The 121,896-nt window shown below is 35.2% G+C and overlaps 2 protein-coding genes across 3 annotated transcripts; both read right to left on the bottom strand.

The window, feature by feature from the left end:
• Nucleotides 1-19,915: 19,915 nt before the first annotated feature.
• On the bottom strand, nt 19,916-86,906 carry VTA1 (vesicle trafficking 1). Of its 2 annotated transcripts, none has more exons than XM_041745208.1 (8): nt 86,756-86,906; nt 65,844-65,938; nt 63,526-63,653; nt 62,439-62,514; nt 45,609-45,717; nt 33,298-33,471; nt 27,199-27,279; nt 19,916-21,312 (listed from the first exon to the last, which is right to left on the bottom strand). In XM_041745208.1, the coding sequence occupies exons 1-8, from the start codon at nt 86,865-86,867 to the stop codon at nt 21,167-21,169; spliced, it is 921 nt and encodes a 306-aa protein (XP_041601142.1). In that variant the 5' UTR covers nt 86,868-86,906; the 3' UTR covers nt 19,916-21,166. The 2 variants fall into 2 exon arrangements, with proteins under 2 accessions (XP_041601142.1, XP_041601143.1); XM_041745209.1 differs by lacking the exon at nt 86,756-86,906 and adding an exon at nt 86,372-86,539.
• An 8,368-nt stretch (nt 86,907-95,274) lies between these two features.
• Nucleotides 95,275-97,105, bottom strand: GJE1 (gap junction protein epsilon 1). The gene is made up of 3 exons (XM_041741185.1): nt 97,067-97,105; nt 96,205-96,387; nt 95,275-95,670 (listed from the first exon to the last, which is right to left on the bottom strand). Exons 1-3 carry the CDS (start codon nt 97,103-97,105, stop codon nt 95,275-95,277), a joined length of 618 nt encoding a protein of 205 aa, XP_041597119.1.
• Between the last annotated feature and the right edge of the window lie 24,791 nt (nt 97,106-121,896).

The raw sequence follows: 121,896 nt of genomic DNA, 5'->3' as shown, positions 1-121,896 counted from the left end.
GTCAGCTTCACTAATAATATAAGAAATGTCAATTAAAAATGAAATATACTTCACTTGTCATGTTGCAAAGGTAAAAAAAAGTATGAATAATACCAAGTGCTGCCCATCTGGGAAATTGGCTTTATCACATGCCCTGGTGGGATTGTAACTTGATATCACCTTTCTGGGAGCAGATAGATGATGTATTTAAAAACATAAAATGCACAGTTCTTTGAGGCGTGAGGCAATATGCATGTATATATATTCCACATGTAAGAGGGATCATATAGTGTTTGTCTTTCACTTAGCATAATGCCTTTGAAGTCCATCCATGTTGTCACAAATGGCAAGATTTTATTACTTTTATGGCCGAATAATATTCCAGTGTGCATATAGATACTACAGTTTCTTTATCCATTTATTCATTGATTGATTGTTTCCACATCTTGGCTATTGTAAATAATGCTGCAGTGAACATGGGGATGCATATATCTTTTTTTTTTTAATTAGTGTTTTCATTTTTTTTTTTTTTGGCTAAATACATAGAAGTAGAATTCCTGGATCGTATGGTTGTTCTATTCTTAATTTTTCAAGGAGCCTCCCCATATTGTTTTCCAAAGTGGCTGCATCAATTTACATCCCCACCAACAGTGCAGGAGGGTTTCCATTTCTTCACATCCTGGCTGACACTTCTTATTTCTTGTCACTTTGATTTTAGGTATTCTAACAGGCATGTGGGGATAGCTCATTGTGATTTAGACTTGCATTTCCCTGATGATTAGTGATGCTGAGAAGCTTTTCACGTATGCATTGGCCATCTGTATGTCTTCTTTGGAAATATGTATATTTAGATCTTCTGCCCATTTTTAAATTAGGTTGTTGGTCTTTTTCTTCTTTCTTTCTTTCTTTCTTTCTTTCTTTCTTTCTTTCTTTCTTTCTTTCTTTCTTTCTTCTTCTTTCTCTTTTTCTTTTTTTTTCTATTGAGTTGTAGGAGCTCTTTATTTATTTTTGGATATTAGCCCCCTACCAGATATATGATTTGTAAATATTTTCTCTCACTCAGTAGGTAGTCTTTTCATTTTGTTGATAATTTACAGGGCAGAAGCTTTTTAGTGTGATGTAGTCCCACTTGTTTATTTCTGCTTTTGCTGTTTTTGCTTTTGGTATCAGATTAAAAAATTATTGGCAAGACCTATGTCAAATGGCTTTCTGTGTATGTTTTCTTTTAGGAATTTTATGGTTTCAGGTCTTACATTCAAATCTTTAATCCATTTTGAGTTAATTTTTGTGCTTGGTGTATGAGAGTGGTCCTGTTTCATTCTTCTGCATGGCTGTTTTATTTTCTCAACACTATTTATTGAAGAGATTGTCCCTTCCCCATTGTTTGTTTTTTTAAGATTTTATTTGTTTATTCCTGAGAGACACACACACACACAGAGGCAGAGACATAGGCAGAGGGAGAAGTAGGCTCCCTGCAAGGAGCCCAATGTGGGACTCGATCCCAGAGCCTGGGATCACGCCCTGAACCGAAGGCAGATGCTCAACTGCTGAACCACACAGGTGTCCCTGTCCTTTCCCCATTATATATTCTTGGCACCTTTGTTGTAGATATATTGACTATAGGGGTGCCTACCTGGCTCAGCTGGTAGAGCATGTGACTCTTGATCTCTGGGTTGTAAGCTTGAGGCCCATGTCAGGTATAGAGATTACTTTTAAAAATTAATTAATCAAATATATGTAGGCTTATTTCTGAGCTCTCTATTCTATTCTGTTGATCTTTGTGCTTGTTTTTATGCCAATACCATCCTGTTTTAATTGCTAGATCTTTGTAATATTGTTTGAAACCAGGAGTGTGATGCCTCCAGCTTTCTTCTTCTTTCTCAAGATTGCTGTACCTATTCGGGGTCTTTTCTGGTTCCACACAAATTTTAGGATTATGTGTTCTGTGAAAAATGCCATTGAAATTTTGCTAGGGATTTCACTGAACCTGTAACTTTGGGAAGTATGGAAATTTTAACAATATTAATTCTTCCAATCAATGAGCATGGGATATCTTTTCATTTGTGTCTTCTTTGATTTCTTTCATTAATGTCTTGTAGTTTTCAATGTATTGGACTTTTAATTCTGTGGTAAAATTTACTCCTAGGTATTTTATTGTTTTTGATGCAATTGTAAATGGGATTGTTTTCTTTCTTTTTCTGATAGTTCATAGTTGTACAGAAATGGGACAGATTTTTGCATACAGATTTTGTATCCTACAACTTCACTGAATTTGTTAATTCATTCTAATAGTTTTTTGATGGAATCTTTAGGGTTTTCTTTATATAATACCATATCATCTGCAAATAGTGACAGTTTTACTTCTTCCTTTCCAATTTGGATGACTTTTGCTTATTTTTCTTGCCTAATTGCTCTGGCGAGGACTCCCAATAGTAGGTTGAATGAATGTAGTGAGAGGAGCATCTTTGTCTTGTTCCTGATCCTAGAGGAATAACTTTCAGCTTTTCACTGTTGAGTATATTAGGTGTGGACTTGTCATAAATGGTCTTTATTATGTTGAAGTACAGTCCTTCTATATCCGTTTTCCTGAGAGTTTTACTATAAATGGATGTCAAATTTTGTAAAATGCATATTTTGCATCTATTGAGATGACCATATAACTTTTAGCCTTCATTTTGTTTATGTAGTATATCACATCGATTTGTGGACCATGAACCATCCTTGCATCCCTATCCTACTTGATTGTGGTCTATGATCCTTTTAGTGGGCTAGTGAATTAGATTTGCTAACATTTTGTTAAGGAGTTTTGCATCTGTGTTTGAAGATAATGGCCTGTAATTTTATTTTCTTATGGCATCCTTGTCTGGTTTTAGTAGTATGCTGTTTCTATGAGATAAAAATTAATTAAAAAAAATCAGAGCTGTTAAGTGCAAACTGTTTGCAAACCAATATGTAGTTTCTGCCTTTTGTCACTATTTACCATATGATACACAAGCATTTAGGAAGTGTGTAGTTATATGAAAATACCAATAAAATGCTAGTCCTAGTTGAGGATTGCTATTAGAGATATGAGATGTTTTTGAAGTGTGAAAGTATGTAAATGCTTTAATGAAAAAACTTGTTATGAAGCACAAGTTAAATATTTATGGATTTTAAGTGGGATTTTAGCATCACTTTTCTTTTTTACTTTTTAGAAAACTCTCTGCAAGGCAGTCTCAAAATCTTCCATGTAAAAGTATAGAGTATTTAACACAACTTTATGTCCCTGAGGCCAGAATGACTATGCACCTTTAGTCCTGAGAAATATTAGCTTTGAATTCCTGAGAATGTATTAGGACTCATGAAGTATGGAAAGCAGATGTATCAACTAAATTAGACCTTGCACAGTGGAAAGTTGGCAACATTCTAGTTTTGGCATTACATTTTGTCCAAGGTCCAGATATCATACTTTATTATATACTGTATGTACTTGACCTCAGCAAAACTAGCATGTCTGTCTTTAATTACTCGAAGGAGCCAGTTCTGGGAAAGGAGGATTAGATTGTTTTATGTGTATTTTCAAAAGCAAATTGATCAATAATTTAGAATTTTATAATGTTTGCATTGTCAGTTTTAACTCTTTTTTATTTTCTTAGGATCCAAATGCACACATTTAGCAAGACTGTTTGTAATAAGAGAAGGTGGACATGCTGACAAGTATGTTGCAAGTTATGCCCAACAGCAGACAGATCATGCTGCTGTCAACAAAAGCAAACTCATGTTAGTTACCTCATGTGGTTTTCTATGAGGGAACAAACACTTCTTTTGAAATTACGAGGAAAGATTTTTTCTGATAGACTAAAAACATTGATAAGAATGCATTGGTAGAATTATATCAGGTACTTCCCTAGAACTTTACGGAACCCAAATATCATTACCAGTTTTAATTAACCAGATACTTCAAAAGGTGCCATTTACATTGAACAAGTAGGATAATGGAAACTCTTTTGTAAATCATTTTTGCATTAATTAACATGTTATAGCAAATTAGGAATTGATCCCAAGAATTTCAGTAAAGGATTATCAGAGGCTCTATCATCACTGGGAATGGAAAACACATCTCCTTTGGCATAGGACTTCTTTATTGATTTTCATTTTCCTTCAACAATTCCCTAGCATGATATTTTAGTAGCTGCTGGGTTCACTTGGAAGCTCATAAAGTAATAATGCCTATTAAATGGATTAATATCACTCCTCCCTTGGCTCTCATTCCTGCATGAAAGAGTTGCATAGATGAATGTAATCCAGATTTGGAAATGGCGGAAGCCAGAAAAAATAAGAACCCCTAAGAAAGAAGGTGAGAGGAAAAGTAAAGCTTGATTAAGAAATATAGTAGTGATTTTGCTACAAAAGTTTTTACTGGAACATTTGGACACTAGTCCAAAAAATATGATTTACCTTGGGGCCCCACCACAGACTGACTGGTGTCATTGTTAGAGTACCTAAGTTTTTCCTTTTCAAGTAGCAACAGACAGTGATAGGGAGGAGTTTTCAACCTATTTTTGTGCGTGTATGTCTTTGGAGAAGTTTCTCAGAATGTTATTTTTAAATGTGTAGAATAGTGTATTTTTTTCCTATTGCTGCCAAAACAAATATCCACAAACTTAGTTGGCTTAAACAGCACAAATATATTATCTTAAACTTCTGAAGGTCAGAAGTCTGATAGAGGTCTCAGTGGGTTAATATTAAGGTGTTGACAGGGCTGCACTTCTTTTTGGAGAATCTAAGGGAGAATCTGTGTTCCTTGTCTTATCCAGTTTGCAAAGCCATCCATATGCCTTGGCTGCTGGCTTCTTTTTTCCATCTTCAAAATCTGTATAAGCTAATATAGTGCTTTGTACATTCTCCTCTCTGACCACCTTGGTAAGGGTTCTCTGCATTTAAGAATGCTTCTGGTTAGATTGAGTTTACCTGGATAATCCAGGAAAATCTCCCCATCTCAAAATCCTGAACCTTAATCTGGAAAGTCTCTTTTGCCACATATAGTAACATATTCACAAATTCTGGGGGTTAGGGTGTGAGCATTCTTGAAGGCCATTATTTTACCTAATTAGGGTTATGGATGAAATAGTATTAAAATACAAATTTGCAATACAATAATATATGGTTGTATTTAGTAAGACAATAATATTTAGAGCAGATCACATTATGTCCATAAATTCAAAATAATGGTAACCACAAATGACTTTTCAGTATATCAGTAACAACTGCAAAAGCTGTAATGAGGTAGGAAAACATCGATCATTTTTATTGGTAACAGAGTCACAAGAAGCACTACTACTACTGTGGTTTGTTGTTTACATTCATAATTGTAGGAAATGTGACATGTCAGCCAGACATTAAAATAGTAAAGACATATATTCTTTTTCTCTCACCCTAAACCACAGATTCTTTTTGGGGTTGAAGAGCTCTGTTGTAAGGAGATGTTAAGAAACGATAACCCTGATGTTGGCCTGACAGTGGCAGCCTCCTGCGGCCACATAATCATCCTGAGTAGTGAGCCTGAGTGAAGATAGCAGGTAAGTGAGAGTTTCAATAATGCCAGAAAAACCCTATCACCTTCAAGCTCTGCTTTCTCAACAAAGCCTTCTTGGACTTTTCTAGCTTCTCCTGGCTGCTTTCTCAATTCTGGTTCTCCATAGCACATTTCCATTGTTTCCACACAAGGTTGCTAGCACCTTGTTCTTTCCTCTCTCATTAACTTGGCATTTTGTTATGCATGGCCTTGGGATGCTGACCATATTTTCAAGTGCATGTTTTCTATCACCCTGAACCTCCATAAGTAAAAGTGATACACATCTTCATTCTTTGGTGTAGCAATAAGGACTTTTCACGGTAATAGTGAGTGAATATTTACGACGAGATTGACCAACTCTCCAATTAATATTCCCCACTGAACTTACAGGTATATTGTGGTGAAAATGTGCAAATATCAAGAATTTGCAGAGTCTTTTTCAACTAGCCTTCAGAACAAGATACATGATAGAAAAAGATCCGTGGTCTGAGAATTGGAGGTTTGTTTTTGTTTGTTTGTTTGTTTTCTTTTTCTTTTCCTTTCCACTGATTAACCAGCTTTGTGATCCTGAGCATGTAGCTGCATTTCTCCTGGGCCTCAAGCCCAACGTTTGTAAAATGGAGGGATCGGATTAGATCATTTCTAAGGGCCTCCCATCTTTCAGAGTTTGTGAATCAAGAGTTACTGTCACTTTTTAACACTTCATTAGGACTGAATTCAAGTTTCCAGATTATTCCGTTTCCCCAAGCAGTTTAAGAATTTAAATGTCTAAAGACTGAGGCTTTCCTGAGAAGATAAGTTGTGACTTTATCAAACATACTCCTAATAAGATTTATTCCTTCTGGTCAAAAGACTCATTTGAAGTGACATGCTATCTCCGATCCTACACAGATTTTTTCATACCCAGATGAAAGAGGGATTAGTTGGTAAGGTCCTCAGAAACCTTTTTATGAGAGCATGCTGTGAATTTTTCCAAAACTTTCTTACAAAAACTTAAGCATCCTGATAACTTACCATAAGCACTTACTGGATAGACAGTTATGACAGTAATAACCACCAGCAATTCTCCAAGCTGGAATTCAGTGACATTTCCTGTAAATTATTGAGTCTGAGTTAATGCCTTACATTTCTTCTGAAGATCTTAAAATACCTACCCCTTAACCTGCTTTCGATTTCCCTCCCCACCTTTCTCTCCCGACAGCCCTGTTCTGCCCCATCTGCTCCACAGCACTGTCCTCCTTACGATGAACTCTACCTCACTTCCATCCTAGGTCTCTGAGATGTAAGGCATAGAGCAGGATGGATGATGATCATTAAGAGGGCTGAGGCTTATATAGAGCTGGGACCTACAAGTAAATGCAACTTCAGAAAGAATAACAATAGCTTATTTAGAAGGATTTAGAATTTGCTTGGGCAGCCTGGGTGGCTTAGCGGTTTAGTGTTGCCTTCAGCCCAAGGCCTGACCCTGGAGACCTGGGATCAAGCCCCATGTCGGGCTCCCTGCATGGAGCCTGCTTCTCCCTCTGCCTCTCTCTCTCTCTCTCTCTGTGTGTGTGTCTCATGAATAAATAAATAAAATATTAAAAAAATAGAATTTGCTTAGGATTTATATAGAAGGAAAGGATTTAGACTCGAATCTATTCCATCTTTAAGAGATCGCTATCAAGCTCATTGGGACAATGTGACCTATACTCACTCAGTGTGATGATATTGTTTAGCCAGTTTCTCCTTATGACTATTTTACTATAATTGAAAACAACTTATCATGCACTTTCCCACTACTATGTCTTTCCTTTTATGCTTCCCCTTTGCCTTAGTTACCCACTTCATTTTATTGCAATAAGCTGCAATTCAAATGTCACCATCCCAGGGTAATGTCCTATTCTAGCTTCCCCAGTTTGGGGGAAAAAATGTTAAAATTTCAATAGTAATTCATGGATGTTTTCATTATGGCACTTAAAACCATGCCTCTAGGGATCCCTGGGTGGCGCAGCGGTTTGGCGCCTGCCTATGGCCCATGGCGCGATCCTGGAGACCCGGAATCGAATCCCACATCGGGCTCCCGATGCATGGAGCCTGCTTCTCCCTCTGCCTGTGTCTCTGTCTCTGTCTCTGTCTCTCTCTCTCTCTCTCTGTGACTATCATAAATAAATAAAATAAATTAAAAAAAAAAAAACCATGCCTCTAGTTATGTTTATCTGTGCACATCTGTGTCCTACATAGATTTTAAGCTCCTGAACAGCAGAGGCTTCTAATGAAACTTTGTGCCCTCAGGTTACAATAATAGAAAATAAATTACCTTATAATTTTCTTTGCTTTTTGTTCCACATAATTCTAAAGAGTATTTTCAAAAGGATTACTACTATCTGATACATCAATATATGTATGAATGATATATATATAATGTATATAATATTTTATACACAAACACATATATAACAGGATGCTTTGTGTTATTCTACCTGCAATGCTGCAGTACTAGGATATTTCTCAAAAATGACAGCAATAAATAATAAATTAATCTGACAGTTTTTGCTACGGTGACTTGGAATAAATTTTTTCCCAACCTGACTGCAAAGCTCTCAGACTAATTCATTTTAAAAATACACAGAATATCGGGGATGTTTATAAGCAGTATCTCAAGACAATATTAAAAAAGGAATCAATAGCAGGAGATTGGCAAAATGGCAGAAGAGGAGGGGTCCTCAACTCATCTGGGCCCACAAACTTACCAAGATAACTTTCAAAACATCCTGAACACCTATGAATTTGACCTGAAATGTAAAGAGAGAACAGATGGAATGCTACAGAAAGAAAAGTTTTCGCTTCTAACAAGGGTGTATTCTACTTAGGTTGTGCTTGATATTTTTGACTCAGCTTGCTCATAGAGCCACTCTGCACTGGACAAAATGACTAGAAGGAAGAATTCACCACAAAAGAAAGAACCGGAAGCAATACTCTCTGTCACAGAATTACAGAATATGGATTTCGATATGATATCAGAAATTCAATTCAGAAGCACAACTATAAATTACTGGTGGCTCTGGAAAAAAACATAAAGGACACTGTTAGGCAGAATTTAGATCTAATCAGGCCGAAATTAAAAATAGGTTAACTGAGATGTAATCCAAACTGGATGCTCTGACTGCTAGGGTTAATGAGGTGGAAGAGAGAGTGAGTGACATAGAAAACAAGTTGATGGAAAGGAAGCTGAGGAAAAAAAAGAGAAAAACAAGTAAGTGCCACGAGGAAAGGCTTAGGGAAATAAATGATAGCTTGAGAAGGAAGAATATACATTTAATTGGCATTCCAGAAGAGGCTGAGAGAGAGGACCACAAAGTATATTTGAACAAATCATAGCTGAGAACTTCCCAAATCTGGGGAAGGAAACAGGCATTCAGATCCAAGACATAGAGAAGACCCCCCCCCCCCCAGTCAATAAAAACCATTCAACACCTTGACATTTAATAGTGAAACTTGCAAATTTCAAAGAAAATTCTTAAAGCAGCTCGAGACAAGAGATTCTTAACTTATATGGGGAGAAATATCAGATTAACAGAAGACCTCTCCACAGAGACCTGGCAGGCCAGAAAGGACTGGCATGATATATACAGGGTACTAAATGAGAAGAATATGCACCCAAGAATACATTATCCAGGAAGGCTTTTATTCAGAATAAAAGGAGAGTAAAGAGCTTCCAGGAGAGGTAGAAACTGAAAGAATATGTGACCACTAAACTGGCTCTGCAAGAAATGTTAAGGGGGACCCTGTAAAAGAAAGAGGGAGCCCAAAGAAACAATCCACAAAAACAGGGACTGAATAGGTAATACAATGACACTAAATTCATATTCTTTAACAGTTACTCTGAACGTGCATGGGCTAAGTGATCCCAGCAAAAGACGCAGGGTATTGGACTGGATAAAAAGGCAAGACCCATCTATTTGCTGTGTACAAGAGACTCATTTTAGACCTAAGGACACCTCCAGCCTTAAAACAAAGGGATGGAGAACCATTTACCATTCAAATGGTCCTCAAAAGAAAGCTGGGGTAGCCATCCTCATATCAGATAAATTAGAGTTTATACCAAAGTCTGTAGTAAGAGATGAAGAGGGACAGTATATCATACTTAAAGGGTCTATCCAACAAGAAGGCCTAACAGTCATGAATATTTATGCCCCTAATGTGGGAGCTGCCAAGTAAATGAATCAATTAATAACCAAAGTAAGGAGATACTTAGATAATAATACACTAATACTGGGAGACTTCAACACAGCACTCTCAGCAAATGACAGATCTTCTAAGCAGAACATCACCAAAGAAACAAGGGCCTTGAATGATACACTGAACCCAATAGATTTCACAGATATATGCAGAACATTCCATCCAAATGCAACTGAATACACATTCTTCTCAAGTGCACATGGAACTTTCTCCAGAATAGACTACATACTGGGTCACAAATCAGATCTCAACTGATACTAAAGGATTGAAATTGTCCCCTGTATGTTTTTAGACCACAATGCTTTGAAACTAGAACTCAATCACAAGAAGAAATGTGGAAGAAATGCAAACACATAGAGGTTAAAGAACATCCTACTGAAAGATGAATGGGTCAACCACAAAATTAGAGAAGAATTTTAAAAATTCATGGAAACTAATGAAAATGAAAAAATAACCATTCAAAATCTTTGGAATACAGCAAAAGCAGTCCTAAGAGGGAAATACATTGCAATACAAGCCTCCCTTAAGAAGTTGGAGAAAACTCAAATACACAAGTTAACCTCACACCTAAAGGAATTGGAGAAAGAACAGCAAATAAAGCATAAACCAAGCAGAAGAAGAGAGATAATAAAGATTACTGCAGAACTCAATGAAATAGATACCAGAAGAACTGTAAAACAGATCAACAAAACAAAGAGCTGGTTATTTGAAAGAATGAGATAGATAAACCCCTAGACAGCCTTATTAAAAAGAAAAGAGAGAAGACTCAAATTAATAAAATCACCAACAAAAGAGGAAAGATCACAACCAATACCCAGGAAATACAAACAACTTTAAAAATGTTTTATGAGCAAATATATGTCAACAAATTAGGAAATCTAGAAGAAATGGATGTATTTCTGGAAAACCACAAATTACCAAAACTGGAACAGGAAGAAATAGAAAACTGAACAGGCCAATAACCAGTGAAGAAACTGAAGCAGACAAGACACAAAAGTCCAGGGCCAGACGCCTTCCCAGGGGAATTCTACCAAATGTTTAAAGAAGAAATAATAACTATTTTACTAAAGCTGTTTCAAAGGATAGAAAGGGTGGGAATACTTCCAAACTTGTTTTATGAGGCCAGCATTACCTTGATTCCAAAACCAAAGACCCCACCAAAAATGAGAATTATAGATCAATATCCCTAACGAACATGGATGCAAAAATTCTCACCAAGATAGTAGCCAATAGGATCCAACAGTACATCAGGAGGATTATTCACCATGGCCAAGTGGGATCTATCCCCGGGATACAAGGGTGGTTCAACACTCATAAAACAATGTGATAGATTACATCAACAAGAGAAAAAACAAGAACCATATGATTTCTATACACTAACAATGAAACTGAAGAAAGAGAAATTAAGGAATCAATCCCATTTACAATTGTACCCCAAACCATATGATATTTAGAAATAAACCTAACCGAAGATGTAAAGGATCTATACTCTAAAAATTACAGAACACATATGAAAGACATTGAAGAAGATGTAAAGAGATGGAAAAACATTCCATGCTCATGGATTGGAAGAATAAATATTGTGAACTGTCTATGCTACCCAGGGCAATTACATGTTCAATGCAATCCCTATCAAAATACCATGGACTTTCTTCACAGAGTTGGAAAAAATAATCTTAAGATTTGTAATGGAATCAGAAAAGACCCCGAATAGCCAGAGGAATGTTGAAAAAGAAAACCAATGCTGGGGGGATCACAATGCTGAATTTCGAAGCTGTATTACAAAGCTGTGATCATCAAGACAGTGTGGTACTTGCACAAAAACACGCACATAGATCAATGGAACAGAATAGAGAACCCAGAAATGGGCACTCAACTCTATGGTCAACTAATATTTGACAAAACAGGAAAGAATATCCTGGAAAAAGGACAGTCTCTTCAATAAATGGTGTTGGGAAAATTGGACATCCACATGCAGAAGAATGAAACTGGACCACTCTCTTTCACCATACACAACGATAAACTCAAAATGGATGAAAGATCTAAATGTGAGAAAAGAATCCAACAAAATCCTAGAGGAGAACATAGGCAACACCCTTTTTGAACTTGGCCATAGCAACTTCTTGCAAGATACATGAATTAAGGCAAGGGAAACAAAAGCAAAAATGAGCTATTGGGACTTAATCAAGATAGAAAGCTTCCACACAGCAAAAGAAACAGTCAACAAAACTCAAAGACAACCTACAGAATGGGAGAAGATATTTGCAAATGACCTATCAGATAAAGGGCTAGTATCCAAGATCTATAAAGAACTTATCAAAGTCAACACTCATCCAATCATGAAATGGGCAGAAGACATGAACAGAAATTTCTCTGACATACACATGGCCAATAAGCACATGAAAAAATGCTCTGCATCACTTGCCATCAGGGAAATAGAAATCAAAACCAAAATGAGTATCACCTCCCACCAGTGAGAATGGTGAAAATTAACAAGACAGGAAACAACAAATGTTGGAGAGGCTGTGGAGAAAGGGGAAGCCTCTTGCACTGTTAGTGGGAATGTGAACTGGTGCAGCCACTCTAGAAAACTGTGTGGAGGTTCCTCAAAGAGTTAAAAATAGACCTGCCCTACGACCCAGCAATTGCACTACTGGGTATTTCACTACATACTGATGTAGTGAAATGCCGGGACACCTGCACCTCAAATTTCATAGCAGTAATGTCCACAATGGCCAAACTGGAAGGAGCCTCGATGTCCTTCCACAGATGAATGGATAAAGAAGATGTGGTCTAAATATACAATAGAATATTAGTCAGCCAACAGAAAGGATGAATACCTACCATTTGCTTCAACGTGGATGGAACTGGAGGGTACTATGCTGAGTGAAATGAGTCAATCGGAGAAGGACAATCATTATATGGTTTCACTCATATGTGGAATATAAGAAATACTGAAATGGTTTATAAGAGAAAGGAGGGGAACTGAGGAGGAAAATTAGAGACAGAGACAAACCATGAGAGACTCCTAACTCTGGGAAACGAAGGGTTGCAGAAGGGGAGGTAGGGTGATGGGCAATGAGGAGGGCACTTGATGGGATGAGCACTGGGTATTATACTATATGTTGGCAAATTGAATTTAAATTAAAAAAACATAAAAAATAAATAAATGAGTCACCGTCAAAAAAATCAATGTATTTACTCAATAGATTTACATACTCATTTATAAATGCACCTATTTTAATTCATCACTCAAAAAGACAGACATGTTTGCAGTCTTCACACATGTTGAAATAAAGTCTTCAATCATGAGGAAAACAGGGTTAGAAGATCATTCTCATATCATCCTAAATGGAAGTCACTCCAAAAGAAGAAAAGAAAAAGGAACCCACTGCAAAAAGAAAAAAAAAAAAGGTTTTATTCTGGTCATAAAGACAAATTTTAAGGGTTCAGTATACCAGTCATATTTTCTTACTGTTCTATCAGTTATTGCAATGGGTATTAAAATCTCTGATTATAATTGTGGATGTGTTATTTCTCCTTGTGATTGTTAGTTTTTGCTTCATGTATTTCGAAGTTCTCTTGCTAGGCACCTAAACCCTAAGAGTTGTGATGCTCTGTTGATTAATTGACTTTAAATGACTTTATCATTTCAAAATGACTCTCTTTATCCCTGGGAATATTCTTTGCTCTGAAATCTTTGTCAGATTTTTGCTCACTGGCGATCTTCACATCAGCAGAAATAAATTTCCTACCTAAAGGAACAGTAATTATTTTGCTGTCCTGGTCGTTGGTTTCAGCTTTATTCAAAGGGATGTATTTACTTAATTATTGAAATATTAACATAAGATATTTAGGCAATGTTTATTTATTAAATAGGATGGATGTTAGGCTTTGAGTTTTGAAACCATAATGCAAGCATGCATCTAGTTCAAATAAGAAGTGATTCAAGGACCACAGACCTCAAATGGTGTTTGTAGAAATCCAAGGATTATTCAGACTTGAAGAATCTTAGACCTTCAGAAGATGTTAGCTATCCAGCCCTGCCTGCTTGTGCTATCTGTGGGAAAACCAATGCTCAGACGAGGGTCAGGAAAGGCACATGTTCTTAGTTGATAGACTACAACAAGAGGACCAGAAACCCAGTTTCCTGACTCAGAAAAGTACACTCTACATTATGTCACCCTATGCCCATGGCTTAATAATCTTCACACCTTTTCTTCAGTTGCTTGTCACTGGAGCAATGGACAGAAGAAAAGAGTATATGCATGGAGAAAAAAAATCAAATCAGTTCTGACTTTCCCCAAAAGTGTTCAGGTCTCAGTGGGAGCTTGTGTAATTTTAAACTTCCATCTATTTTGTCAATTCACCTATAAAAATTATCTTTCAGTTACAATTTCCTTAGACAATAATTATTTTCAATTTCAATGTAGTCTGGATATTTTGTTCCTGTTTTTAACATATACAGGTTTTTTTTCTTAAATCATTGCTGTGGGTTGAACATATTACTCTAAGAGTATGGATAGACCAGGAACACATAAGCTACCTGCAGAAAACATGTATGTTGTCACTAGGATGTGATTTGTGGATACTATAAGAATGTTCTGAGCAGGGACGCCTGGGTGGCTCAGTGGTTTAGAGCCTGCCTTCGTGACCTGGAGTCCTGGGATCAAGTCCCGCATCGGGATCCCTGCATGGAGCCTGCTTCTCCCTCTGCCTGTATCTCTGCCTCTCTCTCTCTGTGTCTCTCATGAATATGAATATGAATAAATAATCTTAAAAAAGAGAATGTTCTGAGCACACTTGATCTTCTGTTACCCTTCATGATTTCAGCAGATAAAGAACCATGTATTTGAATTAGGAATCAAGACTCTCTAGGTAGTGTGGTTGGACTCTACTCAACATCCCAGTATTCTGAATGTTGTGGAATAACTTTTTTTTCAGACAAGAATGATTAGCAAATTATTTCAGAATTTTTCGATGCAATTATCATTATGGTTTTATCTCACACTACAATATTAGAAAACAGAGTTTTCTGAACATAATTAATCTTTATTTGACGATTTCAGTATTTCTTCAGTCCTCACCCATTTATTAATTTTGCTGGTTAGAGATACTTAGTCTGCATCAGGCATCACACAAAGTACTAGGGATTTGCAGATTTATTTTATTATTTTTTATTTTTTCATTTTTTTGGATTTGCAGATTTAAATATCTCTCACTATTAAGGAGCTTAGCATCTTCATGAAGGGAGATTTGTATAAATAAAGCTTAACTTACATGATATGTAAAGTGAAGAGGTAAATTGTAATTTTGCCAAGTTACAGTTAGAGGGGTATAATTAGTTTTAGAAAGAAAGCATAGAAGCATGGCACCACAGACAGAACTAAATGTCCTTCCTTCTTCGTAAGGGACTCTGAATGGCCCTCATATCACAACACAAGTCTCATAACTGAGGAGTCTAAAAGACAAAAAATCAATTCTCTGGGTTACCAACAAAGCAAGCAATCAATTTGGTCAAGGGCGTGTTTGAGGGCATCAAAACCTTCATAGAGATACATGGATAAAGTTAATTTTTAAACATGCAAATGGAGCCAGAGATTTTAAAGGAAATTGATAATTGAAATCATACTTTCAAAACGTTAATCTCAATTCTTTGGCAGGACTAACAGTGCCTTTATCCTCTTGCCTCCTGTCTTAGTCAGCTTGGGCTGCCATTACGAGATACCACAGATGGCGTAAGTGATGGAACTCATGGTTCCACAGGCTAGAAGACTGAGATCAAGGTGCCATCAGGGCTGGTTTCTGGTGAGGCCTCTCTTTTCTGGCTTGTAGATGGCTGCCTTCTTGCTGCATCCTCACTTGACCTCTTTGTGTGCTTGGAGAGAGAGGAGGGAGGGAGGGTAAGGAGAGCGAAGAAAGAGAGTGGGGTATTTTTGTGTCTCATCCTCTTCTCATGAGACCAGTGCTATGGGACTTGGGCCCCACATTCCCTTCTTCTTACTTACCTCCCGAAAGGCCCTATCTCCACGGCCATAGTGCGGGTAGGGGTTTTCCATGAAGTTTGGCGGGACATGATTCAGTCCTAAGCATCTCTCCACCATGTAATCTCACAGTTACAACTCCTGTTCTTGATAGGCTTTCTGCCATAGCAACACTAAATTATTCAAATTCCCCTAGTTTCCTACATTTTTTTTCCCTCGTGCTCTGCTTGCTTTATTTTTGCTCATTTCTCCATTTCTCTGCCTGGCAAACCTCCAGTTCCAACTCTTCTTCAAAGCCTTCCCTGATTTTTCTCCGGAAGAATTACTATGTCTTGTATATATCCTCCAATAATATAGCATTATTCTGTAAAGTTTTAATTGACCATGGATGCTCAATACATATTAATATTTTTGAACATATGAATGATGTTAATACTTTTACAAGATCTCCTAATATTTCTGAACTAAAAAACTAGCTCTCCAGGAAGTTATATCGTAAGTGATTGTTATACAATCATCTCTTTCCCCTCAGACCTCAAGAGATCTCTGAAAGGACAGGAGTTCTTGCTTCAGGTATTCAGACGGAAGTTTGAGGAAATAACTATAAAGATTATTGTTAATTTTATATTGATGTTCATATCTCAATCTGATTTCCTGAAGGTACAGCCTAAGGTATTTTTAATAAAAATACTTAAGATAAACATTGCACATTTGAAAAAAAAAAAAAAAAACATTGCACATTTGAAATGAAAACTGTAATGTTACTTAAATTATAAAGAATGGGAAACTCAGGTCTCCCTAGAGATGTGGGACATCCTAAAATGATATATTAATCTACTGCACCATTCAAATCCTGCTTCTCTTCTAACTGACACAGTCCATTCACTGCTGGGCCATCAGCTCCAGAGTGTGTGTTCACCTCCTTTATTCACTGCCTAGCACCTACAGTTAATTGGGACACACTGCCTAGATAACAGAAAAATCTAGCTGATACACCTCCCACTAATAATACGGATCGTGACCTTAATTATGACCCATGATGTTGATAATGTGGAGTTCACTTAGAACATCTCACTATAAAAAAAAAAAAAAAAAAAAAAAAAAAAAAAGAACATCTCACTATACTCAGAATAATTTAACGGATGATTCATCTAAGTGGATGATACATATTGTCTTATATAGGTAGCCTGAGATGATAAACTTTCAGTATTAGCTGTACAGCCTCCTGCACATTTATTATCTGGTGGCTATTTCCTCACCTGTAAAACAGGGAAAACATAGGACCCACCTCTTAGGATCACTGGCAGGATTAAATGAATACACGCTAAATACTTCAAATGGTGCCTGGTACTTAATAAGCACCTGTTAGCTATTATTTTTTCTATTATTAAAGTACTTACTTTACTTACTTCCTTACTTGGAAATAGTCCTACTGTTCAATACCTTCCAGTGAATGAGCTTTTGGTCTCAGAATCCTATACAGACATCAGAGATTATAACCAGCCAGGTAAGCATGCCTCCATATGAGGGATGTCGTAAAATTGTGTGAACTCTTCTAACACAACTTTTCTACTGGTGGAGGTTTACTTATGGTCCAAAGTAGATGATCTGATCCAATTGCTCTGATACTTAAAATGAGTAAAATTAAAAAAAAAAAATGGGGATGGGTAGGGGAAGCTCTGCAGATAACCAAAACTCTTCAACTCCCAGTCAGTTATTGTTCTTGCAGAGCTGAATATATTTTTAACAACACTATTAGGGTGTAAGTTTCTTTAGGAAGAATAGCATATAACCTAATTTTAACGCATACACAGAAACCTCAAATTTCTAAAGTATAAGTCATATAGATAGATAAATAGATAGATATAGGGAGAGAGATCAATTTATATGAACACTAGGCTGCTAACTTACAAGACCTGCAGCTGGGGTCTTTTTTTTTTAGTGTAATCTTGAAGCCTGCATACTTCCTGGGCCATGCTAACCATGGGGACTGTCCTTGGCTTCCAGCACCAGCTCAGCAGCAATTTGGTGAGACGTCTGTGACAATCATGTAGACAGGACTTTATCTTATTTTTCTTCCTCCTCTGTCTGGACTGGCAAAACAATGTTATCAGATAGTTTTACTTGGGATAGTCTCAAGAACCTGGAAACATTATAGTTCAGCCTAAACGTTAGCAGAACTCGGCAACGATATATCCTGGTGGCAATTAACAACTACTTTCTTTCCAGGCATTCAGGTTAGAAACTTGTGAATCAATCTTTCCTCCTCCTATGCACATACCTTGTATCCACTTTATCAGAAATACTGTGCCTCTACTTAAAAAGTAGCCAGAAACCAATGACATCCTAGTACCTCCCCTGCTACTCCTGGTCTAAGCCTTCGTATCTCAGCTTCATTATTGCAATACTGTTGACTGGTCTCCCAGCTTCCACTCTTACCCCACCTGCTGGTTTAGTCTCCTCCGCACAGTAGCAAGTATGATGATCCTTTTAAAAGTTAAGTCACAATCAGGCCACTCTTCTGTTCAAAACCTCTCAACAGATCCCCATCTTGTTCGGAGTAAAAGTCAGGTCTCTTACAAAAAGCCTGTATGTGGTCCTAAGCCTGTGGCTCCTTTCACAGCCTTCCTCACTTCTACCTCTGATCTTCCCTGCTAGGGACTCTCTTCCTCCCTCTTCCTTCTTCAAGCAGCCACCTGTCAGTGAGGCCCATCCTGACTCTACTACTTAAAATATACATGTCTACCACACCTACGCATTTATTCCGTATTCTATAGTTTTCTCCATTGAATTTATCACTAATACAGAAACTCCTAAAGCATAATTCCCAGAACTTCCGGGCAAGTTCCCAAGTGATGCTAATGCTGGGTGTCCGGGAACCACACTGTGAACCATTGCTTCACGACAATCTCTCCTCCCAGATTCTCACTCTTCATGATTTGGGTAGGGCTAAATTACTTCAACTTCAGAGACCCCCAGAAGACCTAAAGTGTCTCTTAACTCAGAATGCTGGGCCCATTCCTTAAGAGCTTTTTCTGATTGGGTAAGACTGGGGCAAGAACCTGAGATATGCATTTCTAACAGTTGAATATATGATACACTTTTCATTTAGTTTAACTGTTTCCTTTCCATAAGAGTATAAACTCAACGAGGCAGGATTTATTTTCCTATTTTCTGCTGTTTTCTCAGGACAATACCAGGTAAATAGTAACTGCTCAATAAATACATGTTGAGTGACTAAATGAAAATCACTTATCCTATTGTTACATCAAAAAATGTCTAACTCTATCTTGCTGAATTTTATATGAAGAAATACAAAGCTAAAAATCTTTACAGTTAAATCCTCTTAGGCAAGAATGCATTTTAAAGCACTAGGCCACAGAGACAACTGAAATTTCCTGATATTTGGGAAATAAATTATTAAAAATTAACATTATCATCTTTATTAACAACAATAAACATTTGTGGTCTGCTACTGGCTGCTGAGCGTATCATGTAAAGTATCTCCTAACAAATTCTGAGGGAGCTAGTGAGGTTGCTTCCATTTTATAGATAAATGCTGTTGTTACACCACAGCCCACTTATCAGTGAACTCCAGAGTTTCCACATTATCTTTTTCCTTCAATGTGCTCTCCCAATTGGGAGCAACAAAGTAGGGTGTAAAATGGGAGGTGACAATTTTCTTTCTAGTGTCCAGACATGTTAAGATCTGAATTAAAATTTGCTATATTTACCTCTTGTAACATTAAAGATCATCCTAGATTCTTTACTACTACAATAAGAGTCTAGAGAAATGCAGCACAGCACTGGAGTTCTAGATGCAAATGCTGAACTCTATAATTTGCTATAGGAATTTAGTTGTGAAAGACATGAAAATATTTTTCAGGAGGCATGGTTTGTGGGGCTTGTTTTTATTTGCAATACTTTAGAGTAGTTTATTCTGTCTGAATATTCCTTCTATCAAGCCCTATGCAACAGCATTACACTTAGGCAAAGAAAAAATCGAAAGACAAATGATTATGAGTTAATGATTCATTTTCTTTCAAATAGACTATTAGAACAGGGGTCAGCAAACTTTTTCTTAAAGGGTCAAATAGTAATTATTTTAGACTTGCAGGCCATCTAATTCTGCAGTCAGGGAAAGCAACCACAGGCTAAACATAAATGAAGGGTATGGTTTTGTTTCAATAAAACTTTATTTACACAACAGGTGATCTGCCCATTGACTCAACATAGTTTGTGGACTAAGATGTTAAATGACTCCAATCTCAAGTGGGATGAACAAAATGGAAACAGATAAATTTCAGGGAAATTTGGCCAATTTTCCTCTTTCCTTTTAAAAACTGTTTTTTTTTTTTTACTATAGAAATATCCATATTCCTGTAACTATACATAATGACTTAAAAAAAAATGACAAACTCTAGCATGCAAATTAAAACACATTTGCTTCTGTAATAAGCTGAACAAGTTAAAAGAATCCTTGTATTTATTCTTTACACAGCACAAATGCAGGTGACACACAGTAAGTCTATAATTTCCCACAAAACGTACAAACTTAACAACTGAGAGTCTAAATTTTTATAATCTTCTGCATCGCTCCTATCTATACACCGTATGGAATCCACTCCATAGCAGCAGAGGAGAACCTTCACTTCAAGCACCAAGTTTGCAGGCATTACTACAAATGTCTTTTTTTCATTCCCTAGTACATGCAGTCAAACTGCCTATGAATAAATACCAATTAACTTTAAGCTTCAATGGAAAGGGAAAGCAGCTGGCAAACCAACATTATTCTTAAGTCTAAAAAAGTGATTCTACCTCTTTACCTTGTATCTTCTTCCATAAAAATTTTAACTTTTAATGTAGTTACAGTAAATGTGAACATAAATTTAATTCTGAAGATAATCCCTTTTAGATTCATCTAACAGTTTAGGATGTTCATATTTGTTTTATAAACCCAGAGGAAAACAAAAACATGATCATTAATCTAACATATTCTGGCAATTTTTATTAAAAGTTGAATTTAGAATTTGTATAGCAAAGTAATATAGTCTGTGTGTCCTAATTATGATTTAAAAAAATCCTTAATTTATTATGTATATTAAGATACAACATGAACTCCAGTAACATTTTATAGAAGCGTGTGTTCATTTTCTGAATCAGGAATCAATGGGCATTTTTAGGATTTTGCTCACATCAGCCCTATATACCCAGAGATTACTGGATCCACTAAATGGACAATGAAAACTGGTTGAGGCTGCTGCTGCTGAATGCTTCAACAGGAATCTGATACACAGACACAGATTTCATTGTTATAGTCAATGCAACTGAAGTCTTCCTTAAAACTGTGCTCCTGATAGGCTGAAGATCGAGTAATGGACTGTTAGTTCTTTAAGCCAAAAATGCATGGATCTGCTGTACAAAGGCTTCATTCTCTGCCTGTAGTTAGTAACTTGAGGGCCTTCTGTAGATTCTGCACAGCAGTGCTGACATCTTCATATTGCAAAGCACTGCCAGCATATTTGCAGTATTTCTGGGCTCTAGCAAAGTCCTCTGGTGTTAGACGGATATCCCCTAGAAGAAAAATTGAGTAATTAGGATATCTGAAAGAAGAAGTTAAGTAAATACTTACATTGAAGATTACAGAAAATATTTAATGTTACATAAAAACATAAAAGGTTTTTTTTTTCAACCCTAGGTGTATTTAAATAAGTTTTTTCATGCTTTTTACTTTTTTTCTTACTCATATAAGCCATACATATGCCAATACTAACAACATTTATGAAAAGATTTTTCTTCCAGACGTTAATAAATTAGAAGCCTTTGTATTTTGGTAAATTGCAAAAAAATTATATTCTATGTAAAAAAGGACAGAAGCTTTTGTGTTTACACTAGAATTGCTGAGCCTCTCTTTCATGGAACAATACACACAGACTAAACCATTCAAACTTCATTTGAGCTAGAATATAAATATAATTCTCAATGAAAAAATAAATAACATTATTTTTTAAAAATTACATGTCATTTAACTTTTATTTAAGCATGCAAATATTCTGCCTTTTTGTGCCATCCATATAAAGATCTCTACACTTCAAATAAGATTATCATTACAAAATTAAACCTGTGAACAACCTTCATAAATTATGTTCATAATTTATTCTTAGCAAGTTTTCCAGTTCACATATGATTAATATGGGTAGAGGTCAACTAAATAATCTGGGTAAAATAAAAAACACCAAAAACATTTTATTTAATCTAAAATTTGAATATACTTGAATATATATTTCTAAAGATGAAATGAAAAACTGACCTTTGTCTTGACTTTTGAAATACCATTTTATTTAGAATTATTTATGGGGATATTAAGAACTGATGAGAAGGCTGGAGCACAGAATATAACAAATAATACATTCAAATTGTTTATAAATGAACAGATAACATATTTCAATTCTGTTTATAAGCATGTACTTATATAAGTAGACTATATTTTGTTTAGTTGCTTTTAATTTTGCTATATATATGAATGTAGGTGTTTGTGTTATATATATGGCATATGTTATATATATGTTATATATATGGCATAATAGAAACTGACATTACCTAGGTAAGGACTTCAAAGTAGGCAGTGATTCCAGATATCCAGATACTAAGTTGTGATCCAAATTATTATTTTCTAAAATTTTTGAGAGTTCTCAAACAATGTATTCTAGTTTCTAGGCCAATGCCAGGCACCCATAAGCACTTATTAACTTTAAAGAATGAATGTAAAAATGCTGTCTGTACATTATTTCCTACATTTTACAATAAAGTTCACATAGAATTAAACATTAATGAAATTCCAGATTTTAAGATAATACACATAGATGTACACCTTAATTAGCCCAGTGTGTTATGTATAAGTCTTCAAATATTTGTTGAATATTAAAGATCACAATGGTTAGTCTTTACTGTTGTGATTATACATTCTAATTTAAACAGAACTTGTTTCAATTTTCTTGAATTTCAGCCTTGCTTAAAAAGCAAGAAATACAAGTCAATAAACTAGTAAAATGCAACTATATATATAAAATTTTTTTCCTACAAATCTTTTAGTATTTTAGTGACTTGGCATTTGTTACCCATTAAACTTCAAATACAATTATCCTGCAGTTCTGCTGACAATTTAGTCAGGACATTTTAGGTTGTATTTTTTTTTCTTGAAAATACCTACTAGATTCTTGAGTGGTTTTTCCAAATATATTAAAAGGCTCTAGTCATCTAGAGCTCTACATCCTATCTAGGGGAGGGAGACACCTTTGAAAATTGAGTTTACCCCACTACTCATTTTGTGCTTTAATAGCCTGTCTTCTTCTCTCAGGGCAATCTTTAAATATGTAGGGTAACCATCCAGAATTTATCGGGCTTGCCGGAAGAAAGCCCCAATGCTCACAACTAATCTTATTTTTACAGCATTAGCCTTAGCACTGTTTTGCTGATTTATCACTTATTTATTAATGAGATGTATATAGTGGAAGAACTCTGTTACTATTTTAGTTTTTGTAAACTAAACTTATCCATCAATGATAAAACTGTTTTAAACAAAAATATTGACTTTTTTTTCATGAAATAACAATTTAAATATTCAGAAAATGTGAATGAAAATATTTCAACAGAAAAATATTACAAATATGTAATATATATAGCTTATAAACATGTATGAAATAATATAACTATCATATAAAATATTACTAAATAATAACCAACTTACAGATTCAGATACAAAATGTAACTTATAGATTTAAATAGAGATGCTAGGTTTATTTATTTTTTTTTTTATTATTATTTTTTTTTAATGGTGGACCTTTTCTAATGTTCTTTTTTTTTTTTTTTTTTTAAATTTTTATTTATTTATGATAGTCACAGAGAGAGAGAGAGAGAGGCAGAGACACAGGCAGAGGGAGAAGCAGGCTCCATGAACCGGGAGCCTGACGTGGGATTCGATCCCGGGTCTCCAGGATCGCGCCCTGGGCCAAAGGCAGGCGCCAAATCACTGCGCCACCCAGGGATCCCGAGATGCTAGGTTTATTAATTAAAAATAAGAAGAATTAAAAAACCCATGTCAAATAGTACTTTTGATATTTTGTAACATTTCAGGCTTTCCTTAACAAATACCACCTAAGAGTCATAAATAATAAAATGTGATTAAAATTTTAAATTAAATAAAAAGAAAATCTGCATCCAATTATGATTCTTTCAGCTTAGCATTTGTTTTAATTAAACCAGATAAGTGGAAAATATATGAGAACAATTGTTCAATTTCATATCTGATGTTATATACGAAATAGCAAATACTACTTAATGCACACAAATAAACGCTGTTTTTTCTATTACTAAAACTTATTAGAGGTCACAATCAGACCACAGAGAGAGCACATAGTGGAACTAAAAGGTGTTTAAAGGATTAAAGAGGCTATCTAATAGAATATCTCTTTTCTGAATTCTATGCTAAATATGTTGCCAACAGCTTCAGAGACCATCGTCATCACAAGGCTGCTCTTCTTCACAGGGCAGTACAAGAAAGCAGAAGACAGCCGAAGCTATTAGGCAAGTTCCCTATTACAGCAGAAAGAGCCTGGCTCAGCACCGGACCAAAGATAACATTTCTAAGGTTGATTTATCTAATGTCATGATAGACAATAGAATACTTAATTGTAAACATTTCCAAAATAGATCTTTAGACGCTCTTCCCTATTTACCCAGGTAATTTAAAAAATTCATGCCAGAGGCCTTGGACAATCTGATATGTAGTAAATATTGGGGGTAAAGCTCAGTACTAAACCCTTATATCCAGGCATTGCTAAGATATGTTCCTTAGAAATGGAAATTAGAATTAGAGGTAGATTTTGATTAGGTTAGGCATTGTGCTACATACTTTTCAGACATTCCATTTAATTCTCAAAAAAATTCATGAGGTAAGTGGTTATTCACATTCTAACACAGATACACAAGTTCAAAAAGGAAGTGTTCTACTTCAAATACTTACCATCTTTCCAATTCCATTCTCTCTACAGCCAGCCACAAATTCACTACAGGAATGTTTAATATATTAATACTCACACACATATACTATGTGTATAAGAGGTGATAAGTACTAAGCACTAAAGAGAAAAATATAGCAGGCAAGGGACTATTAGAGGTGGTAGTAAAGACAGTGATGGCTATGATACTACTAGTTTTAGTCTGGGTATTCCGTAGAATTTTTCTATGTACTTAAGCACATAGGTACATGCAGGAAGATATAGTTTTATTTCAATTTTTATTTTCCTAAGCAGGGTCATACTATACACAGTGTTCTGCAACCTGCTTTTTAAACTTTGTATGTTTTTTAAACTCAGTATGTTTAGGAGACCTTTACACGCCACAGTTACCGTATTTTGTTTTTAATATCTGCTCAGTATTCCAATGACGAATGGACCATAATTTCCCATTAATAAGTACTTAAAAGATTATTTTCTACTATTACTATGATGTTGAAATAAAATATCCTTGCAAATTTTGTGCCCATGTCTGAGTATTTCTTTAAGTATTCCTAAAAGTGAATTATAACAAGTTCAAAAAAATTACATCTGCAATTCTGATAGTGACATAATGCTGCTGAAAAAAACTTTGCTGATGTACATTTCCTATCAGGAGCATGCAAGAGTCATTCTCTAGGTCTTCAATGATACTGTAGATTACCAGTCCTTTAAAGTATTTTTTTAACTACATAAACCGAACTAATTCTAATTCTCAATTTCCCTGATTATTAATATGGTTGGGAAAGCTTTTATGTGTTCATTGCATATCTGCATTAACGTATCATATTCTCTACCTGTATTTTCTACTGAATTCAGTTTCAGTTAGTCATTCAGAAGAGTTCTTTATATAAGCTGTGGACATTACTCTTTATTTTTATTTATTTATTTATTTTTAAATTTTTATTTATTTATGATAGTCAGAGAGAGAGAGAGAGAGAGAGAGAGAGAGAGAGAGAGAGAGGCAGAGACACAGGCAGAGGGAGAAGCAGGCTCCATGCACCGGGAGCCTGATGTGGGATTCGATCCCGGGTCTCCAGGATTGCGCCCTGGGCCAAAGGCAGGCGCCAAACCGCTGCGCCACCCAGGGATCCCTACTCTTTATTTTTAAATTTCAATTTCTTCCTGGTGTATTAGTAGCATTCTAAAAATGTAGTGGGGAAGAGGGAGTCTTTTGTGGTATGAATTTATTATTTTTCATTATTCAAACCTGTTATGGTGAGTATTGAGAGATAATATCTAATATATATTTTTTCCTCATAGCCAATTGTTCTTTTCTTTTTAAGACCTTATTTACTTGAGAAAGAGACAGAGAGAGAAAGTGAGGGGAAGGTCAGAGGAAGAGGGAAAAGCAGACTCCTGCTGAATGGAAGCCTGACATGGGGCTCTATCCTAGGACTCCAAGATCATGACCCTAAACAAAGTCAAACACTTAACTAACTGAGCCACCCAGGAGCCCCCTGATAACCAATTGTTCTAACATCACTTTTGTTTTTTTTTTTTTTAAACAACTTTATTTTTTTTTATTTATGATAGGCACACAGTGAGAGAGAGAGGCAGAGACATAGGCAGAGGGAGAAGCAGGCTCCATGCACTGGGAGCCAGACGTGGGATTCGATCCCAGGTCTCCAGGATCGCGCCCTGGGCCACAGGCAGGCGCTAAACCGCTGCGCCACCCAGGGATCCCCCTAACATCACTTTTGAATGTATATTCTTGCACACTAATCCAATGCTGCTTTCATCATTAATTTAATTCCTGTAACATGTAGCTTGATTTCCAGATTCTCTACTTTATTTCAATGATTTATTTCAGATATTTTCACATCAGATTTTAGGAGGAGCTTTTAAAATTGGGAAGGACTATAGAAGGAAGTCTGGAAACCAAGTTTAAGAGGAATATAGTATTCATTGGGCAGGTTATCTGTCTACTAGCATATAAATATTTTCCACTGTACTGTGGGGTAATTTTCCAGTTTATTATAGGTTCCTTTTTATTTTTGTTTTCAATTATGGTCAGTTCCGTTTTTTTTTGGATAATCTAATAATTTAGTGTAAATAAGGAAGATTATAATCATAACACATGATAATTTTGAACTAAATTAAATCTAATATCAGCTTTCCTGATAGTTTTAGCTTTATGTTTGTGCCACTATATCCAGCAGTATACAAAAAAAGGAACTGTAAAAAACCAAAAAGGGAATGCCTTCAAATTTAGATATTTTTGATAATATGAGACAATCTTGGTTCACTGGAGAATCTAGTGAACACAGACATTCAAAGAAATGTGTAAACATTCTAATATATAACATTTTCTTAAGGTAAAATTACAAAACAACACCCGAGGACAGGAAATACACTATATCTCAAAAAAAAAAAAAAAAAAAAAAAAAAAAGCCAGCTGACTTACCCTGAGAAACTGTACTGAAAAGTGTGGCATCAATCGCCGGAATAGTTTGTGGAGTAGGCTGGATAGTATTACTTGCTACACCTGCATCAGAAAACCACAAGTGGGTATAAAAGTTAAAATTCTTAATTATATACTAGGAATACATTTATTTATTTTTTCTAAAAAGCAAATATTTATTTTTTAATTTTTTTAATAATAAATTTATTTTTTATTGGTGTCAATTTGCCATCATACAGAATAACACCCAGTGCTCATCCCATCAAGTTCCCCCTTCAGTGCCCGTCACCCATTCACCCCCACCCCCCGCCCTCCTCCCGTTCCACCACCCCTAGTTCATTTCCCAGAGTTAGGAGTCTTCATGTTCTGTCTCCCTTTCTGATATTTCTAGGAATACATTTAAAAAGAATCATGAAAGAATTTCATTTCTTAATTGCTTTTTTGAAATTTTAAAGAATTGTAATTTGACATAGTTATTTGATGTCAGAGGCTGGTATGGAAAATATGAAGGAAAATATATTTTGAGTGTTACACACACATGTCTAATGGAGATGGTAGTACACCTGCATCCTATACTATTTCGTGCATTTTTCACTTAATTTTTTTTAAGATTTTATTTATGTGATAGCATGAGCGGCGGGGTGGAGAGGTGGGGGTGGGGAAAGAAGGAGTGGAGAGGGGCAGAGAGGGAGAAGCCAGACACCCTGCCAAGCAGAGAGCCCAATGCAGGAGCCAAAGGCAGACGCTTAACCAACTGAGCCACCGAGGTACCCCTCACTTAATATGTTTTAGCAATAGTTCTAGGTTGATTTATATATATATATAAACCTACACTGTTATTTTACATTGCTACATAGTGTTCCATTCTGTGTATTAATCACAATTTATAGAGCAGTCCCTACTGATGGGCATTTAGGTTGTTTCCAATCTTTTGCTACTATAGATAATACTACAGTGAATAATCTTACATATTTTGTACATAAACACACATATGTATGAATTTATTTATAGGAAAAATTTAAAGAAGTGTAACTAAAAGTCAGGTGACATACCAATTTTAAATTGACCACTTCGATAAGTATATTTTGCTTGATTTTGATAAGTGTTAACCAAATATATTGAAGTATCAACATCCAACATAACTGTCCCCACAAAAATTGCTAACTTTTAAAGACACATAATTTGATTAAAAAAAAAAAAAGGAATGCAAATTTGAGAGGGATTTTCAGAGACTACCTAGTCAAGTCTAGTGCTTTGAAGCAGCTGTACCTAAAGCACAGGTAGGTGATTATGTAGTTTTCACATAATATCAAGAAAAAAGGTAAGTCTATGTATACCTGCTCATGGATCAATCTAGGTATCAATGCCATTCCTACTAAGTAATTTGTGTTTTTGCCTAAATTGAAATTCTCCAAATTCCTTTCTCTATGGAGAAGGAATACTTTTACTGATCAGCATTTTGTATTAACTTTTAAATGCAAGATGTACATCTTCATACAATTTGTACATCCTCATATGATTAAGTAGGCAATATTAATTAATAAAACAAAACAATTTAATTTATAGGGAAGAAATTTAGTCATGTAGTAAAATTTTATTTGAGCAATATTAAAAAAAATAAGGTAGTCTGTATTGTATTAAGAACTTCTGGTCATAGTCATTCAACTAAGACTTGGACTGACAACACAGGCTGTTCAACATGCCTCAGGCAGCAGTAAGAAGATGCTGCTACCATTTGTCTTGACGCACATGAGCCAAGGCCTGTCCTTTGGACAGCCATCATGACATGTTCCCATGGGGGCCTAGTGTACATGCCCAACACAAGCTTATAAATACTTGTTAAATTAGTAAAAATAGCTTTTAATTTATGTTACTTATTTTTTGAGATGCTCAAATCTATTTTCCTTTCTTTCTGGATTTGGAAAGGTCTCATTTGTCAATTCACCAATAGACTGCAATCCTCAAGACTACAATGTCTTAGGAGTGATGTGACCATAAAAACATTCATGGGGGAAAGTAGAACTGTGTTGGAAATTTCTTCCTTTCTATTATTTATCAAAAAAGAAGTGTCAACAAGTAACTTGTGGTTTTTAAGTAAGTAGATGGTTACATATAGCCTATTAAATGGGATTAATACACATTCAAGAATTAGACATTACAAGATTTCTAATTAAGTACTGAATTGTTCTATTGTCTACCCAGTCTGAGGATTCCGAAAAGGGGGAAACGGGTATTAGTCAGAAAACCAGAGAAGATTACCCAAAATTATAAATAAACAGAACCCTTAAGGGAGTAGCCTTTGGTGAGGCAGAGAAAAAGAGAGAAAGACATGTTATCTAAAAGGAACACTAAGAAGCAAAGTTAAAAAAATAGGACTGGGTGAGTAAAATCTCAGTATAATCATGGAAAATAGCATTGATAGAAATGCTTAGGACAAAATGTTAACAACTTGGAAAGTATACAGGATAACTCAAATGCAGGACTTCTCATACGTAAAATAACAATAAAAGAGCTAAGTTTGTGAGATGAGCTGCATTTATAATCAAAAGGCAAGCATTAATTATAACATAACTCTAATATTTAATGTATTTAAATTACTGAGATCTTCTTCATCAGTATTTATAGGCTATATAAGCATATATTTCAAGAGAACGAAAAAGCTGTCCACTCTATCACATCCATCTGATAGTCCACAGTGGTTGCAGCACAAGAGGCAAACACTCTGCCTTGTTAAACAATTGTTCTAGCTGGCCTCCTTGCACCCCCTGTGCTTTTTTGTGGAAGAACTAAAAACCGTATATTAGTACATACTATTCTTTTCAGCTATCTTGAGGATTTCCCTTTGATAAAAGTGCATCCTGGATCTTTATATGAGGGAAAGTAAATCAATCTTAAAGTGAGTAAGAGGGGGAAACATCTGCTATATTTATAAACTAAAAATGTTATTTCATTTGCTATTCGCTATGAACTGATTTTTTTTTTTTTTTTTTACCATTTTAAATATAATAGAAAAAAAATCTGCCAGCTAGGAGGAGATTCCAATATCTCAAACCAATTTTAAGGGGCAAAATACTGTGAGAAAAGTAAATTTTGTTTTAATGGGGTTTTATTTCCTTGGAGGAAGAGACATAGAAAGGAGATGCCAAAAACATGAAATCAGAAAGACTTGAGTTCAAATTCTAGTTCTGTCACTAATAGATCTGTTTATACATTTGCATGGGAAAATTGCTTAATTTTTTTATAGTGTGTAAAGTAGTGACAGCAATATCTAATATAGTTAATATAGTTGCTGTAAGAATTAATTTATAAAACATCTATGATAATTATGTAAATGCTAAGTCTATAAGAGTGTATATAAAGTAACACAATAGGATCTCAACAAAGTTCCAATGTGCTCATTTGGAAGAACGAAAGGGGAAAAAAAAATAAGGCTCATGCCAGAGTTAGGTGGATCAAGATGAACTGCTCATGCCAGAAAACTTTCTAATAGAAGACTACCTCCTTAATATCTGTGTTTATGTCTGTCAAGGATATTCTAAGCAGAAGATACTGTTGTTTGAACATATGAAACTACTCATATTTTATCATTTATGTTATACAAAAATAGCAATTTCATATGGTTCAACCTAATATAGCCTTCCTAGTAGAAGTAAGCTTTCTCTCTTCTATATACACACTGTATGACTATATAAAATATATGTATATATGCCCATACCAGAACTCTGCCCTAAGATATGTTGTCTAACATGGTACCCTTTAGGCAACTTTTTTTAAGGTCAATATTCTACCCTCAAAGGTGACACTTCCCTTGATTCACAAAATGATTTTAAGTGTTCATTAGCTTGCTCTTAAATACCCTGTCTTTGGCACAGAGATAGGAAGGAAGAGTATAAAAAAAAGGAAAAGGAAGCTAATTTGCTGAACACTGATTTTGTGATTAGGCATAGTGATAGTGAATTTTCAAACTTTTTCTCCTTTGATAATTAAAATCACTATGAGAAGTATGATTGATTTCATTTTAGAAAGAGGCAAAACCTAGGCTGAGAGAAGGTGAATAACATCTGAGTTTGTGGTTTAGTAAGTAGTAGGAACTAATAACCAATACCATAGGACTTCAAAATGCATTTTATTCTCACTTCATCCTTTATAAAAATGGTACATCAGAGGCTGCTGGTTGGTGTTTAAATTCACTTAGAATAGTTACAGTATTTATCTAAGGCAAATACATCTAAGTACCTGGTGTTGCTTCTATTATTCTACACTGGAAATACGGAGTATTTCTAAAAGAAAATATCTCCAACAGTGTTCTGTGAAATTTTACTTACAAAACAAATTCAAATTGGTTTGTCTATTAAAATAATCATACAGACTATAAAGCAAAGTCAGAGTAAAATATACAGAATAATGACCACAGAGATCAGTGTTAAAAAGATCACATTCATCAATATTCTTCAAGACAAAAATAATAGCAGTATTGGTAGATAATATAAAGTTAAAAGTTTTAAAATAGGAGGAAACAAACTAATAATAATTGGCGCTATAATGGTCAAATAGAAAACTTTTAAATGTTAATGCAATTCGTGCAAAATAACCTAAAATGGTTTGGGTAAACTGAGGCTGAAAAAAAGTCAGTGAAGTAATGGTGTGTTACTTAATAGAAACAGTAGAAATTAGGGTTCCAAGGATGACTTTCATCCTATGAATTTATTATTTTGAAAAATATTTTTTTTTTTTGGTCTTCATTGATCTTTATTAAATGAAGGACTCCAGGGCAAGCAGGAGGGAATCAAGAGCAACAACAGCAGGAGCAAATATAAAAGTATAAAATGTAAAGTGCAGCACTGGGGAATGTGTGCTTACAGAGCTCATGCTCACGGGAACCTTGGGGACACAAGGCTGAGGACTAGCCATAGCCTATCCTCTAATGGAACCTAGACCTGAGGGGCCTGTGCAGGGCTCTTTGCTGGGGGTGGAAGTGGCTTGAATGGGGCCCAACCTTGGGCCTGGAGATCAGCTGTGTGGGTACTTCTGCAAGCACAGTCTGTGCCAGTGTCTCCTGAGGGGCATTTTGGAAGCGGCGGTAGGGCACAAACTGCACTATGTCACGGGCAGCTGCCTCCCCAGAGCGTGTCCGCAGGGGTCCACTGTCAGCATCTAGTTGCTCCATGGCCTCGAAGTCAGCACCACCCACACCCACGATGATCACTGACATGGGCAGGTGGGAGGCACGCACACCTCTCAGTTTACTACCACAGATTACATTTATGCAAGGGAAATATTGTAAGAACAATTTTTGGAAAAACTTCAAGATGTAAGTTATGGCGTTAAATCCCCTTCCATTTGAAGGTAAGAGTGACACTTTGTCAACAATACAAGTAAATGGAAGAGTATCTGCCTGCAATTTTAAAAATTATCTTTCATTTACTGACACTGACTCATTACTGGAAGATTAGTGTTATTAGATCTTTTCCATGTAAACACAGACATAACAGTTCTGATTTATTCAAATACAGTAGCTATCATTTCCCCTTCTTTAGGCAACTGTTTATAATATGAAAAGAAATAACCCGCAGTTATTTTAGTTGTCTATGATTCCATTGCTACTGAGATTTTATGCCTCAATGCCCGCTCCCTTCATCAATAATATCTATGTTCAAGGCAGAGGTCAGGTCCTAAGGAAATAGGGCAAGAAAAGTTAAATCTTGCTAACACAGTGGGACACTGCCCAACACATCCTATAATAGACCCGCACACCTCAGTGCTAGTCTTGAACAACAATGAAGAGCAAAGAAAAGGGGAGGAAGGAGAGAGAATAGCATCACACATGAAAAGCACAGAAGCTATTCTTAGTAATACAAAGTTAATAGTAACATATGTAACATATTTTGTCCTTTCTCAAAACAACTAACAACCCTAAAATTTCAACAAAAAAGATTTAACATTTTTTTTGTGTGGGTTCAAATAGAATTTAAAGATCTTATGTTCATGCCTTATGACCATCACTTTATGCTTTATGACCATCACTATGAGGCATAAACACAATAAAAAGTCCAGTTCATATTTATGAAAGGGGATCAAAACTTGTTAAACTTAATTTCTTACCTGTGCTATGAGGCACTTCTGCTGGCGTATTTGCTGGAGCATGTGCACCGGGAGGAATCTGTATTCCAGTGAAGCTGCTCGATGGCATGCTGCTTGGGTCATAAGTTGAAGATGATGGCTGAGGTGGCTGGGTAGGCAGGGATGTTGCTCCAGCATCTTCATTTTCTTCAACATCTATTATATAATATATATGTAAAGTTAAACGAAGTTATTTGAAATAAAAATGCCAAACATTCTTATTTTGCTATACTGATATGAGGAACAGACCTTACAATGCAATTCTATTTAAAGCACCTTTGATAAGCAGGCCCTAGCTCTTAAAATAATAGTTTTGTTTTCTTTTCTTAAATCACTTAATTGCACCTGACAATATGATTGTCTTCTTTTAAGTTACTACAATTCTATAAAGTCTTTGCATATAGTACATTTTTCTTAAAAACAAATTTCTTTAAACTTTTAAACTTATGAAAAACAGTATTTTTGGTAAAACATGTCACATCTATGCTATCCCTAAGAACTTAATTTTTCTGACAGCTGCCTTTTAATCAGCATTTATTGTTCACACCAGCTATTAAATGATTACCTGTGTGTTTGTTGTTCAAAGTATTAGCTTAATCAACAAAAACAAAGGAATGAAATTTCACATTGAGCTACCTGCACAGAAAGGAGTAATGAGTTTGTTTTGATAAATTTTGAAATACAGACTTAAAATACAGTATATTAGCTAAATTTGAAAGCTACTCTGAGAAAACTAAATGTTGATAGTCTATTTAAAATGACAATTAGCCACTTTTGGGAATCTGCATAATTTAAAATGTAAGCAAATGCAACAGATTTCTGAAATTATCAAATTTTTAGATAATATTTTTGTCTGATCATAACCATATGACACATTCAATGAAGCCAATTTTATTTATTCATTCATTTATTCATTCATTCATTCCCTGAATCACCATTTTAATATCTCAGTATTGACAAGTAGGGATTTAAAACAGTAATAACCATTAATTCATTAGCTGATCCAATTCCAGATCCCCCTCTGCCCAGAGTATAGCAACAAGCAATTTACACACCACAACCCTTAAACATCAAATCCTTCCTTTTTTTAAAAAAAGATTTTATTTATTTATTCATGAGAGACACAGAGAGAGAGAGAGAGGCAGAAACACAGGAGGGAGAAGTAGGCTCCTCGCAGGGAGCCTGATGCGGAACTCAATCCTGGGACTCCAGGATCATGCCCTGGGCCAAAAGCAGATGTTAAACTGCTGAGCCACTCAGGGATCCCTCAAATCCTTCCTTATGAGAAAAAGTCATATTTATAAGTGGAAATGACAGGGTTTATTTTTTTTTCAACAAAGATAATTTTAAACAACCAAAAAAAAAAAAAACCTACCTAGTCTGAAACACACATTTTAGTAAGTAACCTTGTAGATTTATTTATATTTTACATACACTAAAGTAATTTTCCCTTATATTAGGGAATTATAACACTTACACATCTGGGGAAGGAGCCCTTCCCTCCACTGTTTAAAAGCACTAGATGGTGACTAAAAGCTGGTAGAAACTAGAGTGAAGATGGCCCTTTCGAGAAGATACCTCACCAAGTAAGGTTTGCTTTCATGAGGCTTTTCACCTGCAGTGCACTCAACAGTCTGTGCAAAAGAAAGAGTTGCAGAGAAGTGAGCCTTGAAACCTGTGTCTAAACTGCAACTAAACACTATGATCCTGAACTATGCATGCACACTCTGGAAGATTCTAAAGGGTCCTAGTGAAAGCAACAACCTTAAAGCTGAAAGAAAGGCAGTGTTTGAGTTCAGGTATGGTTATTAACTGCCTGCTAGAACAAGAAACAAGAACTTGCAGAAGAAGATAACAAAATGCAGAAGAGCTACATAACGTTATTAACACTAAAAATTATTAGAAATAGGGGAGGGGAGAAAATTGACCAGATTTAGGCGAACAAGAGAGTCTATAGAAGACCCCCGAGACCCAGATATCAAAATTAGCAAAAAAAAAAAAAAAAAAAAAAAAAAATTAGGTTGGTGCTATAAATATATTCAAAGCCATAGAGAAAAATGTAGCCATAATGTATGAATGAGGAAAAACCCACTAGAGAAAAAAAACTGTAAAAGGGGACAAAAACAAGACAGCCCCAGTGGCTTAGCGGTTTAGCACCACCTTCAGCCCAGGGAGTGATCCTGGAGACCCGGGATGGAGTCTCACGTCAGGCTCCCTAAAGGGAGCCTGCTTCTCCCTCTGCCTGTCTCTCTAAAAAAAAAAAAGGGGGGGGGGGGACAAAAACAGATGGGACTAATGGAAAAGAAACAATAATAGGCTTAAATTTAGCTAAAACAATGATTACATTAAGTGGACCGAAGACTATTTTGAAGACTGATGTTGACAGACTTAAAAAACAAACAAATAAAACCAAAACCAAAAAACACCTATATGCTTTAAGACTCAGGCATGTTTATACTAAAAGGATAAACAGAGATATACTGTGTAAATACCAAGCAGATGAAAGCTGAAGGGCTAAATCCAATAACGGACACAACAGACTTTGTTTCAAGGAATATTAGCAGAGATATAAGGAGAGATGTTTCAAAATGATAAAAAAAGGTCAAGTTATTAAAAAATTAAACAATTATAAAGGTGTATGTGCCTAATGTACATAAATAAACATAAATAACAAAGTTTCTAATGACACAAAAACTGAGAGACCCAGTAAAATCCCCACAGTTGGAGATTTTAATATGCTTCTATAATTCACATTATGCAACACCACAAGTAATAAATGCAGAATACATTCTTTTCAAATGTACATGGAACAATCACCAAGACAGATCATACTCTGAACCATGAAACAAATCTTAGTAAACTCTGAAATACTGAAATCTTGCAAAGTGTGTTCTCTGACCAAAAGAGAATTGAATTAGAAACTAATAGTAGTAAGATAGCTAGAGAAGTCCCAAGTATTTTTAAATTAAACAATACATTTCTAAATAATCCCTCAATAAAGAAATCACAAAGGAAATAAATATTTTGAATTGAATGATATAAACATTTGTGAATGCCATCAAATCAGTGCCTACAGGGGAGGAAACTGATGGCTTTAAGTGCTTACATTAATAAAAACCTAAAATAAAAAGTCTATTTCCCCTTAACAAGCTTAAAAAAAACTAAGAGAAAATTAAACTTCAAGTACAAAGAAAGAACTAATAAGGATAAGACCAAACATAATGGAAACAGAAAATAAAGAAGAAAAATCTTGTTAAAACAACAAAAAACCTGAAAAATAACCAGACAGATTAGAAAAAGAGAGAAATGGATATTACAAATATTAGTAAGAGGTGCTATCAATACACATTCTACAGATATTAAAGGGATAATGAAGATAATAAGGAAATATTGAGCCGATAAATTGAAAAACCTAAGGGAAATATAACTATTTTTCAATGTCTGTGGGATTAGTATCATTATGAAACAGATATAAGCTACCAAAAATTACCCCAAAAAGAAAGAACCTGAGTAGTTCTATGTCTATTCAAGAAATTTAATTCATAGCAAAAAAACTCCCTACAAAGAAAATGCCTGACATAGATAAATTGAGTGGCAAGTTCTATCAAATATTTAAGAGATAATATCAACCTTATGCAAACATGTAGAGAAAACAGAAATAACCACTGTATGTATTTAAAAAAATAGCCAGCTGGAATTAGGACTGATACTGCATTGAATTTATAGATCAATTTAGGGAGAATTTATACCTTAACAAAATTGAGTCTTTCATTACATGAATATATTTTTCCATTTATTAAGCTTCCATTAATCTTGATTACCAGTATTTTGTATTTTTCAGAGTAGAGATATTGTGCCTCTTTCATTAAATTTATTTTCAAGTATTTGGCTTATTTTCATTCCCTTGTTTACTTCTAATATATGAAATACAGTTGATTTTTGTATAATGATGTTGTATTGCACAACCTTGCTAAATTTACCTCTTCTGGTGGTTGCTTTATAGATTCCTTGGGAGTATAATCATGTTATCTGCAAAGAGAGACAGTTCTGCTCCCTTTCCAATCTTTATATCTTTTTTTTTTCTTGTCTGTTGCATCAGCACTGATATTTATGTCCATCATTTTGTTTTGGTTTTGGCCCTGTCTCATACTAAGGAATTGTTTGTTTGGGTTTTTTTTTTTCCTAGGGAGCTGGATTCTTTTGTCATAAATGAATATTAAATCTTATCAGGTGATTTATATATATATATTGAAGTTATCATATAGTTTTTCTCCTTTATTCTATCAATATGAGTCACATTGATTTTCATATGTTAAATCAACTCTGCACTCCTTGGTAAACCTTATTTGGTCATGATGTATTAAGTGTCCTTATATATGGCTAGATTTTATTTGGATACTAAGGATCTTTGTGTCTCTGTTCAGGTTTATGAGGTTTTGCCATAAGAGTTACACTGACCTCATAAGTTGACAGTGGTTATACAGAGACATAGGCAGAGAGAGAAGCAGGCTCCATGCAGGGAGTCCAATGTGGGACTTGATGCTGGGATTCCAGGATCATGCCCTGGGCCAGGGGCAGGCACTCAACCATTGAGCCACCCAGGCGTCCCAGCAAACAGTAAGCTTAAACTGGTATCAGTAGATGCTAAAGACAGTGGAGTAATGTTTCATTCAAAATAGGATATTTACATGGTCTCAAAGGGACCTATTCCACAATAACTTATTAATAACACAAACAGCTTATTAATAACAAAGGGATATTGTTTTAAACGGTAATAAGCCAGAGGATACCACATTATCTGAGTGATATTAACTAATATCACCAATATTTCATCCATATTATATACTCCCATCGCGTGAGATAGGGGACACAATCTCATTCTGGGATACTTCTGTTAAACATGTATAACTGTAATCTAATTATAAGGCAACATTAGACAAACCCAAGTTGAGGCACAGTCTATAACTAACTAGCCTATACTCTTCAAAAAACATTGGGCCAAGAAACACCTAGAAAGGTTGAAGAACCATTCCAGGTTAAAGGAACTAAGGAGACATGAAAGTTAGATGTAGGGGTTGATCTTGGACAAGGGACAAAAATCAACAAAGAAGATTATTGAATCAATTTATATTTGAATGAAGTACTTAGAAATAAAAGAGCATATTTCCAATTCATTTTCAAATACTTCAAAAAATGTATCTATGCAAAATTATATCCTTTCATAGAACCATAAACCAATTCTGAGGAAATACTGTTAAAAGTTATGACATTAACACTAGATTGGGGCACTTTAAGATTACATTTTAGATGAATAATGTATGGACTTATTTTACATATCCTATGTTCTCCAACTGCAGGTCTTAATTAGCAGCAAATATTTAATGAGAATAAAAAATGTTGAAGTTAACTGTATCTTACAGTTTCCCAAAAGAGCGAAATTTTAATCAGTAAAATATGAGATAAGAAATTACTTCTTTAGTTTTTATTGAATATAGGTTAATAACAACTACTTAAAAATAATGCCATTTTCAGATACTGAATTGAGACTGACATGTGAACCCAGAGTTTGAATGTTAGAATTCCCTTCATTTGAGCCTTATTTTTTTCTTAGAACACTTCTTTTGTACTACTCATAATGGCTTCCTTATGTATTTTTTGACAATATGACTTAATTTCACAGAGCAGTATTTTCAGGAATAAGTGTATTTCTCTTTTTTCTTACTGTAAATTAACTAAGGTGTGATAACTATTATTTTTTAATGGAAATTCAATTCCAGAGTAACAGAAAATTAGAGTTTTGTTAAACATAATACCTTTTATACCTTGAGTTAATTTAAGAACACAAAAGAATATAATGGTATTCTGAGAAAAAAAATTAAGGTTTGAAAGACGACTTTCCTCTTATATATTCAGATTTAAGGACATCCTCTTAGACCATAACCACTTGATTAAGTTACCAGGTAATATTTTAAGTTATTTTGGGATCCCTGGGTGGCGCAGCGGTTTAGCGCCTGCCTTTGGCCCAGGGCGCGATCCTGGAGACCCAGGATCGAATCTCACGTCAGGCTCCTGGTGCATGGAGCCTGCTTCTCCCTCTGCCTATGTCTCTGCATCTCTCTCTCTCTGTGTGTGACTATCATAAATAAATAAAAAAATTAAAAAAAATATTTTAAGTTATTTTGAAAAAGCATACAATGAAAACATTCTCTTTTATTTTTAAAGGGATTATTGGTATTCTGTAACTCCAATTTTTTACTACCTAGAAGCTCTATAAAAACTGAATAAGGAACAGAAATTATAAGCTCCACTTAAGCAAGTATTTGGAAAACAAAACAAAAATTTTATCTTTATATATACATATATATATAATCATCTATTAAGTTAGTATTATAAAGAGCCTGAAATAACCATGTTACAACAAATCATAATAATAAAAATGTAGTACTTTCAAAGGCAAAAGTTAAAAATGTTGATATTAAAGAAGTCACTGATACTGAATGTCTAAAAAAAAAAAACCCCACTGATTAATTAGGTACTTCAATGTCCCTAAAATGACACATCTGAAATGCTACTGAAATGTAAAATAGGTTTAAAACAAAAAAGGTATTTCCATCGCATATTTAAAAATATACATAACCATATATAAGAAGTATCTTCCAAGTCAGATGTTTAAAGGTAATGACAGACCTAACATTATTATATTTATTACAAAGATGTAAAAGCCACCTTAAATATAATCAGATAATAGAAGTGGTTCAGCTTCAGTTTCCAATGTAATGTAATTCCTAAATGTGAAAAAAGGTTTCATCTTTGGCTGTAGTTTTGTTTTTTGTCCTTTTTTTTTTTTTAAGATTTTATTTATTTATTTATGAGAGACACAGAGAGAGAGGCAGAGACACAGGCACAGGCAGAGAGAGAAGCAGGCTCCATGCTGGGAGCCCAATATGGGACACAATCCGGGGACTCCAGGATCACGCCTTGAGCTGAAGGCAGGCGCTTAATCGCTGAGCCACCCAGGCGATCCTGGCTGTAGTCCTTAAGCTATCCATCTTCCCTGGTTGAAGAAACATTTTACTTTGGCTTCATCTCTTGCTTTTAGGCTGACAACTCCCAAGTTCTACTTTTAGCCCAGAATTTTCTCCTGTCATCTTTGGAAGGAGACCTTGCCAGTTGGGAGTTCTACAAGTAGTAATCACAGGAGCATCTCAGTATCTTCTCCTAATTTTTCCCACCAAACTTGCTCATCTTATATTAGTCATTTCTTTGAAAGGCTGGAAATTTAGGGACCATCTTCCATTTCCTCCCTTATTAAAGTGTCCTGTGTTCTACTGATTACACTTCCTTTTCTTTATCCCATGGCCAGTGTCTCACCCAGGCTTTTGTTATTTATAATTTGGGTCATAAGGACGCCTGAGTAGCTTAGCAGTTGAGTGTCTGCCTGCCCGGAGTCCGGGGATTGAGTCCCACATCAGGCTCTTCGTATGGAGCCTGCTTCTCCCTCTGCATGTGTCTCTGCCTCTCTCTCTCACTCTCTCAATCTCTCTTTGTCATGAATAAATAAATAAAATCTTTAAAAAAAAATTGAGGTCACTAGTAGCCCCTGAATTCATCTCACAATCTACAGAATTATCTTTCTCCAATTCATTCTCAAAGATTCACTCTCCCCACACACTGACCTTCCAGTCTTAACCAGTCCTAAATCTGCCTCCTTGCTGCTTTTGAAGATGTGTTTTGCTTTGAAATTGTAGCATCCTTTCTTTTCGTTTACCTGACTGAACTCAACTTATCTTTTGAGGCTCAGCTCAGGAACAATCTCTTACTACCATGTATTATAACTGCTTATTAAACCTATTGCTCCCCAGGAGAATATAAGTTCTTGTAAGTAAAGGATTGTGTCTTTTATTCATTCCCGGTACCCAGCTAACGCTGACAAATGATATTAAAAAAAAGTTTCTTTAAAAATGAATAAAAGAGAATTACATTTTAAAAATCCAAGAAAAAAGGTATGTCCTGGGAAGTGGGAGTTCATTCCAAATTTAGGGCTCTACCATCATGTGTACAGCACAGAACTGTTCCTCATAACATTGATTCTCTGTTCTCAAGAGAATGTGAAATTATAATAGTTATGTTGACTAGCCGAGAAATTTTCTTATAAGATTCAATGGGGTAGAAAATCTGTATTAAGTCTTATAATCAAATGATGAACTTGTTTTTTTTTTTTTTTTTTAAAATTTTTTTTTTTTTTTTATTTATGATAGTCACAGAGAGAGAGAGAGGCAGAGACACAGGCGGAGGGAGAAGCAGGCTCCATGCACCGGGAGCCTGATGTGGGATTCGATCCCAGGTCTCCAGGATCGTGCCCTGGGCCAAAGGCAGGCGCCAAACCGCTGCGCCACCCAGGGATCCCCAAATGATGAACTTGTTAAAGGAAAAAAATGAATCTGTTTAAATGCAGAACAAGAGCACAGACTTTAGAACTAGAAATATATGGGTTCAAATCTTGAGTTTCATTAACTAGTTATCAGAGCTTGAATAGGGATGCCCAGCTATCTTCAGAAGTTATGAGAACTAAATTAGGTAATATATATGTAAAATATTTAGTATAATGCATAATACCAAGTACAATGCATAATACCAAGTGCTCCATAAATTATAAATATTAACATGAATTATTTATTAAGTGCTATATGTTTTATTATAAGATTTTATATTCATACATAAAATAGCTCTGCAGAAATTCAGATGAAAGAGAAAACATCACAGATAGGCAGCATTCAGATAGGTAGAAAAAATGAACAATTTAGGAAGGGGAGATGGTTTTATAATTAAAGAAAGAGACAAAGGCACTTTCTGGCTCTTAACATCTATGACTATAATAAAGGGAATATATATATAGGTACTATGAAATGAACTGTGTCCCTCTAAAATTCATATGGTCAAGACCTAATCATCAATGTGACTGTATCTGGAGATAGGATCTTCAGAAGGTAACTAAGGTTAAATGAGTCATAAGAGTGGAGTCCTATTCTAATAAAAAATGTAGCCTTATAAGGAGGAGGAAAGATCTGTCTCTCTCTCCATTATATGAGAACAAAGAGAAAGCTGATGTCTAAAAGCCAAAAGTGGGCACTCACCAGCACTGAACAGATCTTGGACTTTTTGCCCTCTAGATCCCTGAGAAAATAAATGCTACCCCAGTCTATGGTGTGTTGTTGTGGCAGCCTTACCCACATAACACAGTATGAGACAGAAACAAAATAAAACTGGTGAGTAGGTTGATGGCACACTGTGGTGACACTTGCTTGGTAGCCTGACGACCCTGGATATTTTTTGTGGACACTTGTTAACAGTACAGACATAAAACATTCCTGATTATGGTCAGTATTAAAGTAGGAAAGGAGTATGTAGAAAATACATGCATTGGTTATTAAACAAACACCCCAAACACACACAGGACTCAAGAGTAGGAGAGCCAGGACTCAAGTTCTAGTTCTCCTTTGTGGTTCTATATCCTTAGGCAATCACTAAGCCACATGGAACCTCAACTTCCTCCTTTGTTCAACTGTAATGACATAACCTATTCCCAAGGGATTTCAAGGATCTGAGATATGTGAAAATGATTTGTTACTTTAAGGTGCTTTATGAATGCAAGGTATTTATTACAGAAAATGACTGTAAGAAGAATTCCATGTGAAAAAGACTTAAAACATTAGATAAGGACATATCATGAAGTATGTTTCAGCAATAGATAGCAAAAGGTTAACCTAAAATGCTGTATAAAAGCTTGCAACTTTAGAGGCTAAACTGCAAAATAATTTACACAGAGTATTCATATATAAAACTGCATTGTACCCTTTTCACCAAATGGCACTGTAACATTCTAAATAGTTCTCTGAATAATAAATAAATAGAACAAAAAGGTTCTCTTGTCTTCCCCACTTGTTCTCTCCTCCCATCCCCTTTGGTCTTTTAAAGGCAGGTTTACTGAGGTATAATTTACATACAGTAAATTTCATACTTCTTGGGTATACAGTTTTGACATAAAACTTATATAATGTATAACCACTACTTCTGGCCATCCCCAAACCTTTCCCATGTTCCTTTATAGGAAATCCCTTCCTTACCCCCCAGGTTTCTGTCCCTAGAGCTATGCCTTCTCTAGAAAATTATATAAATACAATAATATAGTATATGTAGCCTTCTGTGCCTGGCTTTTTCAGTTAGCATAATGCTTTTGAAATCGGTCCCTACCATATTGCTGCAAATATCAACAGCTGAGGGCATGTGAATTATTTCTAGTTTTTGCCAATTACAAGAAAAGCTGATATAACAGCTATGTACAGGCCTTTGTTAGGACATATGCTTGCATTTCTCTGGGGGTAAAAAAATACCTAGAAGTGGGGCTGCTAGATATTATGTCAAGTGTATTTTTAATTTTACGTAAAACTGCCAAACTGTTTTCCTTTTCTTTTCCCATGAGTAATGTATGAGAGTTCTGGCTACCTGGCATTCTCATCAGCACTTGAGAGTATTAGCTTATTCAATTTTAGCCCTAGATTCTAGTGGTATGATGCATCTTGCTATAATCTTAATTTATTTTTCCCTAATGACTAACAATTTCAGCATCTTTTCATGTGCTTCTTTGCTACCCATTCATTCTTAACTGATATATGGCAACACTCAACTGTTACATTTTGTTGTGGACACTTGAACAACGCATACATATAAATATACCACTATGCAATATAGTTGGCATTTGGAAAATAGGACAGCAGATATATGCAGAAATCACCAAAATGGCCTAAACAACTAAAATATTTATTTCATCAGCACATTCATTCACTGGGCATTGAGAAAATTTAAAAAAAAAAATCTAAGAAGATTAATTCCCATAGAAGAGTAGTGCCAACAAGTCATCTCCAGTACCAGGGCTGGTGGGCTTTCACGAAAAAAAATCTAGAAAGCATTTAAAAGAAAAGAAAATTATAGGGCAAATCAAAATGTCCCAAAGCATAAAAAAGAACCCACTTCAGATTATACTTATGAAGGAGAACATTGACATCAAAAAATAAAACTGTAGACCAGTCTTACTTATGAATGTCAAAATACTAAATGATATAGTAGTAGTGAACTGAATCCAGCAATATAACAATAAAAAAAAAAAAAAAACAGAGCCAAGTGAGGATTACACAACGTAAAGCTGGTTCAATTTTAGGCAATCTTTTAATAGAATTCACTATAATAACAGATCTAAAGAGATGGATTAGACTGGAGTCCAGCCAATAGGTTGGCTGCCTGTTTTTGTAAGTAAAGTTTTATTGGAACAGAGACATCTCATTTGATTACATATTGCCCATGGCTACTTTTGCACTACAAAAGCAGCTGAGAAGTTGCAACAAAGACCTTTTGGTCTAGAAACCTAAAATACTATCTGACCATCTGAACAAAAACTCATGCATTTAGTGATCATTTTCACAGATGCCTAAAAGTTGTATAACAAAATGCAAGGATCACCTAGAATTTTAACTTAAAATACAGTGGTTATTCTCCTAACAGTCAGTTTCCTATTTGTCTAATCAATAAAACAAGTGAAAAATATTTTTCATTTTCTTTTCAATTACATATTAACTGAAAAGTGAAGTGAAATGATGAGACACTTTTTTTCATGATATAATTTTATAAACTAATTAATGGTGAAACTTTCATGCATTTATTAAGTCAAAACAAAACTGAGGTGCAGAAGTATGCATATTACCAATTGTATAAAAAAAGGTAGGATGTGTATTCCTATTTATTTGTAAATTCAAAAAAAATCTGTAAAGGGACAGGAAATGCTATAGAAATAGTATTTACTTATTTGGGTTTTGGTAGAATCTGGGCAAATCAGGGATGTGGTGGAAATGAGAAATTCATTTCATATTTTTTATATTCTCTATAAATTTTGAACCATGTGAATGGACTACCTACCCCTCTGACAAAAAAGAAATCCACCTCAAATAGGTATGTAAAAATAATAGTATTCTATTATTTTGGAAATATTTTATAAATTATAAATGGATTACCTGTTCCATATAAGAATTAAATCTGATTACAGGTAGAAGATGGCCATGCCATCTTGTTGACAAAGAGCAATTTGGCCTTAATCTCTTACTGTCCCTGAATTTATTTTACACTTAATTTTCATGGATTTTGTACCTGATGGGACAAATGAAAATATATAGTTTCTTCCAAAAACTTCAGATGATATTCTAAACAATTATGTTTCTACTAAATCATTTTACTTAAATACATACCATTATCTTCTTCAATTCCAACAGGCCCTGCTTGAGGAGTCTCTCCATTCTTTAAGCAATTATGGATATATGTTGCCTTCCACCTTGCATATTTTCTGTGTTTCACATTCTAGAAAGAATATTTTCTTATCAATATTACACTGTGGTATAGAAATAAAATAAAATATACACTTATGATAACCTACATGATATTTCTGAGATAAAACCCATTTCTGCATGTTATATCTCTGAAAGAAATCTGGCAACCCCCCACACTACCACTGGGTTCTACTAACTGTCCTCAAAACATATGCCTAGTTTTCTCTTAGAATTTTCTATCTCAGAAAAGGTCTGAATGGAAATATGGGAGTGTCCTTCCAGCAAAACTTGTAATTCTTATGCATAGGGGAGAACTAGACTAAATGGAATTCTAAAATTAAATATAAAAGATAGTAAGAGTAGATTGAGCTATTTCCAACAAAGAAGAAAAAAACTGATCTGTACACATTTATGAAAACACGTTTGTGAAAACAAAAGGAAAACTAAGGTAATGTAGTGGTTAAAACAAACAAACAAACACTAGACAGCTAACTAGGCAAGCCCATAGCATGCTATTTAGCAGCTCTGAATGTCAGTTACCCCAATTCCAAAAAGGGGAAAATAATACCTCATGAGGTTGTTTTAGGAAATGAAAATACCAGTAAAGAATCTGCTAGAGTTGCCTCTTCTTTCCTGCCTTAAACTTTATGCTGTACACTATAAAATTAAGACAACGATTTTCTTTAAATATAAAAGTAAAATAGGTTAGAATTTTGGATAGATTAGTAATTTTTAGTGTATATTTCAATTGACCTTTATGACACTCACAGACCAGTGGTACTGGTATCTACTGGCAGCTTGTAGAAATGCATAATCTTTAAACACATCCCAGACCTCATGTATCAGAGAATCTGCACTGTAACAAGATCCCCAGGTGATCTGCATGCACATTAGAGTTTGAAATAACACACTTTTCACTATGTTGAAAACAACTGTAATGTACCTTTGCAAGGACCAACTGACAAATACAGTATACAGCAGATACTTAGTGGAGTATTTTACACAAAATTATCTATATACTACTACAAATAAGTATATAGGAACCTAAAAGAAGTAACCCCCAAAGTACCTACTTTGTATCATATTTAATTTCCCTTTTCATATCAAACAAGCTCTTCTGTATTCCACTAAAAACAACTTTTCTACATTGATTTCCATTTTCTTCCCGGTATGATTTTAATTTATTCTACTACACAAAAATGCTTTTCAAAAAAAGCATCCACATTTAATGTTTTCACTTCTTCACCAGTTAATTCACTCTAGAGAGAAAAAAGTTTCTTTCTTTTCTGTTTGGTTATTTTCATCACATAAAAGGTCAGAGAATATGAATATGCCATGCCTTTTAGTGGCAGTGAGCCCAAATGTGCCAGCCCACAGTTCACTCAGGAAGGAATGCACTCACTGTCACCAACAGCTCTCTCCACGCTGGTAAATCCAACAGACACTTGGAGGCATCATCTTACCCAAACGTCTCAGCAGCATACAAAACACTGAACCATTTCAAACTTTGTGAAATATTCTCTATTCTTATTTTTTTTAAAGATTTAATTTATTTATTCCTGAGAAACAGAGACAGAGAGGCAGAGACACAGGCAGAGAGAGAAGCAGGCTCCATGCAGGGAGCCCAATGCGGAACTTGATCCTGGGATTCTGGGATCACTCCCTGAGCCAAAGGCAGATGCTCAACCGCTGAGCCACCCAGGCATCCCATATATTTCTGGTTTTTGTGACACTCTGTTCTTCTGCTTTCTTTCCTATGTTTGGCTACTAATCATCTATATCATCTCCAAATAAATTTATGCATCCTGTTCTAGCAGATACTGTAAACTTGGGAGGAGGGGAGAGGTTCAATCAATGCTGATTCATATACAATTTTAAATATGAATTATGTTTCAGTATCATTAAATACTAGGAAAGCCACTTACTAATGAAGGCAATTTACTTCAAATTTCCAGTGATTTAAAGTTTCCCTGTTTTGGGGAAAAACCTAAGACACATAAAACCTCAACATTTTTTAGGCTTCTGAAATAATGGCTATCAGGACCTTCAGACAGTCAATAGGGGAGAAGTCAGTCAATACACTGACTTCTGCCCTTAGAGAGCTGATCATCTTGTTATGGATATACATCTAAAATACAAAAGAATGTTGCTATAAAAATATAGTAGGTAGAAAGTATTGAACTTGTTTTAATACTTGTTGACCAACATCTTTATATCACCCTATAAGTTATGAAGCACTTAGACATTTTTCTCTTATTTGGTCCTGACAATAACCTTGACATTGAGGCAGGTCACATTTTACTCCAAGGCTCTGAGACATTAAAAGACTGGGTCAATGTTAAATACAGTTTAGCCTGGAATTCAAGGCCTCCCACATTGTGGATTCTGCTTTAATCTACTCTACTTCCTACTATGCAGATGAGATTCTGTCCTCAATTGCAGTCTTTTCTCATGCTAGTCTTCCTCTTCTGACAAAAGTCTTAAGCTCCGTTCAAATGTTTACTCCCTTATCAACCTCCTTAACCACCATCAAGTCAATTAATCATTTATTCAAGTCAGTTACAGATGCTAAGTGCTGGGGATGAACAAGGTAGGTCTGAACTTTGGAGTCCAAAGTGAAAGCTAGGTAATAATTTCCATCACTAAATGTGGCATCTGTACTACCTGAAGTCTATAATATTTTCTTCACCTTTCTCTCTTTATGATTCTACAATCCCATTATTAGAAATATGAGGAAATGGCAGTACAAAAGTAAATGACTTATCCAAAGTCACACTATTTTGCAGTGAAGCTATCCACTCAATTCAGGGCTGCCTCAATAAGCTACAATTAGCATATTACACTTTGCAACTTAGATGGGAATATATGAATTAAGGGAAAACTGGTTTAAAACTGGTTTAAATATTTAATACATATTAATATGGGTTATAATGTGGTATACATAAAGAGGACCCTTTTGAAAGAAAATGAATAACAGATTATTCTTGGCCTGAAATAATTTAACACTGTCTAAAGACTACGTTGGGTTAAGTTGTATTGTGGTCACTTTAAGAGGTTCCTTCATTCCTAATTTCATAATAAAAAGTAGTGTAAAGATGTTTAAACCACATTGGGTTCCTTCATTAGTATGTGAAGCTTAAAAACATGACTCTAACCTGAGATGGCTTCATTTTAGTAAATACATTTTACAAAATTTCCTCTGAGCAGATAAATCAATACAACAGTTTATTTTTTATTCCGTGCTATTTTCAAGACACCCCTGCAAACTGGAGCTTATAAAACTTCACAGAAAATTTTGGCAGTTGTAAATCAAAATTAATTCGCTTTTTAATTTTGGCCTTGAATCTTTAAAATAAAGGATGCTTGATATCCAACAATATTTTAATAGGAAATTTTCAAGATGTCAATATTTTTAAGATCTTTTAACTCCTTTTGGCTGATTAGACATCCTTTCTGGGAAACAGGAATTACAAAAGGAACTTTTACTTTTGTCTCTGGCCTCTAAGTTCCTGTTTTGTAACTGGATTTATGAGAATCACTGACAACTGCACATTTTGGCCACTAGAGTCAGCAGTGCTAAGAATTTTCATTCGCCTTAAATTGTTTGTACTTGTTACACGGAAGAAGGATTGGTTAGCAAACACCAACCACAGGCTACACCAGGGGTTCTCAAACCTTGGTGCATATAAAAATCAAGGGAGGAAATAATAATAAAAAAAATTCTTAGCACAAACTATAGGAAATCTAAACTATAAAAAAATCTATAGAAAAATCAAACTATAGAAAATCAAACCATTTTCTATTGTCATGCCAAAAAGCCACTTTGAAACAGAATGCTCCAATACTTCCTCTTAGATTTTGTCTTTTTTTAAAAAATATTTTATTTATTTATTCATGAGGAACAGAGAGAGACAGAGACAGAGAGAGAGAGAAAGAGAGAGAGAGAGAGAAAGGCAGAGACACAGGCAGAGGGAGAAGCAGGCTCCATGCAGGGAGCCTGACATGGGACTTGATCCCGGGACTCCATGATCAGGCCCCGGGCTCAAGGCGGCGCTAAACCATTGAGCCACTTGGGCTGACCTTGGATTTTGTCTTGAACCTACCTAGTCAAGTTTTTATCCCCAATAAACATAATTGCTTCTGTCAGGTTGCAGATTATTTCTTTCTTGCAAAATCCAAAGCTTAGAGGTCATTTGACTTGACTTTATCAGCATGAAAAGTTGAGCACTTGCTCCTCCTTGCAAGGTCCTTTTACTTGCTTTCCCAGTAACAAGGTCTTGTGATTTTGCCTTGCGTGGGTGTTCCTGATTCTTCCTATCGACAGGGTGGGGAATGCCACAGGCTTCAGTTCTCGGACTTCCAGTCCTCTCTTCTGACACTTCACTGGGTGATACCATCCAGTCTAATGGCTTTAAATATCACCTTCTGCTGCCAACTCCCAATTCGTATCTTCTGCTCAGTTCTCTCTTGTGAACTTCCAACTCACCTCAATATTTCATTTGTACGTCTCATAATTCAAAGCAATCAAAGTTCAACACCAACTTCTGATGTTCTCCCATTAAATTTGTTCCTCCATATGTCAGTAAACGGCAGCTTCATTGTTTAGTTGTTCAAGCCCAAACCACTGGAGTCATTTTGAGTCCTCTATTTCTCTTACAATCTACCAACGAATCTTTTAGAGTCTGTGAGCTCTCCATTCAAAATATATTCAGAGTCCAACCACTTCTCACCACCTCTTCTACTGCAAATTCTTTTTCTGAGCCAGAATTACTTCTCACTTTGATTATTTAAAAATGAACTAATGGGTCTCTCTACTTCCATCCTTGATCATTAGAATGGAAGAAATACTTATTCATGAAACATTTTAAAAACAGCATTTAATCCCATCAATTCTGGTTGAACTCTTCTTCCTTACCCTTACCTGCTATCAATCTCTTCTCTCACTCCAGATTCAGCTACATTATCTTCACTGATACTTCTTAAACTTGAACAGACCCTCTTTACTATCTCAAAAGGTTTGCATTTTCTCTTGCCTCTTTCTGAATATCTTTACATTTCATTCCCTTACCTTCTTCAAGGCATTGCTAAAATGTTACTTCCCAGCGAAGCCATCCCCAACCACTTTACGGAAATGAACCTACCTATCCCTACCTTCAGTTTTGTCATGGTACTTGTCATCTGACATACTACATATTTTATTTATTAATTTGTCCACTGTCTGTCTCTACCAGAGAAATATGATTCCCACGAGGGCAGGGATTTTATTCACTGCTGCATGACTTATGCTTAGAACCAGGCTTGATATATAGCAGAGCTTAACAAATACTTGATGATGAAGGAAAGGATAGCAGATTCTGGAATCCATGTTTTATAAAATCAAATACCCCAAATGATTCTGGAGGTGGTTGTCTTGGAAGCATACTATGAAAAACACTAAGCTGGAGTAAAACATTTTTGCTAATGAATAAATGTGAATATTACATTTGAGTACACAGTTTGACTTAGACTTGCAAAGAAGGATCAGTGGCTAGGCTTGAGGGTATCTGTGAAACCTGAATTATATGCAAAAATGTAAAACATAAATTGCATGGGAGAGAATCCATAGTTTTCATAACATTTCAAAAGCACTTAACAATATAGATGAAAGGAATTCTCTCTAACTTGGTGACAACATCACAGATAATACTTTTATATGCCTAGGCTCTCAATTCTCCCAAATATTGTATATAAACAAGGGCTCTATTAAACTCCCAGAACACTACAGAGAATATAGTGAGAAATACTTGAAAAAATACATATTCAACAAATTTACTACCACCATGACTCAAATACTAAAGTATAGTAACAAATTCCATGTATTTCCTAATGGAGATTTACTCAACATTTTAAAAATATATAAAATGTTATATATTTATATATATATGTATAAAATATATATACACACATATTTACATATATATACACACACATTTATATGTATATAATATATATATATATACACACACACACACATACATATATAGTTCTGTGAAATAACTTTTTATTTTATATAGTTTTATCAAGCTTAGAACAAAGTTTTACAAATACAAGATTCTCCCATATTCCTTTCACTTATATTCCCCAGCTGTTTACATTTTTATCAACCCATTAATATACACATATGTATGCATATATTAATATGCAAACTGTTTGTCTATAGATATGCATTCCTTTTCTGTACCATTTAGGAGTAAGTTGGATGTTAGGTACCCCCTACCTTTTCTTTATGCAATTTCTAAGATCAAGGACAATACCAAACACAATGGTTATTAAAATCAGGAAACTTAACACTTATTTAAGAATACTCTCTGATCCACAGTCCAAACAAATTCTGTCAATTGTACCAATAATGTCCCCAGCAACTGTCTCTCGCCTGGCTTTATAGAATTTAAGAAGCTTGCATTATTTAGTGTCATGTCCTTTTAGTCTTTAATCTGGAACAGCCTTTGTTAGTTTCTTGACCTTGACATTAAAAAAAGAAAAAACCAGCCTAGCTGTAAAACATCTATTTTTTAGGATGCGCCTGATGTTTCCTCACGATAAGGTTCAGGTTATGCCTTTTTAGCAGGATTAACACTGAAGTAATGTTTATCTTTCTCATTTCATCTTATTAGAAGGCATATATGGTATTGGTTGGTCCCAATAATGGTTGTTATGTTTGATGACTTGGTTAAAGTGGTGTCAGACAGGTTTCTCCATCAGACTTAGTATTTCCCCTTTAAAATTAATAAGCAATTTGAGGGAAGATATTAGAGACTAAAGTAAATACCTACTCTTCAACCACTCTCCCACGCATTAGTTATAAACTCCAATACTGATTTCTACCTTCATCATTATTTCTATATCTATCAGAATTCTATTATAAAGGGCCTTCTCTATTTTTCCATTATGTTCACTCATTCATTCAAATATTTCACTGTATGTTTCAGTACAGACCCACTGATCTTTATTTTATTCAATGAGGTTGCATCTATTAATATCTTTCTTATTTTGATGTTCAAATTGTCCCTGGCATGGACAAGTGAAAATCCTTTCCAACTAGCTTCTGGATCCTTTTGACATGTCCTCATGATCATATGAACATTTTACTTTCTGGCACAAGCTGAAAGCCCAGCTTCATCTAGTACCTTCCCTGATCCAGTCCTAAATTCAGCCTTTTCTAAAAAAGTCCTTTAAGATTCATCCATGTTAGGGGAGGTGAGTGGGGGGATGGGGTAACGGGGTGAAGGGCACTAAGGAGGGCACTTGATGCGATGAGCACTGGGTGTTATACTATATGTTGGCAAACAGAATTTAAATTTTAAAAAAAGATTCAACCATGTTGTAGAATGTATCAGTACTAGCTTTTTAGATCTCAGTACAGCACAATTCATTTATCAAGTCCTCTGTCGGTAGACATCTGGGATGTTTCTAGCTTTGGGCTATTATGAATAAAGGTCCTATGAGCTCTCTTGAACAACTCTTTTTTCTGGACATAGGTATTCATTTCTCTTGGATAAACACCAAGGAGGAATTGCTGGGTAAAAAGGTAGGTGTATATTTAACTTCATAAAAATCTGCCAAATCTTTTCCCAAAGTGGTTATAACATTTATCATTTTCACCAAGCAATGTATGAAAGCTCTTGTTTTTCCACATTCTTGCCAATGTTTGGTTAGTCTTTATTAACTTTACTGTTTTTAAACTATTTATTCTAACTATGACTGGAGGAGTGTTAACATCTCAGACTATGATTATGAATTTTTCTGTATTTTTATTTCTATCAATTTTTGTTTCATATAACTCAAAACTGTTATTATATGCACATCTACAACTATAATATGTTGTTGATGAATTGAATTCTTTATTGCTAATGTCTCATTTTACCTCCACTAACACATTTTCTTAAAGTTTTACTTTGTCTAATATTAGTACGTTCACTTGAAATTTTGTTTACTTAGTATTTGCATTGAGTTTTTTTCTCTCTTCAAAACATCTGTGTTTCTGTACATAAAAGGTATCTCTTGTAAACAGGATAAAGTTATAGCTTGCTATTTTAATCTAGCCTGAAAATCTCTATTTTTAGAGCATTAGTCTATTTACATTTATAATACCTATTGATATAATTGTATTAGGCCTAAAATTTGCTAATTTTTTCATATTAATCACATCTGTTTTTGTTACCTTCTCTTCCCTTTTCTGCCTTCTTTTCGGTCTACAAACACATATTTAGTTACAATAATTTTTACTGAAGTAGGCATATATCTTTTAAAGAAATGAAGGAAAAAAGCAAATATATAGTTTTTAAAAAAGTATATCTACCTACATACTATGTCCGGTGTACTTCACTCCTTCCTATAAATCCAAGTTGCCATATGGTATCATTTCCTTCATTCTAAAAAACTTTGTTTCTGCTGTTCTTTAGAACAGATTTGCTAGCAATGAATTCATTTGCCTGAAAACGTCTTTTATTTTACCTTCATTTTTTGAAGGATAGCTTTGATCTATATAGAATTCTGAATTGACAAGGAGTTTTTTTTTTTTTTTTCTTTCAGTACTTTAAATACATCAATTCCATTATCTTTTTGTCATCATCTTTTTTAAAAAATGAGAAGTCAATCACCCTTCCATGCACTGTTATCTTGTATATAATGTATTGCTTGCCAAGAGGCTCTTTTTATGTCCACATTCTCTTCCATCATTGAACTTCACTGGTTTATCATGTTCTCAGGTGTGGTTTCTTTGTATTTATTTTACTTGGGGTTCTCTGAACTTGCTGGATCCAATTTAGAAAATCTACAGTCATTATTTCCTCAAATCTTTTCTTCTATATTTTCTTTCTATTCTCTTTCTTGGGACTCCAACTGCATATGTAGGACCTCTAAATCTAATAGTAATAATATAAATAATGCCTATTTTTGAATAGATTCATCTTAAGTAAATACATAACTGAGTAGTTTAGGATAGTTTCCATTAAAATTTTCATGTATTTGCTGATGCCTTTTGTAAATACAGTACATCATCAGAACATTATCCACCTACTAGTAAAAACAACAACTAGTGTTTTTTAAGAATTTACTATTTACTAAAGGTTTTATATACATTTCTCATTTGAAATCTAGGAGGTCCTGAAGAAATAGGTAATTATAATTTTCTTTACAGTCATGTGAATAGGCTTACAAAGTCAAATAACTTACTAAATCACAGTTATGAAGTGGCATATGGAATTTTGAGGTCAATGCCTGTAGTATTCTTAGTCACATTATCCTAACACCGCATGCAAACATACCTCACTCGTTCACAATTAATTGTTAGGGCAAGACACTGTTCTTGGCAATTATTACACAGAAAGGAATTCAAAGTACGTGAAATTCTTACTTTAGTAAGAGAGATACTACCTTCATATTTTTCTGTTATTGTAACTAAGAAAGAGATCTTCAGTGTATATATAGTAAAAGCATGAAAACCTGAGGTATAGTGTATGTCCTGAACACATGCTTTTGTAATCAGATGAATTTATCCTGCTCTGCCATGGTTTCTATAGGTTAGCAATAAGATACTGCTTAATTCAGAACCTTCCAGTGCAAATGGATACTTGTAACAGACTACTTCCTTCCCAACCTGCTATTCATATAAATAATCACTGCAGAGATGTTGCAAAGCTCCTGTTTTCTAACAGGGAGAATCAGATTGGGATATAAACAAGACTCCCTGGAGGCTTCCAAAGAGCCCTCTAGATCAGCGCCAATCAAAATGTGGTCCCGGGGATCCCTGGGTGGCTCAGCGGTTTAGTGCCTACCTTTGGCCTAGGGCATGATCTTGGAGACCTGGGATCGAGTCCCACATCGGGCTCCCTGCATGGAGCCTGCTTCTCCCTCTGCCTGTGTCTCTGCCTCTCTCTCTCTCATGACTAAATAAATAAAATCTTAAAAAAAAATGTGGTCCCAATCCCAGTGTGCAAACTGTTTACGAGTTTGTGACAAGACAGTACAGAAACTGAGAGTTATTTAGGAAACTTGTACCAGAATTACACTTTTATTTTACAGATCTTTTTTGTTTCATTTTTCTAATAATTCAATAATTATTTTTATTCTACAAAACTATCAGTCTGCCACAGAATGGAAATGACAAAGAAAAAAAAAGCTGGACGTTCATCACACAAGAGTTTGAGAATACAGTTCTGGGACACAGCATCTGGGGACAAGGTACTTATATTTTCCTGACTCTTGGTGTTTTTTTGTTTTTGTTTTGTTTTGTTTTTTGACTCTTGGTTTTCTTACTGTGATTCAGAGTTATAAAAGATGAAATAAGGTGTATCTAAATTGTCCAAACATAGTGCCAGGCAAATTGCAGGAGTAAAATGTCTTCCCTGTATTCTATCATTACTATACCATATTTCCTTCTAATTAGTTATTTTGCTTCTCTTCCCACACGAGAACACAGCTCTGTGAGGGCAGGAAAACATACCATATTCACTTGATTCCCCCCAAATTAGCAGAAACTCAACAGATTAACAGTATTATCATCTTTTATCTATGATTTTTATGTTCTTCTTAAATTAGTGGTATTAAACCTAAACAAAAGACTACAAAGGCAAAAAGGCAAAATGATGTCTGCTCCTCAACATGCTAGAAGTGAAACAAATCTAAAATACAATAAAAGTCTGTCATTAATATTAGCCATGAACAGAGTGTACAAGATGCCACAGTAGGAAAACAAAGTATTTATGTTTTGAACACCCCCTGCTTTAAAATACAAAATTAAAAATTTTAATATATACTCTGGTGATTCTATCCCTGAACAGGGACATTGATTTCTATATAGCTACGGAAAGCTAGAAGTTTATACATCAACAAGTTTAAAAAACTGAGATGGAACTATACAAGGCACAGTTAAAAGAGTTAACTGTGTTAAAACAAAGATAGTAGAATTAAAAAAAAAGAACAATGGGGCAGCCAGGGTGGCTCAGCGGTTTAGCGCCACCTTCAGCCCAGGGCCTGATCCTGGAGACCCGATATTGAGTCCCACGTCGGGCTCCCTGCATGGAGCCTGCTTCTCCCTCTGCCTCTTTCTCTCTCTCTCTCTCTCATGAATAAAAAATAAAATCTTAAGAAAACAAAACAAAATAGACAATGGCAGATAAAAATATTTTTTTAAAAAGTTGTTGACTAAAGAAAATATAGACTTTATTTTTGTGCAACTATAAATAGTGATGTGAATGTAAAAGAAAAAATATCAGGAAATAACCAAGAAAAATGCTGTGACTGAATAAGATCTAATTACATTTTAGAAGACTTAGGAAAGAAGTTCTCTGTAAAAAAGTCTGAACATTATCTCCATCTACAGACAGAAAAATGAAAAGCTGAACTGTAGCAACATCTGAAATATCACCGATCAGCCACTGTTTTTTACTCTGAGATTTTACTCAGGGTGAAAATTTATACCTAATGCCGAAGAAGATATAAGAGTAGAAAGAGACAAAGTCCCCTCTTGCGAGGACTTGCAATTTATTCCAACATATAAACAAAGTCCCCTCTTGCGAGGACTTGCAGTATAATTTATTCCAACATATAATCTATAAAACTTAAGGTAATACATCATAGTGTAATATTCATACAGTTAAGACTCTAAGGTTGGAACAGTTGAGAGATGGAGGAATTCATCTAAGGGCAAGAGTACTTCAGCTGGCCCCAAGAGAATGTAAGGCTTAGGCAAGCAGGCTAAACACACAGTTATCCATGGTAGAAAGTGAGCAGGCAGTAAGGAGACTGGTCTGACAAACGTAACACAGGATTGGTATGAAGGACCAGAAGTAGGAGCCTGGACACGCAATGCCCAGGAACTGAAAAGCCCCTGTTATTTCCGCCAATAAACAGTAACAGAGGAAAATATGTTGTAGAGAAAAGGGGCCCCAAGTAGGAAAATTAATTAGGTAAATTGCAGTAATGTAGCTTGTGAACCAGCAGGCTTTTTAAAAAAAGACTGGCATGTTAAATTAAAAGAATTTAATTAGAAGACTCAAAATCTTCACATACAAATGTCATACAGAAGGCCCCAGGTGTTCAGCTTGCCTACTCTCTGTGTTGCAATACTAGCTTTCTTCTCTCTTCCTCCTACTAAGAATTTGTTCTCTGCTATCACATTTTCAGTAGGTCTACTTTTTACTTTCGTTTATATAACCTCCTCTAGAGTTCTTCACCCCTCCTTTTGCAGCTTCTAACCAACAACTATTTTTGATTCTCTCCTCTTCTTTTTCTGTTTGCTTTTTCATCTTTGTTTTTTTGTTCTCCTTTTCCCATCACTTCTCCCACATGTGGAACATATACTCATCGAGACTGGTGGAGCTGCAAAGGACCTCAGAGACCTGCTCATCCAGGCTTCCCATTTTACAGAGGAAAAGCCACATCCAAAGAAATAAAAAGACTTCTTGGTTTGGAGTTGAAAGGGGCTTGTCTCTGACAACCTTGATCTCTTTTCTTCTGAAATACATTTTCAGAGCTGATAGTGAAAAAATGTAGTATTTTAAAAACTTTAGAAAACATTAATATAAAAGCCACCATTCTCTTGTTTTATAAAGATGATAAAAAGATAAAAACACAAAAATAAGAATTATGAGACATTTATAATGCCATCTCCCCTCCCCATTTTCTGTTGTCACAGATTGTAGTGTTTCTCAAAACAGCACTGAGAAGCAAGGAAAACAACTGCTTTTGAGGAAAATTTTAGATTTGTTAAAAAGCTCTGGCATATTATGTAGTCAGCACTGCATTTAACTTACAAATGAACATATAAGTTATAGAGTCCTGAACTATACCTACAGGAATATATATTAAAAAAAAAAAAAAAATCTGCCTACCTGAAATCCTTAACTCATTCTTTTCCCACCTTTGTTTCCTATCTGTGTCTCTGCTAGTGTTTTACCAGTACAGGATGTAACTATGGTGGAAGTGGAAAGGAGGGAATGAGTTAAAACTGCTAAATGTTTTTTTTTTTTTTTTTTTAATTTTATTTATTTATTCCTGAAGGACACAGACACAGAGAGACATAGGCAAAGGGAGAAACAGGCTCCCTGTGAGGAGCCTGATGCAGGACTCAATCCCAGGATCCTGGGATCACAACCTGAGGCAAAGGCAGCCACTCAACCACTGAGCCATTCAGGTGCCCCAGTAAATGCTTGGAGTAACTAATTTATACCCATATTTGGGAAAACAGCTCAACTTTTTTTTTTTTTAAGATTTCATTTATTAGAGAGAGAGCGAGCAAGCATGGGCATGAGCAGTGGGGAGTGGCAGATGGAGAAGCAGGCTCTGCACTGAGCAGGGAGTCTGACTCAAGGCTCAATTCCAGGGATCATGACCTGGGCGGAAGGCAGACACTCAACCGACTGAGCCACCTAGGTGCCCCTGAAACAGCTCATCTTTTTAACAGTTATTTTGAAATAAGAAATGTTGTAAGAGTCTGTGCCTTATTTTAGGCATATCAGACTTCAATCACAGTAAGTACAAGTCCTAGATTTTCTTAAGATAACAAGAAAGACTTAGAGGAGAGCATTGAGGCCGATCACCATTCTGCTCCTCTGAACCGGTGACAAGCTGGTAAAGTCACAGCTAGGGTGGATTCCTCCTTATTCCACTCAGTGGAGCTTCTTTATTTACAATTATCTGATGTTCAAACCATCATTCTGAAAAATCTAAATCTCAGTAATGACAATGAAGATGCCATTCCTAGATACAGAAATGATGGAACAAAACAACAACATTAAACTTAAAAGAATTCATAACTAAGCTGATAAGCTGGTTGGCCTAGGGATTATGTCAGTAGCAGATGAAGAGTCTCACCCATATTTTACTTTTCTTGTTGGCTGGCTTTGTGTTATTTAGTCAACCTCAGTTCATGGGCAGAAATCAGTTTCAAGTCACAGAAGGATAAGATCACTGAATGATTGAATAAGAAACATCAGCCCTGCATATCATGCAGTTTTTAAATTTTGATATGCACAACTTTGCTGGATGTACAAACTTTGCATGTTATAACTAACATATTAAGTTAGAGAAAAGCACCTACATATAATTACACACTAATTGCGCAGATACACATTTATTGATTTAAATCTGCACGACTTATATGATGAAGGTCCATGGAATAACCTCAACCCCATCAAGTAACTAGGAATTCCTTTCCAGGCTAGCCTTAAAATGCCTAACTTCTTTTCTCTGTACCATTTCAGACCCCTTCTGCTAGCTGAATCCTTTAACCACCAACACAGATGCTATTTCCTACTTAAGTCTAGTACCAGTGAAAGGCAGAAGAGCTCGGGTAGCAGGTTGGGTGGTGAGACAGGAAAAGAAAACAGTGCCAACATTCTGGGAAAATGTCCCTTTACTCTGTTGCTATATATATATCCTTTAGCATCCTCAGTCTCTAAACAATCTCTCCCACTCCTTCTGAAGCTCTCAATTTGCCCTATTCAGAGTCCCTGCCCTTGTTGCTATGTTCAAATAATTAAGGAAGCTGATCTTTGTTAAGGATACCTAAATATAAACCTAATTTTTTTCCTAAAATGCAGATGAACCTCATGCTACATGTGCAGGTATTCATGTATCTTTTAGGTTAAAAAAAAAAAAAAAAAGCAAACCCTGCATTACTCACCCAAGACTTCTGGGATAATTTGTTTTTTCCTACATCTACTACACCTATTAACTGGGGTCCTCCCGGTTGGCATCTGTAAGTTCAAAGGACTGGTCTTCCTTCTGAGACAGGGGAGCAGCTTCTCTAAATACGGGCAAGTGGGAGGGACAAAGAGAGTCCTCTTGGAAGCACTGGGCAAATGGATCTGCCACTCTGCCATACAATGTTCTTCTGATATCATGAGTTTCTCCACTTCCTTATTTCTGTATTCATGTCTTCCTCTTGCATTTTCAATATGAGTTTTTACGAGGATGTTTACTTGGTCATCTTCTTTCAAAACTATCCTCTCACCAGACGGTGTCTAATCCAACTTGAACTGTCATGTTTTGCGGATTTATTATTTCCTAGAGTCCTGTGCTTATTTTTGGATGCCATACCTATACCGCAAATTTTATAATGTCTGAACATATTCTTCCCCAAATAAAAAAATTGATATTGTACAAAGTTCAATAATCATTAACTAGTTCTTTTGTCAAATGACTTGTAGTTCTTCCTAACCCTACATTCTACAGATTCCTATCATACAAAGCATACCACAGTATAGTTCTTTATTCAAAAAACCCACTAACTGAAGATTCCAGGTCTTCTATCATCTGTCTGATCTGTCTTGACTTATTTTTAAATCTGAAATCTCATTATTCTCCTTTACCCCACCTGGTACTTTCTAAAACTATACTGATCTAAAACGTTAAACTGCACTTCTCTATCATCATGTTTAAACCACTTCTGTATGCCCGAGTAGCGAGTATAGTGCTGCACACTGGAAAAATAACTCCAGGTCAGCAATAACAGAAAATGGGAGTAGAGAGGGAGCCAAACAGAGTGGATCCATAGAGCCTTCAGAATACAAAAGAGGCATACCCACTGGAAGCACTTTAGGTTTCATGATCTAGGTCTGTTTTCTCTTATACTAACTACTCTGTCTCAAGGCAACTCACAAACACTGACTTTTGATGGGCATTGCCCCATACCCTAGAGGCTGTTTTTGAAATATCTGGGGTGGTTTCCGGTTAGCGGAATGATTGGGAAATGCCATGTGGGCAAGGCCGGGGAAGCTTGATGTTTTGAAACAAAAGGGACAGTCTCACACAATAAAAATTGTTCCTAATTGAGCACAATCTTCAAATGTCCTGCACATCTCCTTTGCAGTAATGCAAAAATCTAGCTCATAATCATCAAGCCCAGAGCTTAACTTTGTTTTAAATATAAAGCCTTTTTTGCAGTTTTGCTATACTGTTTTATGAAAATGTACACCTCTCATAGATAGATTATACTTTGTTTTGTTTGGAGCTTTACTATGAGCTGCTCATCATTTAGAAAAACATGTCACAGAAAGCAATACTCTTCATAAATTTCAAATCACTATTATAACACACCTATATCAGTCTCATTTGTGGCTCTTTTACTTTTCTGTTTCTAGATTACTATCTCCCCTCCCAAAAATCACATTTTCCATGCCAATGGTAAGGTGTGCTACAGTGAAAACAACACAGAACTCACATAAACTCACAGTTTGTCACTTAGCCTCCATTTGCTCATGTATAAAATGAATATATACTCTATCTTGGAGGATATGAAAAACAAAATGATAAAATAGAAAGTACCTCAGAAAATATCAAGTTCTATGTGTATTTTACAATGAAACCAATCATCATATTTCTGATTAGAAATTAAACAGAAAAAAAGTCCTAAAATGGCTCTGCCTCCAGTATATTTATCAAATAACAGTGCAGAAATTTAACAGCATACAGGATTAGGAATATTTAAGCCCTTAATAAAATCAAACCCTAAACTTGGGCTGCCCAACACAGTACCTGTGTATTTGCTAAACTGAAATTCATTCTAGATTTAAAGAACATACTACAAAAAATACAATTTCTTATTAAGAATTACTTCATCTTACTTTTATAAATGTGGCCAATACACTTTTTACTTATATTAGGTTTCTGATAGGCATGCTGTTCTAAGTAAGCAATGCAATTACAAAACTCATAAATAGCAACAATACTGAGCCTCAGTTAACCAAATGTTAAGAACTGTATACTTACTTCATCAGTGAGTTCTCCAAACACTGTTATGACATCTATTAAAAGACTTGCAGTATAGAAGGACTTGATCATGTTTCTAAAAAAGAGAAAGCTGATTTAGTTAAATAAAAAAACATTAAGTTGCAGAATTAATCATGGAACTATGAGGAAAAAAAAATTCCAGTGTTCACAAAAGTGAAATTAATGTTTTAAACAAAATCAGATTAAAAAAATTTTATTTATTTATTCATCTGAGACACAGAAAGAGAGGCAGAGGGAAAAGCAGGCTCCCCATGGGGGAAGTCGATGAGGGACTCAATCCTTGGACCGCAGAATCACAACCTGAGCAAAGGTAGATGCTCAACCAACTGAGCCACCCAGGTGCTCCATAAAATCAGATTTCAAGAACACAATAAAGCTACTTCTTTAATTTGTATTAGGAGAAAGCAACAACATTCATATTACAGATAAATATACTATAACAAGGTTTTATAGTATACTTTTTATTAAAAAATGCAATTATAGGGGTGCCTTGGGGGCTCATTCGGTTAAGTGTCTCTTGACTTTTGCTCAGGTCATGATCTCAGGGTCGTGAGATGGAGCCCTGTGCTGCACATGGAGTCTTCTTAAGATTCTATCTCTCCATCTGCCCCTACTGTCTGCCCTAACCCCCACCAGTGTACACATAACAAAGCAACTACAGTGTTATCTCAATCTATATCAAGCCATGTGATTTCTTTGCATTTCTGCATTATTATAATGATCACAAATCATTTGAATTAGCAGGTTGTGATAATTTAAAATATCAGTATTGCACTAGGTTGTTGCTGGCTAAAATCAACTCTCAGATTTCACCAAATGTTAAAGAATGACTACTTAGGGTACAATTACTGAAAAAATAAATCTGCCCTGGCTAGTCTTCTGTCAGCCATTTTCTCTAAAAAGACAGTATTGCTTTTGTAACCTAAAATCATTCTGACATTCTACAAGGAATTACCAAAAAATCTAAATCATTTATCAAGTCTAAAAGTGTTCAATGGAAAACTGGATAATTCCAGTTACACAGTAACTAAACTTACAATTTTAATTTTTCTTTTACTTTACTTACTTGTGAAATCGTCCAGCACGATCTTCATTATCTGCATACAAAAACATTTTCAATGCATAATTCTCCAAATGAGCAGAACCAACTATTTCTTGAGTAATAGCTTCATTATCACCCAACTGTTTCTTAAGCTAAAATTAAATCATATACAAAGCTTAAGATTTTGGACTCTCAGAAACGTATGCTTAAGTACAAATAATCCTAAGAATCATTTTAAATTTTAAAAATTATTTTACATTAATTATTTTACATTATTTTATCATTTCAGGAAAAGATATATCAATGAAATCTTGCAAAAATTGCTCTGCTTCAACCCAAGGTTTTTTTGAATAAAACCCAATGTATACAAACTTTGAAGAAACACACTCATGATAACCTGAAAGGATAAGTTAGCTTTAAAACTCAAAGTAACCAAGTATAAAATGATAACACATCCAACTATCTATATAAAGCATTAGACAAATATTCTAAAATAACAGCCAATATATCAGCAGATATCCTAAAAATGGAATTAGGAAAACTTATGATTAGGAATTCCTAATCATAATTTAAAATATAAAATCATTATATCCTAAAATAGTATCTCCCAGAGGATAATATATAAAAAAAAATTAATCCTACAGAATGAGATCACAAACTCACTAGGATTATAGAAGTTTTTAAAATTTAGACAAAAATACACCTCAAGTTAACACAATTCACAACTGTAAATTTTTAGTATATCCTTTTCCCACACATATGATAATTTAAAATATTTAAAACACAACAAATTAAGTTCCTATAGCTTACAGACTGTTGCATTGGAATGAAAAGACTCTGGAATATTAGATCTGAGTACCACACTACCATTTAGAAATGGCTTTTCTCAAAAATATTATAAAGTAAAACATTTAAGAAAGGCTTCAGGATTTTTCACAAAATCAGCAAAATAAATATTCTCATAATTACAACAGAATAATGTAAGTTCCTGAAGAGATTTAATGTTGGAATTTAAGGATGTGTTGGCTACATTTATCCTAAACAGAAAAAAAAATTGACATATAACACTAGTTTACTATATCCACACTATGAAGTGCTTTGATTCTAGATTCAATTCTAGGAGTGCATTTAATTCTAGAAAAAAGTAGGAGTATGTCACTTCATCTCATCTTCAACATGAAATATCTGGCAGCAAAAACATAATATACTCAGTTTTCCAACAGAGTAATCTAAACATTATAAGGTGTGATAGACTCACCATGGAATAGACTTATTCTACTGTTATTTTATTTAAATAATAATAAACTCCTGCTGAGTCCCTTTATAAATGTGATTTTATACTTTGCTTATTATAAATAACTATTTTGAGTTCTGTCTTATCTATAGCTAATGTAGTTATCATTGCTATATAGTGAAATTAATAAAGAGATATATTCTATATAAAATCTCTGCTAGCAATACGATTTTATAAATATATGAATATGTGTGAGACACATTCCTCCTCTCACCCCCTACCCCACCTTGCAAAAAAGGGTACTAAAGGACTCCATGGTGGCTCAGCAGTTAAGCATCTGCCTTCGGCTCAGAGGGTGATCCTGAAGATCCGGGATCAAGTCCTGCATCGGGCTCTCTGCATGGAGAGCCCTCTCCCTCTGCCTGTGTCTCTGCCTCTGCCTGTGTCTCTGCCTCTGCCTCTCTCTGTTTCTCATGAACAAATAAATAAAATCTTTAAGAAAAAAAAAAGAAAGAAAGAAAAGAGTACTCAAATTTTTCTGGTACCTACAGAAACCATGTTAGAAATAGAAACAACAGACAGGCTTCAAGGGCAGCTGGATTCCCATCAGTGGTCCCACCAGATCCACCATAGGTAGTTAATGGTAGCAATGACAGAGACTCTGGGTCCAAAGGCCAGACACCCATAATAAGTTAGAACCCTACTGCCTATGGCTGTTTAATGTAATCAGGTTTTGATCTGAATAACTCTCAATATTTATAAAAACTCTGAACTATTATACGTTTTGATTTTTAATATATCTAAAATTTTGTCTTTCTACACAAAATAACACAACTAGTCAAATATTTAGGTTTCTAATTCTCTTCATATCTTCAGGTCACATAACTAAGTAAATAAAGAGCTACAGCTATTAAGCTTTAACTTATGCTTACAACTCCTTTCGCAGTAAGATGTAAATTTAAAAAGTTGTGTCTAATTTTTCCTCTGCTGTAATGATACTGATTGCTGCTAAGGGGAAGAACTAAAATGGCAAAACATACATACAAAAATGCAATAAAATGCGACTTAAAACATTAATCAGAAAATAAATGATCAGTGTTTAACTTACAGCTTCTAACTGATCCATCAGCTTTGATAAAAATTTACGACATTCAGGAGTTTTACTATCAATCTTCATTCCAGTTTGCATTGCATATAAACGACCTACAAAGAAAAGTGAGATGACTTCAACAATTTCCATTACTAAATGTTTAAAATACATGTTCTGCCTAATAAATGATTTAAAATTTAAGTGAATTTAGAAATAAAACTCTGATTTACTATGGATTTTATTTACAAAATAAAGAACACACAAATATTAACCAAAGAATGTAACAGATTCATGGTAATGCCAATTTTTCTTCTTTCTTTCTTTCTTTTCTTCCTTCCTTCCTCTTTTTCTTTTTCTTTCTTTTCTTTTCTTTTCTTTTCTTTTCTTTTCTTTTCTTTTCTTTCTTTTAAACCAAGTAAGGCCCTCTCTTTTGGCATTATGTTAAAAAAAAAAAAAGGAAGGGAAGGAAGGAAGGACGGACAAACAAACAAAAGAGATTAGGTCCTAAGCTGTCAAAAACACCTGTAATTTAATTTCGAGTTAAGGCAATCAGAAAAACCACCACATGTACAAAAGCACTCAACAAATGCTTGATAAGTGATATTGATAAAATATATAATAGGAGTTAGAGAGGAGCTACAAGACTGGTAAACATAAGTTGAGCTGTGGCTAACATTTTTATATATAGTCATTTTTTAAATATAGCCATTTTTATATATACAAAACAATACACACCATTTTTAAAAACTTAATAAAGACATTAGAGATAAGGCTAATGCTAAAAAACTTCTGTGACACCATGACCCTAATAGCTTTCCCACTGACAGGAGTTGTAAAAGGTTTGGTGGCTCTTGTTACCTTTGGTGTGTATATATACTACCTGACTATTTTCTCTTACATTCTCCAAATATGTTCTGGAAATCTGTGACAGTGCTGTAGACACACCACTCTAAAGAAAGCACACTTAGGTAGTTCTCAGATGTTCATTACTACAAATCATGTTGTAGTACTAGATCTTCTTGTACATACATTCAAGAGTTCTCTGAGGCAAATACCAAGAAACAGAACACTCAGGTCATAGTATGTGTATCTTTTTCATTTTTGAGAGCTACTCTTAAACTGTCCTCCAAAACAGATTATGAATATGCAGTTCTATCTCTAACAGATGCAAGCACCATTTCCTCAAGCCCACAAAAAGTAAAAAATAACCAGTATTATTAAACTTCCTATCAGTTTCAAGATTTTAAGTGATTTTCATTTTCACTACTAAAAAAGTACTGCATATTTTACTGGATATCTCTATATCCTCCTTTACGAATCAGGAGTAGTTATCAAAATAAAAGAAAAAGATATGCCAAATTTTCTATTGGGTTGTTTGCTTTTTAACAAATTGCCTTGTGGCAGTTCTTTACACAGTGTACACAAGGGATACGTTTTTCCCCTCAAATGGCATCTTGTGAACACTATCCCCCTTCCTTGCTTTACTTCTCTTCCTTAGCACATAATTATCTTCTACTTATTTATCCACTGCCTCCACTCAATTCAAGTTTAAACTCTGTCATGATGGTGATTTTATTGTATTTGGTTTGCTGATGTACTCTTGGCATATAGGATAGTGCTTGGCCTTCAATAAACATTTTCTGAATAGAAAAATACATGGATGAAAGAATAGCTCATTCTACGCCACTGATTTAAATGCCACTTTCATCATTCATTATCATATATTAAGCTTCCATGGGATAAAAGGGCCCAATTCTGTATACTGTCTATCCTGCTTCATTAGTCTACTGGCCTATTGCTGTTTTAATCACTAAACCTTTGTAAATGGCCTCTGTTAGTTACTCTCAGGATTTCCAATTCAATTATGTCTACTTGATTATATCTTCTTTAAAAAGGTATTAAGATACACATAATACTCATTTATTCTGTGTTTTTAATTTTAAAAGCTTTCTCTAAAGAAACTGCTTTTTTAAGATTAGGCTTTTAGGGCTATCTCATGTTATAGAGTTTGATGTTTTATTTATTAATGTATTTATTTTCATATATCAGATTTCAGGGTTTGGTCCATCTAGTTATTAACAAGAGAAAATAATGGAGTTCCAAAAGTACTGTACAGATTCACAGAGCCAGACAGTATAAAAAGCACAGGACTTTTGTTTTCACTGCATACCAGCTAGCACTGGGTATCACTATGACCCCAAACCAAATTCTAATTTGAAAAACAAAAAACCCCACTTATTTTCAAGGTCTATTGGTTTGATAACAAATGCGATCAAATTTTCTTTTTCTTTCTTCTTTTAACTAGTCATATTTTTTTAGCAACATGGCTAGGTTTTCCCTCTACCCATTCGTTTCTAAGGTTTTCATCATCTCTCCCCTCCCCCACACCTCTTAAAGCATGGTTAAACACCTCCTTTTAAACCAGTCACATCTCTTTTGAGCTATTCTAGAACTCTGCCTATCTTAGCTCCTTCTCTTCTTAAAACTGTGTCCAGAACTCCCAAACACTTCCTCTTTGAGAGCTGTTCAGGTTTCTTCTTCCAGTGTTTTTGTTGCATTTCTTCTTCTACAGTACATCACATGAGCTCTTTGGAAAACAAACATATTGGCTGCAAATATCATGCCACCTTTCAATTTCTAAATGCTGTTTTAAAATAAAACACAGAGGCTTAAAATATTTATGTACTCAAACCTATTATTTACCTTTATTTTTTTTCCTGTCAATTCCAAGCTTGGGAAAGTTCTTTTATCTCTTAAGGGACTTGATATTCACTTACATGATTTTTCTAGTTTTTCCTTTCAAACTTAACGCTCTAACTTGCATTTCCTCTTCTCCCCAAGTGACTGCCATCTATCTCAAATACACTTAATAAATGATCCTTCCTTTCGCTAATGATTTTGTGGTTCTCTATTTTCACTTTCTTAAAAATCATTTTTAAAAAGATTTTATTTATTTATTTTAGGGAGAGAAAGAGCACACACACACAAATGGATGGAGGCGCAGAGGGAGGGAAGACAAGCAGACTGTGCTGAGCTCAGAATTCAGCACAGGGCTCATGGGTCTCACAACCCGGAGGTTGAGCTGAAATCAAGAGTCTGACACTTAACTGCCTGAGCCATCAAGGTGCCCCTGCATATTTTTACTTTTTATATTAACTGGCTATTTGATTTTTTGAGATCACAGATCAAATGCCATTTCTACACATGACAGTATCTCTGATAACTGCTTTTTCTTCCTCCAAATTTAATCTTGCTATGTCTTACTGTATTACCAAAATTTTACCAAGAGTTTTAAGTGTTCTTGTTCTTATTTTCAAGAGGAAGGCTTCTGCTTGAGAATAGGGACCAATTCCATGCCAGGCTGCTCATATGTCCCCTAACAGGGTCCCTACCCTATGCTTTACTGAAACTGTGGCCTTTGGGACCTAGGACCAATCCCAGGGATTGGCAAGATAACTGCCTAGAGTGTGGAAAAGAAAATCTTTAGCATTTCTACTGATGATTTTTTAATAATTCTTTAAAAATTTCTATTTCGGGCACCTGGATGGCTCAGTGGTTGAATGTCTGTCCTCGGCTCAAGGTGTGATCCCAGGGTCCTGGGACTGAGACCTGCATTTGGCTCCCCGCAGGGAGCCTGCTTCTCCCTCTGCCTATGTCTTTGCCTCTCTCTCTGTGTCTCTTATGAATAAATAACATCTTTAAAAAATTCTATGTTTCTACAACTTTAATAATACATGTATTTTATAATATAGCATTTGCACATCAGTATGTAATTTGTATAATATTCGAGATTAATTTTTTAAAACTCATAGATAGGTGATCAAAAGGTTTAGAAATCACTACTAGCTACATCCTTGCTCCTCTCAATTATAAACTATATTTTCTCACCCTACCCTAGCCCATACCTCTTCCACAGAACCCCAATTCTTTTACCATAATTCCCGGAACTACGGCTTTATAATCAGCAAAATACCCTGTGTCTCCTCAGATTCCTTCTCCCTCTTTGTCTTAACTAAATCTTAGATGTCACTTTAAGAAATTCTCTTACATTCTTCCTATGTCAGGACTGGCAAGTATGATTTGTTTGTTTTCATCCTACTGCTACTTATAGTATTTTCTCAGTGTCTTCTAAACACACTGGTCTAGAGTTCAAGTCCCTCTCTTCTACTTGATCTTGCTTGCTAATGCTTGTAATTGACCAAGAACCTCAAGGTCCTTCCTTGTCTTTCCATCATCTTGAAAATTTGGCTGTTCACATGGATAATAAACACTTGTGGCAGAGACTACTAACTGCCTACCCACATTCTTTCTTCCTATCTTTTTTGCTAATGAGAGTCCTAATGATTAAGGGGGTTGTAATGTACCTATCCAAAATAGTACATTTTCCCAATATTCCTCAAAGCCAGATGTGGCCGTGTAACTAAGACTGGTACCGTGTTATCAGAAGTTCTTGGGAGAGAATACTGGAAGTCACCTTAAAGGGGAAATGACAGCAGAGGAAAGATCTTACTGTCGCTTTCCCTCTTCTCCTTCCTGCTGCCTAAAACAGAAATGGTATGACTGAAACACTAGTAAGACATCTTAGATCAGAAGGCAACCTTGGAAATGGTAATCATGCACTGGTTTCTAGATGTGAAATTGGAAAGTGCTTGGGTCCTGATAACTTCATGGAACTGGCACATGCTGGGGTACTGCCAACATCAGAGTTTGTTTTAAATGAGGGAGTAAGGCACCAACTCTAAACACAATTTCTTTTTCTTTCAACTTGAAATTATGCTTATTACAACAGGTGTCCAGTTCACTGGCATCTATTTCATTACAATTAGTCTTTTCTCCTTTAACTTCTCTCTGCAACCAACTTTGAATTTATAAGATATTCTTCTAGAACTTTACTGTTCTATCTCCTTCTACTCCTTAATCGTTTTTCTGTATTTCTTTGGCAAAAGGCACTCATTTACAAACCCATATGCCTTTCTCTATGCCTATATAGAGATCATGGCAGATTACTGCCATTATAAATATAATTATCAACCTGAAATGAGCTTCACTCTTGCCTTTCTAACCTCCCAAATGACTATTTCAAACACATGCCAATCTCTTTAAGATAACACCTCACCCTAAAATATGCACAGAAAATTTAATGGATGTTAATTAATTATTCACTACTTATACATACTATTGGCCAACATGATGTCATGATAATGTGAGGAAATACAGAACAGTTTTACTTTCCTACGATGTCTTTCTCCTATCTTCCTAACAGAGTAGTGAATACTATATGAATCCTACAATCCATGAAGTGTAGGTTGTAGAATGTGGTTGGTGAACCAAGTTTAGGAATAATTGGCTATTCGGCATAGACAGAAAAAATGAGGTTGATTCCTATGTTCACATTGGCTTTAGTGGCAGCCATCCAGGACTTAACCATTAAGCAAACATGCAGAAGTTAAATTGAGCAGTTTTCTTGTCATCATGAGAAAGTGATTTATTCATTTGTAAAAAGTACAACTCAGTTTTTATTACTTGTAACTATTTCTACTGTTGTTTACAATAAAAATGGAGAATATATGTATCTCCTTTGAGACAAAAATCAAATTATTCCCAATTCATATTACCACAGACATTATCCTACTTCACAACAAAAATTAAAATATCAGCTTCTATCCTTTAAAAGTTAACCTTTACTCAGATGGTTGGTTGTTACTTGAAATACAATGTAATGATAATATAGTTTATTGGTTTCACCTGCATTTTCTATCTTGGTTAGCACACGTACTTAAGTCTTTGCAATTACCAGGGCATTATTACATAATAACACCTTTAATTGAAGAACTGGGAAGAATCACCTCAGAATTGGAAATATTTGGATAAAACAGGTCTGGCTTTTACATTTTTGAGTATTTCATACAGTTTACTTCTTAAATAACAGTTTACTTCTTAAATACAGAAAATTATCTTGTGGTACATTTTTTAACATTAATAAAAGCAAAAAGACCTTAAATCTACTTGTGAAAATTAGCAAGTGCACCAGAAGATCTTTTTGCCATAAAGGATGAAAAAAGGAATTACTTTCACATAGAGCTTAAGACAACTAATTCATTGTAGCAGCAGCAGGATGATGAAAAATTAATGTCTAACATGGAAAATTACCTACTAAAACAGAATATGTAGCTAAAATCATCTATAAGAAAATATATTTGATTTATTTCAAGGAAATATGTTTATTTTTATGAATAAATATTATTGAAGATGAGTAATGAGGTACATTTGCAAAAGGATTAAATACTTTCCAACCTAACTGTAATTTAATGTGAGGCATTTAGGAGATAAACATTTAGTAATCCTGAAGGTATGTGTAATTCAAAGTTCCATAAAATCTAAACACTAACATTCTAACACATCCTTGCTTATACATGCGAACTATAAAACTACGAAATGCATGATAAAAACAAAAAAAATGATACATAAAGCAATTATGAAGAGTGACGCTTTGATAGGTTAAATTAACATGGCACTCAATTAGGAGTCATTATGATACATACTGTTTAAAAGATTTTATGCCAATAAATAGAATATACTACTCTATTCATAAGTATATTGTCAATACTTGATACATGGTTAGTATTAGCTTTTATGAAGGCATTTCTGAGCCAAAGATAAAAAGGAAAGTACGAACGAGTACCTACTAATAAAAGGTATTTACTTTGCTTATTCCTTCACTAAAAAAATATTTTTGGAGCTCCTGTCATAATATAGTAGCTTTAAGAAAAAGTGAGCTACTCCTGAATTCTTACGAAAAGATTGCGCTGGCAAAGAGCAAAAACTAAGTGACTACTTGATTACTAAAATGAGACCAGATTCTAATCCTGGCCATGATGGAGTAACTAGACTTGACATTCCACCATAAACAACAAAAAACTAGACAAAATATATGAACCATTTTTTCACAAATGGCAACAGATGGAAAGACCATGACACCTGGAGAAAAAACAAATGAGATGACTCCACCAATGATCAGTCCAGCATTCTTCCAGGAAACACATTCTAAACTAAGGAGTGGGGAGAGGGAGCCCTAAGCAGAATACAGTCTAGTAGAGTTGAGAAAACAGACTAAAGCTCAGATGACTGAAATAGCTCTAAGTGGAGGGGCAGAGTTCCGAAGATGTGAAGCCACGCAGAAAAGAATCCTAGAAATCTGTACTGGGATAAACTTGAGGCTAAACTGAATACTAGGATGTGCATATGTAGATGAAAACCACAAAGTCAAGAAAAAAAAAAAAAACAAGATCTGCAGAAACTGTGAGCTGGATCATCCCTAAAGCACATTTTCAAAGCTGGGATGCATTCAAGTTCCAAAAAGGATGGAGAATCCTAAATGCTTACCCAAGATATTTAGTAGAGACCTCACATGGGATACCCTTTGGTAGTAGGATCATCCGGTCCTTAGAACTACTTTAGACTTGCCCCCAAACTAAAAACAAAGACACAAACATATCATACTTAACTGCATCTAACTTAATTGTTGGCCAGATCAAATCTGTTCAAAGGCCATAATTAACCAGACATTCAAGAACTTAAACTTCATATGTCCTGCAACTAATCCAAAGTTACTACAGGTGGCAAGAAGCAGGAAATATGAACAGCCCAATTAAGATTGAGCAATGACAAAACAACAGAAAAAGCAGACATTGATATTAAATTACTGGGAAATCATGATGAAGTATTTAATGGAAACTATGAATAAAATGAGGAGAGAAACAAGACATGCACAAATGAACACAAATGGAATGTCTGGATGAAAAATATCTGAAATGAAAAATCTGCTGGACAGAATTAATAGTAGTTGAGACATCACAGAAGATTAAATGAACTCAGAACACAGCAATAGAAACTACTTGAGAGGTAAAAAGGATTGAAAAGAAAAAGAAACAGAAAACCAGAGTCTCAGTGAATTAGGAAAAAACACCAAGTGTTCTAACATATGCGTAACTGGATTCTGCAAAGAGGATAGGTGGGGAGGTGTGGCACAAAAAAAAAAAAAAAAAGAAAGAAAGAAGGAAAGAAGGAAAGAAGAAGGAAGGAAGGAAAGAAAGAAAGAAAGAAAGAAAGTAAGTTCTGATGAAAACAAACTGAAAAGTTAAAATTCCTTATCCAGCAAAACTATCTTTCAAAAATAAATATGAAATAAAAGCTTGTTTCACACAATAGAAACAAAAAGAATACACCTGCAGCAAGCCTGCATAAGAAATGATAAAACTTTTCAACAGGAAAGAAAATGATACCAGATTTAAAAGTTGGATCTAAGGAGAGGAGTAGCAAGTGCTGAAAATGGTAATTATGTGGGACAATATTTCAAAATTTTATTTCCTCATTTTATAAATTTCTTTTAAAAAATGACAACTAAAGAAATTAAAATATAGTGTAGGGTTAATGACATATTTATAAGTAAAACATGCAACCACTTTAGCCAAAGGACTGGAGAAGGAAAAAAGAAAAAAGTAAAGTTCTTACCTTGAATGTGAGGCGGTATATCATATGATAGTAGGCTATGATAAGGTTAGTAAACACTAGAGCAATCGCTAAAAAAATAAAACAAAGGGGAATATAATAAACCCCTAGTGGAGACACAATAGAATCCAAAGTGCTTCCAAAGAGAAGCAGTAACTAAGGTTTAAAAAAAAAAATCTAACCAAAAAACCTTGAGAACCCACAGAAAAATAAATGATAAATTGAATGAAAACAGGAATTTAAGCAATGAAACCTCTTTTGAATTATAATGCACTGCTCAAGAGTTAGTTTTCACTCTGAACATCAAACATAACTGTCATAAAAATGAAACTTACAAAGATGCTTAAAACTTGCCTGGGTGCCAAACAAAGACAATGACAGTTAAGGCCGAATTACTTGACACCACTGACCCCTCCCTTTAACTTCAGGGACAGGCTGAGAGTCTAAAAACTGATTTACTTCACTCAAAAAAAGGAGTAACTATTAAAATGACCACTTTTTACAAAATAAAATTCATGTTAGCAGCATGTCTACAAAAACAAACATATGGTAAATAAATTGAATGTTAATGGATAAACCAGGTATCCAACTTTGTGTGTTTTCATTATTAACCTGTCATTGCTACAGTAAAGTATACTGAGTCAGCCTATAATAAAAAATAAGTATTTAAACAACAGGACTATGGGCTTCAATTAATCACACAGATTCAGAAATCAGTAAAAAAGGAGAAAAAATGTCTCATTTTTACTGGTTTGGGTAGTATGTCTCACTGGCACTAAAAGATCCAATCCCTGCATGATTAACAACAGAAAAATTAGGCAACTGATTATTAATCCTAAAATCCATCATACTTAACACATCAGTTTAAAAAATCCAATATTATTCAGTACACTAAATTAAATTTTTACTCCTGTAACATCTCAGAATTGAAACATCCATACGTATTTACAACTTCCTGAACGAGTGTATTTAATTTTCCTGTAAACAAATTACTCTGAAAGCACACTTACACACTTTCACTGAATGTCTGTTAATTATACACCGTCACCCCCTAGAGGAAACTTTAAAAAATCACACTTGAAACTATGCTTAACTACTTAACTAAAATTCAAGGGAAGGAATATTTATGGGTTTAACTTTATCCATAACACCAAATCTGAAAGAATCAAAATATTTACCATATGGTGTTCACATTTAGTAGAGACTCAAAAATTTTCTGGCTTCATTAAAGGGGGAGCAAAAAAAGAAACACATGTTGCTCAGTTAATGTTAATAACATCAAGCCTGTCCTCCATTTCTACTCTCCACTTATTAGAAATCTCCCAGATTACTGCATTGCCTTTCTGCCCTCCTTCCATTTTTCACCAGTATGACTAGGCCCTTTACTCTCACTCATTCACTCCATAACTAGTTTTCTAATTACTACCTGCTATCAACAATTTTACATATAACTATTTCTCATCTAGCATGCCATTCAGTTCCTGGTTCTATCACTTACTAATAGAAGAACTGGAATTATTGTGGGGTTCAAATCAGATATCCTGAAAGAAAGCAAATGGGAAGAGCTACAAGAATGTTAATTGTCTTCTTTATTCAGTGACAACCCTGTGTCCCTAGTTCCCTTTAGGGAACAGAACACTGATGCCTTAAAATCCTGGTCAATTTAACAAACATTTTTTGAGCACGTTTTCTTTTTTTATGTAAATATCTTTAGTGGCCTAGCACTGGGAGGCACAGTAAATAAATTAAAAAGCACCCACAAGGGTGCAAGCCTGAAGTTTAAACCCTGAAAGGACAATTAGATAAATGAAAAGCAATTAATGTAAGGCACACAAGACACAAAGAGAACACAGAAAAAAAGCACCTTAGGAAGTTTAGGAGGTCTCCCTGAAAAAGTGACATTCAAGCTAGTGCCTAAGGATAAAATCCAATGTGTTGGGAGAACGAAAGAGTTGTGAAGCCAGAGGGGAATACAATGTTGGAAGGCTTTGAAGACAACAGAAAATGAGAAAGGTTCAGGAAACAGATTAAAATTCACCTTGATTAGAACTGCTAAAGGGGCATCTTGGGTGGCTCAGTCAGTCAAGTGGCTGACTCTTGACTTCTGCTCAGGTCATGATCTCAGGGTCAAGGGATTGAGAGCTCCACACTGGGCTCCCTGCTCAGTGGGGACTCTGCTTGTCTCCCTCTCCCTCTGCTTTCTGTCTCTCCTTCAAGTAAATTAATCAATCTTTAGGGATAAAAAAACAAAACAAAACAAAAAACCTGCTAAAGATGATTCAAGTTCAAATCACTAAGAGCACTCATATATGGAGCTACTATATAGGTGGCTTTCAAAAATGAATTTGTCTTTAATAAATGCTTTGTTTTTAAACTTATGGTATGGAAAAAAAAACAAACCTATGGTATGGAACATGTTCACTTATAGAACAGAAAATAAACAAAAAAAAAAAAAAAAAAAAAAATAAAAAATAAAAATAAAAAACAAAAAAAAAAAAAAAAAGAACAGAAAATAAACAAAAAATACAGAAGAAAAACTCACCTTGAACCTAAATGTTACAATCTCTTTCTCCAGATATACACACAATAAAACCTCAATTCATATTGTGTGTGTGTGTATATATATATATTATATATATACACACATATATATATAATTTTATATCCTGCTTTTTCATATAAACTTCTTCCCATGTTACGAGATGCTCTGTAATCTTAACTGATTATATTACCTTCCACCCAGTAAAAGTGCCATAACGAACCATTTCCACAATGACATGTATTTTGGTTGTTTTGCATTTTTCACAAATGTATAATCATCCAGAGGACTCCACATAAAGCTCTCAATATATTTGTGATTATTTCCTAAGCACAAGCTTTCTAAAACCAAAATTACTGAATTACAAATATTTTACAATTCCATTCATTCTGCCAAAATGCTTTCCAAAACTTTGTACCAACTCACAAGGCCTTGTCAATGGGAATTTCACCATATAATCATCTGCACTGAGTTACAATTTTACAGCCAAAACAAGTGATTTTAATTTATATTACTAATTAAGCTCAATGTTAATAATTAGCATTCCTTCCTTTAGTAGTCATACATACATGTTCTTTATCCATTTATCTATGGGGAGCTTAGTTTTTATGAAAGTTTTATATGAGTGTTTTATGCCAGCCCTCTGTCTCATCTACTGGAAAAATTTTTTTCCCTTGCAATGTTTTTTAAATTAATTATACTGTTGGTGTCATGCAGAACTTCTAAATGTTGATACTCAACGTTATTATTCTTTTACTTCTTTTCCTTTTTAAACTAAGCATTTAAAGCAGATCTTTCTAGTGGCTAAAGAGCTTACCTGTTTGAAGTAGAAACTAGGAAGCTCTGTCAGTAGTTTGGGTAGAGGATGAGGATATGATATACCAAAGAAACTTGGGGAGATAAGTAAAATTTTAAAAACTTACTGACTGACTGATTGTGAGAGATACGAGGGAAGCGAGAAAAGGTTAACTTTGTAATTTGGGGCATCTGGGTGGCTCAGGTATCCAACTATTGGGCTCAGGTCCTGATCTCAGGGTTGTGGGGAGTCTGCTTCCCTCTCTCTCCCACCCCCTGCCACACCCTCCCCTCACACTCTCTAATAAACCAATAAATCTCTTTAAAAATTTGTAATTTCCAGCTAACACATTTGTAAATCTGACAGAAATGGGAAATATCCCAGAAAACTTTAACATATCAATACTGGTTGAAACAAAAAATATTTCAAATTGAATAAATTAAGTAAATAATCCCCTCCCACCAACAGCACAAAGTTCTGCTTATTTATTTATTTATTTATTTATTTATTTATTTATTTCAGACATAGAGAGGCAGAGACACAGGTGGAGGGAAAAGCAGGCTCTATGCAGGGAGCCTAGTGCAGGACTCGATCCCGGGACCCCAGGATCACGCCCTGGGCCAAAGGCAGGCACTAAACCGCTGAACCACCCAGGGATCCCACTTTTTTATTATTTTTTAAAGATTTTATCTATTTGACAGAGAGCACAATCGGAGTGGGAGGAAGCAGCAGGCACAGGGAGAAGGAGAAGCAGGCTCTCCTCTGAGCAGAGAGCCCAATGATGGGCTCTATCCCAGACACAGGACCCAAGCTAAAGGCAGACACCCACTGACTGCGCCACCCAGAAGCCTCTCAATTACTTTTCCTTAAGGTAAAGAAAGAGATAAACCTACTGTGTTTTAATCCACATCAGATACAAGGACTATCTTAATGATATTTAGTAAAGTAGCATGACATCGTTTTGTTACTAAAAATCTAACAATGATAATACTTAAAAAAAATTAAAAGGCTGAATCAGTATTACTTAGGAACTCTTCTTAGGAGAGAAAAACAGAACAAACAGACTAGGATGTTAAGAAAAATACACAATAAAATACAAAGACCTGACACCAACAGCATGATATTAAGAAAAGAAAAGCTGGGTGCACCTGGGTGGCTCAGTGGTTGAGCATCTGCCTTTGACTTAGGTTGTGATCCTGGGGTCCTGGGCTCCCTACAGGAAGCCTGCTTTCTCCCTCTACCTATACCTCTACCTCTCTGTGTCTCTCATGAATAAATAAATAAAATCTTTTAAAAAAGAAAAGAAAACCATAAACTGGGCACAATCAAAATTAAAACTTTGTGAGACCCTGTTATGAAGACAAAAGAGAAACTACAGACTGGGAGAAAATACTTGAAAACATGTATCTCAACAAGGACTAGTAACTACATTAAGAACTCTCAAAACCAAATAAAGGCAAAAGGGCGGAGGGGCAAAACCAGACATTTTGCTGAAGGTGATACACAGTTAATAAGCACAAGAAAAAATATTAATTTCAGTAGCCATCAGGTAAATAAAAATTAAAGCCACGATATTAACATAAGTATTAGAACTTTTTAAAATAAAAAAGAGTGTGGGATCCCTGGGTGGCGCAGCGGTTTAGCGCCTGCCTTTGGCCCAGGGCGCGATCCTGGAGACCCGGGATCAAATCCCACATCAGACTCCCGGTGCATGGAGCCTGCTTCTCCCTCTGCCTGTGTCTCTGCCTCTCTCTCTCTCTCTGTGTGACTATCAAAAATAAAAAAAATATATTTAAAAAAATAAAATAAAATAAAAAAGAGTGAAACACCAAATACTAAATGATAATATGGAGAAACTGAGTCACTCATCACTCATGTTGCTGACTGAAATGTTTAATGGTACAGCCAATCCTTTTAAAAACAGTTTGCCAATTTCTTATAAAATAAACACTATGAAGGTAGGGAGCTCTGTGTAGACTCTCCTAACAGTACTAATCCCATTTATGAGGGCTCCACCCTTATGGCTTAATCATCTCCCAAAGGCTCACCTACTACTTTACTACTCATCACTTTTGAGGATTAGGATTTCAACATTAATGGGGAGGGAGAAGGCAAATATTCAGACCAAAGCACAAGCCAAATGTCCTTCAATGGCTGAATTGTCACTCTGATACATACATACCAAGGGATACTACTGAGCATTAAAAAAGAAACAAACTATTGTTACATTATCAATGTATCAACTTAGATGACTTTCCAGGCAATTATTACTTGCTGAGTGGAAAAAAAGTCAATTCCAAAAGGGTATGAAATGTATGATTTCATTAACATGGTATTTTTTTAAGTGATATAATTTTAGAAATGGAGACTAGGTTAGTGGCTACCAGGGGACAGGGGTGCAGTAGCATTGAGGAGATAGAGGTGTGGCTACAAGAAAGTAAGGAGGGTTTCTTAGGCAACTGTTGTCTATTTTGACTGGTGATATAGGAACCTATACCTGACCAACTGTTTAGAACTAAATTAACACACACACACACACACACACACACACACACACACACACACAGGAATACACATAAGACTGAGGAAGCCTGAGTAAGATTGGTGGATTTTTGTCAGTGTCAGTATACTGACATAATAGTATAGTTTTGCAAGTTATTACAACTCTAAGACATGGGTTAAAAGGCAGAGGATCATTAATTCTGACAAATGCATGTGGATTTAGAATTACCTCAAAATAAAAAGTTTAATTAAAAAAAAAAACCAAACAAACAGGATTCTTACCAGGAAATGGAGGAGTGTTTCAAATAAGAGGACATTTACTATTTTATTATGCACTACATTAATAAATTCAAAGAAGCAAGCATAAGCATATTAGCACTTGTACAAATAGTAAAAAAAAAAAAAAGTAATTTATCTATAGCACTCCAAATACATTTCTGATTTAAAAAGAAAACAAAAGACCAAACAGAAAAGAATACAGAAATATTAAGGTAATAATTTAAAAAATGATAAAACACTAGAGTATTCACCCTAAGACTAGAGAGAAATCATTTTTAGAAATAATACTGAAATGGAGGAGGCACACACAGTGGGTATGTCCTATGAGAACATACCTATGGCAATCTAAAACATAGTAAGTTATAAAATCCAGAACATTGGAATTCTTTCCATTACATTCCATTACTGTAATTAGAACCTGTTAAAAGCCATAAATTACCATAGCTACTATAAAGTTCATTTATTCAATCACCAGACAAAATTTGCACACATCCATCACGTCTTAGGCACTATCTTAAGAGTTAGAGATTCAAAGATCAACGTAAGACATACTTCTTGCTCTCACAGAGCTTACACTCTAGGGAAATATTAATAACATTTATAGAGATGGCATTTATTAAATATTTATAAATGTCAGTTCTGTATCCAGTGGTGAGAGAAAATAAGACAGTTAATTCCTGTCCTCTGGGAGAATCCAAAAGATCAAAAAGGTAAACAGGTGTTTCTAACACAATGTAACTCAGATGAGGGGCACACAGGAACAGCTTCTAGACAACCCTTAGCAGGTAATGGAAAGCAGCTTGCAAAAAGTGTAATTTGTACTGAATCAGTAAGTTAGCCAGGTTCAGAGGAAGTCAGAGATTCCAGGCAATGAACAGCATATAGCTCCAGAAGTAAAAATGAATAATGGAGCTTTACACCAGTCAGCAAGTACTTCAGCATAATAATCTTGATTTTTTTTTCTCATCAAAAATTCTTTGCTCTAGGAATTTAGAAAACTGTTTGCACTAAGATTATAGAAATGTTTCCCTTCACCCATTTTTAAGTTGGTATCTACCACTTTTCATCAGATGGTTAAGCAAGTATAGAAGATGCAATTTCTGTATATGAAATAGACATCTAAAAATTGTATCACTTTCAACCGTATCATAACAATTTGATTATCATAATCTATTTTAGATCACATAAAGCTCTTTAAGAGTCAGAGATAATTCATTTTATTACTTTTTTTTAACCTTTTCCATTTACTTATCCTATAGAATTATATTATAAAAGAATGTATTTGTATGCTCGAAAAGTTCTAACTTGATTATCATATTTCTCTGCAACAAAAAAGGCATTAAAATTGAAATCTAAATTTATCAAAATTTCCTGTGAGATAAGATGCTAAGTATTAAAATTTTTCCTATGGATTTCCTCTAAGTTTTAAAATTATGTGATTACTGTAATGTGTAATTGATCAAAACAATGGCAACATTACATATTACAATACTCATTAAAAAGAAAAGGTAGGGCAGCCCGGGTGGCTCAGCAGTTTAGCACCACCTTCAGCCCAGGGCCTGATCCTGGAGAACCAGGGATCAAGTCCCACGTCGGGGTCCCTGCATGAAGCCCGCTTCTTCCTCCGCCTGTGGGTCTGCCTCTCTCTCTCTCTCTCTCTCTCTCTCTCTCTGTTGCTCATGAATAAATAAATAAAATCTTAAAAAAAATAAGAAGAAATAAAAAATAAAAAGAAAAGGTAAAATTTATTGGAAATGTACCTTATTATGAGCTAAACTGTGTACCTAGGAATCAATATGATTTACTATCATACAGAATCATTGTTTTTTTTTTCAATCATTGGTTTTATTCCCACTTTAATTTTTATAAATTTAACACAGGAGAAACTTGATTCACATAAAGCAGCAGATGAGAATGGAAGTTTCATCACAGCAAAATCACTGAATTCTTTGAATTCTTTCTGGGTTATTGGCTTAAAAGCATATAATCACTTATTATCAAATAATTATTTTTAATAATTCCTTAGCTGACATTTCATATAGGTCAGCCTCAAAATTTGTTTTAAAGCTAAAAAAGAATTTGTCACCCCATCATTAAAATCATTAATTTTTTTTAATTCTGTGAAGCATACAAAAAAAAAAATCTTACAAAGATTCATCATTTTCTTTTATGACACTAAGACAGGATTATTTTAAGACACTATGATAGGATTGGGAAAACTGAAATACTGTTCATTTCAACATCCTCTGGCAAAGAAAACAAAACAAAAAAATAAAACAAAACTCAAAACCAATTAAGATGTTTTTCCCTTATCACTTGTTGTAAAACATGTATTTCTGGGGGGAAAAAAAACCAAAAAAACAAAAAAACCACCTCAGAGGATTACGCTCATTTAGTTTGAGAACATCTACCATATAACATAAATGGCAAAACCTGCTGTTAATGCTAAGCCAGTCAGCCAGTGGAGGCTTACTTTCTCAGAAAATTATGACTTAATTTTCCAATTCAAACAAATATGTTAACCCATGTCCCCATTTGTCTCATCTCATCTGATTTCTAATTCCAAAATTTCACTCAACCACAGATCCTTATGTCACTTGGATTGAAACAAGGCACTACTCACTTCAGCATTTCTCTTTTGGTTTTGCTCTTATAACAGGAATTATATTCCTTATAATAGTGAATAAAGAATGAAAACGTTAAGTCATTTCATGAAAACTTTTTTACATTTTGTGAATTCAGAACGCTGCAATACTGGCCAGGTTTTAACATGAAGCTTTACCCTTAACAGATATATTTCTAAGTGTGAGACCTCTGAAAGAGACTTTTTCATTATGGTCCTTCCATGTCCTCGCCTCCACAACTAAAGCTTTTCACACCCTCTCCTACATGACCTGTACCAAACTGTTCCCCTGTCCACCCCTCTGGATAAAGTCCCAAAAGATCAAATAATGGCTACTAATATCTAAGGACGATTCTTCCTCTTCCCCCTTATAAAATGTTCTATCCTCATTCCCCAAATTAGAATGTTGCTTTTGACATCCTTTCTCATGCCCAGCATTTTAAATAAAAGCTTATTCTTTGCTCTGATGTTCTTCCACACAAGACAGGGAAGGACAGGAAGCTCTCCTTAACACCGTAATTAAGAGACTTCACTTCACCAGTAATTTAAATTGTCCCTTTTTTCTGGACACCCTGGAAGGTTTTTCACCTTCTTTCCCAGGGCAACACACCATAAAAATATTCATGATACATGAGAGTATGTCTTTCTTCTTTAAAGTAGAAGGGCAATTGTGAACAGGATGTGGGAAAAAAGAAGCAGTATACTACTTTGCTACCCTGATCAAAGGAGCTTTGTCAGAGAAGAAATACAGAGGTTGAGAATTGGGGAGATGATTCCTGTAGAATTTCTTGCATACCAAAGTTTGAAGAACACTGGCTGGTATGTGTAAAGCACAAAACACAAGAAGTCACACAATGAGCAGTCTTCTGCTACATAACAGAATCAGACCCACATATATAGCAGCTACAGGAATTATGAGATAACAAATATTAAATATTTTTAAAGTGTTTAAAGAAATAAGAGTGTTTAAAAGATAGTAACAAAAGGCTATCAGAAATGGCTAGGCTGATTTAAAAACAACAACAAAAAAAGAGAACATCCAGAAATAAAAAATGAAGCTAGAAACTCAATAAATGGATATATGAAGTAAACACAGACCTAAAGAAATTATACAATAGAATGCAGCACAGAGAGACAAAGGGATGCAAATCATGAAAACATTAAGAGACAAAAAAGGAGAAAAGTGCAGCCCGTCTAATGAAAACTTCAGAAGAAAATTCCTCTAGAGATAATAGTAGAGAATTTTCCAGAATTTATCAAAGACACCATCTATAAATCCGAACAAGAAAACAAATCAAGTCCTAGAAAATCAGAACATAAGTCATGAAAGTGATAAATTGGCTATATTTTAAATTAAGAACTTCTGAACATCAAAGGACTTCATAAATAGAGTGAAAAGTCAAACTATGAACTTGGAGAAGGCATTTGCAAAGCATGTAACAAATGAGCAGTATCTACATTGTTAAGAAAAAACAAACACTGAAATTTTAAAAATGGACAAAAGCAATAAATAGGTATTTCAAAGGAGAAATCACAAATAGTAATTAACATATGAAAAGATGCTCAACCTCATTAAGACTCAGTGAATTGCAAATTTAGCTTGAATTTCATGCTCATCAGATTGGCAAAAATTATAAAGTCTAATAACTTCAAATATGGTGAGTATCTTGGTGTTCATTTTATTATTCCTTAAACTGTATATACATATTGTACTGTTCTTTAATATGCACACATTTCATAGCAAAAATATTTTGTAAGTACCACTTGGATTTAGCAATGAAAACGTTTGTCCACAGCCCTGCTGAGAGCAGTTTCAGTGAAATAAAGGGCATGAAAAGCATGCTGCAATGAGCTGAAAAGGCTCTATGAGATAAGGAGGTAAAGACAACACCGACAACTATTTCAAGCTAACCTTGAAGTTAGGCAGACAGGATTATAACTTTAGGAGAATGTCACAGTGAGAGCTTTTTAGTTTATTCTGTTTTTTAAATAAGGGAAACTGGGGCAAGTTTAGAAAGAAACAGCAAAAGGGAGAGGATGATGACACAAAATAAAAGTCCCTCGCTATTCACAAAGGTATATAATACTGAGCTCATGAATAGGAATTAGTTTCAGACAAGAACAAGGGTTCCTCCTTCATTGTAAGAAATTACCTCTTTGACCTACTGCTCTATCCACTGTAGTTACAATGGGCTCCTTGATCCTCCTTCAAGCCCCAGCCTTGTGACTTTTGCATATGTTATTCCCTCTACAGAGAATACTCTTTTCCAATGATGCAAAGCCTGCCTTTCATGCCTTTCAAGTCCTTGCTCAGCAGTGAACTCAGTGAAGCATTCCGAGTACCTTGAAAGTGTAATCCCCTCCTTACTCCCTGACACCTCATTCCTAGCACTCCCTATTCTTTTCCCCTGCTTTTTCTTCAAAACTTTCTAATATTCCATATAATATACTCATTTTACTGTTTAATCTCCAACCCCCCCCCTCCTCCCCACTTGTGTATAAGCTCCATGGATGGCAGGAACCGCCGCCACGGTGCCTGGTAATACTTGATACAGGAAGAAGCTCAATAAAGACAAGGTGAATACATGATTAATAGCCCCTACTTGAGGAACTGGAAAAACAAATATGGAAATAATACCGTATGATTTGAACAAAACGAGGTTCAGCCTAAAGATAATCAACTTACTGCCTGTAAGAAGGGGTTACATCTGACTTCGATCTTGAATCATGAGGCGTTTGACAAGTGGGAAAAAAATAGTAGACATTCCAAGAAACTGAAGAACAGGGAGGTTTGAAAGGGCTTTGTACACTTGAGAAATGAGAATGGGGTACTGGAGTATGACCAGATTTTAGTGAACCTTACAATATTCGCAACGGAAGACACATTATATTGAATTTTTCGATGCTAACAACCCTTTACAGAACATTACAGATGCTTGGTCACTTGTTTATTTGCAGTCAAGTTTAAAGTTTACATAAAATCGCTGGACTTTTTGCAAAGGAAAAAGTTTGAACAACCTAATCTGTTCTCCATCATCTGTGGACTCTATGTCTCATCATCAACCAAAGTGACAGTATTTCTACCAAATGTCTCCACTCCGAGTATCACTCAACGAAGACAAAAAAATTTTCACTGGTGGGAAAATGGCCAAATCCAAGTGCTAAGTTTCGTAGCAACTACTATTTATGAGTTTTTTGATGGGCGTGCATGTTGCTACAATTAATCTGCACTTATTACTAGTTTTCAATTTAGTCTCCCTTCCTTTCGTCCACATCTTTACTGTCTTGGGGACACTCACCTTCGTTTCAGCCCCAACACAATGACTGAATTACCCAGGTTATTGTCGAGACAGGAGCCTCTCTCGAGAACACACGGAAAACCTTAATTAAGATTGTGTGAGCTCAGGAGCCCATGTGCCAGTTTAGGAAGTTAAGCACAAGACTAGGAGGCGGCGAACACCAACTGTTCTTTCTACGTTTCGCTACTCTGGGGTTTGCGAGGGGGCGGAGAGCAGCCGAGGTGGGGCGATTCCTGAAAAGGGCGGGCCCCACAGTGTTCCCAGGGCAGGCGAGAGGTCAAAGCTCAGGTCTAAAGCTGGAGGGGCGGGGCCTGGCTTAAAAACAGGGGGTGGTGCGTGGGCCCTGGAGGGTAAGGAGGGGCACGGCGACTCGGAAAGACTCACAGTAATAAGCCACCACAGGGTCCCGCTTGTCATGCTCCTGAGCCGTCCGCAGATGATGCTGTATGCTCTTAAACTGGGGGGGGAGTGGGGGCAGCGGAGCAAGCGCGGCCATCTCTATTCCAGGAATCACCACTTCCTACTCGCGCGCCACCGGTACTTCCGCTTCCGTCTGGTAGGTCGCGCGCAAGAACGCGAAGGCAAGTCCCGCCCACTTTCCCGTTGCTAAGCGACAGCAAGTCAACGACGGGCTGCCGGCAGGGACAAGCTCAGTCAGTGTACCTGGCTCTCGGCGGTTAGAACCCAGAGAAGGCTGAGCGGCTCTGCGGCTGTGCGGCTGGTGGCATCAGCGCTCTCTGCTGGCTGCGGGGGGCAGGGAAAAGAGTTTTTGTTTTACTTGGTAGCGCCCTTCTTGCCTTTTTTTCCCGTTTCTTCTTCCTTCCTTCTTTCCTCCTTCCTTCCTTCCTCCCTTTCAGCGAAATGTTTGTTGATTGGGAGGAAGAGTAAAGGTGTGAATTGCCTTTGACATCTTTCCGAAATCATCACTTCCAGTTTCTCAGATTATCTTAATAGCATCCTTAGAAGCCTTACTGATTTTGGAAGCTTTAAATTCAGTAGTTGTGGAAGATGAAAGATGGTGTGTTGAGATTTTTATATTGGATTCTTCTATCTTGACATACTGGATAAAATAACCAGAATTTTTTCAAATACTAAGCACATTAGGCTTAAAGCAAAATGAATTTTTGTTCGAACTGGATAGGCATACACTAGTGAATGAGAAACCTGAAGATCATTTATTTCAGGAGAATGATCAATAATTTGCCCAGTATTTGACTCATACCACTGTAAGCATCAACTTTACCTTCCACCGTCAGTGACTTCAATTCTTTTCCTCTTACGTCCCATTATGCCATTTTCCAGGACTTTGTTTACACTTACTAGCCGCCCCTAATAACCATCTTTATTGCTTTTTTTTTTTTCTCACTGACCAATTTTGAAGGTTCATCCTAAAACTAGTTTTTCATTGAAATCACACCATCTCCAAGGAAACAATATCTCAAGCTCTGAAATTTGCCCTGCCTGCTATTCTCTAATTATCAGATCGTCCTCCCCACCCCCCCCACCCCTGCAGAAACTGCTCTGTTTTTATTATTACCTCAGCTGCACATCTTTTGTCTGTTTCTGCTTGCAGAGTACATTACTTTACTCTGGGTCTGCTTTTTTTTTTTTTCCACCTGACAAGAAACAGAGTCCTCTATTCTCCCCAATCTCAGGAACACATTCACGACCACTTGAGAATGTATGTGCTACAGACTGAATATTTGTGTCTCCTTAAAATTCATATGTTGAAGCCTAATGCCCGATGTGATGGTATTAGGAGGTGGGGTCCTTGAGCAATGATCCTGGCAGGGCCTTTATACATGGGATGAATGCCTTTATGAAAGAGACCCCAGAGACTCAGAGGGCCCTTTCACCAGGTGGATACAAGAAGAAGGCCACTTTCTTAGCAGTCTCCACCTTAGGAGAGGGGTCTTGCTAGAACCTGATTTTGAACTGGAACCCGGATTTTGAACTCCCAGCCCTCCAAACTGCAAGAAATAAATTTCTATTGCTTATAAACTACCCAGTCTGTGGTATTTTGTTCTAGCAGCCTGAAGGGACAAAGACAGTATGATTTCTCTTTCCTCTTATTTTCACTATCCAAACTTCCAGTCAGAATAGTTGGGATTGGTAGAGGAACTAAAGTAGAGTGGGATAACCATAAATGTATGTCATCTCTCTGTCCTTTTGACTGATCGTTTATTCTTTTCCTGTTCTTGACTGTCAACTGTGGTTGTCCTTGAAGTTCACCTAAGAAGTTGTTGTTTTTAGTCTCATATACAGGTCTCACCCCCGGGCGCCCAGATGCAATTGTTCGGGGTTGGAGTCTAAATATTAGTTCTTTTAAAAAATCTTCGGGAAATATGATGGTATATCCAGGGTTGAGGACCAGTGCCCTAATAAATCATCAATTTGTAGCTGATGTTTCAAGCCTTCTTCACTCTAAGTTAGATTGCCTTGACCAGAAACTGCAATTGATCACAGGCTATGAATCGTTTTACCTCACCTCTGCCACAACAAAGCACTAATAACTAGCTAGCTTTTGCTGAGTATCTATTACATGTATGTTTCTAGGAACTTTACATCAACTGATTTAATCTTTACCACAATCCTATGAAGAAGGTATTATCATTTTCATTATTTTACGCATAAGAAAAATGAGGCACTTAGAAGTTATGTAACTTCAGATCACAGTAAATACGAGTGTTTGGTATTAGAATCCATGTGCTTTGGTTTCAGAGCCTATGAATCTAACCACTAATGCTTGACTTTAATGTCTCTCTAGACCAATATAGCCTTGTATTTTGTATTTTTCCAGTTGAATGACCCTATGTCTGAAAATCATGTGTTCCTAGTCCTAGAGAAAGCTGTATCTTCCTGTTATTCTTCTGATCTTTCCTTTTGGGACTGGAGGTTTCTCAGGTCTCTTTCTCATTTGCAGATATTCTAGGAAGAAAGGGGCAAAATAAGTAAAGTGAAATCGTTAAAATTGGATTTTAGTCCATCTGCCAACACACGCCCTCTTCTTTTTGAGACCTGTATTCCTATCAAAAGAGGAGTATTGATGTGAGGAAGAAAACTAATAGAGACCGTTAGCAAAACGGCACATTAAAATTATAGTGTAAAAGAAAATAGATATTAATAACAAGAGGTTGTTCCTTCTTGTTAATGTTTTATAATAAAGAAATTACTATGAAGAAAGACGTAAATTCTCCTCTCTCCAGCTCTGAGCAATTACTGAGGGATAACACGTCATCCTCAAGGTTGGGGCTTGATCTTGGCAATTTAGGGGAAGGCATGGATAGAATTCACCAGTGAAGCTATCTGGGGCTGTCATTTTCCTTGTGGGAAGGGTTTTTATTTTAAAGGTGATTTCTTTAATAAGTATAAAGATATTCATATTTCTGTTTAATTGTTAAGTTTTTAGTAATATGTGCCTTTCAAGGAATGTGTCCATTTTATGTAAGTATCAAACTTATTGACACAATGTTGTTCCTGATGTTTCCTTATGATCATTTAAGTATTTGATTGTGATGTCTCTTTTTTTCATTTATGATGGTGGTCATTTTCATTTTTTCTTCTATTATCCCAATCTGTCTAAGCGAGAAATGTATCAATTTTACAAATCTTTTCAAAGAACCACTTCTTGTTTCATTGATGTTTTCCCTATTGTCATTCAGTTTTCTATTTCAAGGTTTTTGTGCTTTTATTTCTATTTCGCTTCTGTTTAATTTGTATTTAAGCTATTCTTTTCATAATTTCTTAAGGTGAGAGGTTTAAATCACTTTATAACTTATTTTTTTCTAACAGAATATTTATGCTTTCCACATATGTGCTTTCCACAAATTTTGAGAAACTGTGTTTGCATTAGCATTTGTTTATAGTGGTTTTCAATTTCCACCTAATTTCTTCCTTGATCTATGGGCCAACAGAATTGCATTGGTAGTTTCTCAAATATTTGGATATATTCCTGATATCTTATTTTTATTAACTTCTCATTTAATTCCATTGTGATCAACTAACATACTCTGTATGATTTCATTCCTTCAGACTTTCTTATAACCCAGCAAAGAGTCTCTCTTGGTGAATGTTGCACATGTACATGAAAAAAAAATATATATGATCTGCTGGGGTGAGGTGAAAGGTTCTGAAAATATCAATCAGTGCAAGTCAGTTATCAGTAATGGGTAATCTTCCATATCCTCTCTAATGTTCTTTCTAATTTGTGAGCTGATTAGTGAGAGAGGGTGTTGAAATCTCTAATTGTAACTGAATGTATTTCTCTTCCGAATCTTGTCAGATTTTGTTTCATGTATTTTGCTGCTCTGTAACTGGTGACAAACATTTAGAAGTGTTCTGCTTCCTGATGAAATTATACTTTAATCACTATTAAATGTCTTTTTTATACCTGCCATTCTCCCTTGTCCTGAAATCTACTTGAGTTTTCTCATATTATAGCCACGTCAGCTCTCTTATGCTTTTGCATGATATATCTTTTCCCATTTTATCTTATTATCTATTTGTAAAAATATTTGAAAGGTTTAAATACTAAATCTTTAAATATTCAAAAATATTTAAAGTGGTTTTCTTGTTGTTTGGTCTAATTTTTTAAAAAATGCATCTGAACAATCTTTGCTTTTGTTTAGGGTGCTAATACTTTTTATATTTATTGTTACTATTGATATTTTTAGATTTAGGCCTACTGCCTTGTCATTCCTTTCAATTTTCCCTATCATTTTTTGGTTTCCTTTTCCTCTTTTCTGCCATCTTTTGGATGAATTGAATGTTAATTAATTTTATGATTTTATTTAATTTCCTTTGTTGGCTTTTAGCCCAAATTTTGTTGTTTTGTTTTACTGGTTATCTTATATGTTATAGTATACATCTTTAAATTATCACAGTCTACTTCAAGAGATAATATACAGCTTTACATATGAGAATCTTTTAATAGTATACCTCCGTACTTAATTTGAGTCACCATGTTTATCTATTTTATTATTTTCCATTACCATTTTGTATATATTTTATATGTTGTTTTCTTATATTTTCTTTTTTTTTTTTTTTTTTTTTAAATTTTTTTTTTTTTAATTTTTATTTATTTATGATAGTCACAGAGAGATAGAGAGAGAGGCAGAGACACAGGCAGAGGGAGAAGCAGGCTCCATGCACCGGGAGCCTGACGTGGGATTCGATCCCGGGTCTCCAGGATCGCGCCCTGGGCCAAAGGCAGGCGCCAAACCGCTGCGCCACCCAGGGATCCCTGTTTTCTTATATTTTCTAATTTATTACTGTACTTTCTGCCTTTTTCCTTATTAAACTATTTTTGTATTTTTTAGCTTTACTTTGAAGTTCTTATTTTTACTTTTTGAATTATATTTAATATTTCTTTTTAATAATAAATATATTTTCAGCTGTCAATTTTCTGTGTACTACAGACTTGGTCCTATCTCATGGGTTTCAATATGTAGTACTCTGACTGTTATTCATATTTATTTATTTATTTATTTTTAAAATTTTTATTTATTTATTTATTCATGAGCTACAGAGAGAGAGAGAGAGAGAGAGAGGCAGAGACACAGGCAGAGGGAGAAGCAGGTTCCATGCAGGGAGCCTGATGTGGCTTTCTATCCCAGGTCTCCGGGATCGTGCTCTGGGCTAAAGGCGGTGCTAAACCGCTGAGCCACCCGGGCTGCCCTGTTATTCATTTTTAAATACAGAAAAATTTCAGTTTAAATTACCTTGTTTGATCTATGAGCTGTTTATAAAATACTGACAGTCTTATTAATTTTACTACATTTGCATTTTGGTAGAAAAATCTTTTTTATGAATACTTTATATTTACACTGTATAAGTGCCATATGTGTGTTTATCATTTGTTATTCAGGAGTGTATAACTGTGTGCTAACAATCCTGATATAGTTACCAACCAAACAAAATCATAAAATAGTAGATCATTAAGTAATTAAAAAGATTATCCAAACCAACTCTCTCACTGGATCTGTATCTTGAAACATAACAATTTGTACTATTTGCTGAAAAGAAGCAGAGGCAAGTAGGGTTTCTATGGTGGCTTTGAAATGCCATCACCTGTCTAGTGAGGAGATGGGGGCGGGGGGAGGGCAGCTGCCAAAGAGGTTAGATTTTGCAGGACAGACTACCCTAGAGGAGAGAATTGCAAAGCGAGAGCGCTCCAGAGAGCTGTAAAGGGTCTCCATCTGAGTCCTGCTCAGTGAAACGTCTTTAAATATGTTTCAAGGAAAAGAACGACTGAAAACATTGAAAGAAACAGTAACCAAGATACTCACAAGATTGAGACCAGTTGCTTTTCACAACAGGCAAGATAGAAAAATCTCTTTACAAAGAATCATACTTTAACAATTTACTAGAGGATGAATCAGAATAAGAATAAATAGGTGTTTGCCTATGAGTGGGCAGTAACATGAAGGGGGAGGGGGGGGGGGTTGAGGAAGTCTTTCCTGAGAAAAATCCTAAGAGGGTGAATGTCCTGTGCTACCCTCTCCCTTCTTTCTTTTGATACCTCAAAATACCTGTTTTCTGTAACCACAGCAATTTATGTAGCAATCAGAATTCAATAAACAGAATGTTTGTGCCCCTCCTCAAATTCATATTTTAGAATCCTAACATCTAATGAGATGATATTAGAAGATTGGATCTTTGGGAGGTGATTAGGTCATGAGGGTAAAGCCCTCATGAATGGGATTAGTGCCTGATAAAAGGAACCCCAGAGAGTTCCCTCACCTTCTTTCCACCATGTGAGGACCCAGGACAAGACTGTAACTCTGGAAGAGGGATCTCACCAGAACTTGACTGTGCTAGCCTCCTGGTCTCAGACTTCCAAGCTCTAGAACTGTGAGAAATAAATTTCTGTGTTTATAAGCCATCCAATCTATGATATCTTGTCAATAACAGTCTAAATGGACTAACAGGAGTCAACCCGCTTGAGGATAGAATTTTGAGTGTGGTGGAAAGATAACATTTCCAAAATACCAAAAGGTTATCTTATAGAGTACTCAGCAAAGATTTGCCTTAGTAAGGTGGCAAAATTAGCCCTTCAGAGAGAGCTACACTGATTCTATCTAGAGAACTTAAAAGGAAGCACAGAGGATCAACCATTTGCAAGTAACGTAACTGTGCTCCAGAATAAAGTTTAAGAATCTTCATGAGAAGGGACGCCAGAATAAAGTTTAAGAATCTTCATGAGAAGGGACGCTCAGAGGTTGAGCATCTGCCTTTGGCTCAGGGCGTGATCCTGGGTCCTGGGATCTAGTCCCACATCAGGCTCCCTGCATGGAGCCTACTTCTCCCTCTGCCTATGTCTCTGCCTCTCTTTCTGTGTCTCTCATAAATAAATAAATTAAATTTAAAAGAAGAATATTCATGGGGAGACAAAAATATCTTGTATCCAACAAAATAAAACATACAATATCAGGCATCAAGTAAAAAATTACCAGCCTTCCAAAGGTACAGGAAAATAGATCGAAGATAAATGTGTTTGTGGGAGGATTGGTGAAAGCAATCCACCCTGAGTGTAGGCAATAAAAGGTGTGTTATCTATAGAGAATTTAAAAATAATAACAAAGTGGAATAAATATTGCTGCTGTTTCTTAGCACATAGGGCCAGAGATTCTAAACAAAGAAGGTGAATCAATACTTCTTTCAGGGTAGGCTATTTCCACAGTCCCTGCTCTTTAGGGTGCCACTAGACCACTCACTAAATATCTCATAAAGGCACTAAATCTGGGCTATCTTTGTATATGAAGTCTTAATGCAGTACATGTTAAATAACAGCAAATTCTTAGCAGCTCTTTGCTAAGTGAAAATAACTTGGCTCTTCTCCTGTGCTTTCTTTGTGGAGAAAAATCTCAATGCCTTAAAATCCTAAATCTAGAAATACATGGTATTAAACATGGGCTAAATAATGCCTAAGAAAAAAATTGAAATCCTCAAGATTTGAGTAACTATACTTTCTTTGCTAATAAGGCATCAATACAAGGCAGTCATACATAAAAATTTTAAATGATATCAAATAAAGGTGATTATTGGTAAGGCAGGCAGATATAAAGAATACGCTGAACTGATACAAATTTCTCTGAGATAATTTTATAGCTCTTTAGGAAGTCTAATTCAATATAAATATAATTTTCCAGTTCAAAAATCTTGAACGTAAAAGCTATAGTTATTAGGGTACCTGTGAGAGGATTTTCTTTTTCAACAAGAAACAAGGAAACCATTCACAATATTTGCCATAGCATTTTTAATTTATTTGCTGGCTATATTACCATATCATTTAATGTTAAAAATTTCAAGAAAACAGTGTAATATTAAAAATGTAATTATTCCATTTCTTTAAGTTAGTGATCAAACTATAGAATGACTTTTAATGATTAATTTACAACTTTGGTGCTTAAATAAGTTACATTTTACATGAATGCAAATAGAATTAGACCCTCAAAGTTTAGCCAAAAGGGTTAGGCCTTTCTATCTAGTTCTAATGTGGTTGGATGACTTTGAGCATAAATATTAATCTCCCTGAGATTCAATTTTCCACTCTGTGTAAAAGAGATAATCAAAGTTTCTCTGGCCACAAAACACTGTAATTATTTAAGATGTTTCATGTGAGAAAACTCTGTAAGAGTACTATTTAAAAAAGAGTTAACATTAGTTCTGCATGTATATTCTAACATGTGACAAAATTAAAATAGAATTAAATGTTTGTTCAAGAATACCTGCCTTTGAACTTAGTATAGTATTTTATATTAGACATGAAGCTCAGACACACTGAGGTAAGCTTTAGGAACAGATATTTATGCTTGAAATTGAGATATTCACTGAATAAGATGAAACTAATAAAAATGATTGATGAAGAATTGTGGCCTGACAGTAGGTAATTAACCTTTTGGTCATTGCCTGATTAGAAAGCATAATCTTCTAAATATGATCTCAAAAACTTCAGCAACACATAATACCACTGTAATCACAGTAAATGTATACATTGCAATGAGAAAAATCGTCTTCTCAAAGTGTTCTGGCACCATGCATTTTATAATAGTAAATTTTTTCCCAAGAGATCCAGCATCACACAGGTAGAGGGCTTTAACTTGGAAACCAAAGAGGTGAATCTGAAGCCAAAATGCTATCACCTCTAGACTAATTCTTAATAAAACAGAGAGGATATAAATTACAGTGTAGATAGGCTTTTGAAGAATGCATTCTTGATTGATGCTTTTACATGCAGCATAAAGATGGAAAATAGCTCCAGGAACCAGGACAATCACTAGTTGTAACGCCCAGAACACCTAAAGTATGTCAGAAATATCTTAGTCAAATCAATCAACATGTTACCAAAAACACACCAAAGAGAATGACTCTCAACAGAGGCAAACTTAACAATTCTAAGTTTCATAAGTCTCAATTCTAAAACTAATATAATGAAGATAGTCATGTTGAACATATTCAATTACTAAGATAATTTAAAATTTTCAACATCTCAGTAATCGTGAAAAGATAATCCTATTTTGCTGTCATCAGCTACCAATTACTAATAATAATGAAATATTTTATTTAGTAGCTACCCAGGTTCCATTTTCTAACTATAGGCCTAGAGTACAATTCTAACATCAATAAATAACAGAATTCTGGAGATGGAAGAAACTCTTGACCAACTCAAATTAATTTACCTGAAATATACAGTCAGTTAGAGAAAAAGTAATATTTCTAGAAATAATACCTGTTAAAGCATTCTTCATTGTCTTAGGACATTATTTACATTTAAAAAAATCAATTTTTTATCTGGTGTAGAGGAAGGTTTGCGTGCACACAGAAAAACTTACTTGTGGAGTGATTGGCCTGAACTGATTGTAACAAAAGAGATTTATTTCTCTTTTGTCTGGATCACAACTGAAGTGCAAAGCCTCATTCCCATAGACTGCAAAGCCTAATACCCCAAGGAAGAACATTCTTACTGATCCAAAGAAAAGGGTGTGGAATTGACCGATCACGGTTGGAGGCTTCACCTGTTAATGGTTTTAGGAGAAAAAGATGTTTTGAAAACAAACATTAAATATGTACATTTTAAAGGAAGTTTTCATTATCACATTTAAAAATATTTAAGATTCATGAATTTTTGAGGCAAGATATAACTTTAGACCTCATCAAGTCCAATGCAAATTCTTCATCATAGATTGCTCACTCCTTTCCATTCCAAAAATATGAAATGCAACAAATAGGGACATGTTGCTAATCACATGTATAATTTTGGAAATATTTAAAAAGCTCTGCATTCAATGACTTTCCCTACCCCTGTAATCCTTTTGCAATAAAATCAAGAGAATCTTAGAATATCTAAGAGCTCTTTTAGAAAATTAGATAACAGATCTAACATTAAACTCATTGATATGCATACTGTTTAACAACCAAATTATGTTTATTTAATTGTCATTACAGCTTATTTTCCACTTCTTACCTATCGAATTGAGAGTGAGCTACTTTAAAACACTAACAGCTAAAAGTACTTCCTGAATTATTTTACTTATAAGTTTTAAATTCAGAATATTTTGAAGTATATGGTTGATATTTATATTATTCTCCATATATGTAGAGGTTCTTATTCATCAACATTTATGCAAATCAGGTTAAAATACAAGACAAGACTCAAACAATTGTTGGTTGTTTGCTTGTTTGTATAATACTTACACATCCTTCATAGAAGTTTCTGATGTAATTTAGAGACATGTCTCAGGAGTAGTTATCCTGGCATCCCTGTGGGTTAATTTTTGACCCACATTGCCACTTCGCCTCTGTCAGACTCAAACTCATATTCTCTCATGACTCTTACAGCAGAAAACACTTATCACTGCAAATTTCTCTCCCATCCTCCTTTTATGTCTTTTTTTTTTTTTCATAGATCTCTGGGGCCCCAGTCAACTTTCCTATCTCTCTCCCAAAACAAAACAAAACAAAACAAAAACAAAGAAAAGCAGAGGGCATGTGGTCAATCTAATAATCCCTTGACTTACACTGTCAGCAGAGCCAGCCAGCCAGACAGGAGTGCCAGCAAAGCAAGAAGCCAATCCAACAAGGGCTCCGAGTACTCAATGCCTCTCAATTACCTGAGAATTGCCTATATGTAAATCAGTGGATTCTTAAGCTTAGAATTTTCGCCAAAATGTCCAGTGATCTTTTCCCCGCATTCATTTAGGTATGTCTGAAAAGATAAGTACGTAGGAAATAGTTCTGATTATTTCTTGTTTACTTTTGTAAAATAGCTCTAATTTCTGGGACATTTAAGAAACTTGCAACACAAGGACGCCTGGGTGGGTCAGCGGTTTAGTGCCACCTTCCGCCCAGGGCGTGAACCTGGAGTCCCAGGATCGAGTCCCACATCGCGCTCCCTGCAGGGAGCCTGCTTCTCTCTCTCCCTATGTCTCTGCCTCTCCCTCTCTCTGTGTCTCTCATGAATAAATAAGATCTTTAAAAAAAACTGTAACACAGATTATGATAGCTATTACAACATCAAATATTACTGATATCTTGCTATATTTGTCTTTTTGCTGAATGCTTACTATGGACATGGAAAAATCTGTAGTTAGATCTCCATTCTGAGTAAAAACATAGTGTACTGCCAACCAAGATGAGCTCAGGATCTGGCAAAAATCATGTGAATAATCCTGCCTTTTCTTTCTTTTGTCCTTCAATAAATACATCAAGTGCTAGATAGACATTGATATGGGTGTTGGGATCAGCAGGGGACAAAACAGACAAGGAGATGCCTTCCAACTAATACATCTGTAGAGTATCTTCCACCTACCCATACTTCCATAGCTAATGGCAGATCACATCTGTTTTTTCTTCACCTGCCTTTCTCATGTTTGTTTTGTTTGTGATCTGTGAAAGTTGTGACTCTAGACAACTTCACTGCTCTCCTTAGCAAGTAGAGAAGTGATTGCATAACACATGCAGTTGCAGCCAATGGGTAAGGGGCAGTGGCCATGTTGAATCAGTGTTGTACTGAATACGGAAAATAAACATGGACAATGTAATGATCCCTCAGAGCTGTTGGATGAAAGAAATTGGCATATATTCTCCTCTTCTCAGAAACAGAATTCCAAGGCAGTGCTGGGTGGCTCAACGGTTTAGCGCAGCCTTCAGCCCAGGGCCTGACCCTGGAGACCCGGGATCGAGTCCCACGTCGGGCTCCCTGCATGGGGCCTGCTTCTCCCTCTGCCTGTGTCTCTGCCTCTCTCTCTCTCTCTCTGTATCTCTCATTAATAAATCATTTTTTAAAAAAAATCTTAAAAAAAAGAGAAACAGAATTCCAGGTTTGCTATGTATGGATTCCTATGAAAGGGCATCCAAAAACCAAAACTATCTTTTGCATGGGAGGAATTCTGCTTTGACTCCTATCATGTACAATTATGAATGTGTTTATTTAGCCCATTATATGCTAAGGTCAGACATGTAAAAATCATCAAAGTCTTCTTTGTTTTTTCAGAGAGGAACAAAATTGGCTTGAACCTTAATTGCATGTGTAGATGGGAGAAACACAGTATCATTTTTATTGTTGGGAGCTATGAAGGACCAAATAAATAATACTGCTCTTCCCTTTATAGGTTATGATCCAATTGAGTCATAAGACAAAGGAGTAAAGCATATGGCTGCTAAAATATCACCCTTATTATACTCTTATTACCATAAAGATTATGTTGGATGAGGGATGTGGTTTTTCTCTTTGGGAAAGTGTGATTCTTAGGTAGACACAAGTGCAGGCCTGGTTAATACTGTATCATGCTTGTCTTTCCCTCCCTGCCTCTTTAAGATTTATACATGAGAAGAGCAGAGTAGAACTGCTAATCTCTGTGGACAACTGGCTTCCAAGGGGGAAAATGCTAAGAAGTAAATGATGAATTCTCAGTTTTGCCTTCCAAATATAAGGTAAACTCATCAGATAAGATAGTGACTATAGTTACTCTGGCCTCATGTGTTTGGCAATTGATGGGGCTATTAATTGGGATGACAACCCGAACTTCTTTTCATGCTAACAGTTGAGGATAACAGAAGCAGCAAAAGACGGCAGTCCCCAACGTGCAAGCATTATTTAGTCCTCTGCTTGATTCATGTCTGCTAATGTTACATTAGGCAAAGCAAGTTACACGGCCAACACAGATATGAGAAAGAGCTACAACTGCTTGATGGTTCTGCAGTCACATGGGTGCAGAAATAGGAAGAATTTGTGACTAATTTTGTATGCTACCACAATATGCCCTCTGATCACATATATTCATATTTCTCCCACATGTCGTCACACTCATTCCAAAATGGTGAAAGTCTCATCTAATTAGGGTTGAAATGCAACGTTCTGTGATTTGCATCATGTACAAATCTGGGTGTGGCTGATATATGGCTCCTTGTGATCCAGAATCTAATGAAACAAAAGGAAACATTATCTTCCGTACAATGTTAATGCACGATAGAGATACAGGGGTAGGATGACTCTAACAGATACCTCCACTTCCAAAATGGAAGAGTAGGAGGCATACTGTTGTCACTGGTCCATAGTAATTCTGAAATTCTGCATGGAACATATTGCCAGTTCTCCCTATTCTGAAGGCAGAGAATATCCCCTGATTAAGACGTAGTACTACTTCTTGAAAGATGCTCCCCAGTCTCCTATACTGTACTTCTTAATTGAAATGGTTTCCTGCTGCATTGTTGTCAATAGTCTGTGACTCCATCCTTTATGTTCTTAGCTGGAAAAAATCTGACCTTTTTCATTAAAACATGATTGCATTTGAAGCAGGATAGCTTCCTCAGACTGCTCCCTACTAGAAATTTGGAGGACCATAAGTCTTTTTTACAGTCTGACTAATATCCATTTGATTCAAACTAGTAGTTTTGTTTTGTTTTGTTTGCTGGTACAACTCTCTTAATTGCATTTTTAGTTTTCAATATTTTGGTTTTAATGCACTTAGTTTGAATAAAAGTTATACCTACAATTATTTTAAAGAAATACCTCTTTCTACATATACATTTACTGCTATTTTAGGATTAGGCTTATTTGAGACAATGCTTTTAATGATTTTTAGAAAATTTTTGTCTAATTGAGATGGTCAATTTGTCATGTATTAAATATTCTGAGTTTTATCAAAGGATGTTATAGTCATACTGTTGATTTGCTTTTTAACATGTCTTGCACTAGGAATTTTCACCTGCCAGGGACACTAGAAATGAAAACAAAACAAAACAAAACAATTCTCATGTAGCAAATCCTGATCTCTCTATATTTTCCCTGAAAACTCATTTCTAGGCCCCTTAGTAGGTCATTGGTCTCCTCTTATACCTTATCAAATGGGACTAGGAGTACCAAACTGTTACTTTTAGGATTCCTTCTGGATTGCTTCTTAGCCAAGTCCAAATTTTCATTAGTACATGTTTTATCTTCCAAGTTATTTCAGATGACTTTTATGCCAATTGTCTTGGCATTATGTCATAAGAGTTACCATATTTCCAGCCTGCTACAATTGTTTTCTCAATGCTTTTCCAGCTTCCACCAATAGTTTCACATTGCTTTTCCTGCCTTTGGTACTAGTTTCTTTGTTACTTTTCCACCTTCTGCCTACTGCTTGATTCCAAAGATGATGCCATATTTTTAGGTTTTTATTAGCGAAGCACCTGACCCTTGGTACCAATAGCTGTATCAGTTGAGAACTTTTTCATAGCAAGCCACCCTCAAATTTAATGGCCAAAGCAAGCATTTATTTAGCACATGGTTTAGGTGGTTATTTCTCCTAATCTGGGTTGAGTAATGGTCTCTGCTGGGTTCTTGCATGCATATGTGGTCAGTCAACAGATCAGATTGGATTGATTGATCTGTTAATCCAACAGATCAGATGGATTATCTAGGATGACTTAACTCACATGTCTGGAGGTGGACAGACTTGGGCCAGAGTGACTAAAGCACATATCTGTTGTCATTCTGGAAACTGGCCCAGACTTCTGCTTATGGTGGGGATTGCAGAGTTTCCAAAACAGAAAATAGTTGAAAAGGCCAATAGTGCAAGAGTTTTTCAAGCCTCTGCTTGCTTCAGAATTGCTAATGTCCCACTGGCCAAAGCAAGACTTTTGGCAACTCTGGGTGGATTCCAGCTCTGAGTAGGAAGATCTGAAGCTGCATTCCAATGGCAGGGATGTAAAGAGGTGAAGAACGTGTAATGGTTTTACAGTCACCCCCATGACTAAGGGCATCAAATGAAGAAATCTAATATTCAAGAGTCTTTGTTTTAAAATGCAATTTGGGAATCAAGAATATGTGTATTCTTCCTAGAGAAGCCTAGAGTCAATTAATGAAAACTAAAGTTTGGGGCCATGCTTGTATACTGTCCACTCTGCCTTTCTTTCCTGTTGTGAAAAGGATGTGAGAAGAGCTAGAGCAAATGGGAAAAAAACTCTCCAAAATAAAAACCCAATAATAATATATCAGCCTGTGAGATGGTTTCTATTTGCTATTAAGAATTTTAAACAAATTATCTCCCTGAATTCTGTTTTAGGCTATGTTCTTGTATAGGTCTATTTTACAGATGAAGCTTAGAGAGTTTAAGTGAGTTATCCAATATTACAATTAATAGGTGGCAAAACCAGGTGGTGAAAGATAGTGAATGAATTGCTTGTTGTTAGCTGGTAAGCTATAGGCACATGAAAATATTGTTAAGTCAATTGCTAGGACCCTGAAACATGAGGAATTAAGAGGAAATAAGTCAAGATTTTCTTATTTTCTCCTGAAAAGAGCTCAGGAGTTACTGGTGCTGTGGAGGCTGGCTATTTCCCCACACTCCTGGATCTCAATGTGAAGAGGAAAAGACAAGCAGAGAACTAAGCCAATAAAATACATGCCAAGGGAGTACTTGAGAAATATGAAGGACTCCATAGAAATGAAGTCAGCTTAATTTCTTTCTCATTTGGTAGCCATGTGAGGAGGAAGGACCACATTGGTATCTATGATCATGGGCTCTGGAATTAGAAAACCTATCTTTGAACTCTGGTTTTACCACTTGGTTAGATCTGAGATCTCAAGAAAATTATTTACCATCTCTGAATCTCAGTTTCTTCAACTGAGGATGATGATAGTATTTATCTCACAGGGTCGTTGTACGAAGATTATTAAAGTATTTGGAAGCATGTTCCTCTTGCGTTTAATGAAATCCCTAATCACCTGTTGTTTTCTATTAATTTTTCTTTGTTATACAGACAACAGAATGTTAAATTAATAATCCTTATTAAGCAAGGAAGAGTCACTACTTTATTCAACATAAAGAACATCTGTATTGGCCACTAAGAACATTTTTGGGAAGAATTAACAACATGAAAATCCCACAGATTTTTAAAAAAGTTTTTTGTTGATGTATAATTGACATATTATATTGGTTTCAGGTATACAATATACTGATTTGATGTTTGTATATATTGCAAAATGATCACCATAATAAGTCTAACTAATGTTTGTTACCATACATAGTTACAATTTTTTTTTCTTGTGATAAGTACTTTTAAGATTAACTCTTTCAGTAACTTTGAAATATGCATGTCTATTTTCAATGTTTATCCTCTATTTCTGTTTAATCCTTTTGGGATAGAGTGTCTCTTTTTCAGGATCTACTAAGATGCCAAGACATGGACTTCTGCTCAGCAAGACCAATGGGATTGAACCCCAGGGAACTTTTGAGTAAATTTAATCCCTAAAACATATCTTTGCTCTCCCAGCTCTAAAGATTTTTGAAGTGACCAGGTTGCCTCCATCAATTTCCTGAGTAAATGGCTTAAAACTTTTTTTTTTTTTTTAAATGGCTTAAAACTTGACGCAATAGTACCCGCTTGCTTGCTCAAACTTGCTCGAAGCTTTTAACTTTAGCAGAGGAGTTAAGACAGGCTTAGATCTTTTTCTGCTGCTGCTGCTGCTGCTACTACTACTACTACTGCAACTTCTACTACTGTTTTCACACACACACACACACACACATATACAAATGCATATACAAATTGCTGACATTTATTGATTACCATTTTCTGATACTGTTCTAAACTACAGAACTAATGTACAGTTTTTAACAGATATTCTTGGAGTCCTAAAATTTCTGAGATTGAAAACGTTTAAGACCTGTGTAGTCTAGCCCAGAAAGGGCATAAACCTCTAATTTTGCACAGAACTCAGGACAGGATTGATGAAATAACAGTGTAGAAAAGCACTAGTCAGGATGGTTAACATCCACAAATACTCTTCCTTATTATTATTTACAATCTGCTCTAAATTAATGCTTCAAATCTAATCACATGTATTGTTTTAGAGCTACGATTTTCTATGTGTTTGTGCTCATTCACTTTCATTTTTTTCACTCCACCAATTAAATACCTACTATATCAACTGCTATGTACATTGTTGGGAATATGTGAGAATAATATAGCTCCTGCCTTCATTGGGCTTAAGGTAGAACATGTGTGTTTGTATATACATATACAGTTATGTATATATATGTATCTATGTGTTACATATATATGTATAAATGTATGTAATTGACATTTATTGTGCTGACAATTTACTTAAAATAAAGCATGATTTATATTTAATCTTTCAGAGTATGGTCACAAACTATCTTGGCTTATTTTACATCTGGCAAACAGAGATATAATCTCTTTAAAAAGTTTCCTCTCTGGCATTCTTTGATTCTCAGAATTTTGCATTTCATTACAGTAATTTACCCTCCTCCTCATGCGATATCCAATGATTGTTGAATGGGATGAAATAGAGATCAATTTAGGTACTCCCAGTAGTAGATTTCACAGAAGGACAGCTAAGATAAGGCAATCTGGACAGCTGCCTCAGTTCATAAATCACAATCCTTAACCAATTCGCATCTCACTGAAATCTCTGACCTGCCAAAATTGGGTTTGTCTTTCTGCATGAATAATTTATATTCTCTGGAAAGGAACTATGGATGCCTTAGCAGAAAGGGTCAATAACCAATCATGTTATTTTAGGCAAATGATTTAACTTGCTGACTTGCATTTCCATTTCTCCAAAAGGAATAGGCTGGATTCCACAACTGTAAATAATTTCACAATTCTCTGGTTTTATGATTCTAAGTTTTATAACCATACTTGGAGCTATTGTACTTGCTATGAGATTTGTTGTGAGTAATTTGTGTGCTGCCAGCAATTGCTTGATCTAATAGTTAAATTAAGTCCTCATTTTTCTTTTTTATCAATGGATTTGTACATTTCAGATATTTCCAATATGCCTATATTGCATGGTTTCTAGTTGTAAAACACATAGGTCTTATTGCACCTGCACGACTTTGAATTGGAAGCTGGCGATGGGAAGGAGGAGAGCCTGGGTAGGACCTGCTGTCACCACAGGCGGAAGGGCAGGAGCTCCCGAGGCAGCGTGACTGTGGGTGCTTGTGCATCCTCGCCCAGCAACAAGGTGAAGGAGCCCGTCCTAAGCAGGCAGCAGGACTTTGGGCATCACTCCTGGCTGTAAAAACCCTCAGCCTGGTGCTCTGGCCCTCCTGGACATCCTGGGGCCCTTAATAAATTCTTTTCAACTAAAAAAAAAAAATGCCTCATCCATATAGTCAAGCCCCATAGGAGATTACAGTCTATAAATCCAGAAAGCCTGAATTTGTGTGTGTGTGTGTGTGTGTGTGTGTGTCTCTCTCTCTCTCTTTTTTTTTTAAACCATTACTGGTTATTATTTAAAGATTCTCTGTTAACTCTACAAGTTTTAGTTTTTCTAGTGGTAAAGTGAGGAATATAATTCTTACCCAATAGATGCTGTGATTAAATGAGAGAATATGTGAGGTAATATCTAGCACACTGCCTAACACATAGGTAATTTCTCAATAAATACTATTTTTGCTCTTATTATGGAGACTAGACTCATTGTATCAAACTTGAGAGGAAGTACACCAAATAGGTAAACACTTGGCTTCTTTAAATCAGTGAACATAGATTTCAATCACAGCTTGTAATGAAAATGCCTCAGGAAATTTAGCTAATAAGACTAAGCCTCATTTTCCTCAACTGCTGGGATTTGTTGAGCTCTCTGGATCTGTGGATTTGTTTTCAACAAATTTGGGGGGGCGGGAATCAGCCATTATTTCTTCAAATATTTTTCTGTCCTTTTCCCTCTTATTCTGGGACTCCAAATACATAACATGCTAGAGTGCTTGATATGGTCCCTGATCCCTCTCTCTTCTCATTGTGAGTAGTTATTATGTTAATATCACTGATACTTTCTTCTACAGTGTGTCATTTGAAGTTAATCCTACACAGGACATTTTTCATCTGTGATATTGTATATTTATCTATAGGACAAGGGTCAGTGAACCATAGCCCATGGATCAGCCACTCCTTTTATAAAACAAGGTTTTATTGCAACTTAGCAATGCTCATTCATTTATGTATTGTCTGTGGTTGGTTTTGCTCTACAAGGTCAGCGTAGTTGCAACAGAGATATATGGCCCATAAACCTAAAATATTTACCATCTGGCTATTTAAGAAAAAAGTTTGTCAATATTTCTAGAACTAATCCGGCTCTAGAATTTGAATGCGGGTCGTTTTTTTTTTAATCTTCCATTTTTTAAATCATCATGTTAGTATTTTTCTCTGCCATTTTAAAAGTAGATAGGATATATTTTAATAGCTGTTTAGTGTCCTTGTTTGTCTATTTTAATGATCAATTTTTTCATTATGGGTTTTTTGTTTCTGTTTTTGTTTCTGTTTGTTTCTGTTGTATGCCTTGTAATTTTAATTTTTTTTTTTAATTTTTTTTTATTTATTTATGACAGTCACAGAGAGAGAGAGAGAGAGAGGCAGAGACACAGGCAGAGGGAGAAGCAGGCCCCATGCACCGGGAGCCCGATGTGGGACTCGATCCCGGGTCTCCAGGATCGTGCCCTGGGCCAAAGGCAGGCGCCAAACCGCTGCGCCACCCAGGGATCCCTGCCTTGTAATTTTAAACTGGATTACTGACATTTTGTTGGTTGCTCTATTTTATTGATTCCCTTTCAGTGGGGTCAGAATTTGTCCTGGCATACAAGTAGCTTACTTGAATCAGTTGGATATCTTTCAGGCTTGATTTCAGCATGTTAAGATGGGTTTAGATTAACTGGTAATGGGGCAAATCTAGGCTCACAACTAAAGTAGTATGTATGTATCTTCTGTATTCTACAGGATACACATTGCATTACAAAGTCTTTCTACTCTGGCTGTGGAGACACAAAATATTCTTAACTCAGTTTGCCTTGTAACTACTTGTGAGTGGTTTTTTCTCTGACTTTGGGAAGCTTCTTCTATGCTTGAGGAGATCAGTACTCAGTCAGAGCCTCAAATGGACCCTCCTGTTCTCTAGGTTTCTCTTTATTTAGCTGGATGTGTAGTACTCTGACGTCCAAATTCTAAGCCTCTTTGTCTCTTCAAGCGCTGATTTCTGATTCCTCAATTCAATGAGGCCACTGAATGATGTTAGGGTTTCCACTTTCTGAGCTAGGGACCTGAGCTGCCTCTAGGGAATAAGTTTATGCAGCCTGGGCTTGCCTGGTTTATTTCTCTCTTTGCAGTGCCTTCAGTTCTGTGCTGCTTGTTTTTCAATGGCTGCCTCATATTTTACAATGATTGTTTTCTAGTTGTTTACAGCAGAAAACAGGAAAAAACCCATCCAATTTGTATCAAACTCTTTCTACTGTAACATAAAAGTCTTTAAAACTAGTTTCACAGTTCTCAACAATATTCTGAAGAGTAAAGATCATGGGATCGCTGAATAAATATAATTCAATTTTGCAGTATTTGTAATGCGTAGATCTTACTTTACACTTAAAGCTAAAAAGTCAACAGAATTTGATCCAAGTACCAAGTAGTATAAGGTCAGCAATAAGTCAGGCTGTGTTGGTAGTTTAGTACAGTCACTTAGAATGAAAGAGTGTGAAATGCTTTAAGTTCTATGATCACTTGTGTCATTTTGGATGCATTTCTGCTTTTATTCCTGTTTCAATTTCCCATCTATAACAAAAAATAATAATAATACTCACCTCACAGGGGTGCTGTTAGGATCAAATGAAATAGATTATGTACTTAACATAATATCTAGCACTGTAAGTACCAAATTAACATAAAATATTATTGTGGTGTGTTGATATGGTATTTTTGAGAAGTTGTTCATTTGTTACACTGAAGATGAGTCTGTAAGCCTTCAAGTACCCACCATGCTACAGTTCTTGGAGATTCTTTGCTCTTTATCATTTGGATGAAAGCAGACTGGTTTACTTGGCTGCAACTGCCTGGACCAGTTCTTAAGGCACCAGCCAGAGCCATTCATGAATTGGCTTGATTCAGAAAGCTTGATGAGGTCTTCTTATTTAGATGTGGTTAGCCTGACTGAATCACATCTCCCTTTCTGGTGTCATAGAGGCTATGATGACTTTTGTATATACCATCACCCCACTGCTAGGAATATTGGCTGCTGGCAGTGCACAACTACATCCTTCACTGAGCAGAGTCCTCTGCTGCAGGGAAATTTCTCACCTGAGCATGTGTTCCTTCCCAGAGAGTGACACATGGCCAGAAACTGGCCAATGCAGAACTAAAAGGCCTGTTCCCATTCCATTTCAGAACAGCTCTGAAAGGCATTCCAGCTACTGGAAGGATGGAGCCTTCAGGAGCAACCACTTTGCAGGAGCTTCTTCATCTGCTCAATCCTACTTTCCTCATTTCCTTATGGGGTCAGTTCCTGAAAGCACTCTTCAATAAACCTCCTGCATACATGTTGTCATCTCAGAATTTGTCTCTATGGAACCCAGACTAAGACACTTGGGGAACACGAGTGTGAAACACACACAAATGAGTGGATGTTGTGTTCTCAATGCAGAAAACTCATTGCTCTGGTGCTCTCTGAGACCTGACATAGGCTTCTGAATTGAGAGCACTGAGGGCAAGGATTATTGTATGACTGCTCTGATGGTTTCCTATGCCTTTCTTCCCTGGGGTTCTTCACTATAATAATCTGCCACCCACATGAATGTGGAAATGTTTTATCCCTTTAAACTGAATGTGCACTCCTGAGTACACCTGATGCATCTGATCTTAAAGAGGAAGGAAGTATACTGAGAAAATGTAGAAAGGAAGACAGTAGTTAGACCAACTGGTCTGATGTTTTAAAAAAAAAAAAATTACCTTTAGGCAGCCTTGGTGTTTGTCCTTCAGATGTGCCAGAAGATGGACTATTTCTTGGTCATCAAATTCACATCAACTTCCCAAAAGCTTCTAGGCCCCCTGACACTTTTTAAATAGTCATTATATCCCCAAAGATCTTTAGATATAGGAATTTCTCCCAAGAGCGATTCCTAGATAAACCTGAAGAGATATTATGGTAATTTATCAATGAATAGATTCTTCATCATGAAACAACTTGCATCTTACAAACATGATTTTGGAGGGCTCTTATCTGAACTTACGACAAATTGCCATTATAAGATGAAAAACTTTGGCATCAAGATTGGTTATGTACAGATGATTAATATTCTTAGTAATAACTTGGTGAGGTCTACAAATATGAGTGTTTTAGCATAACTTTTCAACGTGTTCAAGTTTTCATGTTATTTCAAATCATTTTTTTTTAAGATTTCATTTATTTATTCATGAGAGACACAGAGAAAGAGAGAGGCAGAGACACAGGCAGAGGCAGGCTCAATGCAGGGAGCCCGATATGGGACTCGATCCCAGGTCTCCAGGATCATGCCCTGGGCTGAAAGTAGCGCTAAACCACTGAGCCACCTGGCTCCCCTATTTCAAATTATTTAAATGCTAAAAGAGTTAGTGAGCATTACAGCACTGTAACTAGATGTTTTTAGATTTATTGGTTGAAGGGTTATTTTCATCTTTCTGAAAAATACTCAATTTTTAAATTTGTGCATTCCAAGTTTTTAAAAAATTTTTTTGTGAACCAGGTGTCTGTAGGGAGGTACATATCTGACAGCAAATGGTTTTTGTAAAATTGTTTGCTATAGAATCAAACTCAGAAAGCTCAGGCTTAGTAGTACTCGGTGTTGGTGTTTATCCCTGATTTCACTCTAATTTTCATCAACATAAGATCCATAAGTCATCAATTTGTTATAATTTTTCAGTGTTGGACATATTGAGAGATTGTAAATACTTCTGTCATAAGCTTTAGTTTGGGAAAAATAAATAATTATTCTATGTTTGATAAGGTAGTGTACTCTAACTGCTGCTTAATTTTAATATATGTTGAATCATATTTTGTATTTTTGAAATACATAGATTCCTTTAATTTCTGAAATGCTTATAGAATCAAACTTTAGTGCATATATTTAGTCTTATGTGCACAAACTCCAGATTACTGAATTTAAACCCTGTGCTAAATTGCTGGGCTTTCATTAGACTTTCCATTCCTTATTCCCTCTGTGACATGTTACCAGGGAAAATTCATTGCTTTGAATAATAATGAGTTTGAGACAAATTTAGCTTTTGAATGCTGATTAAAACCTTTCTCTGTTTTGAACACCTCATATATAAGCCACCTTTGCTCCTTTTTATAAAAAAATTAATGGCCACTTTTCTATGAATTCCTACTTATCAAGTATTGGAATGTGGTAATTTATCTTTAAAATGTTAATATAGATCTTGGGATGGAAATGTACTGGAGCTAGTAAAATATGAAAACATATGTGAGATGACTTTATTAATATGCTACTGACTATATTTGAGTTTTATGTGTCATATTAACTAAAACCATTACAGATTTTCTGATAGTTTAAGATGGAGGGATTTTTTCCAGCTTTATATGCAAGGGGTATAAACTTTTCAACCTGTGTCAAAAGATCCTATGAATATCTAGTGAACTTGTCATCATAAGCGTTTTTGGACACTCCAGTGAATGGAAACCAATCCCATTTTTTATTGTTTGTTATTGAGACACAAATAGTTTAAGATGAGTTTTGTGCTGCAACTTTCTAATAGCACTTTTTATCTGTAAAACTATTATGGGACTATTTAACCTATTTTGGTGAGGTGGCAGGTTTCTAGTAATATTAATCATGATAATCTTAGAAATTAATTTATTAAAAGTAATTATGTTAAGAACAAAGATTAAAAAAAGAACAAAGATAATTATGGAGTTATTTGGGTAGCAGCAGTTAAAATTTCCAGTAACAATAAGCTGAAAGATGATTTTGTGCCAAGAGGTCTGTTAAAAATATGTAATACTGAATGATGAATAGAAACTTAAATGGATAAGAAAATAAAAGAATGTCTCCGTAATACCCAGTGAAAAATTGCTCATCAGTTATCAAATAACACAAAAAGATCTTGTGAAAAATCAAGACCCTGCTGGGGTAAATTCCCTGGAGTTCATAGACAGAGCAATTTGGAATTGAATGATATCACAGATGTGCTATAGAGACCTTCCATTGATTGCTGATTTGTCAGAACTCAAGAGCATCAACAACCTATTAGGGTTTCAAGACTGTTAGTGGATATAAGGTTCCAGTAATTTATCCTTGAGTCCTTTATAAAATCTTCTAAATAAAGAAACCCTTGTTCTCTGTATCCAAACAAGATTTCATTTTTTAAAGATTTTATTTTTTTATTTATTCATGAGACACACAAAGAGAGAGAGAGAGAGAGAGAGAGAGAGAGAGAGAGGCAGAGACACAGGCAGAGGGAGAAGCAGGCTCCATGCAGGGAGCCCGACGTGGGGGTCTCCAGGATCACGCCCTAGGCTGAAGGCAGCGCCTAACTGCTGAGCCACCCGGGCTGCCCTAAACAAGATTTTAATAACTTTTCACACCCTCTTGGAGCCAAATATTCTATATACAGCTTCTTACAGTAAATGTAGGCTGAAGTTATATTTTTGTGTAGATATAGATATGTGTTTGGGTAAGTGTGTTTTTTGTAAGATTAAGAGATTACAGAGAGGAATGGGTATTAAAGTTATTTCTCTGATTTAACATTTCTGTGAAATCACAATTCAAGGTCTTTGGATAATTTTTCACAACCATTACCCCATGTCAAATTCCGAAAGAGCTCAGTGTTTTAACTTAATGCCTACATGAAAAATATTAGAACTAAGAATTTAAAAAATAAAGTGTTCATAGGAACAAAGAACAATGATGCATTTCTAGTGATTGATTATCTCTTCTCTCCTGTTCCTTTACTTCTACTAGTGTAGTTCAGGTCTGGTATTAATAGTTTGAGACTGTCTTCTAATTGCCATATTACTGGCTCAAACGCTTCTACACCCACTGCCAGGATAATTGCTCAATATACGGTTTTGTTGCTTCCTCCCAAAATCATCTTTACTCCCCAAATTTTAATGATCATAGATTACACATCTTAATTTAGTATTTTGAGTATTCTCGAGTTGGCCTTTTTAAATCTGTTCTCCCATTCTAGAAAAAATCTACTTTAGCCATTCTAGACCATCTCCTATACCTCAAATGTGTCTTATTCCTTTTCCGTGTGTAGACCTATTGCATTTTCCAAAAATGCTTTTATTTTCCCACCATACTGTTTACTTTCCTCACTAAAATCCTACCCATTTGGGGACTAAATGTAAATTTCTTATATCTATGAATCCATCTCTGATCAACTGAGCTATCAACAATTCTTCTCTCTGAATTTTCAAAACATTTGGCAATGTACAGGGCTAAAACTAGGCCACTTGACATCTTTGAACAAATTAGAAAACCCATTCCATTTTTTTAAAGATTTTATTTATTTATTCACTAGAGACAGAGAGAGAGGGAGAGAGAGAGAGAGGCAGAGACACAGGCAGAGGGAGAAACAGGCTCCATGCAGGGAGCCCCAAGTGGGACTCGATCCCAGGACTCCAGGATCATGCTCTGGGCCAAAGGAAGGTGCCAAACCGCTGAGCCACCCAAGGATCCCAACCCATTCCATTTGGACAGAGGGTGCCATAGGCACACAAAATGGTGAGCAGACTATGACTCTAAGTGAATTAGGAAAAACTGCCTTTTAATCCTTGCAGACGTAGCTACTTGCCAGATTTCAGTTCAATTTTTTTTTGTCATTACCTAGCTGTTTGACCTTGGATATATTATTTTACCTCTCTAGATTTAGTTTTCTTGCCTGGAAAGTGGTGATAATAGTATGAAATTCATATTATTGCTAATAATAATATATAAGATAATGAATGTAGATTGTCTAGCTGGATATTTGGCATATAAACCTTAATCAGTAAATTGTAATGACCTTTATAATTATTATGTTTTATGCTACCATCATCCTTAGTTTCAGAGATGGTCTGTTTTTCTCCTTGAATTAAAGTTTCAGGTATGGAAATTAAATACATTTGTAGACACAAATGCATTTTTGGTTTTTTGCCTGAAATGTTTACTGATGATCATTATCAGATCAGTATCTCTTAAAAAAATATTAACAAGATTATATTTCTTGAACTAAGATGTTATTTTCTCCTGCTGTTGACATTATCTGGATACATATGGAAATATAAGACCAGAGACACAAAATAAATATGAGGAAGGTAGTAGTCTTATTAATACACTGACCTTGTTTAAAGTTGTGATACATTTTGAGAAAGATATTTGTTAGTATGATCAAACATTCCCACTCAACTAATGAGAACACTTTCCATTTTCAAAAAGACAATTTGTGAAAAAATATCAGATTACTGACCACAAAAATGTCAAAACCACCTAGTTATCTGGAAAAAAACAGCAATAGAGATGATTCTCCATACAACACTGAAGAAAAAGGCCTTAGCCTTGACCCATGGAGATTGCCTTCAAGGCGACAAAGTAATTTATTTTTCCAATGGAGGCTCATTCAAATTCTTGTCTTCTCTGGCAATATTGCTGCAGGTTATATTCCATGGACCAAATTCATATCAGTCTTTTAACCTCTCCAGAGCACTTTGTAACTGCATGTATCGGCTTTGAGTGGAACTTTTCCTACTTCATAATTGGGCTCTTCATGCTGAGAAACCTCTGGGGGATCTGGAGGGATAGCCAGGAAGATGTGAATGGAGGAGGGAATTGTGCCAAAGGAAGGTATCTGTTAAACATTCATATATTTGCATTTGGAGAGTGTAAGTGACTTCAGTATTTCAGCTATGTTTATATTTATAAAATATGGAAGCCTCCATGTGAAAAGGAAACATTCAGGTAAAAATGACAAATACCTGAATGTTTACAGATATTAGATGCTTTCAAATTCAGTAAGCTGCTTGTTATATAAATGGATACTGTGGATAAGAAAATAAGCGAAATAAGTATTGGTTGATTCCTCAATCCTGGTGTCCTACCTGTACTATGTATACAGTTGAAAAAAAATGAGTGTAATGAATACATTTAATCAGATATATGAAATTATTTCATTTTTATTTTATTAATTGCGACTTTATATTGTTTTGTTTACTATTATTATTTTATTACTTCAGACATGATCCATAGGTAGATGGTGAAAGACCTAAAGTTTGGGAGAGGAAATTTTCTTAAATGAAATCATTCTGTTTCATAAAACTCAACAGCCGTCAAAAGTCAATGTAGTTGATAACTACAGTCTTAGGTATCAGATAACTTCATGCACTTCACAACTAAGCAAAATCACAACTCCATTTTGGTTAATAAAATCTTCTTATGCATGTTTACTGTGTGAGACTCAATGCATTTTCAGAACTGAAAAATAAATACGACTGAGCTATAAGACTAATCCCTTTACTTTTTTTTTTTTTTTTTTTTTTATAAATGACAAGATATAAGAAAGGGGTTCCAAACCATCAAATGTAGGAAATCTCTTTCCCGGGAATTGAAATATTTTAGATTTTCAAATACTTAAATAAATGGAACCTAAAGTAGTAGCCTGGCTTGGATAATAAATTCAGCTATGGCATTTTAAAAGTTTTTGAAAAAAATTAAAATAAAACTGAAAATGCCATTCCATTATGGATTAAATTGTATAGAATGTTTCACATGTTTAATGTTCTGTGGTTTGCAAAGATTTTTTGCACGAATTATTTTATATAATTTGTATTATAAGTTCATGACATGGGTAAGGCAGTATGGCTTAATAATATTTGCTTTTGCCAAGGTAAAGCCCGTATTAATAAAATTAAGTATCATATTTATATAAATAAAATGCACAGCCAATTCTTTTTTCTGATCTGAGACTCACTGCTCTGGTTATTGCACCTATTCTCAAATAGCACAGATGAAAAGAAAATGCTGGAGATATAATAATTCTGTTGTCATTCTTTTGTTATTTTGATTTTGTTCTTTTCGCGTTTACAAGCAGTTGATTTGTGACTATATTTTACGAAATGTGAGCAGTGCTCAGCAGGTGGCGCTAATGAGACACAAAATATTGAATCGCCAACTCCTACAGCCAGAGATTTAGTAGTGTATTAATAAGTTTGCTGGGGGTAAGGACAATCTGCTCGCATTGTTTCTCTGAGTGCTAATGCCACATAGAATGATTTTAGAGATTTATTCAGTTCCTACTTTATATTGAGTCTGAAGTTAATGTTTATTTTTTGCCTACTTCATAATATTTAAAAAAAAAAACAGAGGACCTTCTTTCACTTGAGGTTCCATTCATATGCTGGAAGAGGGAGGGGAGTGAATCACATAGTGGTTATTCCTTTAAGGACAAAATATGGAATTCAAAAGAGATTCTTAGGAACTACTAACTCCCTTGGAAATTATAATCCTATTTATCTTTGAGGGATACCTAGCAGATTATTTACCAGATCAACATTTAGGCCAAGTGTTCCAAAGTGAAAATTTTCTTTTGTTTTGTGGCTCTACTAAACATTCAGAATGAAAACCAGATAGACTGTGGCATTAAATGAAAAATGATTTTTTTGGGATAAGGGAATGTTACTTAATTAGAAAGAATGGAAGTATTTGCTTATTTTGTCAATTTAACAATTAAGCTACACAAATAACATCTGCTCATGTATTAAGAAGTGCCTTGGTGGCTTCTGAGCAAGTGATTTGAGAGGTATCTCACCAAGAAAGAAAGAGTTGCATTTTAAATGGGGAATTCAGCGGAGTTTACTAAGAATGTACTTAATGTGTGTTCTCTGAAGTCACATTTCTAGTGGACTTATATGGGCATTGACGTTCCTGGTATCCTCAGTTTTTCAAAGTTCAATTTTCTTCCAATAAAAACCAATATCATCCCAATTTTATGTTTTAATTTGAATAAAGTGATCAATTTCACATTTTTGTGAATCCTACTTGAAACTAGCAATGCATAAAACTACTTCAAAAAACTTCCCTCTACATAACTAAGGTTTAAGAGACTACTACATAAGGGACAATTGAGTTAATTTTTTTATAAGTAACGTTAATTATTGGAAACTCATAGAAATCACATTATTATATAGCCAGAGCATTGTTTTCTTCTCCTTAAGAAAAGTATTTAACTTTGATTTTTATCAGCAAATCAGAGATTATGACTCTTGTATTCATTGCCTTTTCTCCACAGAGATGACCTCTTCCCAGGTACCAGTTTTTGTTGTACCCAGTGATGTAAACCAAAGGCCATGCATCAGTGAATTCAAGCATTTTGTGCATAGGTACAGATCTTTGATCATTTTAAATGGTTTTCCAATGGGAGGAGGCTGCTGGGACAGCCAATCAACTTCTTAGCAGGATTATCTGAGGAAAAATTAATATATTTCCTGTCCCCACAAGTTCCCTAATTGAATGTGACTTATTTTGATCCATCCATAGGAGCAAAGTTGTCATGAAGATTGATGTGAACTACGTACTCAATTTAGAAACTTCCATAATTTACAGGGTCCATAGATTTTCTATTCATGGTTAAGCATTAAACATGATAAGATAGGGTCAACTCTTCTACTTTTTCCTCTTCTTTAGTCTTCTTCCTCTTAGTACCTTTATTGATATATATTCGCACCATATAATTCATTCATTTACAGTGTACAATTAAAGTATTAATACATTCACAGTTGTGTAACCATCACCACAATTTGAAAATATCTTGTCGCCCTCAAAACAAACTGATACCTGCTAACATTTCCCCACATCTTCTTCCAGCCCCCTCCCTCTACTCCTCAGTCCTAGGCAACCACTAAAGTATTTTCTGTTCTTATAGATTTGCCCATTCTGGACATTTCACATAAATTTTGTACACTTCATTTCATGTAAGTGGACTTATATAGTATATGGTCTTTTGTGATTGGCTTCTGCTCTTAGGTAATATTATCAAGGCTCATCCACCCTGTGGCATTTATCAGTGCTTGATTCCTTTTTAATACCAGACAATACTCCATTATATGGATATATTATATTTTATTTACCCATTTATCAGTTGAGGGACATTTGTTTCCACATTTTGGTTATTATGAATAATACTGTGATCATAAAGGTTTTGTGTAATATATGATTTTGCTGAACACTTAGGAGTAGATTGCTTGGTAATATGGTACTTCTTTTTGTACCCTTTTGAGGAACAGCCTGATTGTTTTCCACTAAGGCTGTCTCATTTTTCATTTCTACTAGCAACGTATAAGCATTTGGATTTCTCCACAGCCTTGCCAACATTTGTTTTTGTCTGTCTTTTTGATTATAGCTATGTAGTAGATACAAAGTGGTATCTTACTGTGTTGTGATTTGGATTTCCCCAGTGGCTATTAACATTGAGCTTCTTTTCATGTGCTGATTGGCCATTTATATCTTCTTTGGAGATCTCTTTGGATTTATATATTGGATTTGGATTTATTTAGATCTTTTGTACATTTCTATATTGAGTTGTCTTTACTTCTAGATAAATGTACCTTATTAGATACATGATTTACAAATTCTGTTCTGTGTATCATCTTGACACTTCCTTGATGGTGTCTGAAAAGCACAAAAATGAAGCCCTTCTTTCGTACTTGATTTTAGCAATTTGAGTCTTCTCTCTTATTCTTGGTCAGTCTAGCTAAAGTGTTATCATGTTTTTTTGATCTCTTCAAAGAATGAAGTTTTACTGTTTTTGATTTTTGTTCTCATTTTTCTATTTTCTATTGCATTGATGTCTGATTTAATTTTTATGATTTCTTTCCATCTGCTTGACTCAGTTGTTTTTTTTTTATTGCTTTAAGATGAAAGATTAGGATATTAAATTGAGATTTTTCTTCCTTTTTAATATAGGTGTTTAGAGCTATAAATTTCTTTCTTTTTTTTCTTTTTTTTTTAAATTTTTATTTATTTATGATAGGAACACAGTGAGAGAGAGAGGCAGAGACACAGGCAGAGGGAGAAGCAGGCTCCATGCACCTGGAGCCCGACGTGGGATTCCATCCCGGATCTCCAGGATCGCGCCCTGGGCCAAAGGCAGGCACCAAACCGCTGCGCCACCCAGGGATCCCTATAAATTTCTTTCTAAAAACTGATTTGATTGCATTCTTATAACTTTGGTTTGTTATATCAATATTTTAATCCTAAAATATTTTCTAATTTCCATTGTGGTTTCTTATTTGACACATTAGATACTAAGGAATATGTTGTTTAATTTCCATATATTTGTGAATATCCTAAATTTCTCATTATTGATTTATAACTTTATTCCATTGTGGTCAAAAAACATTTTAATGTTTTTAATGATTTTAATAATTTTACATTCATCGAAGATTGTTTTATGGCCTAGCTTATGATCTATCCTGGAGGATGTTTCTTTTTCTTTTTAAAAATATTTTATTTATTTATTCATGAGAGACACAGAGAGGAAGAGACATAGGCAGAGGGAGAAGGAGGCTCTCTGTGGGAAGCCCGATGCAGGGCTGGATCCCAGGACCCTGGGATCATGACCTGAGCCAAAGGCAGACACTCAACCATTGAGCCACCCAAGTGTTCCATGGAGAATGTTTCACATGTACTTGAGAAGAATATGTCTTTTTCAGTTGCTGAGTAGATTGTTCTAATGATGTCTGTTAGGTCTAGTTGGTTTATGGTGTTAAGTCTCGTTACTTGTTGCCCCTTTGTCTAGTTGTTCTAGTCATTATTGAAACTGAAATATTAATGTCTCCGATTATTACTCTTGAATTGTCAGTTTTTCCCTTAAATTCTGTCAATATTGGCTTCATGTAACTTGAGATTTGGTTATTATGTACAGATGTGTTTAGAATTGTTAAATATTCTTGATGAATTGACCCTTTTATCATTACAAAATGTCTTTTATCTCTAGTAACCTCTTTGTTTTAAAGGCTATTTTGTCTGATACTATCATAGCACTACAGCTCTCTCATGGCTGCTGTTTGTATTTGTTTTTCCATTCTTTTCCTTTCAACCTACATTTACCTTTGAATCTAAAGTGTGTATCTCTTACAGAGTTAGATCTTTTTTTCTTTATTAAAGATTTTATTTATTTATTTGAGAGAGAGAGCACAAGCAAGAGAGAGGGGTGAAGGGAGAGGGGCCAAGGGTGAGGGAGAAGCAGACTCCCCACTCGACAGGGAGCCCAAAGTGGGGCTCCATCCTAGGACCCCGAGATCATGACCTGAGCCCAAAACAGGTGCTTAACAACTGAGCTAGCCAGATGGCCTTGATCTTGTTTTTTAATACAATCTGCTGATCTCTGCTTTTTGCTTGAATTGTTTAATCCACTCACCTTTTATGTTATTATTGATAAAGTTGGATCTTGTGTGATAATTTTCTCTGTTTTTTGCATGTCTCAAATCTTTTTTGTTCTTCTGTTCCTCTTTTATTGCCTTCTTTTGTATAAAGTAAATATTTCCTAGTTTAACATTTTAATTCTTTAGATTTATTTTTACTATATGTTTTGTGTTATTTTCTTGGTGGTTCTTCTAGGGCTTATCATATATATCTTATCAGAATCTACTTCAGATTTATACTAAATTAATACGAATTTATGTGTGATACAAGCCCAACAATACATTGTTATAATTTTTACTTTATATATAATTAATCCTTTTAAAAGATGCTGGGAGAAAAAGAAAGAAAGAGGAAGTATATATTTATTGTTTGTTAAAAATAACTTTCCTATTTACTATTCTTGGTTCTTTCCATTTGTTCTTCTGGATTCTCTTTATTTGTTCTTAAGGATTTGTCTAGTGTCTCTTTCTTACTCCTATGTAGTTCTGTTCCCACCTGCCTACTTTATGCATTAATTGTCAAATATTATTATATTTGTATTATATTATAGGGCCAACAGTAAATTTTATATGTATTGGTTTATACAATTGCTTTTTAAAATAAGCTAAAAGAAGAAAAAGGAAGAAATATGCATATACTGTCTTTTCTAATTAAATGTACTGACTTTCTTTGATTTTTCAAAGTCGATTTGAACTACTGTCAGGGTTACTTTCATTTGTTTCATTGTTTTCAAGAGTGCCTTTCAGCCTGAACTTCCTTATACTCTCTTCCTGATTCACTTAGTTCCCTTGCAGAGAACTTTAGAACTCTCTGTTTTCATAGCTTACCTTTTCCTTGTGCAAAATCTCTTATTGAATGCTGATTTGATTATGATATACCTTGGAACAATTCTTTTTTTAAGCCATAGGTAGATTTTATTTAAAAAACAAAAACAATCCCAAATAAGACTTCTTTTGATATTAAAATATAGAACAGATAATTCTATCAAAGAGTTCTAATAGACATAAATATCTAGGTAAAATGTAGCACCTTATAACTAACTATGATTTTATCCTATTTGTCTTTTTAAAAAAAGACTTTATGGTTTAGAATAATTTTTTAAAATATTTATTTTCTTTATTCTGGAGAGAGAGTGAGAATGTAGGGGAGGAGGGATAGAGGAAGAGGAAGAGAGACAGAGTCTCAAGCAGGCTCCCTGCTGAGTGTGGAGCCCCACGTGGGCTCCATCTCATGATCCACGAGATCATGGCCTGTGAGATCACAACCTAAGCTGACATCCACAGCCGGATGCACAACCAGCTGAGCCACCCAGGAGCCCCTTTTGGAGCAATTTTTAAAGTGGCATTAGGTTCACAAAAACATTTGACTGAAAGCTACAGATATTTTTCTTTACATCCTCTCCCCTCATATTTAACAGTGTCACGATCAACTTCCTGCATGGGCTGGTACTTTTGTTATAATTAACAAACTTACATTGGCAGATCATTATCACCCAGAGTCCATAATTTACATTAGAGTTCCCCCCTGGCCCTGTATTTTCTATGGCTTTTGACAAATGGATAATGGCATGCATCTGCCATTATAATATCACACAGAGTAGTTTCACTGTCCTAAAAAGTCTCTGTGTGCTGCCTCTTTTCCTTTGCAACCTCCTGGCAAGGTGACCTCTGGCAACTACTAAACCTTTTAGTGTCTCCGTAGTTCTGTGTTTCCCAGAATATCATATCATTGGAATCCTATAATATGTAGCCTTTTCAGACTGGTTTCTTTCACTTTGTAACATGCATTTAAGTTTCCTCTACATCTTTTCCTGGCTTAGTAGCTTGTTTTTTAATGCTGAATAATATTCCACTGTCTGTATTTACCAAAGTATATGTCTACTTACTGAAAGACATCTTGGTTACTTCCAAGTTTTGGCAATTATGAATTAAGTTGCTATAAACTTCCATATACAGGATTTTGTGTGGACATTAAGACTTCAATTCATTTGAATAAATACAAGAAGCATAACTGATATATTTCATGATAAGAACATAGTGGGATGCCTGGGTGGCTCAGTGGTTGAGCATCTGCCTTTGGCTCAGGGCATGATTCTGGAATCTTTGTGTCTCTCATGAATAAATAAATATTCTTTTCTTTTTTTTTTTTTTTTTAGAAAAGCACAGGTGCTTAACCGCTGAGCCACCCAGGCATCCCAATAAAATATTTTAAGAAAAGAACATATCTAATTTTGTAAGAAAGTTCAAACTATATTCCAAAGTGGCTTTATCATTTTGCACTTCTAGCAGCAATAAATGAGAATTACTGATGTTCCTTATTAGAGGCTGTTCTAATACATTCTAAAACTGTTGTTCCTCATTAGCATTTGATGTTATCAGAATTTTGGATTTTGGCCATTCTAATAGATGTGAATTGGTATCTCATTGCTGTTTTGAATTTAAGTGCTTTTTATTTTTTGACAACTACATGACATGTTTTTTTTTTTTTTTTCTTAAAAACAATGACTCTGCTCCAATAAATCAAGGTCAAAATAAACGAAGAGTTCAAGATGACAACAGTCCCTTTGTTAAGTTCTGGTGCTGTGTGGATGAAAAGCAGCAGCCAGTCATGGCAATAGGTGATAACATCCAAAGTGGGACATTAATTACATCCAAATGCGTTAATACTCTTTCACACTAAACCAGCCTTCAAATAAACCACATATGAGCTCACACCATCTTCATGGTAGTCCAGGATAAAAACCATGTCATCTGGATTCATGTTTTTATCAAGAAAGAATTGGTAGTTTTTGAAATTAGCAAGCATGTGCTTGATTTTTTCCTGTAGCCCCTGTCATAAAAAATTTTACTCTTTTTGATA

This window comes from Vulpes lagopus, chromosome 2, assembly GCF_018345385.1.
Source record: "Vulpes lagopus strain Blue_001 chromosome 2, ASM1834538v1, whole genome shotgun sequence".
NCBI classification, from domain to species: Eukaryota; Metazoa; Chordata; class Mammalia; order Carnivora; family Canidae; genus Vulpes; species Vulpes lagopus.
Note: the sequence above shows the minus strand (reverse complement) of the source record. Positions and strands in the feature narration are given on the sequence as shown.

Bases quoted from the DNA above. Each gene is read 5' to 3' on its own strand.
- VTA1 (XM_041745208.1), bottom strand. From the start codon at position 86,867: ATGGCCGCGCTTGCTCCGCTGCCCCCACTCCCCCCCCAGTTTAAGAGC. The intron at 62,515-63,525 runs GTAAGTAAAGTA...TCTCTTTTTTAG, and splicing joins CGTGCTGGACGATTTCACAA to AAACATGATCAAGTCCTTCT. The intron at 27,280-33,297 runs GTAAGAAATTAA...TTTCTGATGCAG, and splicing joins AGAAGTGCCTCATAGCACAG to GTGTAGCAAGTAATACTATC.
- GJE1 (XM_041741185.1), bottom strand. From the start codon at position 97,105: ATGTCTCTAAATTACATCAGAAACTTCTATGAAGGATGT. The intron at 96,388-97,066 runs GTAAGTATTATA...AACCATTAACAG, and splicing joins GAAACTTCTATGAAGGATGT to GTGAAGCCTCCAACCGTGAT. The intron at 95,671-96,204 runs GTAAGTTTTTCT...GACATACTTTAG, and splicing joins TCAGGCCAATCACTCCACAA to GTGTTCTGGGCGTTACAACT.